Source organism: Oncorhynchus tshawytscha, linkage group LG09 (assembly GCF_018296145.1).
Source record: "Oncorhynchus tshawytscha isolate Ot180627B linkage group LG09, Otsh_v2.0, whole genome shotgun sequence".
Lineage (NCBI taxonomy): Eukaryota > Metazoa > Chordata > Actinopteri > Salmoniformes > Salmonidae > Oncorhynchus > Oncorhynchus tshawytscha.
Window position 1 is genome coordinate 44,729,411 of NC_056437.1, and position 126,821 is coordinate 44,856,231.

General features: G+C 42.1%; 3 protein-coding genes across 8 annotated transcripts; 1 reads left to right on the forward strand and 2 right to left on the reverse strand.

Moving 5' to 3' along the window:
• Window positions 1–20,999: 20,999 nt before the first annotated feature.
• Window positions 21,000–29,819, reverse strand: LOC112258014 (heterogeneous nuclear ribonucleoprotein L-like). 4 transcript variants are annotated; one of them, XM_024432062.2, is made up of 14 exons: window positions 29,652–29,819; window positions 28,300–28,418; window positions 27,930–28,167; window positions 27,732–27,817; window positions 27,317–27,413; window positions 27,132–27,204; window positions 23,476–23,511; window positions 23,094–23,162; window positions 22,713–22,996; window positions 22,439–22,560; window positions 22,119–22,320; window positions 21,938–21,995; window positions 21,670–21,813; window positions 21,000–21,365 (listed from the first exon to the last, which is right to left on the reverse strand). In XM_024432062.2, exons 1-14 carry the CDS (start codon window positions 29,730–29,732, stop codon window positions 21,307–21,309), a joined length of 1,668 nt encoding a protein of 555 aa, XP_024287830.1. In that variant the 5' UTR covers window positions 29,733–29,819; the 3' UTR covers window positions 21,000–21,306. The 4 variants fall into 4 exon arrangements, with proteins under 4 accessions (XP_024287830.1, XP_024287829.1, XP_024287832.1 ...); XM_024432061.2 differs by having other exon boundaries at window positions 21,670–21,825; window positions 29,652–29,816; XM_024432064.2 differs by having other exon boundaries at window positions 21,718–21,813; window positions 29,652–29,815.
• Window positions 29,820–49,803: 19,984 nt separating this feature from the next.
• Window positions 49,804–58,253, reverse strand: LOC112258015 (serine/arginine-rich splicing factor 7-like). Of its 3 annotated transcripts, XM_042326937.1 has the most exons (10): window positions 58,116–58,252; window positions 57,919–58,014; window positions 57,284–57,429; window positions 53,817–54,051; window positions 53,455–53,640; window positions 53,237–53,311; window positions 52,907–52,945; window positions 52,630–52,725; window positions 50,894–50,998; window positions 49,804–50,296 (listed from the first exon to the last, which is right to left on the reverse strand). In XM_042326937.1, the coding sequence occupies exons 4-10, from the start codon at window positions 54,035–54,037 to the stop codon at window positions 50,245–50,247; spliced, it is 774 nt and encodes a 257-aa protein (XP_042182871.1). In that variant the 5' UTR covers window positions 54,038–54,051; window positions 57,284–57,429; window positions 57,919–58,014; window positions 58,116–58,252; the 3' UTR covers window positions 49,804–50,244. The 3 variants fall into 3 exon arrangements, with proteins under 3 accessions (XP_042182871.1, XP_024287833.1, XP_024287834.1); XM_024432065.2 differs by lacking the exon at window positions 57,284–57,429; XM_024432066.2 differs by lacking the exons at window positions 57,284–57,429; window positions 57,919–58,014 and having other exon boundaries at window positions 58,116–58,253.
• A 56,416-nt stretch (window positions 58,254–114,669) lies between these two features.
• On the forward strand, window positions 114,670–119,366 carry LOC112258016 (creatine kinase M-type). The gene is made up of 8 exons (XM_024432067.2): window positions 114,670–114,814; window positions 116,515–116,721; window positions 117,124–117,278; window positions 117,447–117,579; window positions 117,819–117,990; window positions 118,120–118,243; window positions 118,370–118,559; window positions 118,841–119,366. The coding sequence occupies exons 2-8, from the start codon at window positions 116,529–116,531 to the stop codon at window positions 119,017–119,019; spliced, it is 1,146 nt and encodes a 381-aa protein (XP_024287835.1). The 5' UTR covers window positions 114,670–114,814; window positions 116,515–116,528; the 3' UTR covers window positions 119,020–119,366.
• The last annotated feature ends 7,455 nt before the right edge of the window (window positions 119,367–126,821 follow it).

The window sequence follows — 126,821 nt, forward strand, 5'->3', positions numbered from 1 at the left end:
AACCTGCGTATTCCTCCAAACCTCAGTTGTCCTGAGTCTGCACAACTCTGCCAGGACCTAGGATCAAGAGAGAACTTCAAGTGTTTTAGTACTATATCTCTTGACACAATTGATGAAAATAATCATGGCCTCTAAACCTTCAAGCTGCATACTGGACCCTATTCCAACTAAACTACTGAAAGAGCTATTTCCTATGCTTGGCGCTCCTATGTTGAACATAATAAACGGCTCTCTATCCACTCGATGTGTACCAAACTCACCAAAAGTGGCAGTAATAAAGCCTCTCTTGAAAAAGCCAAACCTTGACCCAGAAAATATTTTTTAAACTATCGGCCTATATCGAATCTTCCATTCCTCTCAAAAATTTTAGAGAAGGCTGTTGCTCAGCAACTCACTGCCTTCCTGAAGACAAACAATGTATACGAAATGCTTCAGTCTGGTTTTAGACCCCATCATAGCACTGAGACGGCACTTGTGAAGGTGGTAAATGACATTTTAATGGCATCGGACCGAGGCTCTGCATCTGTCCTCGTGCTCCTAGACCTTAGTGCCGCTTTTGATACCATCGATCACCACATTCTTTTGGAGAGATTGGAAACCCAAATTGGTCTACACAGACAAGTTCTGGCCTGGTTTAGATCTTATCTGTCGGAAAGATATCAGTTTGTCTCTGTGAATGGTTTGTCCTCTGACAAATCAACTGTAAATTTCGGTGTTCCTCAAGGTTCCGTTTTAGGACCACTATTGTTCTCACTATATATTTTACCTCTTGGGGAATGTTATTCGAAAACATAATGTAAACTTTCACTGCTATGCGGATGACACACAGCTGTACATTTCAATGAAACATGGTGAAGCCCCAAAATTGCCCTCGCTAGAAGCATGTGTTTCAGACATAAGGAAGTGGATGGCTGCAAACTTTCTACTATTAAACTCGGACAAAACAGAGATGCTTGTTCTAGGTCCCAAGAAACAAAGAGATATTCTGTTGAATCTGACAATTAATCTTAATGGTTGTACAGTCGTCTCAAATAAAACTGTGAAGGACCTCGGCGTTACTCTGGACCCTGATCTCTCTTTTGAAGAACATATCAAGACCATTTCAAGGACATTTTTTTCCATCTACGTAACATTGCAAAAATCAGAAACTTTCTGTCCAAAAATGATGCAGAAAAATTAATCCATGCTTTTGTCACTTCTAGGTTAGACTACTGCAATGCTCTATTTTCCGGCTACCCGGATAAAGCACTAAATAAACTTCAGTTAGTGCTAAATACGGCTGCTAGAATCCTGACTAGAACCAAAAATTTGATCATATTACTCCAGTGCTAGCCTCTCTACACTGGCTTCCTGTCAAAGCAAGGGCTGATTTCAAGGTTTTACTGCTAACCTACAAAGCATTACATGGGCTTGCTCCTACCTATCTCTCTGATTTGGTCCTGCCGTACATACCTACACGTACGCTACGGTCACAAGACGCAGGCCTCCTAATTGTCCCTAGAATTTCTAAGCAAACAGCTGGAGGCAGGGCTTTCTCCTATAGAGCTCCATTTTTATGGAACGGTCTGCCTACCCATGTCAGAGACGCAAACTCGGTCTCAACCTTTAAGTCTTTACTGAAGACTCATCTCTTCAGTGGGTCATATGATTGAGTGTAGTCTGGCCCAGGAGTGGGAAGGTGAACGGAAAGGCTCTGGAGCAACGAACCGCCCTTGCTGTCTCTGCCTGGCCGGTTCCCCTCTTTCCACTGGGATTCTCTGCCTCTAACCCTATTACAGGGGCTGGGTCACTGGCTTACTGGGGCTCTCTCATGCCGTCCCTGGAGGGGTGCGTCACCTGAGTGGGTTGATTCACTGTTGTGGTCATCCTGTCTGGGTTGGCGCCCCCCCCTTGGGTTGTGCCGTGGCGGAGATCTTTGTGGGCTATACTCAGCCTTGTCTCAGGATGGTAAGTTGGTGGTTGAAGATATCCCTCTAGTGGTGTGGGGGCTGTGCTTTGGCAAAGTGGGTGGGGTTATATCCTTCCTGTTTGGCCCTGTCCGGGGTGACCTCGGATGGGGCCACAGTGTCTCCTGACCCCTCCTGTCTCAGCCTCCAGTATTTATGCTGCAGTAGTTTATGTGTCGGGGGGCTGGGGTCAGTTTGTTATATCTGGAGTACTTCTCCTGTCCTATTCGGTGTCCTGTGTGAATCTAAGTGTGCGTTCTCTAATTCTCTCCTTCTCTCTTTCTTTCTCTCTCTCGGAGGACCTGAGCCCTAGGACCTGAGCTCCAGGACTACCTGACATGATGACTCCTTGCTGTCCCCAGTCCACCTGGCCATGCTGCTGTTCCAGTTTCAACTGACCTGAGCCCTAGGACCATGCCCCAGGACTACCTGACATGATGACTCCTTGCTGTCCCCAGTCCACCTGGCCATGCTGCTGCTCAGTTTCAACTTCCACCTGACTGTGCTGCTGCTCCAGTTTCAACTGTTCTGCCTTATTATTATTCGACCATGCTGGTCATTTATGAACATTTGAACATCTTGGCCATGTTCTGTTATAATCTCCACCCGGCACAGCCAGAAGAGGACTGGCCACCCCACATAGCCTGGTTCCTCTCTAGGTTTCTTCCTAGGTTTTGGCCTTTCTAGGGAGTTTTTCCTAGCCACCGTGCTTCTACACCTGCATTGCTTGCTGTTTGGGGTTTTAGGCTGGGTTTCTGTACAGCACTTTGAGATATCAGCTGATGTACGAAGGGCTATATAAATAAATTTGATTTGATTTGATTTGATCCCCTCTCGACTGAAGGGAATGAAATCTAGCTAGTAGCTACCACAGTCAGTTCAGCTCTAGCCTCTAGCTATCTGTCAGGTAGCAGTATCTAACAGCTGTATGTACATATTTTTTAGCCTTTGTTTTGACCCGTTTCAACAGAAGTAAATTAACTTGGCTAGTTTTCACTAGTTGATGTATCTTAGAGCTAGCCAAAAGTTGGCTAATGTTAGCAAGCTAGCTCACAAACTTTAGCTATTATTTTTGCCTCAATCACACTAGATCTGAATTTAATGATGAAACCAGCTAACAATATTCAGACATCTTTTGACAGAGGAATGTGTTTTTTTGTTAGAGTCAGTATAGCCAATGTAATGTTATTGATCCGTCAGTTTCCCTAACTAATTCCCTACTTTTTACACTTACACGGTGTACACATCTCCATAGGCTTCACTCTCATGGTGCAGTCAGTCCACAACACTATGCTCATCATGTCTTTTAGCAGTGCTTGAAAAAGTACCCAATTGTCATTTATTTAGTAAAAGTATAGATACCTTAATAGAAAGTTACTTAAGTAAAAGTGAAAGTCAGCCAGTAAAACCAAATAGAGGTGTTTGGTTTTAGATATACTTAAGTATCAAAAGTAAATGTAATTGCTAAAATATACTTAAGTATCAAAAGTAAAAGTATAAATTCCTTAAAATTCCTTATATTTAAAAAACAAGAAAATGGTGCCATCTGGTTTGGTTAAATTTACATATAGCCATGGCCACACTCCAACACTTTACAAATGATACATTTGTGCTTAGTGAGTCCACCAAGCTAGAGGCAGTAGGGATGACCACATGTTCTCTTGATAAGTGCGTGAATTTAACTGTTTTCCTATCCTGTTAAGCATTCAAAATGTAACAAGTATGTTTGGTTGTCAGGGAAAATGTATGGAGTAAAAAGTATAATCCTTTTTTAGGAATGTAGTGAAGTAAAAGTAAAAGTTGTCAAAAATATGAATAGAAAAATAAAGTAGAAATGCCCAAAATAACTACTTAAGTAGTACTTTAAAGTATTTTTACTTAAGTACTTTACACCACTGTCTCATAGCAGGATAAGATGGTGACAGGTGTCTCAGCAGGATCAGACAGCCAGGGAAGACCAGTCTACAAAGCTCAGGTGAATTTTGCAGTATATTATAACAACCAGTGAATGGATACAAAGTTCCATCTTGAGTTGATGGGTAGGCTACAGTCTGGGATCTGGGAATAATGGTCATTTCAATTATTGTATTCTTGGACAATATAATGTATGTACACCAAGGTAGTTCTTTGTCATGCCTCATCTCATCAACATGTCTCTGGACCCACTCACTGTCACAGTCATACGCTGGACCTAGTTTTGTCCCATGGAATAAATGTGGTGGATCTTAATGTTTTTCCTCATAATCCTGGACTATCGGACCACCATTTTATTACGTTTGCAATTGCAACAAATAATCTGCTCAGACCCCAACCAAGGAACATCAAAAGTCGTGCTATAAATTCACAGACAACACAAAGATTCCTTGATGCCCTTCCAGACTCCCTCTGCCTACCCAAGGACGCCAGAGGACAAAAATCAGTTAACCACCTAACTGAGGATCTCAATTTAACCTTGCGCAATACCCTAGATGCAGTTGCACCCCTAAAAACTAAAAAAAAAAATTCTCATAAGAAACTAGCTCCCTGGTACACAGAAAATACCCGAGCTCTGAAGCAAGCTTCCAGAAAATTGGAACGGAAATGGCGCCACACCAAACTGGAAGTCTTCCGACTAGCTTGGAAAGACAGTACCGTGCAGTACCGAAGAGCCCTTACTGCTGCTCGATCATCCTATTTTTCTAACTTAATTGAGGAAAATAAGAACAATCCGAAATTCCTTTTTGATACTGTCGCAAAGCTAACTAAAAAGCAGCATTCCCCAAGAGAGGATGACTTTCACTTTAGCAGTGATAAATTCATGAACTTCTTTGAGGAAAAGATTATGATTATTAGAAAGCAAATTACGGACTCTTCTTTAAACCTGCGTATTCCTCCAAACCTCAGTTGTCCTGAGTCTGCACAACTCTGCCAGGACCTAGGATCAAGAGAGACGCTCAAGTGTTTTAGTACTATATCTCTTGACACAATGATGAAAATAATCATGGCCTCTAAACCTTCAAGCTGCATACTGGACCCTATTCCAACTAAACTACTGAAAGAGCTGCTTCCTGTGCTTGGCCCTCCTATGTTGAACATAATAAACGGCTCTCTATCCACTGGATGTGTACCAAACTCACTAAAAGTGGCAGTAATAAAGCCTCTCTTGAAAAAGCCAAACCTTGACCCAGAAAATATAAAAAAACTATCGGCCTATATCGAATCTTCCATTCCTCTCAAAAATTTTAGAGAAGGCTGTTGCTCAGCAACTCACTGCCTTCCTGAAGACAAACAATGTATACGAAATGCTTCAGTCTGGTTTTAGACCCCATCATAGCACTGAGACGGCACTTGTGAAGGTGGTAAATGACATTTTAATGGCATCGGACCGAGGCTCTGCATCTGTCCTCGTGCTCCTAGACCTTAGTGCCGCTTTTGATACCATCGATCACCACATTCTTTTGGAGAGATTGGAAACCCAAATTGGTCTACACAGACAAGTTCTGGCCTGGTTTAGATCTTATCTGTCGGAAAGATATCAGTTTGTCTCTGTGAATGGTTTGTCCTCTGACAAATCAACTGTAAATTTCGGTGTTCCTCAAGGTTCCGTTTTAGGACCACTATTGTTCTCACTATATATTTTACCTCTTGGGAATGTTATTCGAAAACATAATGTAAACTTTCACTGCTATGCGGATGACACACAGCTGTACATTTCAATGAAACATGGTGAAGCCCCAAAATTGCCCTCGCTAGAAGCATGTGTTTCAGACATAAGGAAGTGGATGGCTGCAAACTTTCTACTATTAAACTCGGACAAAACAGAGATGCTTGTTCTAGGTCCCAAGAAACAAAGAGATATTCTGTTGAATCTGACAATTAATCTTAATGGTTGTACAGTCGTCTCAAATAAAACTGTGAAGGACCTCGGCGTTACTCTGGACCCTGATCTCTCTTTTGAAGAACATATCAAGACCATTTCAAGGACATTTTTTTCCATCTACGTAACATTGCAAAAATCAGAAACTTTCTGTCCAAAAATGATGCAGAAAAATTAATCCATGCTTTTGTCACTTCTAGGTTAGACTACTGCAATGCTCTATACCCGGATAAAGCACTAAATAAACTTCAGTTAGTGCTAAATACGGCTGCTAGAATCCTGACTAGAACCAAAAAATTTGATCATATTACTCCAGTGCTAGCCTCTCTACACTGGCTTCCTGTCAAAGCAAGGGCTGATTTCAAGGTTTTACTGCTAACCTACAAAGCATTACATGGGCTTGCTCCTACCTATCTCTCTGATTTGGTCCTGCCGTACATACCTACACGTACGCTACGGTCACAAGACGCAGGCCTCCTAATTGTCCCTAGAATTTCTAAGCAAACAGCTGGAGGCAGGGCTTTCTCCTATAGAGCTCCATTTTTATGGAACGGTCTGCCTACCCATGTCAGAGACGCAAACTCGGTCTCAACCTTTAAGTCTTTACTGAAGACTCATCTCTTCAGTGGGTCATATGATTGAGTGTAGTCTGGCCCAGGAGTGGGAAGGTGAACGGAAAGGCTCTGGAGCAACGAACCGCCCTTGCTGTCTCTGCCTGGCCGGTTCCCCTCTTTCCACTGGGATTCTCTGCCTCTAACCCTATTACAGGGGCTGGGTCACTGGCTTACTGGGGCTTTCTCGTGCTGTCCCTGGAGGGGGTGCGTCACCTGAGTGGGTTGATTCACTGTTGTGGTCATCCTGTCTGGGTTGGCGCCCCCCCCCTTGGGTTGTGCCGTGGCGGAGATCTTTGTGGGCTATACTCAGCCTTGTCTCAGGATGGTAAGTTGGTGGTTGAAGATATCCCTCTAGTGGTGTGGGGGCTGTGCTTTGGCAAAGTGGGTGGGGTTATATCCTTCCTGTTTGGCCCTGTCCGGGGGTGACCTCGGATGGGGCCACAGTGTCTCCTGACCCCTCCTGTCTCAGCCTCCAGTATTTATGCTGCAGTAGTTTATGTGTCGGGGGGCTGGGGTCAGTTTGTTATATCTGGAGTACTTCTCCTGTCCTATTCGGTGTCCTGTGTGAATCTAAGTGTGCGTTCTCTAATTCTCTCCTTCTCTCTTTCTTTCTCTCTCTCGGAGGACCTGAGCCCTAGGACCTGAGCTCCAGGACTACCTGACACGATGACTCCTTGCTGTCCCCAGTCCACCTGGCCATGCTGCTGTTCCAGTTTCAACTGACCTGAGCCCTAGGACCATGCCCCAGGACTACCTGACATGATGACTCCTTGCTGTCCCCAGTCCACCTGGCCATGCTGCTGCTCCAGTTTCAACTTCCACCTGACTGTGCTGCTGCTCCAGTTTCAACTGTTCTGCCTTATTATTATTCGACCATGCTGGTCATTTATGAACATTTGAACATCTTGGCCATGTTCTGTTATAATCTCCACCCGGCACAGCCAGAAGAGGACTGGCCACCCCACATAGCCTGGTTCCTCTCTAGGTTTCTTCCTAGGTTTTGGCCTTTCTAGGGAGTTTTTCCTAGCCACCGTGCTTCTACACCTGCATTGCTTGCTGTTTGGGGTTTTAGGCTGGGTTTCTGTACAGCACTTTGAGATATCAGCTGATGTACGAAGGGCTATATAAATAAATTTGATTTGATTTGATTTGATCCCCTCTCGACTGAAGGGAATGAAATCTAGCTAGTAGCTACCACAGTCAGTTCAGCTCTAGCCTCTAGCTATCTGTCAGGTAGCAGTATCTAACAGCTGTATGTACATATTTTTTAGCCTTTGTTTTGACCCGTTTCAACAGAAGTAAATTAACTTGGCTAGTTTTCACTAGTTGATGTATCTTAGAGCTAGCCAAAAGTTGGCTAATGTTAGCAAGCTAGCTCACAAACTTTAGCTATTATTTTTGCCTCAATCACACTAGATCTGAATTTAATGATGAAACCAGCTAACAATATTCAGACATCTTTTGACAGAGGAATGTGTTTTTTGTTAGAGTCAGTATAGCCAATGTAATGTTATTGATCCGTCAGTTTCCCTAACTAATTCCCTACTTTTTACACTTACACGGTGTACACATCTCCATAGGCTTCACTCTCATGGTGCAGTCAGTCCACAACACTATGCTCATCATGTCTTTTAGCAGTGCTTGAAAAAGTACCCAATTGTCATTTATTTAGTAAAAGTATAGATACCTTAATAGAAAGTTACTTAAGTAAAAGTGAAAGTCAGCCAGTAAAACCAAATAGAGGTGTTTGGTTTTAGATATACTTAAGTATCAAAAGTAAATGTAATTGCTAAAATATACTTAAGTATCAAAAGTAAAAGTATAAATTCCTTAAAATTCCTTATATTAAAAAACAAGAAAATGGTGCCATCTGGTTTGGTTAAATTTACATATAGCCATGGCCACACTCCAACACTTTACAAATGATACATTTGTGCTTAGTGAGTCCACCAAGCTAGAGGCAGTAGGGATGACCACATGTTCTCTTGATAAGTGCGTGAATTTAACTGTTTTCCTATCCTGTTAAGCATTCAAAATGTAACGAGTATGTTTGGTTGTCAGGGAAAATGTATGGAGTAAAAAGTATAATCCTTTTTTTAGGAATGTAGTGAAGTAAAAGTAAAAGTTGTCAAAAATATGAATAGAAAAATAAAGTAGAAATGCCCAAAATAACTACTTAAGTAGTACTTTAAAGTATTTTTACTTAAGTACTTTACACCACTGTCTCATAGCAGGATAAGATGGTGACAGGTGTCTCAGCAGGATCAGACAGCCAGGGAAGACCAGTCTACAAAGCTCAGGTGAATTTTGCAGTATATTATAACAACCAGTGAATGGATACAAAGTTCCATCTTGAGTTGATGGGTAGGCTACAGTCTGGGATCTGGGAATAATGGTCATTTCAATTATTGTATTCTTGGACAATATAATGTATGTACACCAAGGTAGTTCTTTGTCATGCCTCATCTGAGCAGGATCAGATGGTGACAGGGGTCTCAGCAGGGTCAACCAACCAGGGAAGACCAGCTTGTGATGGCACTAAGGTGAACCTTTGGAGATGCAACACTTTACTCTCTGTGCAGCAAACACTGGACAAGCCAGAAGCTTCAAAGATTGAAACTATTTTAAGGCAGTCTGACAAACCTTAAAGTTTATTTCCAAACTGTATCAATGATTATAGAGGCTGACAGATGACACAAAACATGTAAATCAAAAATGTGTGGAAGACCTGCGAGACTATTGATGATAATATGTTTGAATGCCCAGTCATGTTCATATAATCTGAGACATAAACTACTGTAGTTTAAGACCATCAATAGAACATACTATTTGCCAATGAAACTGAATATCATGCACTCAGAAATGTAATTCCTCTGCTGGAGGTGTAAAACACAAAAGAGGACATATTTGCATATGTTATGCTCTTGTGAAGGCTGGCTGAATTCTGGCAAAGAGTAGGTTATTTTATCTCAGCATGTCTACAGATTCTCCCTGTTTTTGTTTGCTTGGAAATGTTGATACTGGAGACTGTTATCAGAAGAAACTGTGTAACCTAGCATTTATAGTGGCTAAGAAATGCATTGCCTTCAATTGGAAGGTTGGTTATCCTCCCACAATGCCACAATGGATGTCAGAACTGTCAAGTTATGTATCACTAGATTTGATTTATTACAAGATTAAAGGTTTACTATGTAACTTTCATAAGGTCTGGATGCCTTATATGGAATACTGTACGGCAAAAGGAGTCTATATTGAGAACATGCTCACTTCAGGGGAGATACTGTACCTACTGTATTTAGGCAATCTTAGCTGCTGGCCTGCTCAGTCCTAGCCCTGGGTGTCGGCTTTGCTGTTGGTTGTCACTCTGGCCTTGGCCATTGGCCTAACACACCTGAAACCAATAATTAATGTTTCTCGAAGATCTTAAAGCTGAGTGGGGTGTGTTGAGTTGTAGACCCTATAGGGCAGGACAGGTCGATCCAGCTATATTGTGTGTGAGTTAAAAGAGTTCTACAGTACTATTATGCCTACGATATGAATTATAGTGTCCTCCGTAATTATTGGGACAGCAAATAATTTGTTCTTCTTTTGGCTCTATACTCCAAAAGTTTGTATTTTAAATCAAACAAGAACTATGAAGTTAAAGTGCAGACTGTCAGCTTTAATTTGAGGGTATTTTCATCCATATCTGGTGAACTGTTTCGAAATTAGAGTAAATAGTCCATCCATTTTAGGGGAGCAAAAGTATTGGGGCAAATTCACTTGTATGTGTAAAACACAGTAGTAAAAAGTTAAGTATTTGGTCCCACATTCATAGAACGCAATTACTACATTGTGACTCTACAAATTTCTTGGATGCATTTGCTGTTTGTTTTGGTTGTGTTTCAGATTATTATTATTATTATTATTGTTTTACTTATTTATTACTTTTTACCCCTTTTTCTCCCCAATTGGTAGTTATAGTCTTGTCTCATCGCTGCAACTCCCGTACGGACTCGGGAGAGGCGAAGGTCGAGAGCCATGCGTCCTCCGAAACACGACCCTGCCAAGCAGCACTGTTTCGTGACACACTTCTTGCTTAACCCGGAAGACAGCCGCACCAATGTGTAGGAGGAAACACCATGCAAATGGCAACCGTGTCAGCGTACATGCGTCTGGCCCGCCACAGGAGTCTCTAGTGCGTGATGGGACAAGGATATCCCGGCCGGCCAAACCCTCCCCTAACCTGGACAATGCTGGGCCAATTGTGCGCCGCTCATGGGTCTCCGGGATCAAACCCGGGTCTGTAGTGACGCCTCAAGCACTGCGATGCAGTGCCTTAGACCGCAGCGCCACTCGGGAGGCTGTTTCAGATTATTTTGTGCCCAATAGAAATTAATGGTATATAATGTATTGTGTCACTTTTGGAGTCACTTTTATTGTAAATAAAAAACATAATATGTTTCTACTGATAATCCTGAATGAATTGTGAATAATGATGAGTGAGAAAGTTGGACGCATAAATATCATACCCCCAAGACATGCTAACCTCTCACTATTATAATAACAGTGGAGGTTTGTATTTTTGGTGGGGTATGATATTTGTGCGTCTAACTTTCTCACTCATCATTATTCACAAGTCATTCAGGATTATCCATAATCATGGTAGCATGCACATTCAGGTAGAAGTGTTTAGAAACATATTATATTCTTATTTACAATAAGTGACTCAAAAAATACCACAAAAGGGTCATATTAGATTGTGTAGAAAGGCAGGAATTGAGCTTTAGATGCCCCAAAAAAGTCTGAGGGAGGACCCCAAGACCCCCGCCAGATTATGTCCCCTCCACTTCTAAAGCCGCTGGGTCCTGCAAAACTGAGGCCGTCGACTAAACAATGACAGTTCTGCCTGAGTTGTTTTGCTGAGTTATTCGAGGAAGGAAAGAGAAGAAGGCACCACACAACTCTTAATATCTTACCCAGTTATTTCAGATAATCTAATTTTGCTCTTTTATAGCTTTGGCAACTGTGTGTTTTCTATACCTGTTTGCTTCTCTCCCTGTAGGCTTTACAGACACTACCCACCCCTTGGCTGCAACCCTCACTCACAAGGCAGGCAATACGCTTGACCTCATCTTTAGTAGAGGCTGTTCGCCTACTAATCTCACTGCAACTCCATTCCAGGTCTCTGATCACTACTTTGTTTCCTTTTCTATCTCCATCTCCTCCAACCCTAGCCACTCGGCCCCTACCCAGATGGTCATGCGCAATCACAATCTTAGCGCTCTCTCTACTACTACTCTCTCCTCTTCTATCCTATCATCTCTCCCTTCTGCTAAATCCTTCTCCCTCCTGTCTCCTGATTCTGCCTCTTCGACTCTACTCTTCTCCTTTCCCACATCCTATGACTCGCACTGTCCCCTCTCCTCCTGCTCCGTGGCTGAATGACTCATTGCGAGCTTACAGAACAGGGCTGCGGGCAGCTGAGCAAACATGGAGAAAAACTAAACTTCCAGAGGACCTATCATCCTTTCACTCCCTCCTCTCTATCTTTTCTTCCTCTGTATCCGCTGCTAAAGCCACTTTCTATCACTCTACATTTCAAGCTTCTGCCTCTAACCATAGGAAACTCTTTTCCACCTACCTCCTCACTCTCTGCAGATTACTTTGTCAACCACTTTGAAAAGAAGGTTGACGACATCCACTCAGCCTATTGAGTCCACTGGTCCCACTCACACAGAACTACCCTACGCCTTGACCTCTTTCTCCCCTCTCTCTTCAGATGAAATCCTGCAACTAGTGAGGTCTGGGCGCCCGACAACCTTCCCGCTCAAACCCATCCCTTCCTATTTTCTCCAGACCACCTCTGGAGACCTTCTCCCATTTCTCACTCCCCTCATCAACTCATCTCTGACCAATGGCTGCATCCATTCTGACTTCAAATTGCAAGAGTAGCTCCATACTCAAGAAACCAACACTCAACCACTCAAAAACTACAGACTGGTATCCCTTTCTTTTATTTACAAAACACTTGACTGTGCTGTCTCTGACCAACTCTCTCGCTATCTTACTCAGAGCAATCTTCTTGGCCCTAACCAGTCAGTCTTCACAACTGGGCACTCAACCGATATTGCTCTTCTCTGTGTCACGGATGCTCTCCACACTGTCAAAGCTCACTCTCTCTGTTCTCTGTTCTCATCCTCCTAGATCTATCCACTGCCTTCGACACCGTGAACCATCAGATCCTCCTCTTCACCCTCTCAGGACTCTGCACACTATTGGATTGCATCCTACCTGGCAGGCTGCTCCTACCCGGTGATGTGGAGAAGATCTGTGTCTACACCACATATTCTCACTACTGGTGTCCCCCAGGGCTTGGTTGTAGGCCCTCTCCTCTTCTGTCTCGATTCACCAAGTCACTAGGCTCTGTCATATCCTCACATGGTCTCTCCTATCATTGCTATGCAGGTGACACTCAACTAATTTTCTCCATCCCCCTTCTGACACCCAGATGGTGACACTCATCTCTGCGTGCCTGGCAGATATCTCCGCTTGGATGTCGGCCCACCACCTCAAGCTTAACCTTGACAAGACGGACCTGCTCTTCCTCCCAGGAAAGGCCTGCCCACACCAAGACCTCTCCATCACGGTTGACAACTCCATGGTGTCCTCCTTACAGAGTGCAAAGAACCTTGGCATGACCCTGGACAACACTCTCGTTCTCTGAAAACATCAAAGCAGTGACTCGTTCATGCTCTACAACATCCGTAGAGGACAATCCTACGTCACACAGGAAGTGGCGCAGGTCCTAATCCAGATATTTGCCATCTTCCGTCTGGACTACTGCAACTCGCTGTTGGCTGGGCTCCCCGCTTGTGCCATCAAACCCCTGCAACTTATCTATCTATAACTTAGCCCACTTGGTGTTCAACCTTCTCAAGTTTTTCCATGTCACCCCTCTCCTCAACAACACTCTACTGGCTTCCAGTCGAAGCTCAAACAATATATCTCACACAATTGCTATATCAAATGAGTTGTATAACCTGAGTGCGTACTAGGCCTATTTGTTTTCATGAGAATACACAGTAGGTGTTCCTGTGAGAGGTTGAATGTAAACCCTCCCTCGCTCTCTCTGTGGTTAGGTGGTGCACACAGTCGACTGAGGAAAAGGGTTCTGTAAGTGAAGAGGAAGCTGACTGTTGGCAAAGATCCTTTCCTATAGCCACTTCTCGACCAACCAGAGTCCCACATGTTTTGAGCCCCACCTTTTTAGCAACACATTTGGGGGAGGGGTTGCCTGTTTGGCGTGTTATTTTGGCATTAATATGTGTCACATATCCATTTGCAATAAACTATCAAAATAAAGAACATCGCACACTCCATGTGTAATCTCCCAGCAATTTAATGGGTATTTAACAACGTTTCGGCATCACTGTGCCTTCTTCAGGGTAATGTCATGAATACTTGAAACAGGTTATGTAGAACCACAGTGCAATTAGCGTAACCAATGACATTAGTGAGGGGTGTGTCATAATGATTAAGTTAATTAAAATTCATTTGTGAAACTATTAAAAAATAGTATATGGCAGTATATGGCAAATTACAGACCTCTATATGTTTTGTAAGTAGGAAAACCTGCAAAATCGGCACTGTATCAAATACTTGTTCTCCCCACTGTATAACAATTTCTAAGATTTTACTGAGTTACAGTTCATATAAGGAAATCAGTCAATGGAAATGAATTCATTACACCCTAATCTATGGATTTCGCATGACTGGGAATACAGATATGCATCTGTTGGTCACAGATACCTCTATAAAAAAGGCATGGGCGTGGATCAGAAAACCAGTCAGTATCTGGTGTGACCACCATTTGCGTGACACATCTCCTTTACATAGAGTTGATCATGCTGTTGATTGTGGCCTCTTCAATGGCTGTGCAAAGTTACTGGATATTGATGGGAACTGGAACACTCTGTCATACACGTCGATTGAGAGCATCCCAAATATGCTCAATGGGTGACAAGTCTGGTTTGTATGCAGGCCACGGAAGAACTGGGACATTTTCAAGCTTCCAGGAATTGTGTACCAATCTTTGCGACATGGGGCCGAGCATTATCATGCTGAAACATGCGGATTAATGGCACAACAATGGGCTTCAGGTCCCGGTCACGGTATCTCTGCATTCAAATTGCCATCAATAAAATACAATTGTGTTCGTTGTCCATAGCGTATGCCTGCCCATAACATAACCCCGCCACCATGGGGCACTCTATTCACAACATTGATATCAGCAAACCTCTCGCCCACATGACACAATACACGTGCTCTGCAGTTGTGAGGCCGGTTGGACGTACTGCCAAACTCTCTAAAACTATGTTGAAAGCGGCTTATGGTAGAGAAATTAGCCTTGAATTATCTGGTAACAGCTCTGGTGGACATTCCTGCTGTCAGCAGGCCCATTGCACACTCCCTCAAAACTTGAGACATCCGTGGCACTGTATTGTGTGACAAAACTGCACATTTTAGAGTGGCCTTTTATTTTCCACAGCACAAGGTGCACCTGTGTAATGATGATGCCGTTTAATCAGCTACTTGATATGGCACACCTGTCAGGTGGATGGATTATCTTGACAAAGGAGAAATACACACTAACACTTACAAAAATTTTAGTTTTATATTTCAACATGACTCAATACATGTCAAACAGCATACTGTAAGCATGCATACAGTAAATATATTTTACATATGCAAAGGAAAGAAAATAGGCCTATTTGTACTACTGTACTGTATGTTAGATTGTACAGAATAGATAAAGAAACTATCAAAATACAGTAAAATCTAAATCATAAGTCAAGAAACAAATACTAAATTGTGAAAAGAAAATCTGTCATATCTGTTGTTTGGTCATGGAAGCAGTTGTGGACCTGAGCAGTCCAATGGAAACTCACGTTGTCCCAAATTAGAACATACATTTGCTGCTCAGGATCGCCTGGCTCTCTCTGCTCTGGCTGAAAAAGATTGTCATGTAAGGTGTTCAGGAAATTAAGGAGATGGGCAGTGTTGTATGGTCCAAGGGTGGCATGGCAGTGGAGGACCCCATCGTGGCTCATAACTGCGCATATGGTGACATTTCCCCCACGCTGGCCAGGTACATCATTGATGGTGCATTGACCAATGATGTTCCTTCCTCTCCTCCTTGTCTTTCCTAAGTTGAATCCAGCCTCATCTATGAATATGAGTTCCTGAGGGATAGGACTTGCATCCAACTCCATGATTCTCTGAAATAACTGTAAATACTGTAATTGCTATATAGTTAGGTTCACTGGCAACATCAATGAGTCTCTAATCTTTCAAAAATGTAATACTACTACATTGCTTACTTGCACATATTCTTACCATTTATCTTTCACTCTTTGGGAACTCCATTCAAATGGCACTCTGTAGATTTGCTTCATCCGGAGTTGGTGTTTCTTAAGGATGCTGGCTATGGTTGATAAGCTCGCTCTGATGTTATGGCAGAGTTTTCAATAATCTGTTGTTGGATTTCCCACAGTCTTATGGCATTATTTTCAACTACCATTTGCACAATGGCAGCCTCCTGTTCGTCTGTAAATAGACGCTTTCTACCACCACGTATATGGTGGACGTCTTTCAGTTCTACAAAAACTAAATAGCATGCAGTAGAGTAAACACTACAGTAATAAAGTATACAAAATAAACATGTTACAAAGTAGTATAGCTCCCAATTTCATACATACAGCAATACTTAAAACATTTACTTTTTTTCACGTTACTGTATGTATTGGAATCTACAGTTTTACTGTGCTTTATGTTGTACTACTGTAAAGTAGTAAAAGTAGTAGATAGGTCCAATGTCTGCAGTACATAATGTGGCAGACGGCAGGGAGAGGTGAGGGGAGTGGTTATTGAGGGGAGATAACTTGCAGTCCGCTTATATGGACTTCCTGACCCGACGAGGCAAGGCTGTGGTCGTTAAGCCAGGGAATGCTTGAAGTTAAAGGAGGAAGCAGCCTCCACAAAGGGGCAGAGTAAGGAGAAAGCAATGTGTGTTATGAAGAGTGGAAGAAAGAATAATATATGTGAGATTACCTGTTGTGACCTGGACTGTTGGATTACCCCCAACCAGATTGGCGGAGGACATGAGGATTACCCCTGATTACCCCTGTTTTAGGATTACCCCTGGAGGAAGGAACGGACAATAAGAACGGCTTGTGGACTGTGATGTAATTGGTGAATTCTCCCTTTTTCCCCATGTGTACAAAAATCCCTAATAAACTACCCATTTGCGTTCTAGTTGTGCTACTGCATGTTTTGTTATTGAACTTGGAGATGTGGAAACCCCACACCCTTGAGCCTGCTATAATACCTATTTTGATTTTGGAATGTCCAGATGATGGGTGCTACGGTGAAGCGGCTCAGATTGGGCAGCACTATCTGCCCAGCCTCTCAAGGTCAAACCATGGTTGACCACATGGTCCACCATTGTCGCCCAAATTTCATCAGAGATTACTCTCCTTGTTCTACCTCCACATGTCTCTGCCAAGTTTGCTTCCATTGTTCTCCAAACACAAGAGTATTCACATGTGGCCTTTTGATCCATACCAAAGGTCTGATTGCAAAGTGAACATTTCTGCCATTAGTGTTTGCACGTGTAGAGAGAAAGTGATCAATTGGTAATTGAGCTTAGCTTGTTGAACAGTGTTGCTTTTCATCTAAACACAATACATTTTAGTTGTGAAGGTTGTGCCAAAGATAATTATTTGTTTTGCCAAATGTTTGTTATAGAAATGCCATCTGAGTGAAAAGCAAAACGTGCCAGTAGTATTGCAGATCTGGGTCATTGTGCCTCATGAGCCAGTTTTAGTGTGTAAACAATTGGGAAAAACGGTAAAAGACTTGTCACGAAGCGACTCCTGCGTTGTCTTGGCTGTTGGAAGGTGAACATTTGCCCCAGTCGGAGGTCCTGAGCGCTCTGGAGCAGGTTTTCATCAAGGATCTCACTACTTTGCTCCGTTAATCTTTTCCTCGATCCTGACTAGTCTCCCAGTCCCTGCCACTGGAAAAACATCTCCACAGCATGATGCTGCCACCACCATGCTTCGCCGTAGGGATGGTGCCAGGTTTTCTCCAGATGTGACTTTGGAATTCAGGCAAAAAGAGTTCAATCTTGGTTTCATCAGAACAGAGAATCTTGTTTCTCATGGTCTGAGAGTCTTTAGGTGCCTTTTGGCAAACTCCAAGCGGGCTGTCATGTGCCTTTTACTGAGAAGTGGCTTCCTTCTGGCCACTCTACCATAAAGGCCTGATTGGTGGAGTGCTGCAGAGAAGGTTGTCCTTCTGGAAGGTTCTCCCATCTCCACATAGGAAATCTGAAGCTTTACAGAGTGACCATCTGGTCACCTCCCTGACCAAGACCCTTCTCCCCTGATTGCTGTTTGGCCAGGCGGTCAGCTCTAGGAAGAGTCTTGGAGGTTCCAAACTTCTTCCATTTAAAAATGAAGAAGGCCACTGTGTTCTTGGGGACCTTTAATGCTGCAGGCATTTTTTGGTACCCTTCCCCAGATCTGTGCATCGACACAATCTTGTCTCAGAGCTCTACAGACAATTTCTTCAAACTCATGGCTTGATTTTTTTCCTCTGACATGCACTGTCAACTGTAAAACCGTATATAGACATGTGTGTGCCTTTCCAAATCGTGTCCAATCAAATGAATTCACCACAGGTGGACTCCAATCAAGTTGGAGCAACATCTCAAGGATGATCAATGGAAACAGGATGCACCTGAGCTCAATTTCGAATCTCAAAGCAAAGGGTCTGAATACTTATGTAAATAAGGTATTTTGTCATTATGGGATATTGTCTTTAGATTGCTGAGTTGTTTTATATGATTTCATCAATTATACAATAAGGCTCTAACGTAACAAAATGTGGAAAAAGTCACAGGGTCTGAATACTTTCTGAAGGTACATTATGTGTGCCATTCTTTTGGAATGCACCTGCTCAACAAGGTGTCCATGGCCTTGATGTGAAACCAACTAAACAGGTGGTTTATTTTGAGACTGAATCACCCTTGTTGGCTGGTCTCCCAGACTCTCTGTGGGCTAAAGATAAGTTTGACGTTGGGCAAATGAGGAGGGTGGAACCGCTTACGTCACACATGAGAGCACACAGACACGGCCGAGCCCAGTATCCTCTGAGTTAGGAGACATTGCGGGGGAATTACCCCTGTTCATGCTTTATTGGTAGAAAGCGATATTGTGCCTTGTCCAGACAGTCCCTGTAACACCCCCCTCCTTCCAGTCACGAAATCCTCGGGTGATTGCCGTTTTAATTAAGATCTTAGACCAGTTATTAATGTGAGGCAGTCAATTGAAAAGTAGTCTGACATAATGTCTCCTATCTCACCACCACTAATGATATTTGTGTACTTGATGCATGTCGTGTCAGAGCTTCTCAATGTCATGGGGCGTGGATGACAGTGCGCAACTCATCTCTGCTGTCACATCCAACTTAGATCGATATTTGGTTTTATTACAAACGAGAGCACTGAATCCAGCTTCACACAGATATGAGATGACGAAGAGTAGCCTACCATGAGTTTTATGGTGCATTCACGACAACTGGGAACTGATAAATACAAAGTGAAATCATGATGTCAGTGATCTTTAGGTCAAAAAGTCAGAGCTAAGAGGCCTGAGTTCTCAAATTGGAATTCTGAGTTGGATGACCGTTCAAAACGATTTTTCCAAGTCAGAGCTCATTTCCTTCCGAGTTCCCAGTTGTTTTGAGCGTACTGAAGTCTTAGATTTCAGGGTATTCCCTTTGAGTCCCATTGGGATAATGGGATAATTGAAGCTTTTTTAAAGGACACAAATATATTCCCCTTGCTTTGCACCAGCACTCAAGGGCTGCACAGGGTACCCATCTACATCGGCTGCCTTCCTGGCAACTGCCTGGCATTTGACATCACCACCACCCTGGAGCAGTGTGCCCGCAACAAGGGCTATTTTAACTACCCCAACCCCATCATTCTTCTACTACAAAGACTGTGAAACTATGACCTTGAACAAAGCCTGTTTTGAAATGGTTACTTTTTGCAAAGATAAGGTTTGACCATTAACCTAAATCTGAACTGATCTACTACCACTGTGGCCCTCTACATGTCCTCTGTTTTGTATCTGTCTGCAGTGTTCTATCTTTTCTCGAGGACATCAATCTCATCTCCTCTTTTCCTGCTTCTGAAAAAAAAAATGTATACATGAATGAATTGCTGCCCATGGCTTGATATAATACAGTGTCTATTTGTTACACTACAGCTAGGTGGAGGAGCTTACTTGAAAGATCACATCTGCCTCTACACTCAAGAGGTGCTGCTGATGTACAACAGCCTCAACTACAGGTGACGGAGTTGCACTGGAAAACACAGGAGGACCCAAATGTATACTTTTAGTATATTAGAACAAGGTTGGTGTGATATATGCTACCAATAGAGATGCATATTTGTTGGACTCCCCCTGGTTTCTCTGTCTATCCCAGAGGACACTGGTTTGGATGTTTGAAGACATGGACACATGTCAATGTCACTGAGGAAGGATTTGTGGTCATGCATGGCACTACAAACAAGATTTGGTAACACTCCATACAATCAGTATACTCTTCCCAGTCTTTCACTCATCTGTGTAATGCTGTGAATTCCTGACTGTACTAAGGTGCATCTTTAGTCTTGGCATAGTTTCTACCCTGGTCCTGTTTGTGCTGTATAGCCTGAACTCATGTGGTCTTTGTCAATACCAAACCTTGAGTTGGCTATACAGCACGAACAGGCTACATACTGATCACTGGCTGGTGTGGTGCAGTTGGATGTGTCAGGGGAAACGCTCCCTGTGTCAACATGGCGGCACAGATCCTGGAAGCACCAGACTTACTTTGTCAAAGTCTCAAACAAGTAAGGGTGAAGTGTTACATGTGTATAGGTTCTACTTTGTCAGAAAGTGTGCACTCAAAATCTGATTGTATGTTAATTGGACATGGCCTTACATTCTTTAATTCATACCCCTAGAGTACATACTGTGACTATGCATTGTGGTTTATACTCCACATGCATGGATTCCCGTTGGACCACACTAGAGGCCTGTTCTACGTGCTGGTAAGTCTGGTCCCTGGGATGTTCCAAATAGTTATTTCTTTAACATCCATAGTGTTTGCTATCCTGATTTTTCTTATTTGCATATCTTTTACAAGCTGTGTGCTCAGTTTTCAAATGGTTAAATTGATCAATTAAACAGTACCCTATTCAGTGCACATCTCTAGTCAAAAGTAGTGCACTAAATAGGGTGCCATTTGGGATGCATCCTTGGACTCAAATAGAATATAACCACAAATCATGAGATATCTTCCCTTTCAGTACTGTTGTTTCCCTCCTCCAGATGACCCTGGCCACCGTAGTAGGAATCCTCTTCTGCTTCATTGTGTATACCTGCTGTGGTCCAGGCTCGAGGAACCTGTTTAAGACCTTATATCTACTAACTGAAAAGATCACAGCCCTATAGTTCACCATTCACTTTATTAAAACACAGGCCGTATTAACATGGAATTTTTATTTCAGAATAGGAGCGGTTCTTTTTTCCAAGGTCTAATGTACAGAACAAATCAAATTCAACAATAAGTCAAAAAAAAAAAATTCTACATCAAACAATACACTCACTGGTACAAAATCTTGTCCGCAATATTAGCACTTAAGTTAAAGGAAAACACTTGTCGTCTCATACATTTTGTTTCTGATTCATACAGGGGACTTGTAGTGAAGATGTGAATGCAAAATACACTATGCATGGACACAGAGCATTACAGATGTGTGTGGGGGGGGGGGCGGGGGTCAGAGTTCTTTCTAGTTGGCATGCTGCGCAGTTGAGAAACACAGCTTCAGTGTGTAAGGGTACGGACCACCTGGAAGAAAGGGGAGGGGGAGGTTAGCCAACTGGAAAGATTGTGTCAGTCTGGAATAATACATTAACTAGTCTGGGGTGGATTCCCAAAAACAAAGAATCTTTAGCATTAAGATCATAGTTCCTACATTTACACTTGAGCCAATATCTGTAGCGTTTACCATGAATTTGATCTCGGCGAACATAGTCGGTAGGGTAGTACCGTGGCTTTGAATGAATCCTGGCCTTAAGGTGATCTTAGTGCTGAAGATGATCATGTTTTTGGGAAAGTCACTCCTGAAGGACAGACTAGTGTATTTGCTCACCGTTGGTATCATTAGCGGTGGTGTTGTTATCGCAGTCGGAGTACTTACTGGGGTTCTTCATCTGGTAGTGGTTCATCATGGCCAGAGCCTCCATGGAATCGTTTATAGACTCCCACTCCAGCAGCCCGGATGAGCTCCTCTCACCTGTCGCGCCACCCGAGGCGAGACACACACATTCTAATTTATTGACACTGCAACACCTGACCCATGGGAATTCACTCTAATTTAAAGACCAGATATTCATGCAAATAAAGTTCATATCACTCACTCTTTCCAGTGAAGAGTTTGATGCTGGATGGGTTCTTCACACCAAGTTCCTCACAGACCTGAAAGGATCACCCCCCCCCACACACAATCTAGGTAAGTAAACTTGTAACATTCAAATCTCCAAGAAAACCAACAACCCAATCCAAAGCTCACAGCCCCCGAATCATGTCCAGTTGTCTTACCCCATTGAAGACCTCCACGGAGATGTCGGGCTGCCCGTTGAAGAAGTGCAGGACGTTGCTGGGATGCTGGATGCGGTTCTTTGCCGCCTGCTCCGGGGAGGTAAAGCGGTTGTTGCGGGAGCCATGGAAGTCCTTGAAGCTGCTGGAGCCGTCTTCCAGTTCGTAGGACTGACCAGGCATGATGGCCTGCTGCTTGGACACACTGTGGATGGACAACACTAGTATGAGTGTACATTAACACCACAAACTTGTGAGGCGTCTGTTACTAGTCAGTTTCTTTGGATGTCAATGTGTATGCAGAGTTTGAAAGCAGCACTGACCAGACGTTGAGCTTCTGTCCAAACAGGAAGTTGTTGTTGAGGTGGCTGATGGCACGGTCCACAGCGTAGCAGTCGCCCATCTCCACCATGGCTGCCCCCGGCTTACTCTTCATGAACTTCACCTGAGGACGGAGGGGGACAGGGTTCAGAAACACTATCCTACTACCCACCTCCAACATGGCCACAGAACAGATTTTTCACCAGTCTATACCCCCAACAAGAACAGTCTATAACCTCTGCCTCAATAATACACTGCTCCCCTGTCTGGACTCACCCGCTCCACATTGCCGTAGAGACAGAAGACGTTGAAGACCTTGTCGGCGTTGATCTTCGCGGGCTCCAGGCCGTACACCATGACAACAGGGGAGTCAGCGTGGGCGGTGTAGTCACCGGGGGGAGGTGGGCCATGTCCGTACCCAGGTCCCCCGTAGCTTCCACCACGTCCGCGGCCACGCCCTCCCATCAGAGGCCCCATGCGGCGCCCGCCCTCATAATGAGGAGGAGGGGGCCCATAGCCACTTTCATCATGGTAGCCGTGATAAGCACCAGTCGGCCCGCCTTGTGAGAGGAATGGATAGACAGAGTGGTGGTTACTGGGCAAACTGATTCAAATAGTCACTGGAGTCCTTCTAGACATCCCAACTCCTATACTTACCATACTCTGGAGGGTGGTCTCCTAGTAAAGCTGGCGGCCTCGCACGCTTGTTGGGGTTGGCATTGGGATCTGAGAGCAAGAAATAGCAATAAAGTTAGCCACTGAATGCTGATTTGACAGTGTATCAAAAGAGGCACAGCTACAAGCTATGGGGCAGTGTTGTGATTAACATGCACGAGAAGCTGGGTTAAGATATTTACTGTCTTAAAACCATACGTTACAAGCTTATGCAGGCCCTCATACTATTTGTTACCATAACTAAAACAAAATGTAACATACTGGAGATTTGTATGAGGATTTAACAGCAGCATAGCAAATGGAACAGAGTCACACTAATGTATTCCATTATTGCTCAATCATTATCATACGAACTCACACACACCTTGTGAATTGTTCCAATTGCCTTCAGCGTCAGCATCTGTGCAGGTACATACATACACATGTCAAAACCAAAACAAATCATGTACAAACTTGAATATTTGTTTGTAGTTTAACCAAAAGCAAGAATATCAAATTAACATTTAATCAGTTAACATGTTGCAAAACATAAAATGACATCTAGGAAAAACTAGAACCCCCTGACAAATAAACTAATTCAAACATTAACGGGCTACATGTATTAATGTTTTAATTTTTATAAAATCAGAACAATTCTATTAAAATGTACAGTCATTACATTGGCTAAAAGGAGCAGCCCTTTTCCCCAGTTAGTAGTAATGTGATATAGCACTAATAATACATTGAATATCACGTAGTAGCTAAGCTTAATGTTTATTTGATTCTAGCATGACTTGAGTTTCATAGCCTGACAAATGCATAGCACCCCACCCATGGACAACAGTCTGAAAAGCATTTGACAAAAACATGGCCTAGAATTGTATACGTGTGAGTGAACATATTACATTGGCTAGCTATAATATGGAGCAACAACCAGAGACATTTCCTCAAATGTCCAGTGAATTGTGATTTTAGAAACTACTTTAACTTATACATCTAACAGTGGTCTGCATCAAAATATGACTAGAAATTCAATTCCTTCTTCCCCTTTTCATAGAAGTTGCTGTGATACAACACATTTCTAAAGCAATATTACAGAGGATAGCCTAAAGAGCACTAGCAGCAATCTCAGTGAGGAGATTCCAGAACTAATTTGATAAATCAACGATTTACATATGGGGTTGACAAAGTCAATCACAACAAGCAGACATTTACATTTCAACCATTCTCTATCACCTGGTCAGTCACGTCTCTTTACATGTACTTACAGCACCAGACACGGAGAACACAGGATGCAGAAGGCTGGTAGGGGGCACTGGTCAGTGACGATCCCACCCACCAAACCTGTGACTCCAGCTTCAACTCACTGTTTCCACATTTCCCCACCAGAGAAAGAGTATACACCAATCTTCCACGCTTCGCTCCAAGTTGGTTGCTTTGTTTTTAAGTGTTGCCATTTGAGGCACATTTCCAGCTTACCGTGCTTTGACCGCAAAGCCAGAGGACATTTGCACCGTTTGAGGCGTGTCTTGTCGTCAGACACAGAGCCAAACCTGCATCACACGGGAGGCGTTAAGAGGCATCACTACAGGCCAGTTCAGAAAGGAAAAAACAACGTAGTAGAATCAACACAAGAACAGCACAGAGAGAAGAGGGGGAGGGTACAAGGGAAAAAAACAGAGCACCCAAGTCCATCAATGCAGAGAGAAGTTTGGGAAATGCTGAGGTTTCTATCAGTTTGCCTCTGTGCTTGTATGCTTGGCGGGTGTTTGATGCTTGTGTCTTCGTGGTCCCCGTTTGGGTTTGTGCAGTGCGTCTTCTCATGTAAGGGGTCGCACAGTGTGCTGCTTGTTTTTTTTGTACAATGGATGTGGTCCCCCCAATGGCGAAGTGAGGCTTCTAGTGCTTGGCAGTAAAATCATCTGGAATGGCATTGTCTGCGTGGTGGTGTGTTGTCATGGCGATTCAACTTGGTGTGTTGCCATGAGTATTCAGCTCGGTGGTGTTTTGTTCAGCACAAGAGGGGAGAGTGATATCAAAAGGAAGCCCACACACCCAAGTCAAGAGACGGGACGGCATAGGGGTAGTTTGAGAAAAAGTGTTCCCGCTGCCTCTGTATATTGTCTCAGTATGTAGTGTCATCTGTTCCCTTCTCGGGCTGTTAAGTGTGTTTTGAAAACTCCTCTGTTGCTCGCTTAGTGGTTGGTGTCTGACAGTCGGATCCCGAGGGCTGGGAGGAGTGGCCTTAAATCGGCCACACACCAGACTCCTGCCCCCATCAAACAAAATGTGTTGTGTCAATAGGTGAGATCTTCAGCGTTCTGGAGATGGGATATGCTGTAACTTGTAAGAGGAGGATGGATGGATATCAATCTATCAGATCAGTCTGTGGTGGTGGATAATGCTGGCTGTCTGCACAAAGACTCTTGGGAGTCTCAGGCCCTCACCATGATCAAAACAGGATGGCTATTTTCCCCAAACCAAAAGTGGGATAAAAAGAGGAACATGGTTTTCCTTGCAGAAGTGGAGAGAGTAGTGGTGGAAATTTGGATTAGGAAGAAAATCAGGTTGTGTGAATTCCAGTGTCTGCTGCCCCCATTGTGTCCGATGTTAACCGAGGAACTGGTTGGTTTGGAATGCCTGTGGGTGGGTGCTGTTGTAGCTGATGTGTCTTAAGCTACAGCATGTGTCTGCTTAGGGCTTTAGGTGAGTCTGTATGTGCACAGTGAGGACACGAGGAGCAGTGCCGGCCGCACTTAACACCTGCACATTAACAGGGGCTGTCTAAACACTGCCGGTATTTTTTCTCTCTTACACCTCCTGAGTGTCAAATGTCAAATGAAAATGTGGCCATGGTGTGGATGAAACTACTAAAACCAAAACGCATCGTGGCTAAAATATGAGAATCTGATAGTCAAATGGACTACCACCTCAAATAGAAATGTGTTCCCTTTTGCATAAAGGGATCAGGGCATACAGCTAGAAGCAAGGCAAATGGCATACTGCAATTTCACTGTGTCCCATTGGATGGCAAATATTATCTGCTGTAAGAGGTTGAACTAAGAGAGCAATGTTAGATTAATGTATCTACCAAGCTTCATACATTACTGGAACACCATGATTTTATTTTGGCACTCATGGCAGCACACCATATACAAATGGAGAGAAGGCCACAAGAAACCCTGCCCGGATTCAAAACTGCCATCCACAAATAGTCAGAATGAACAACTGATTGACAGGTCGTAAACTGGACTTCTTGAAAGTTCCAGGAATACCATGGATTCCTTTAACACTTGCCTCTGCAATGTTACCATAGAGATTCCTAATGAAATAAACATTTTAATTAAAGGCCACCCCAAAGGCAGGGAAAGCTGGTCCATGCGAGCTACAGAGTCAGAGGTTGCTAACACACTGGCTGGAACAAAAACCTAGATACTTTAGCCTCAAGGAACAGATTTTAATGCCAAACCTGACTTTAGCCATGATTGGTCAAACTAAAAAAAGAACCATAAGTGTTATTTTTCAACAACAACAAAAAATCTCCAATATGGTTTTGAGATGAATGGGTGCAGGGGCATTCCAAGCAAGACACCTAGGGTGTAACACGGTGCTTGGGTGCAGACAGGAGCTTGACGTGAGGGAGTGAGGTGTGACACACTGCGGGGAATGTGAACCTGTGTGACAAGAACCTAGGTGCTTCAATTGTGACATAACGAGGCATTCATCAGTTTAGCCAAGAATGCATGCAGCGGTCTGAGATGCAGACGATTCACAGTGCAGGAGCATGTGCTGCAAAATGGCTACCCCTCGAGGTCACTCCTTGTGCCCTTACTGTCTGTCGTGTTGTGAGAGAGCGTGATGCGTCACAGAAGTAGTGCCTCACCCGCATCACTGCTCGTCGTGGCCAAAGTCACCATGGAGCAGGGCGTTCAAAGGCACTACACCCGGAGGCCTGGGACCCTACCCATCCCACAATGCCATAAGAGCAGGAGGGGAAGAGAGAAGGGGATGGGGAGGGATGCAGGGCTGTGTTTATTTTACCGTGGCCACTCGGGTTGGGGTTTGTGTAGTCCCAGGTGTCCTGGTCATTTTTGAACACGTTGAGGCGGGTTGGCTACAAGGAGAGACATTTGAGCATTTGATTATTTTGCCCATTGCAGTGTTCCTTCAGTGAAATTACCTTAGTGTTTAGATGGACAATTGAAGATAAGCATGTAACCACTCACCTTGGCATACTCAATCTTCAGTGTGCAGCAGCCCGAGTAGATGTCTGCCCCATTTAGAGAGGCTTTCGCCCTCTGGGCACTTTGTACAGCATCAAATGTATGGGAAGTCATGGAAACTATGGGTAATAAATGCATACTATGCCTACTTTCCACATTATATGTTTCTCTTGTAATTCAAAGCTCTATTTACAAAACAATAAGCACTTGATACACAATTAGATCTATGTCAAGCACAAGTATTTACTAGCCACCACTTGCAAATGACAACAGTCAGTGGTGCTGACAGGAGCTTTAACTGTGGCGTGAAGTAAGGTTGTGTGGCATGCACAGTGGAGAATGTGAACCTGTGTGTGGAGACGAGATCCCCGGCACGATACGACATTTTCAACAATATAAGATTTTGAGCAAAGGATATTCCACCATGGCCTGAACGCCATTCTTCCTGAAGATGACAATCCTTTGGACGGGCCCACAGTTGTTACAGACTGTGTACAGTACATCCTGCAGAGCAAAGAGCCAAATGGTATGACTAACAACGCAATGCAGGGAGCCAAACAAGTGTGCCTTGTCACGGCAACGAAACAGCTGCCTTGTATAATAGTGGGTGTGTTACCGAGGTGATGGGGTAGATGGGGTTCATGATGGTGAGCAGCAGCACGTTATTGACGCTGCGCGAGTCGTCTGGGTCTCCGGGCCGGGAGATCTTCTGGCTGGTGGAGTAGTTGATGAAGGCGGGGTGCCCGGCAATGTAGACCTGGTTCTCGGCTGCATAGGTCACAGCATTGCAGGATCCATTCATGTCCTCGTACTCCACCAGGGCCTGGCGCTTCTTGGGCATCATGACCACATAACTGTGAAGAGAATGGAAGATGGAATAATTTGGTTTCTATGCACTGCATGATAAACCTACAGGAACAAAAGACGTCACCAATCAATTTGGAATGGTGCAAAATAAAAATCTGGTCAAAGAAAAGGATAATTACCTTATGGTCCCAAACTCCTGCAGGGCTTCCACTAGATCTGCCTCCATGATGCCATCAACAAGGCCCCTGATGTGGACCACTGGGGAAGGGAGTGTTTTATGGGGGTCATCATAGCCCTCCTTACAAACAAGACCAAAAAGTTGATTAGAGAAAACCAGTACAGATTACCAATGCAATAAAGACATCCCCAGGGTGTATGTTACCAATTAAAACCAACCTGTATTGATGACAGAGCGACACAGGAACCACCCAAGAGTACAACACAAATCCAAGCTAGCTAAAGTAAACAATGATGGGGTTGGCAAGCAAAGTGTGTACTAAATAGAACACCAAATCATAAACATAATTTAAAGGGTGGTGGGCTTTGTATAAAGTGCCTGATCTTCTTGAAAAGCCAATCCCGTGTATAAGTGAGTAGGATGGATGTCAGCCTGGGGATTGTTAGCTGGCTAACTAACTTAAAGTTAGGTAGAAAATACTCGGAAACAAGTGCACAAAACGGGGTGGGTATAATTTGTGTTACGTTCCAACAGGAATCTGTCCCAAAAACTTTGTAAATAAAGTTGCCAACAAGCAATGCATATAAAGTTGTATATCGGCAAAATAAGATACCAGGTAAGGAGTGGGCAATTTTGTTGAGGTTTTTCCACTCACAACGTTTATTCAACAAACAACGCATACAAAGTAACACGATCAATTCACCTTGCTAACTCACTACGTAGCTTATGCTTCATGTTTGTCCATAGGGTACCAGAGTGAGGACAGACATTTTTCGGAATAAACGTGGTGAGTGAAAAACTTTGAAATAGCACACTCCCTACCCGGTATCTTATTCGGCCGCTATACAACTTTGTATGCGTTGCTTGTTGGCAACCTTGTTATTTGCGAAGTTTTTGGAACAGATTACAGTTGGAACGTTGCACAAATTATACCCACCCCACAAAATGAATTAAATTTTCACCAAGTATTCCCGCTTGGATATGGTGACTAAACTAACCTCCATCATACAACGCTAACTAACGTTCGGAACCTAGTTAGCTAACGCCTACTATCCTCATTAGCCGTACATCTTCAACGATAAAATTACGCAAGATAGCAATGTTGGCTACGTTAAATACAGTTTACAAAACTGGAGAAATACATAGCTAACTAGTTTAGCTAGAAAAAAAATACCGGTTGTGCGGCTAGCTAGTTACCTTCAGCTAACGTTAGCTAGTTCCGTCTGGCTCAGGCTAGCTAGTGTTCAGCATTCATGTTGTTGCACACTCGAAGTTCCAAAATGCTGAGGGTAGGAAATGTTTTACTGATGCATGCACTTTTCATCCCCAACGAAGTCGCCAGTCAATACTTACCGTCGTCATCCCGTCTTCGGTTTTCTGTCTTTTCGTTGCTCTGCCACCCTCGTTGTAATAGCGACCTGCTGCAGCAGCCATGTTGTCTTCTTCTTCTAGAATATTATGGCAAACATTATAGGTGCATGCCGCCACCTACTGTACTGGAGTGTGTTGTCACCGGGAGTACACTACACGATCTTGCCCCGATTTAGCTGTCCCAGACAAGTTTTTAAGATCGGAGACAAAATCACCATGTTGTTGCCTACTCGGGACGGGCGGCCGTCACCGTCGCTCGTTAAATGTGAGCGGGTCAAAGACGCAATCAGAGGGCTTCCGATCTCGTATGTGAGCAGGCCCAGATGTCCCGTAGTTTCAAACATGTTTGATTTTATCGGACAAAAATCTGCAATGCTCTTGTGGAGTGAGATGTACAACGACAAGTTTTGAAAACGGTGATCAGAAAAAGCCAAAGAGAGCTTGCCAGAGAAGAGGCCAGTGCAGCGGTCTAAAGCACTCAGGGCATGAGGCAATCACTACAGTCCCTGGTTCGAATCCAGCCTGTATCATATCCGGCCGTGATTGGGAGTTCCATAGGGCGGCGCACAATTAACTCAGCATCGTCCCGGTTTGGTAGGGGTAGGCCGTCATTGTAAATAAGAATTGGTTCTTATCTGACTTGCATAGTTTAATAAAAAATAAAATAACCAAAGCATCAACTCGTTACAGCTCTGAAGTGCACAAGCAATGTTATTCAATTCAAAATGTTGACTAGACATTTCAACTCTGTGTGGCAAGCGTAAATGTCTGACTGAAAACGTTAATGAGGCTGCTTTGATCCACAGCTAGTTGTAGCTACGTTAAATCGTATCACATCATTGTTTTAGCGAGACAACGTGCAATCGACAATCCTCACGACCAAGCGAAGAACGTTGTAGTGTGTCATCCCCGTCTGTGCCACATCTTTTAGTGTTGGCAAGACAACAAAAACATACAGGAAATACGGTCGTTTAATGTGAGAGGCTCAGTGACGTTAGGATGTTGATGGTCATGTTGTGTACACCAGGTTTAAATGTTTTAAGAACCAAACACTAGAGAAACTAAACCCTAATATCTAATCGTCTACTACTTGTATTGCACCGACTCAGATGACTGATGATTGTCTAAAATAAATGGATAATAAGATAATAGTTTGAACTGTATTGTTAGATTTCAGTGCAGCCTTTGAAGTTATTGATCATAATTTGTTATTGAAAAAACTCACTTGTTATGAATTTACATAACCTGCCATCACATGGTTGGAGAGTTGAGGGTTGAAGAGAATTTGACTTGTTCTCTTCTTGTCTTTTTAATACACATTTGTTTGTTGAAAATGCATAACCACTTGTATAATCTATTTGCATACACTTCAAACAGACTTACATACCCCACCAAACACACCACTATGGGTTTCTTCACTGTACCCAAACCAAAAACAGATTTAATGCATCACTCAGTTATGTATAGAGCCATGCATTGTGGAATGATTTGCCACCAGAGGTTACTCAGGCAAAAAGCAAGCTTTAAAAAAATACATTATATCACATCATCTCTTTCTAAAGATCTAATTTAACTGTATGTAAGAATATGAATATGTATGAATAGTGTGTAAACTGTATTTTTGTTGTCTCTTGTCTTTCCAATATATAACTCTTATATTGTTGATTTTTAAAATGGTAAATGGTATATATATATAGGGGGTTCTACATTCAAATATGTGTGTTTATGGTTCATATATATATATATATATATATTTGAACCATAAACACACATATTTGAATGTAGAAACCCTACCCATAGGCTGTTCATACAAAACAACTGTTTATCAGCCATTTTCATCTTTGAGAAGAACATACAGCAAGACTTTGCCACTGATCATTTAAATCCCCAGTTAATCAACCATCTTTCAACAGCCAATATATGCTGTAGCTTGTTGAATTGATTTGATCATGAGAGACATTCCTTCCCCTCTTCCAAATTGCTCCATTGTCAGAATATAAGGAAGCCCTAATGCCCCTAACCACATTCGTAAAAACATTGTTAATAATAATGTTGAACAGAATATAACTGATAGCACTGCCTTGAGGAATACTATTAGCATTTGTATTTATGACTCCCCATTAGCTGCTGCCAAGGTAGCAGCTACTCTTTCTGGGGTCCAGAAAAATTAAGGCAGATATATACAATTTTATAAACATTACAATACATTTTTACAACATATTTCACAACACATTGTCAACTCCAAAATCATCATATACACTGTGTCCCATTTGAACTCGAAAGGAACAATTAAATAGAAGGCCAAAACCCAGTTAAATAACCTCACACCAATGCCCAATCTTTCCATCTTCATCAGTAGCCCTTCTCTCCACATAGTATTATAGGCCTTTTCAATGTCAAAAAAGACAGTAGCCATTACTTCTTTCGTGACCAGAGTTTTTTTTTTTTTTTACACTTATTTGCTCACCTTGACTAATACATCCAGGGTAGGTCTACCTTTACAGAAACCACTTTGACAATGACTCTATAAACCTCTGTGCTCCAGGAAATAGCACAATCTATTGACAATCATCTTTTCCATCAGTTTACATACAGTGGTGCAAAAAAGTATTTAGTCAGCCACCAATTGTGCAAGTTCTCCCACTTAAAAAGATGAGAGAGGCCTTTTCATCATAGGTACACTTCAACTATGACAGACAAAATGATAATTTTTTTCTCTCCAGAAAATCACATTGTAGGATTTTTAATGAATTTATTTGCAAATTATGGTGCAAAAAAAGTATTTGGTCAATAACAAACGTTTATCTCAATACTTCGTGATATACCCTTTGTTGGCAATGACAGAGGTCAAACATTTTCTGTAAGTCTTCACAAGGTTTACACACACTGTTGCTGGTATTTTGGCCCACTCCTCCATGCAGATCTCCTCTAGAGCAATGATGTTTTGGGGCTGTTGCTGGGCAACACAGACTTTCAACTCCCTCCAAAGATTTTCTATGGGGTTGAGATCTGGAGACTGGCCACTCCAGGACCTTGAAATGCTTCTTACGAAGCCACTCCTTCGTTGCCCGGGTGGTGTGTTTGGGATCATTGTCATGCTGAAAGACCCAGCCACGTTTAATCTTCAATGCCCTTGCTGATGGAAGGAGGTTTTCACTCAAAATCTCACGATACATGGCCCCATTCATTCTTTCCTTTACACGGATCAGTCGTCCTGGTCCCTTTGCAGAAAAACAGCCCCAAAGCATGATGTTTCCACCCCCATGCTTCACAGTAGGTATGGTGTTCTTTGGATGCAACTCAGCATTCTTTGTTCTCCAAACACGAGTCAACTACAAACAAGCAAGATTTCTTCAGATAACTTTACAGTTCAAAGTGGATGGCCATGATAATGTCCCAATTTCAATGTCTCACCTGAGCCGCCATCACCTTTACCACCCATTATGTCTTGTCCATTCGTCAACCAGTATACCAGCAACATAAGAGAAGTTTAGAACAGATCTCTCCCCATGCTCACTCCACATGGACTCCTCTCACACTCCTGAGAAAAGACATGAGATAAAAGCAGTTGATAGCTTAGATTGGATGCTGTACACCGGTTGCTGTCTCGGACTCATTTCTCTCGGTAGAAGTGGTGTGGACAGGGCCGTATTGAACGCCTTTGTCACTCTTCTTCAGCCAGTTAGAGGGGTGTTTGATGTACACACACTGTTCGGTCCAATTATCTCTTCCATGCATTAAGATACCATCTGATGTCACTTTTCATGATAAACTCAAGAGGACAGATCAGAACAACAGTTTAGTTCAGTTCATTAACTATATGATAAATTAATACTTTTACCAATTATTCTTAATACAAATGTCTAAACATATGTCAAAGAGAATAACAACACATTCTATTGAAACTATTCTTTCAAATTGGCTTATAGTCCCCATCACACTGTTAGCTTCATCGTAGAGCCAAAGGATCAGGAAGTTAGACCTATAACCCATTGGGAATAGAACAGAACAAACAACACAACAATACACTCCTTCACATATCACTCCATACACTCTTACACATCACTCAAGGTAAACTTCAATCCAAAACCTCAAAGGTTTGTTCCCTCCCCCATTTTGACACATAACTCTCCATGAGAGTAATGTGAAAAAAGAAAATAACACTACACTACTAATGGTCAAAAAAATGGTCAAAAAATGGTCAAAAAAACAAAACTTTTCAAATAACAAAATCCAATTAAAATCATATGTACCCATATAGTCATAGGAAAATAGACTAATTAGTAAGGGGGTGATAAGTTTTTTCAAATTTTTCAAATGTTCTACTTTTGACTTTTGACTTCCTATGAAATCATATTGCAAATGGACAAAACATATGCCTTTTGGACAAGTAAAATAAAAAAATAAAAAATATGATAATAAATTTGACAAAAGTATGTTCATACAGTTCTTATACATGTGTAATTGACAAAAAATCAAAAGAATTTCGAAAAATATCAAAATTTTACTCTTGACTTGTGTTACATTTGCAATATGAAAAATGACGGTGGAGCGCACTCGCCATCTATTGGATTTTTGCAGTGTTACACTTGGCATTTGCAATCAACTTTGAATGAAACTACGTCCAATTGAGTGGTATTGTCCATTGTGTATATGTTTCGTACGGTGCCAATATGATCCCATTAATTTTTGTCCATTTCAGGGGGGTGTTCTATTACATACATACCCCAACCAGAAGCCATGGATTACAGGCGACATCCGCACTGAGCTAACCTGCCACTTTCAAGGAGCTTATAATAAATCCTTCTATGCCCTCCGACGAACCATCAAACAGGCAAAGCATCAATACAGAACTAAGACTGAATCGTACTACACCGGCTCTGATGCTCGTCGGATATGGCAGGGTTTGTAAACTATTACAGACTACAAAGGGAAGCACAGCCGCGAGCTGCCCAGTGACACGAGCCTACCAGACCAGCTAAATTACGTCTATGCTCGCTTCGAGGCAAGTAACTCTGAAACATGCGAGCATCAGCTGTTCCGGACGACTGTGTAATCACACTCTCCGTAGCCGATGTGAGTAAAAATAAATGCATTATTATTCCCATACCATTATTACAGAGACTCAGATAAATGATGCCTATTTGCTACTTAGCTTAATCAAGCCTTTCTCAAAATACAACACTGCCCCTTTAAGACAAAAATAAGCTCTGTACCTGACTTGCTTTTCAAAGATGTCTAGAAACGTACAAGTTTTGTGCTCTTGTAGGAAGGAATCACTCCCCTATTGCTGACTACAAATTATCTATAACTGGGCTATTAACACACTGATGCACTAACTAGCAAACATTATGAACAGAATGTGGCTACATGCAGCTCTTATTTTGATCTTAAAACAAGTTTATCTACTCACTACCACAGCAGTAAACAGTCCAGTTCATAGTAAATGGCACAGATCTATATTATATAGTCTATATGGATAGTCTATTTGCATATAGGCCTACTACAGCTCTGATTGGTTACACTGCACTTGTCTGTGTCTGTGTAGAGTATGGGCTGCGTCGTGCACATAGAATCCTAGTCCAATGCGTTCTGCCTACAACAAAATCTCTTGCATAGTTCATTTTGTTTCTGTATGTTACATTGAAAGTGGTTAATATTGCATTGATTTGATCACAATTGCCACAGTAAAGGGAAATGTTGATAGTGTTAACGAACAGTGAAAACTCTAGAAAGTTGAGTGTAGTTCAATCTCGTGCTTCTCCATGGTCGGATATTTCTTCTGAGCTTTGTGTACCAGTGCTGCAGGCTGCAACGCTCACATGCTGAATTGAACGGGCACACGCCTGCATGTTGATTTTATCCATCCACACCAGATGCACGCAACTCTGAACCACCTATATTATTTTGTGAAAGGTCGAAATGCATGAAATTCATTAATGGCCATTTATCTAGCTACCTTGCTGTTGCTACCTAATTTGTCCTGGGATATAAACATTGGGTTGTTAGTTTACCTGAAATGCACAAGCTCATCTACTCTGACAATTCATTTGTATTTAATTTAAAAGGCATCCCGCTGGCGGGACAACTTCCAGTGAAACTGGGGGGCGCGCAATTCAAATAAACAATCATAAAAATGATGGATATTAAACATTTATGTACATACAAGTCTCTTATATCGGTTAAAAGCTTAAATGATTGTTAATCTAACTGCACTGTCCGATTTACAATAGGCTTTACAGTGAAAGCATGCCATGCGATTGTTTGAGGACGGCGCCCCACATCAAAATATTTTTCAACCAGCACAGGTTTCATAAATTCACAAATAGCGATTAAATATTCACTTACTTTTTGAAAATCTTCCTCTGATTTGTCATCCAAAGGGTCCCAGCAACAACATGTAGTGTCGTTTTGTTAGATAAAATCCTTCTTTATATCCCAAAAAGTCTGTTTAGTTGGCACCATTGAAAGGAAGGAATCCAAAAAGCTACCGCTAAACTTTGTTATAACAAGTCAAAATACATTTCTACTTAATTAACCCTTATGTACCCTAAAATGTAATTAAACTATAATATCTAATACGGAAAGAAGTAACATATGTTCAATAGGAAAACGATATTAGCAGGTGCGCGTCTTCTTCGTTGCGCGTGCACAGACTGATTACTAAAACTCATAATTATTCCTCGTTTGGGAAGAAACAAGCCTGAAACCTTGAACAAAGACTACTGACATCCAGTGGAAGCCATAGGAATTGCATATGGGGAGCTGGATTACATTTCTTCCCGAAACATTCTAGAGCATAGCCTCTCTTAAAAAAAATGATGGTTGGTTTTTCTTTGGATTTTCTCCTACCATATCTATTTTGTTATAGTCTCCTACACTATTTTAACATTTCTACAAATGTCAGAGTGTTTTCTTTCCAATGGTACCAATTATATGCATATCCTGGGCTTCAGGGCCTGAGCAAAAGGCAGTTTACTTTGGGCACGTCAGTCAGGTGGAAATGGAGAAAAATAGACCCTAGCCTCAAAAAGTAAATTTAACTGATCATGTGTGGTGTCAGCAGTGAGTGTGTACATGTAAATGTAATGTGTGAGCATGGGTGCATGTGTATGTGTGTATGCATGAATGTGAAGTGTCAGTGTAGGTGGGTGTGGCTGAATGTTAGAGACCTGAGGATGGGCAAAGTCCTTTCAGGTAGTCAGTGTGGATAGTCTGTGGGAGAGAGGGAGGGCGGGGGTAGTTAGCTATTCAACAGTTGTATGCTATTCAACAGTCTTATGGCCTGGGGAAAGAAGCTCTTTTGGAGCCTGTTGGTCTGTGACCCGATGCTCCGGTACCGCCTGCTGGATGGGAGCAGAGAGAACATGGCTCGGTTGGCTGGAATCCTCAGATTGCTGGAGTTTTTCAGGCCTTTCTCAGACCCCACCTGGCATGAATGTCTTCGGTGGCTGGGAGCTTTTAAGATGTATTAGCTGTTGTTTAAAGAAAGTTTTTAACAAACAGGGAAACCTTTGCCCATCCCCTTTAGCCCAGACAAAAAAATTGTACATTATAGCAATAAACTTTTAGCAATTGATTAGTATTTTAAATCTGTGATTATTATACTATTATTTTGGTGAGGAAAAACATTTTGGTACTGGTAGCTGGGGATTCTACAACAAGCACACAGATTGCATAGAAATTGGTAAATAGAACAGATGTATTCATTATATTATGTGATATAACATTAGCTAGCTACATTGAATCAAACAAATATTTAATTCAAAGAGACAGGCAACATTCCAATGCCCACCCCTTTTCTAACAATGTTTCTACCGTCCAATCACCACAAACACTAGTAGGGGAGGGAAAATCTATCACTCTTGCACGATTGGTCTGTTGTGATAGATTGACGGATCACTCCCACCACTGTACGTTTGCTCCAGCTCCTGTCATATTTTTTTTACATTATAATTTCTATTGCAACAATAATATCACAATACTACATATCAATACAGGGACAATACAGTGTGCACAATGAAAATGGGTGAAGAGAAATCTAACAAAATATAACAAGAATGTTTCAGGACACATTTAGATGTGACAAGGCAATGAGATAGCAACATACATTCAGAGACAACTTCATGACTTTAGACATTTTAAGTTTTACAAGTTTGAGGGATTTATAACATTTTTGCAGTTCAATATATAAAAAATGAATAAACATTATCCCACCTCAAGGGAGTAGCCTCCCTATCCTTTAGGAAAAGGGCAGTATCATCTGCAAATTGACTGATATTTCTATCTTTACCAAAAATATGAATCCCGTTTAAATGATCAGATTTGTTAAGAAATAAGGCTAAGAAATATGTGGCTAAAATAAGTTAAAGAGGGGAGCTTTGACAACCCTGTTTAATTCCTCTAGCAATAGAGAAATTAGTGGATGTTCTTTTGCTCATAGCCACCGAACTGCTAGTATCATTATACATCAACCTTATCACTTTACAGAAATTCTCCCCGAACCCAAAGTAGGTTCTAAATAAAAAGTTGTCCTCTAAAGTGTAAAAAGCCTTGAAAAAAGCGAGACTATTTAAAGCCATATTCTTTTATGAACTCTGTAATGAGTTCTGCTGTAATGTAGGTTATCTAATACATTCTATGAACTCTGTAATGAGTTCTACTGTAATGTAGGTTATCTAATACCAATTGTATATGGTTATGAATACTCCTTCCTTTAATGAAGGCTGATTGAGTTTCAGTCAGATCTGACAGAACAACTGGTCAGGGTGGTGGATGCGCTACATTCATAAATGCATATCGTAATTTAACTGTTCCACCTGCATATGAATGTGTGATGGTTGACATCCCCAGTAAAGGTAATAATATTAAGCTGGTCAATTTCAACAATCCTTGTTGAAAACTTTGTATAGCAATGTTTGATGAAATGTCAGGATACTTGGGATCTAGAGAGATATGGTGTGGTGTCTTTAATACACATACTACTTTATAGGGAAGCCCACATACTGATGCTAATGGTGTGATTGTCGAAAATATGATGGAAGAAAAGGCATTAGTATGTCTTAACGATGGATGGCGATACAAGAATAGATGTTGTCAGAGAGGTTACATCCTGCCTGGACCTCACAATGGTTTCTAACGCTATTGCAGCCATGTGTGAATGGAAGGTATTGGATGATTCTACTATTGGGCGTGATCATTTCCCGATTATGTACCATGAACTTTGATGTCACTATTCCAGATAGTTCAGAAGATGAGGCTTTCCTAAAGCGGACTGGGAAACGTTTGGAGAACATTGTTTAAACTCTGTTGGAGAGTTGTTTTTAGAGAGGTATGTTGATGTTTGTGCTGCCTCTGTCACTTCTCTGATTTTGAGTGCAGCGAACTTACGTATACCAGTGAGTGAAGTGGATGAGAAAAGAAAGGTAGTTCCTTGGTGGCCTGAAGATTGTACTTTGGCTATTCGAGAAAGATATAGGGTCTACAGAGTATGACTTTGACGCCTGAAAATCTAATTGATTTCCAAAGGAAGAGAGCTTTGGTGCATGGGGTCGTTAAATCTGCCAAGAGAAATGCATTGAGACAGTTCGTTCTACAATAGGCAGGGGTACTGAGTTGAGAGATGTTTGGTCCAAGTTGAAGAAAATAACTGGAAGAAGTAAAAACACTCAAATTCCAGTTTTGGTGACGGTGATAATCTGGCTGTATCAGATAAAGAAAACTATGACATGTTGGGGAGAGCATTTGCTAATGTACATAGTGGGGTTACTTTGAACGAAGTGTACAAGCAACGCAAGCGTCAGATTTCAAATGCTCATACTAATGTGTTTAAGAAGAGGAATATTGTTGACTCATCGTTGGATGCTGATTTCACATGGCATGAGATGTGATGTGATTAGCCGTAATAGGCTCTGGATGTACAGCCCAGGTTATGATAAATTATGTTATGCAATGTTTAAGCATCATCCTGATGAGGTCATACATATTCTCCTGAGATTATTTAATAGAATCTGGAGTGAAGAGGTTCTACCTTCTAGATAGAAATGTGTAGTTATATTGCCTTTTGTAACGCCTGGGAAGGATCCTTCATGTGAGGGAAGTATGGTGGCAAAATTGCAAGATTATTTTATAATACTTTTATTGCATCAAACGGTTGTTTTATTCAACAGAATAGAGTATTCTTAACTATTGTGTGTATGTTCTACTGAGGATGGGCCTTTGGGAGATAACACTGACAGGAGATTTACGATGTCTTTTGGGTGATAAAACCTAAAGAGCATTCCAGAGCATGAGTTAATGTTTCTGTTCTCTACCGTACCAGGGAGAGATGGTTCCAGTTTGGAATCGGAGGGACAGACACTGGTCTATACAATGAAAACTGTTGCCAGAGCAGATACTGTCTGCTATGTATTATAGGTATCTTTCATACAAATCTTAACCTTGTGACCCATTCTATATATCTGCTGTTTGTCATGTAGGTTGAAAGGGGTGTATCTTGGCTATAAAATACCTGATTCGTCGACCAGCCATCGCTATTGCAAAGCTTTCACTAATAAAGTTTCAGTTTAAGTATAAGTCTGAATTGTGTGATAAGTTTGTCTCTCCTCATTTGATAGTAAAGAAATGAACCACCACATCTGGTGAGGAGAATGGGATGTGAATCTTCACTTGGTGATCGCTCCTGATGACCTGGGTAAATTGTCCTTGAGGGATCCCTCAAACTTGGGATCTCAGGGAGACCACACTTCGGGAACAGAGCAGATGGACCCAGAGCAGTGGATACCACATCTCAAACTTAGTTTTTTTTTTTAAACAGGTGAGCGAACCACACAGTCGAGTTTAAAAAAAGCCTCTGTTACGTAGGCTCTGAGTGTGTATTCCTGTGTGAGTGGGGCACTTTTGAGGCGTAAGCAGGGCCGAGTCAGAGGAGAGTAATCTGAGCGTTTGTGGACTCAAAGATACTCTGCCACTGGTCGGTTGCTTGCGACCTAGAGCCTAGAGCCGTCCAAGAGCCGTCCTGACACTGAATTGATCACAGTGGGGATTGGTGCGGTTTGTAGGAGTGAAGGGCCAGGTTGACTGTGGGTTCTGTGTGAAGCACGGTACCTGGTGAAACCCTATTGGAAGAAGGACCTCATTCTGAAACGTGATCCTCAGAAGTGGTGAATTCCAATTATTTTAAATGTGCTAGCCAGGTATGCCCTGGGTTTGGTAATATCTAGAATCTGTGTGAACTAGTTTTGGCCATTTATAATATTGTATAAGATAGTAAGGTGCACCTGTACTTGTTTTAAACCTGTAATTGTTTTAAACCTGTACCCCATTTTAGAAGTATTGAAAGATGTAAATGTATGAGTTGCATTATCCCAGGAACTAATCATGAGATAGAAATGAGAAAATATTCCTGCAGGTTAAAATATTGTTGAAAAACAACTAATTGATAAGGTATGTTTGAGAATATCATTGCGTGACTGTGATATGAGAGTTGTGTGAACACGGAAATGAGTCTTAATCTGAGTTTGGATCGTAACATATAGAAATATGCTTAATCTGATAATTGACATTTGGATAATAAGCTTTGATATACCATTATCTTTGGGTTCTGTTCCTTCACTGCCCATCACAGAATATCACGGGGTGGTATTGAGAGCGGGATGATATTTTAGAAAGCAGCGGAAGGTCTATAGTTCCTGAGAAGCTTGATTTTGACATGGTCTCTGGGAGGTTAGAGAACCGTTGAGGATCCCAAAACGGGATGGTCATTGTCCGGGAAACATATGTTTTTTTTCTGTTGGGAGTATGTTTGGAGAGCTGCTTCGTAGCTATGGAGAGTCCTTGAAAGAGCAAATGGAATGGTTGTCGTGAGTACCTCAGAATTTCATACGTTTTATATGGATTCTGTGAAAATATGAAAATATGATAAATTGTATGTGTGTATAATCGATTACTAGAGATTTGATAATCTAATACTGGGAATATAAGTAGATACAATTTAAACCACCCATTAAACCCATTCTATTATTTGCGGGGTTTCTTCGTCATTTCAATAACATTGGGTATATGGTATTGACTAAAATCTGTGTTTCTGATTGTAATTCAACTATTGGTATGTTTTGCCTGGAAAGATACGGCCGCTAGTGTTTGTTTAAGATATAAACTGAACGTTTTAATAGCTTGCTTAGTTCAAATTGAAAGACAAATTCATTCAACATAAAAAGCGAGGCGATTTCGAGGTAATACGTTGTCTGTTGCCTAAATGGTCTGCTGGAATAACATATTGAGAATGGAGTCATATTTAAATAATTGAATCAAAGAAGAGACAGTTACCTAAATCTAATGAATTCTAATAATAGCGGATAGGTAATTGTGATAGAGTTGTGCCCACCGAAATGTGTTTTTCTATTCTTAAGGATTGACTAATTTGGCACATTACATGTTATTTTTAAAGTCTTGGACATTTCATAAATGTGAAGCCGAAAGAGAAGAGAAGGTTGTAAAGTTTGTTATTACGATAGAGGTAAGCCAGAACGTTGTTTGAGTATGGGTTATATTTTTTCCTACTGGTAAGAATAGGAGAGTTGTTTGTGCTCGCTGGACTGTATTGGGCTGTTAATTATTCAGGTCTGAATAGTTTAATCGGAAACGTTTTGTGATAGATTCTTATTATTGTTGCTTGGTTTTATTGTTTAGGTAACACCAGGGAATTTGAGCAGGAAGTTAATGTATTCTAACATTATAATCTGTTTCCATTACTTGGAACAATGTCAGGTCATTAAAGTGGACTGCAGTTTGAGTTTGATTTTATTTATATTTTTGCAGGGACAGTGCACATTAATCACAGTTGCGCATGTCTAATGGCAGGCTATTCCGGACATGGGAAGCTCTCACAGAGAAAGCAGATTGACTAAAGGTGCTTTTCTTTAAGGGAACTATACAGTCACCTCTCATGGCGGACCTTGTGGATCTGCTGCCATATGTTTGGGTTTTCTGTTTAACAAAAATACTGAGTGGAGGGGGAGCCTGGCCATTTAGAATATTGAATACAAGACAGGCGTCAGTGTATTGCACAAGATTTTTCCAACTCAGGAGCTCATGCTTTCTGAGAATGTAACAGTGATGATATCTATGTGGCTTCCTATCAAGCACTTTGAGTGCCTGTTTGCAGACATAATGGGTTTTAATGTTGTGCAGCAAGCTTGGGCCCAACTAGTCAAATAGTATGTTAAGTGGGGGAGTATCATAGGTTTGAAGTACAGTTTTGTTACCTCTGTAGTCAAACATTTCATATATGTATTGGAAATTAGCTAGGTTGAATTTGGTTATTTGAGTTACCTTTTTCATTAGCTTTTTAAAAGAGGTTGGAATTAAGTATGATGCCAAGGTACTTAAAATCAGATACCCCCTGGAGCTTTTCCTCTGACACATAGACATCTGACTCAGTGCCATCAGTTGTCCTCTTTGTGAGGAACATGCAGACTGTGTTTTTTTACATTGAGATGCAAATATGAGTCCCTGAGCAACTTTGTCATCTGGGCCATTACAGTAGTGAGTTCTTGTGTAGCTTGTTGTTTGTTATTTGCATGCATTTATCACTGTATCATCTGCATACATTTGAACTTCTGACCCAGTACAGACAGAAGGAAGGAAGATCATTAATGTACAAGCTGAACAGTATTGACTTTGGGACATGCCAACATTGCAGCTAAGAGTGGGAAAAAGTTAGTTTTGACTATTACTGAAAGATTAGTGGAATCTGTGTGGGTAGCTGGACAGGTAGGATGACTGACAGTGAAGGTGAACAGGTGGTCACGTGTCAGGTGACAGAGGAATGGATGAGACTGAGGCAGGAATTCCTTTAACCATAAAGTGGTATATTTACTGAGTAGTGTGGATTCATGGACGCACAGAACTTCTGGATCAGATGGAGTTAAGGAAGAGAAAGCAGCGAGATCAGGCGATGGCAATTTCCTCCTTTTATGGAGTTGAGATCTGAGCTGAGTAAATGGCAATGAATTAAGGGATTATTCCACCAACTCCATGGGCCTTTTCTACAATTACACTGATGAGACAGCACCAACTTTTTAAAGGTTTTAGATTTGTTAAACAGGTTTGTTTTTACTGACTTTATGCAACAGGTTGAAATGATTAGATTACTGGAAAGGGGTTAAGGGTTTGGTTATTGTTTATTGTTTATTTTCTGTGTGGATTTGACTTAATTAAACACTGTATTATCTGATGTGTTTTGAGTAGGTTTCTTTCTTCCGGGACTGATGGAACTCACCTAAAGAATGTATGTTAAAGGAGACATAGGAGAAGACATCTCAAACACATTTTTATTAAATGCCTGGGATTAAATATTACTGATTCCTTACTCTGAGAAATGTACTATATTTGCGACGTAATTTTTTTTTTTTACATTTAGAAGGGTAACAGGAACAATCTAAGGAGAAAAAGCTATCACATATTTGTTGGACATTGGTCTAGTAACGATACCAGGATAATTGTATCTAAGGGTAGCGCATGCTAAATTAAGCATACATAAACATTTAGGTAGATTAAAACTAATGATTAATGATTTGAGGGAGTACGGTGGATTTATCATTATTATCAGGTTTTGTTTGTAGTTAAAACTTTTGGCTTGCTGAATCGGTGTAGTATAATGAATGCTGAAGAAGTGTTTTGTGTTTTTTTCTGGGAAAAGGGGGGTTTCATTGTCTCTCTGTGAAATGTTTCCTGGGGCTATAATCTTGGGGAGAGTGAGTGAGATTAAGGCCGTAAACTACCAAATTAAATAAGGCCTGGCAATTTTTTGTTTGTTTTTACCTTAAGGTTTGCAAATACCCACACACAACACATTTGTTATGACTATTTGTTGGTGTTTAAAATATTACGTTTGATATGTGTGTTCTATTTCCTTTGGGTTTAGTGATTTTTCCATTTGTCTTAGTGCCAAGGTATCTTAAAGGGGCAGACACACACATGGAATTTTCAGAAGTTTTTATTTCTTGAGTTTTAATTAAACACGTGAATTATTTTGATAAAGGAATGTACTGGAAACCTGGGATACAACATGTATGAAATGTTTGACTGTTTTTAATTCATTAGTCTAATACAGTACAAAACACTTTTTTGAAGGGTTTGTATGACCTCTGACCTCTGTCATGACTTTCCATTGTGGTTTGATCACCCTCATTGGAAAGCCATTTGGATAATGTATTTAAGGTAATTTGTAATACTGATTTCAAGGTCATCTGTAATATTGATAATTATGATGAAGTCTATAGTTCGTAGCCATATTTGTGATTTGAACCAATGTGAAGGAGAGGGCGTTGCCTTTGACTAAGGGTAGGTTGCCTTAAGTCTATTTTCCTATGACCATATGGGTACAATAATTTTTCTTTACGGAGTTCTTAAGAGTAGTGATTTTAATTTGATTTTGTTATTTGAAATGTTGTTTTGTTTTTTGACCATTAGTGGTGTTATTTTCTTTTTTACACATTACTCTTATGGAGAGTATAGGGGGCAGTATTTTCACTTTGGATGAATTGCGTGCCCATAGTGAACTGCATCCTACTCTGTCCTAGATTGCTAATATATGCATATTATTATTACTATTTGATAGAAACCACTCTGAAGTTTCTAAAACTGTTTGAATTATGTCTGTGAGTATAACAGAACTCATAGGGCAGGCAATCTTCCAAACAAGAAGTGAAATTCTGAATGTGGGTCAAATTTGACATCATCGCCCCTTCCTTTCCAAACAAGATATGGATCTGGTAGCACTTCCTACGCATTCCACTAGATGTCCTCATTCAGTAGAACGTGGAATGGAGCTTCTGGTGTGATCTTTGACCGAATGGGAGGGGAAATAGTCACGGCCTTGGCAGAATGTAATTTCACTGTGGCGCATTTCTCTGTGGGTGCCACCGTCATTCCATTTGGCTGCAGATGAAAACGTATGATCCGGTTGGAACGTTATTGGATATATATGAAAATAACATCCTGAAGATTGATTCTCTACTTAGTTTGACCAGTTTATTCGACCTGGAATATATCTTTTTGAAGTTTTCATGCGAGTTGTCCTGGACCAGCGTCAGCTTTTGGGCACGTGAGCTGAAAGTGCTAGCAAATGCAGCTAATTGGACACTTGTATTGGACATTATGGAACAAAACAATGATTTATTGTGGAACTAGGACTCCTTGCACTGGATTCTGATGAAAGATCATCAGAGGTAAGGGAATATTTATGATGTAATTTCGTATTTCTGTTGACTCCAACATGGCGGAGAAATACTTTTACGTCTGAGCGCTGTCTCAGATTATTGCATGGTAGGCTTTTTTCATAACGTTTAAAAAAAATCTGACACAGCGGTTGCATTAAGAACCAGTGTATCTTTAATTATATGTAGAACATGTATCTTTAGTCAAAGTTTATAATGAGTATTTCTGTTATCTGGCGTAGCTTTCTATAATTCCTCTGGATATTTTGGAGGCATTTCTGAACATGGGGTCAATGTAAACCGAGATTTGTGGATATAAATATGCATATTATCGAACAAAACATAAATGTATTGTCTAACATGTCATATGAGTGTCATCTGATGAAGATTTTCAAAAGGTTAGTGATTCATTTTATCTCTAATCCTGCTTTTGTGACTCTATCTTTGGCTGGAAAAATTGGCTGTGTTTTTCCTTTGATTTGGTGGTGGTCTAACATAAATATATGTTGTGTTTTCGCTGTAAAACATTAAAAACATCGGACATGATGGGTTGATGAACAACATGTTAATCTTTCATTTGCTGTATTGGACTTGTTAATGTGTGAGAGTTAAATATTTCTAAAGAATATTTTTGAATTCCCCTGCGCCACCTTTTCAGCTGAATGGGGGAGTTCCACTCGGGGATCACCTTGCCATAACAGGCTAAATAACCTCTTAAAGCTAGGGGGCACTATTTTCATTTTTGGAAAAATAACGTTCCCAAAGTAAACGGCCTATTTCTCAGGACCAGATGCTAGAATATGCATATAATTGACAGCTTAGGATAGAAAACACTCTTAACGTTTCCAAAACTGTAAAAATATTGTCTGTGAGTATAACAGAACTGATATTGCAGGCGAAAGCCTAAGAAGAATCCAATCAGGAAGTGACTCATGTTTTGAAACCGTTGTGTTCCTATGCACCCCTATTGGCCATTGAAAGGGATATCAACCAGATTCCTTTTTCTACATATTCCCTAAGGTGTCTACAGGCTTTAGACGTAGTTTCACACCTTTATGTTAAAGAATGAGCGTAAACGACTACATTGCGTAAGTGGACAGGTGGGGGCTCTCAGAGAGATTCTTGCGTAAAAGACAGAGGTAGCTATTTTTCCTCTCAGTCCTACTGAAAAGCCAATTGTCCCCGTTGATATATTATCGAATAGATATTTGAAAAACACCTTGAGGATTGATTATAAAAAACGTTTGCCATGTTTCTGTCGATATTATGGATATAATTTAGATTTTTTTTCCGGCATTGTCGTGACCGCTATTTCCAGTGGATTTTTCAACATAACGTGACCAACAAACGGAGGTATTTTGGGTATAAAAATAATCTTCATGGAACAAAGGGAACATTTGCTGTCTAACTGGGAGTCTCGTGAGTGAAAACATCCGAAGATCATCAAAGGTAAACGACACCACACCCACTTTTTCCAACTCGTTTAGAAGCCAACTATCACATATATCAGAGCAGGCACAAAATTCACAGCGCCTTCTGTTCAAACCATAATAAAAACATAAAACACGTAGTTACGTTCTAGCTGCGGGTCCAGTTCTGACATTATATGTAGGCCTAGCTGAGGTGACCCCGAATCCCAGGTTTCAGCTCGATAGGTCATTTGGAGCCCGAGTAGCGATCTTAATTGGTGTTGAAAATCTACATTTTCCGGGCATTGCTACGGGGTCCTTGAATGAGCTATCGGACAGAAACGTTAGGGTCCGTCTCTATGGGCCGAGGTGGTTTCAATGCACCTAGTCTTGCGACTCTGGGATATTTCTAAATGTCGTCATTGCCGTGATGGTCAAAATGAATTGAAGTTATTGCAAATGTACGAGGCTGTTTCTCGGCACGAGAACCTTCTAGAGCCACATAACTCACCACGCACTATCAACCTGAGCAGGTTTCTAAAGTTTCAGAACTCTAGGTCTGGCGGTTCTTTAATTAATAGTTCGAACAAAGGTAACTATTGCAGGCTCTGTCTGTCTCTACGCACCACACTGTGTCCCTCCGTCCTAGGATTCAGGTGGAATTTAGGGATGCAGGCAATGTATTCCTATGGGGAGAGAAGTCATTGAAAACTGTTTGATGTAAACACCTTTTAACTGTTAAGGATAAATGCTGCATGGTCAAGATTAGGCTTGCACATATCGGGAGGACCTCAGGAATGTTCCTGATGTCGAATTGTGCTTCTAACCCTAACTGTTCTCCCGTTGTCACCCAAAAGCACCTGCAATTTAGGGCCAGGCTTCATTATGGACCTACTTTTTCATGGTCGGTGAGCTCAGACCGAGCAAGCTACGGTCTAGCGGGGCATCTCGTTGAATTCGGCACAGCCTAGAGATTATGGTAATGCCATTGCAGGCTCTGAGTGTCTTTAAGCACTGCACTTTGTCACTCCATCCTTGCTGTGTGTGTGTGTGTGTGTGTGTGTGTGAGAGAGAGAGAGAGCGAGAGAGAGCTTTTCTTTGACATCTGTTGGAAGAAATGACTGATTGACAGTTCATGAGGGTTGCCTAATCACACATATGAAGTTTTGAAATGATCAGACCCTTTTAACCCTTCGAAACAGCACCTATGACAACATTTGTAGGCACTTCCGGTTCACACAGGAAGCTGAAAGTGAACACATATCCTCCTTGGGGTAGGCACTTATAGAATTTTGAGTTTTAAGTCTATGTTAAGAACTGACTTATTTACAGAGGGTTGAATGAGTGTGTGTTATTTCAAAAAATCACAGAAATCTCGCAGAGCTCCGATACACTTAAAAAAGATTTGTCTGAACATGCTGCAACTCGATCTGTAACTTTTTTGAAGAAAAAAAACCCCCTTTTTATGAACATCTCCAATTGTACATTGTACGATTTCTCGTAAATTGCGATATTGCAGGATAAATCCATGTTAAAGTTTACATAGCTGGATGATACATTCTACTTTATGGGTTGGTTATGGGTCTCCCTTTTCCATAATAGGGTCATATACTTACAAATATGAACACATTAAAAATATCAATTTTACTGATTTAGTTTGTATAAAGAGTGTGCATGGTGAGCATATGCCAGCCCACTCAGAATTGAGTTTTTCCCCACAAAACAGCTTTATTAGATAGAAATACTCCAATTTCATCAGCTGTCCGGTCTCAGACGATCCCGCAGGTGAAGAAGCCAGATGTGGAGGACCTGGGCTGGCATGGTTACACATGGTCTGCAGTTGAGGCTGGTTGGATTTACTGCTAAATTCTCTAAAACGACATTGGAGGCAGTTTATGGTAGAGAAATTAACATTCACTTCTCTGGCAACAGCTCAAGTGGATATTCCTGCAGTCAGCATGCCAATTGCACATTCCCTCAAACCTTGAGACATGTGGCATTGTGTTGTGTCAAAGCTGCACATTTTGAAGGGACTTTTGTTCCCAGCACAAGGTGCACCTGTGTAATGTCTATGCTGTTTAATCAGCTTCTTGATATGCCACACCTGTCAAGTGGATGATTTTCTTGGCAAAGAAGAAATACTAACAGGGATATAAACAAAATGTGAACATTTGAGTTCAGCTTTTAGTCAATGAAACATTTCTGGGATATTTTATTTCAGCTCATGAAACATAGGACCAACACTTTACATGTTGCATTTATAGTCTAGTTTGTATCCCAAATGGTTCTGGACACTACAGCCCAGAAGTACTGACCTCAGACCTCATTTTTCCACCACAAATGTGGAAGGCTGATGCAATGGCTTGAGATGCAGCCCATACTAAAACCACCTCTAGCTTAAACAGACTGATTTTTAAATGGTGAATTTATTATTATGTTAATTAAAATGGACACAGGTGAGCAATCGACTTAGACTAAATCCACATCAGACAATCATGAATCAGATTACTAGTGTAAAGATTCATTTTATTAAAAAGATAGCGCCATTTACATTGAAAATGAAATAAAACCCTAAATCATTCTGCTTTTAGTACAGCTATGAGTACACTTCAATGCACTCGACTGGAGCTGATATATTGCCAAATATGTCAGAAAAGGGAAAGAAAAATGCCATTAACACTGGCCAAAGGCTAACAAATTCAAAATGCACAGAAAGCTAAAAACATCACCACTGTAAAAAGAGCCATTGAAATGTACAGTTCGGGAATTTGTTGTACATACAGATGAAATAATAATGCCAAAGCCAGAGGATGAACACCAAGGGATAAATAAACTAAATGACAGGAGAAAGAAAAAATACATGGACAAAGGGGTTAAATGGCTTCAAGCCCTGAGGCAAATGGGGATAGGGGAACAGCAGGGCATGGAGCGGTTTCACCCCCATGGTCAGTCAGCATCAGGTATGGGGCTTTTCCTCTGGCTGGGAGACCTGGATCGGCTGTAACAAGGCAGGAAGACAATTCGCATTTTCAGTGTAGCACGACCTTTAAAACAAAGCATGAACATTGGCGTAGCTATTTCATCAGCTGACTGCACCAGGCACTACTCCTAATTCAAATAATCATTGTGTTTAGATACTGGGGACAAAAAAACCAAAAGGTAGAACCGGATAGTTGTACAAGCATCTGGTAATCATCATAACTAAAATAGCTAGTAATCTGGGATGCGACCTGGAGAAAGACATCTGTGGTGCAAAAGTGGGAAAACTAATAGACAGGCAACCCATTTTTAGTTGAATTTAAGTGTCTCCAGTACCAAATGCATGAATAAAAGTCTTACTTCCGTGCCACATGAAAGAAAACATATGTAGGGCAGCATTTCCCAAATTCAGTCCTTGGGACCCCAAGGGGTGCACATTTTATTTTTTGCCCTAACACTACACAGCTGATTCAAATGATCGAAGCTATGATGATTTTTTAAAAATCACCCGTGTTGTGATTGAGCAAAAAACTAAAACATGCACACCTTGGGGTCCCGAAGACCGGGATTGGAAAACCCTGGTGTAGGGGTATGAGGAGATTCTCAAGTTTAATACCTCTTCTTCTTGGTGGTGGCCGAGCGGGACCTGGAGCGAGATCTGGAGACGCTCCGCGCCCTGGGGCGGGACACTGACCGGGAATGGGAGCGAGAACGGGAGCGACTGCAGAAGAAACAGCATTAGCGTCAGTGGGCAATGAGGGGCCCCTAAATTCAATACTGGTTGTAGGTCTGAACAATATGGCATGGACCAAATATTGTGATTTTACTTGCAATTATAGATCAAAACAGGTACTGTTGGAATCACAGAAATAGAATGATCATTCTCATTTTAAAGGTTGGAAAGTAGTTTAGTTTGGCATGATAACAAATGAAGGGAGGAAATGTTTGTGACAGTAGGAATCAAAGTGTTGGTCACTGTTTCCCATGGGACCTTAATTAGATAAATGTACATGCAGACAGATTTTAGAATATTATTCACCCTTTCCTCTGATTGAGAACAATGCTGATATACTCCACCACTGGTCCCAGCCTGTATCAGAGCAAAAGTTTCCTAGCAAGATTCGCCCTCAATAAAATTTTGCTAGCCATCTGGTCACTAGCAATTAGCATTAGGGGCCATTGTTTTTAGGCACATTTGGAGCTTGCTAAGACCACATCAATTGCTCTCTGCAAAACACTAGTTATACAAACAAATAGTATAATAGAACACTTGAATTTATATTAAGAAAAGTGGAAAGCTGCATCGATTTTGTTTGGGATAATCTGTTGACTGCATGCGTTTTGGTCAATGCATGCTGAGTGAATCTCGAGCATGAGGAACTGTCTGCTGGAGTGACAGGGGGCGGGGAGTGGTGTGTGGGATTGGGAAGCGGCCAAAAGAGGAGAGAACTCCCAACTCTAGCAAAAAAAATTGAAAGTAAAAAAAATACATTAAAATAATGTTAGACAGCCTAAACTCAAACATGAGCACGCGATTTTAGAATGCATGGTTTTGAATTATAATGATGCCTAGCAGGCAAATTTAGCTTTCCCCAACTTGTCCTCGCCCTGCACACTTCACTGCCTTACATTGAAAACTTAGTTTATCGCCCCCATCAGGTTGTGGCAAAGCCCTGTTTAGAGTGGGGCAGTTGCGACACGTTTGTTTAATTTCAAGAGCAACACTGGCTTTTCGAAACCGCAGTTTGTAGTCAGTAAAATGAAAAGCACGCATTTTCTTTACTTTGTACTTTTTTACCCCTTTTTCGTAGTTACAGTCTTGTCCCATCGCTGCAACTCCTGTACGGACTCCGGAGAGGCGAAGGTCGAGAGCCATGCGTCATCCGAAACACAACCCTGCCAAGCCACACTGCTTCTTGACACACAGCTTGCTTAATCTGGAAGCCAGCTGCACCAATGTGTCGGAGAAAACACGGTAGAACTGGCGACCTTGTCAACGTGCACACGCCTGGCCCACCACAGGAGTCGCTAGAGTGCGATGTGACAAGGACATCCTGGCCGGCCAAACCCTCCCTAACCCGGACGATTCTGGGCCAATTGTGCGCCACCTCATGGGTCTCCCGGTCACAGCCAGTTGCAATACAGCCCGAGATCGAACCCGGATCTGTAGTGACGCCTCAGGGCACAGCCTTAGACCGCTGCGCCATTCAGGAGGCCCTGCAATCATGCACTTTCGATCAATCATTACTTTCAGTAGCATCATCTGTCGCAGTAAGAACTAGACGACAGGCCTACCATGTATAAAGACAACTTCATGACTGACTATCATTTACCTTACTGATCTGCATTTACCTTACTGATCTGCGCACTGGAGTCCTGGACCGACGGACTGGGGTCCTGGATCTGCACACTGGACTTCTGGACTTGGAACGTGCTGGGGACCCAGATCTACCGTGCAAACACAATACCCTCTGTCATGTTATCTATTCAAAGCAGCTCTAGCCGCTATATGTAAACTAAGGGTAGGGTTGGGATGGTAGCTACAAATTACACAAGTCTAAAAATATATATACACAACAGTGAAAAAATATAGTATATTCACCGATTTCAGCAGTAGATTAAATCTTACCTGCTTCTGCGCTTTGAGTATGATGGGGATCTATTACGCCTGTTAGAGGGAGATAAGGGAACTCATGAAGCTGATAATAGCAATTAAGAGAACTCTTAGGCCGCATTTACACTGGCAGCCCAATTCTAATCTTTTGCCAAATTACCAGCAAAAGAGAAGACCAATTGGCAAAAATATCAGAATTGGGCTGCCTGTGTAAAAACAGCCTTATAATATCAGACACAGGTCCAAGGTCAGCTAGAATAACAACTAATCAAATAAAAACATTTCATAGGAGACTCTAAGTCTCTTCAACTTGCAGGGGTCCCTTTGTGAAACAGAATCACTCACCGGTCACGGTCGTTGCTTCGGCTGCGTGAGCGGTAACGCCTTCCCCTGGACCTTGAGCGAGATCGTGAGCGGGACCTGAGAGGAGGATCATTGATCAACATACAGTATATGTATGGTTGCTACACAAATGACATTATCTTGGAGCCACCATGTTGTTGAATGTCATTCCAATTAACAGTGAATGAAACATTCTGGAGTAGGCGGCCTCTACACTGTACCTGCTGCGGCGACGGCCTCCTCCCCTCTTGCTAAAGCGAGAGCAGTCATATGCATAATGGCCACTCTCGCCACATTGGTAGCAGCGGTCATTGGGGTCGAAGTGCCGACGGCTGGGACGGCCGTAGCGTGACTTGCGAGACATGCCAGTTGACAACTCCACTCTTATGCGAGAACCACAGAGCACTCTGAAAAAGGACAGTGGATTAAGAATAGATGGCATATATAGCCTGCCAGCAAGTGTCAGGTCTTGTGAAAGTGGTAAGGTCTGCAAAAAATGTAATATTGAAGACAGTGTTATAGATTAAGCCGAAAGGAATCCACAGAATAACAGGCTGCTGTATGCAATCTCACATGTACTCACTTGCCATCCATGCCCTTCGTCGCATCCTCAGCATCTCTGGGATCTTCGTACTCGACGAAGGCAAAGCCAGGAGGGTTCCTGGCCACCCAGACGCTGCGCAGAGGTCCATAGTAGCTGAACGCCCGCTCCAACTCCCCCTTAGCAGCCCCGTTGCCTAAGTCACCCACATAGACCTTGCAGTCAGTGTTGCGCGAGGAGCCACGTGATGACGAGTGGGACATCTTAAAATCTGAAACTAGATATGAAGGAGTGACATTGAGACCTTGTGTAACACCATACAGACCTTAAGGACTAGCATGGCCTGTTGCACTGGGTAGGAAATAATGACCAACTCATCATTTCATGAAAATATTTGCAATTTATCCAGCTGCTCATTATTTTACAGGAACAATTAAATAGTTTCAGCACATGCTACAAGTGAGGCTGGCTAAAGGTTAGCTAGCCCAATAATGGATTAAAGAGCCTAACGTTACTCCTAGTCCAAGGACCTTACATGTTGTGTTTAGAGGAAAATTGGCTATGGTAAACAACTCCATCTAAACGTATTGCGGCATTGTCCTATACTGAACGAAAATAAATGCAACTGAAACAAATAAATGTGGCACTAATCTATGGATGTCACATGACTGGGAATACAGATATGCATGTTGGTCACACACAGTGGGGCAAAAAAGTATTTAGTCAGCCACGAAATTGTGCAAGGTCTCCCACGTAAAGATGAGAGGCCTGTAATTTTCATCATAGGTACACTTCAACTATGACAGACAAAATGAGAAAAAAAATCCAGAAAATCACATTGTAGGATTTTTAATGAATTGATTTGCAAATTATGGTGGAAAATAAGTATTTGGTCACCTGCAAACAAGCAAGATTTCTGGCTCTCACAGACCTGTAACTTCTTCTTTAAGAGGCCCCTCTGTCCTCCACTCGTTACCTGTATTAATGGCACCTGTTTGAACTTGTTATCAGTATAAAAAGACACCTGTCCACAACCTCAAACAGTCACACTCCAAACTCCACTATGGCCAAGACCAAATAGCTGTCAAAGGACACCAGAAACAAAATTGTAGACCTGCACCAGGCTGGGAAGACTGAATCTGCAATAGGTAAGCAGCTTGGTTTGAAGAAATCAACTGTGGGAGCAATTATTAGGAAATGGAAGACATACAAGACCACTGATAATCTCCCTCGATCCGGGGCTCCACACAAGATCTCACCCCGTGGGGTCAAAATGATCACAAGAACGGCGAACAAAAATCCCAGAACCACACGGGGGGACCTAGTGAATGACCTGCTGGGACCAAAGTAACAAAGCCTACCATCAGTAACACACTGCCGCCAGGGACTCAAATCCCGCAGTGCCAGACGTGTCCCCCTGCTTAGGCCAGTACATGCCCCGGCCCGTTTGAAGTTTGCTGGAGAGCATTTGGATGATCCAGAAGAAGATTGGGAGAAAGTCATATGGTCAGATGAAACCAAAATAGAACCTTTTGGGAAAAACTCAACTCGTCGTGTTTGGAGGACAAAGAATGCTGAGTTGCATCCAAAGAACACCATACCTACTGTGATGCATGGGGGTGGAAACATCATGCTTTGGGGCTGTTTTTCTGCAAAGGGACCAGGACAACTGATCCGTGTAAAGGAAAGAATGAATGGGGCCATGTATCGTGAGATTTTGATTGAAAACCTCCTTCCATCAGCAAGGGCATTGAAGATGAAACGTGGCTGGGTCTTTCAGCATGACAATGATCCCAAACACACCGCCCGGGCAACGAAGGAGTGGCTTCGTAAGAAACATTTCAAGGTCCTGGAGTGGCCCAGACCCTGGAGTGGCCCAGCCAGTCTCCAGGAGTCTCTCAACCCCATAGAAAATCTCTGAAGGGAGTTGAAAGTCGGTGTTGCCCAGCAACAGCCCCAAAACATCACTGCTCTAGAGGAGATCTGCATGGAGGAATGCGCCAAAATACCAGCAACAGTGTGTAAAAACCCTGTGAAGACTTACAGAAAACGTTTGACCTCTCATTGCCAACAAAGGGTATATAACAAAGTATTGAGAAACTTTTATTGCCCAAATACTTATTTTCCACCATAATTTGCAAATAAATAAAAATATCCTACAATGTGAATTTCTGGATTTTTCCCCTCATTTTGTCAGTTATAGTTGAAGTGTACCCATGATGAAAATTACAGGCCTCGCTCATCTTTAAGTGGGAGAACTTGCACAATTGGTGGCTGACTAAATACTTTTCTGCCCCACTGTACCTTAAAAAAAATAAGTTGGGGTGTGGAGCAGAAAACTAGTCCTCTGGTGTGACCACCATTTGCCACATGCAGCACGTCATCTTTGTATAAAGTTGATCAGGCTTTTGATTGTGGCCTGTTGAATGTCGTCCAACTTCTCTTCAATGGTTCTGCAAAGTTGCTGGATATCATCAGGAACTAGAATGTGCATTCTTACACGTTGATCCAGAGCAACCAAAATATGCTCAATGGGTGAGTTTGCAGGCTATGGATAACTGGGATATTTTCAGCTTCCATGAATTGTGTACAGATCCTTGCATTATCATGCTGAAACAGGTGATGGCGGCGGATGAATCGCACGACACGACAATGGGTCCCAGGATCTCGTCACAGTATCTATGCATTCAAATTGCCATCAAGAAAACTCAATTGTGTTTGTTGTCCTTGCTTATGCTTGCGCATACCATTACCTCACCGCCACCACGAGGCACTCTGTTCACATCAGCAAACCGTTTGCCCACACGACACCATACACATGGTCTGCGGTTATGAGGCTGGTTGGATGGCCTTTGAATGACGACAACACTTTTGCCAGTTCTTCTGTTTTGTCAGAGTCCTGGTTACATTCACATTGCTATGTTTTGAAAGGAATCTAGATTTTTTTTTTTAAACATTCACTCAATACACTCTGGGTCTTTACAAAGTGCAGGCCAAGCCATTCCATCAGAAAGTGGTATCCGACAGCTAGACATACCTACGTACATTTGGTAAGCAAATAAATTGCATTTAGTTCAAAGATGAGACAAATCAGAAAACTATCATCTTTATGTACATTTTAATAGTAACAGAATACATACTAGAATAACTGCAGATTAAATAACACATTAAATTTACACCCAACGTAGGCTACTACACCTTTAAGAGCTAGAAATGATTTTGTACCCCCATGTTGGGATTCTCACACTATTCAAACCCCACAATCGAAAAAAGCGTTTCTGAAGCTCTCTTAACATATAGAAGACATATTGCATACCAAATAATCTGAACTAAAAACGCCACAGTGGAATTTCTGTGCATCCTTGACAATCCCAATCAATATCCAAAGACCGTTTCTTCTGCAAACCCCCACCTCTTCTCTCTTTTGTGGCATCAATGTGAGGATTTATGACAGGGGACACGGTATTGCATTAGCCTAGTGTGTGGTGCAGGAATAATGACAAGCAAACCTGAGATGCTTCGTGTTCACAATGCTCTAAAAAAAGCAACCGGGCAGAGGAATCCAAGCGAACCTAACCCAGACCACCTATCGAGATGGTTTTAGTTCGGTTCGGGGGCTCTTTTGAAAGGTCGGAGTTCCTTTGGAGTGTTCACTCTGCACAAAAAAATAACGGCACCGAGTTGAGAAAAACTGTCTGAGCAAGAACAAGTGTAAAAATGCCTTTAGTTAACGTTAGATAACAAACGCGTAAAGAATACCATGCCGGTCTCGAGACTATTATACTTTTACCCAAATAACGTAGTTAACATTACCGTTGTTTGCTAACGTTACAAGTGGCAGTAGTTAACTAGCTATAGTAGCCGTTACCTAAGATGAGACCAATGCACACAACTAGTTAGCTAGCAACAGTGCAGTGGGCAATACAGCACTTTGCGCGTAGAAACTAGGCCGCACACCATTGCATGGTTTCACGCGGTTTTGTTCACCAAATAAGGCTATAACGTTGCAAATGGGAGAAATATCACGATAAACACAAACTGGTTTGAAAACGTACCCATAGCATTTGATTCTTGCCAAAATGTGATTTCAGACAGTTAGCCGAAAACGCAGCTTGGATCGATATATAATGGCTGCCATACTCACTTGATGCGGCTAGCTATGCTAACGTTAGCTACCCGCCTCCCCGTTCAGCTAGTGAATGAACACCGTTTCCCAGTTGGCCTCAGTCAGCTGCAAATACTAGTAAAAAAAAAAGCGTGATTCATTTTACGAGTTCATAATTTGTGTTTAATGTTATGCTGTCTTCGTTTCCTTAGCATAGTAACAAGCCGGGCACTCACCTTTTCCACGCTCCCCCCCTTTCCCGTATTGACCTAGCTAGCTGCTCGCACAAGGCAACAGCACGTTTAACATATAACCCAGGGAAGGAAGTACCGCCAACCAGAGAGCGAGTCTCTTTCGGTTTCATGGAGGAGGGATTTCCTGAAGAGTAACATACCATTGGTTCCTACAAGCTACGATGCCGGGTGCGTGCACACGTAATCTTCTTCGTCGATGGGGTTTAAACGGCGGTTAGCATCCAATGTTAATGGTGCATTACCGCCACCAACTGAACGGGGAATTGAATAAGAAAAGTTTTGAAAAAAACATTACGGAAAGGGGGAAAACGACATCATACAAAATTAAACAGGTCAACTAACAAAACCCATCCCACTTATTCAATCACAGTCCACTCCAAAATACATCCTACACAGGCCCAGGAGCCTCCTGAGTGTCTCAGCGGTTTAAGGCACTAGATCTCAGTGCTTGAGGCGTCACTACAGACACCTTGGTTTGAATCCAGGCTGTATCACAACCGGCCGTGATTGGGAGTCCCATAGGGTGGGTCACAATATGCCCCAGGGTCATCCAGGTTTGACAGTAGGCTGTCATTGTGAATGAGAATTTGTTCTTAACTGACTTGCCTAGTTAAATAGTCTTAAAACATGCTTCTTCTGCTCTGCAGACACACACAAAAATCTAAATAAAACCAATTCTTGTGACTCTCACCTTCCAGCCTCCATACATTCCAGATTTTCCTCTAGATATTAAACAGATTTCCTAAGTAGCATTGATCCAAAAGATAGTAGCTACTAACAATTGGATACCACAAATTTGGGGAGAAAAAGGGGGTAAAATTAATCTGATTACATTACTTTTAGATTATTATTTTAGATTACTTATGTTACCAATTGAACCACATCTATTGCAGGATAAATCAATGTTGAAGTTTACATAGCTGACCATATATGGATGTTCAACTTTACTTTATGGGTTGGTAATGTAGGCTTCTTCTAACCCATCGCTTTCTACTACATATAATAATACAATTAAATGATATCTTTACATTGAAAACCAAAGTCTGTCACAATTCCAGTCATTCCAATACATGTTATACCCCTTGATCTTCAAGAATAGGACTTGGAAATATGGAAGTATAGATTAGCCAAATTGTTTTACCTGAGCATGAACCCAAAACTAAGGACTTATTAGCCAGCCTTACTCTGTTGTTTATGATTTTGTTGTCATGGAGAACTGATTGGGCTCATTGATTTGAGTTGAAAAATAAATGCTGCACTCATGGAATGGCATGCTTTGAGCACTACTGAAACATGCTATTTACATGTGAAAAATGAATGCCATGTGCTGCATTTGCTATAGGCCGATTGCTTACCTTTTTGTTGGTGACACTTTGATATCTTGATAATATGCAGCTGTTTAAAGGGCAAATCCACAAATGAAACAATAACTAAATGGCATGGATAATGGATATGGCATCCATGGCGCTGCTCATGCTCTCACAGATGCCATAATGCGACGGGAGAGGCTATACAGACACTGGTGCCCAAATTGATGACACATGTTATGCAGCTGAGAGTCAAGTGGAGAGAAATGGATTTGGTTCAGTCAATCAGTTATGCTGGCAACAACAGAATATGACGCTAGTTAAAACTTGTAAAAGAAAGTGAAGTCTATTTCGATGGGTGAGGGAGAAAAAACTTGTAGTATTGGTCACCATCTGGATGTCACCATGACATGCAATTAGTTGATGTAATGAATGTGCAACGGTGTTGTATCGAGGTGCTTGCAGCAGTTGCTTCCCAACGCAGCTGTATCACATGTCGCTGGTGGTAGTTAACGTGGCGGATTTCTTCCACCCCACTTCATTTTATTTCGAGTAGTATGGTAGCCTACACAAGAAATAACTTGTAACATTGGTAGTAACCATCTGGATGTCACTGTGATACAGTTTATTGCGCAATGGTGTGAGTTTGCGCTGCAAGCGAGCAACAGAACATGGGGCATGTGTCCTTCACTCCCGCTTGACAGCCAGGGTGACAGCTAAAGCACCTACATTGTAGCGATTTTCACCAATTTTTATTTTTACTCCAATAAAAACGGAATGCTTCTGAACACTCTCCCTACACTACAAGTTTCAACTTCGGCACACAAGTTTCAAATTCTTGCTGGAGTTTTTAGCCACAAGCATAATCTAGCTAGCTGGGAAGGGCTCATCGGGACAACTGACGGAAACGAAACCCTCCGTCGCAACTCGAGCTGTATGACATTCCGTATAGCCTCTCCCTAATGTGACAGGTACATGTTGTGTCCTCTAACTATCTCTATGGTTAAAATAAACATGTGGATGAATGAAACATCTTACAATAGGGTACCACAGTGTTGTTATAATACCCATCAAATCTATCAGTCCAAGTAACACGGAAATGGTTCCAATAGTTTTTCAAACATTCATTTTTCTCATAGGGGATTTTAAAACCACTTAAAAAAGGTTATGTGTTTCATGTAAGGCTTTCCATGGCATGACATTTTGAGAACTGAAAATCTCTCTCGGTCAAGGTGACATTTATCAATCAATTCAGCTTTATTTACTCCTGGATTAAAAAATGCTAATTATCATCAAATTACTGTAAATATCATGCAAGACTATAAATCCATGCAAGCTCTTGCACTTCATCTAGGCAACACCTTGGCTGTGATCCAAAACGATATATTGAACATTTTCATTACTGTTCCATATTACATTTTTTGTAACTAATATTTGTTGGCTTGTTTAGGAATTTGGTCTTGTGAATACTATCCTAGTAGCAGTCAGATATTTACAATGTGCTACTGTTTGAATAGGCTAGTTTTCTGCAAATAAGCTAGCTACCTAGTTCAGCGTTTCCCCAACTCCAGTTCTCGAGTACACCCAACAGCACACCTTTTTGTTGTATCACTGGAGAAGCACATCTGATTCAATTCATCAATGGATTGATGATTAGTTATCAAGTTGAATTAGTTGCGCTTTTCTAGGGCTAAAATTTTAATGTGTACTGTTGGGGGTACTCGAGGACTGGAGTTAGGAAAATCTGACATAGATGATATTGGCAACATACCCTTATTTTGCCAGATCCTCTTCTCCTTCAGCCAGTGGAGGACTATATTTAATGTCTGCCAACTATATGAACAAGGTGAATTCTATTTCAGTTCATGGTGTAATCAAGTATTTAACTGAAAACCTTTTGACATCTTCTGTTGCAGATTCCAAGCCAGATTAATTTATTGCAGAATGTATCCATAATCATAAAGATTATTTGACAAGAATGCACCTAGTCATCTATCAATCACATCAAACACATGAGCTCCAACAATTGCATTGTTTTAATTACATCTAAATAGTTTAAAAAAATAATACATACAGTGCCTTTGGATGGTATTCAGACCCCTTGATTTTTACACATTTTGTTACGTTACAGCCTTATTCTAACATTGATTAAATAGTTTCCCCCCCTCATCAATCTACACACAATACCCCAAAATGACAAAGCAAAAAATGTTGAGACATTTTTGTTAATTTATTTAAAAACCAAAACGGAAATATCACATTTACTTAACTATTCAGACCCGTTTTACTCAGTACTATGTTGAAGTACATTTGGCAGCGATTACAGCATTGAGTCTTCTTGGGTATGACACTACAAGCTTGGCACACCTGTATTTGGGGAGTTTCTACTGTTCTCTACAGAGCGTTGCTGCACAGATATTTTCAGGTCTCTCCAAAGATTGGGTTCAAGTTCGGGCTTTGGTTGGGCCAATCAAGAACATTCATAGACTTGTCCGGAATCCACTCCTGCGTTGTCTTGGCTGTGTGCTTAGGGTGGTTGTCCTGTTGGAAGGTGTACGTTCTCCCCAGTCCGAGATCCTGAGTGTTCTGGAGCAGGTTTTCATCAAGGATTTCTCTGTACTCTGCTCCGTTGATCTTTGCCTCGTTCTCGAATAGTCTCCCAGTCCCTGCTGCTGAAAAACATCCCCACAGCATGATGCTGACACCACCATGCTCACCGTAGGGATGGTGTCAGGATTCCTCCATATGTGACGCTTTGCATTCTGGCCAAAGAGTTCAATCTTGGTTTCATCAGACCAGAGAATCTTGTTAATCATGGTCTGAGAGTCTTTGGGTGCCTTTTGGCAAACTCCAAGCGGGCTGTCATGTAACTTTTACTGAGGAGTTGCTCCTGTCTGGCCACTCTACCATAAAGGCCTGATTGGTGGAGTGCTGCAGAGATGGTTGTCCTTCTGGAAGGTTCTCCCATCTCCACAAAGGAACTCTAGAGCTCTGTCAGAGTGAACATCGGGTTCTTGGTCACCTCCCTGACCAAGGCCCTTCTCCCCCAATTGCTCAGTTTGGCCGAGCTGCCAGTTCTAGAAAGAGTCTTGGTGGTTCCAAATTTCTTACATTTAAGAATTATGGAGGCCACTGTGCTCTTGGGAACATTCAACGCTGCAGACATTTTTTGGTGCTTTTCCACAGATCTGTGCCTCGACACAATCCTGTCTCGGCGCTCTAAGGACAATTCCTTCGACCTCATGGCTTTGTTTTTGTTCTGGCATGCACTGCCAACTGTGAGACCTTATATAGACAGGTGTGTGCCTTTCCAAATCATGTCTAATCAATTGAATTTTCCACAGGTGGACTCCAATCAAGTTGGAGCAACATCTCAAGGATGATCAATGGAAAACAAGATGCACCTGAGCTCAATTGCGAGTCTAATAGCAAAGGGTCTGAATACTTATGTAAATAAGGTATTTCTGTGTAAAAAAATACATACATTTGCAAGCACTTCCGTTTTAGAATAAGGCTGTAACGTAACAAAATGTGGAAAAAGTCAAGGTGTCTGAATACTTTCCGAAGGCACTGCATGCCTTTTATACATAACATAACATATAAACGTCTGACTATAAGTAAAGATTAAATTATTTGTTAATCATTGCCATAAACCTGGGACATCGAAGAGCACCATATGAACTATCCATGAGCACACAGATTCTTCTGATTTTCCATTACAGGAATTAGACCAGCACAAATAACACAAACGGTAAAACAGCATATCCACAATATTCCTAAATCCTGTGATTCTTTGCTCGCATTATGGGACCAACTTCCGGCAAAGTGTAAACAACCGGCGGCTAGAAACTTTAACATTACACGAACAGCAGTCGCAAAAGTTGGGAGCATACTAAAACAACTTTTAAACGAGGCGACATTACTCTCCCTCACCCCTATACCATCGAAGGATGGGAGGATAATGTGAAAAAGTGGCCCCGAATTACCTACGGTAGTATTTTTATGTTATTTCATTGAATCCATCGCTAGCGATGGGCACGCCATGAACCACCTGAAAAGGCTCCGAGGCTTATCAGTACCTGCACAGTAGCATGGTGGGATGTGTGTTAATGAAGTCTGAAGGGGATTACATCTATTTAAAAGCATATGTTGAGCCTAGACAGTGTTAGGAATCAGTACCATCATCCTTGGGTTGTTGTTACTGAGTTATAGGAAATACAAATTACAGGGTGTTGATCCATCGCAGGACTAGGAAGATCATATAGCCATGCAGCAGCAATACAAATGAAGGTCATCACACTCGACACTAGACAAGACAGTCGTAGGATTTTTAGATATGAGCCTGAAGTATTAGTTGTGTTATGGTTTCAATTAGTATTTGTTGGACTTGTTATGGAATTAGCACAATACCTGCACCATCTATAAAATAGCAGTAAACTGTATGTGTTGTTGTTGCCATTTGATCGTCTCAATATTTTTTTAACGCTATGAAATTTGAAATATACATCATCATTGCAGTCTATTTTGGGAGTTATTGTCCTCCCATGCTTTTGGGAGATAAGTTACATTATAATCTCTTTTCTGCAGGTTGAGAATGTAATAAAACGGGAAACGGGGACAGACATTTTACTTATTTTGCAATGATGTGCAAAGAACATGGGATGCAGGTCCATGCTGTTTGCTACCTGTCCATTCTGTGGTTCTCTGACAAACGGTGAATACTTTTAATTATCTGATTATTAGATAATTATTTCATTTTATGTCATATTTAGTATTTTATATCCAGTTTTCATTAGTTATTTTGGATCCAGCGATGCCGATAGCCACAGTGCAGGGACCGCTAGATTTGTCCCTGGATCCCTTTAGTAGCCTTTTAGAAGCCTATTTGGCTAGCACGCAAAATAGCTGAATTGAGTAAAGGGTGTTCTCCTGCTTCTACATAAAGCAGTGAAAACTCCTTTGACTCTATCGCTGACCCTAAGGCCATTAAATGCATTTTATGTGACATGTTCACAGTCATCCCAGTGAAGGACCTATCTGAAAACTTCACCTGTTTCCAATGTCACAAAATAAATGATGCCAAGAGGATGATCATTCCTTTACTTGAGGAAATTAAACATCTGGATGAGCATCTAATTTTGAATAAGGACGCCTCACATTTAACCGCATTTGTTGATGCCTCTTTTCAAAAAGACAACTGTAATGGAACTTTTATGGATCTTGAGCATTTCCCCACCTCACAGCCTTCTAAACCTAGCCAAAAGTCTGATGCTATCAGCTCTACCCCTGGCGGGCGTACATGGAGTGTGATTGGATCTAGGAGGAGGAAGAGACCCACACCCCAGCGTTCCGTCTTGTTTCTCGCAGCGTCATGACAAACTCTCAAATCGTTTTGAGCCACTGTTCCCGCTGTCTTCCTCAGGGCGTACGGACACCGGGTACGCAGATGCTGTAGCTTCTACAGTGACGACCGCCTCCACTACGGGCTACACTATGGGCTCTCTTGTTCAGGGTGCTGTGTGGCTGCCGCCTCAACATCCGATTTCTGCGGCCCCTGCTGCTGATAGGAGATACAGTAGCAGGGGGATCCGACCTGAGCTCATCATTGGAAGCTCAACAGAAATCCTGGTTTTAGATATGACCATGAGCCAAAACGTGCATGTATTTGTTGCTGGAGTGTACAGGCCTCCTGCTGCTTTAGTTGATGCGACTAGTTTCATAGTTTAGCATTTAAAAAATGTTCTATCTTCTGAACTGGTGGTCTTAGGTGACTTTAAACTTATCTTGATCTTAATCTAACCCAGCTAATGACAAAACCCACTAGGTTAAATGTGAGAAATCTAGATAGATCCAGATTATTAGATTTAGAGACAGCATAATTCTGATCCCCATATCATTAGGATACATTTTTTCTTACTTTTCTCTCCAAGCGTTTATGCATGAATTGTACTTTTGGAACTTTCCTCCAAGTGTATACCTGACCCTGAATTAGCTCTTGAGCATTTCTCATCTATTTTATATCACTGGCAGATAAACATGCTCCTTTTAAACGCTATAGACTAAAAAACAGATCAAATCCCTGGTTTTCTACAGAACTTTCCGATATTTTTAGAACAAGAAATCATGCCTTGGCCAAAGCTAGACTAACTGATGCTGTTGTGGACTCGTAGCTTTTCAGGCAACTGAGAAATAAATGCACGTCCTTAGAAAAAAAGGCTAAATCAAGCTACTTCCCAAATTCTATCTCTGACTCTGTTAAGGCACTAAAGTGTGGAAATTCCTCTCCTTCTCTACACAAGCAAGTTATACTGAATTCTGACATCATTATTGGAAAAAAATTGATAGGTCATGCTTTTAATCAACATTTTATGTCCCCCATAAAAAAAATCAAGTTTAATACACCCGGGTCAGTCAGTAAATTGCTCATCCCTCTCCCAGCCACTGGTCGTCTTGAAGGAGGACCAGATAACCCCTAATGAATCCTTCTACTCTCTGGAGCAACCGTCTGCTTCTGATGTTAAAAAAAATGTACTCGGGCTAATATGCTTGAGCCCTTCTTTATACAGCTTTCTGCTCCATTGATTGCAGAAGCATTAACACATATTTTTTACTTGACAATTATATTGAGTACTATCCCCAGAGCTTCCTTTACATAAAGGTGGTGATCAGAGTGATCTAAATAATTATCGTCCCATTTCCAAACTCTAATGCCTAGCAAAAATCTTGGAATCATTGATTAATTTTCAGTTTAGATCCCTTTTAACTGCTACATCTTTTCTGAATGTAAAACAGTCAGGGTTCAGACCAGGTCATAGCACCATCTCTGCTACCTCTATGGTTTTAAAGGATGTCATAAATTGTTTAGATACAAATGAACACTGTGCTGCCCTCTTAATTGACCTGTCCTATGTGTGGATCACACCTTACTTACTCAGAAACTCTCTACGATTGGCTTAGATCGGGCTGCATGAAGCTCGCTTGAAAATTATTTAAAAGACAGAACACAGTGCCGTCACATTAGGATTTCTACATATTACAAAAGGTGTCCCACAGGGTTAAATTCTTGGTCCAGATCTTTTCACTATTTACAGTTGAAGACGGAAGTTTACATACACCTTAGCCAAATACATTTAAACTCAGTTTTTCACAATTCCTGACATTTAATCCTAGTAAAAATTCCCTGTCTTAGGTCTGTTAGGATCACCACTTTATTTTAAGAATGTGAAATGTCAGAATGATTTATTTCAGCTTTAATTTCTTCCCATCACATTCCCGGAGGGGGGTTGCCGCAGGGAGTAGTTTTTTTTTGCACCAAACAAGAGCATACAGCACAGAGCAGGAGATATGAAGTGCAGATAACAAACCCTTAAGAGACACCATGAAACGAAAGGCGGAGAGAGACTGAGATAATGAGACAAAGGTAAGTCTCCCGAAAGCTAAGATGAGGAAATATGACGAAGCGTATGTAGCGCTTGGCTTCACTGTGACTACGGTGGTAGACGAGGAAAGACCGGTATGTTTACTGTGTGTAAAAATTTTGGCAGCAGACAGCATGAAGCCAAATAAATTGAGGCATCACTTAAAGACATTACACCCCAATCACGCTGATAAGCCGCTTGAAAACATGCCGAATATTGCCAACAATCGTCCAGCTTTGTGAATGCTACTTCAGTAAACCAGCGAGCACTGTTAGCATCAAATAAGGTGGCGTACCAAATTGCTCAGTGCAAAAAACCCCACTCCATAGCAGGGGAGCTGATACTGCCTGCAGCATTAGACATGGTCTCTGTCATGCTGGATGACGCAAGTGCTGCAAAAATAAAAACTATCCCTCTGTCCAATGACACTGTCGCCAGACGTATAAATGACATTGCTAACGATCTTAAAGAACAGCTGGTAAATAAACTCAAAGACAAACGTTTTGCCTTACAGTTCGATGAAGCAGCTGATAGCATCAAAGACTGTTTGTTTATCGCTTATGTACGTTTTGACATGACAAACTCCCTGTCTGAGGATCTACTTTTTTGTAAATATGTCAGAGACAGAGGCACAGCTGAAGAGCTATTCAAAATGCTGGACTGCTTCCTGACTGAGAATGGGCTAAAGTGGGAGAACTGCATTGGTGTTTGCAGTGATGGTGCACAGACCATGGCAGGGATGAGAAAAGGACTTTGGGCACTCATCAAGAAGGCCTCACCTAATGCTGAGTGGACACACTGTGTTATACACAGAGAAGCACTGGCATCAAGGCACATTTCCTCTGAATTAAGTGAGGTTATGACTGACATTGTAGGTGTAGTCAGTTTTATAAAGACCAGACCACTAAAAACAAGAGTCTTCTCTGCTATCTGTGAGGAGATGGGAGCTGAACATCAAGCTGTGCTATTTCACAGTGAAGCAAGGTGGCTGTCACGAGGAAAAGTCTTGTAGCTCAGAGAGCAGATAAGAATGTTTTTGGAGCAGGAGCACAAGAATGACCTCGCAGAAAAATGTACTGATGAGAACTTCCTGGCAAAACTGGCCTACCTGAGTGACATATTTTGAAAGCTAAATGAACTAAATCTACAGCTTCAAGGGAAAGATAAACACCTCCCTCAGGTCACAGACAAGATCAGCTCTTTCACTTGAAAGCTTTCATTGTGGGGCAGGCGACTTGATGAAGGAAATAATGATTCATTCGAGAACCTGCATGAATTTGTTGACACTACTGACTATGATGCCACCTCAGTGATTCCATATATTAAAGAGCATATTTAATCACTGATGGGATTCTTTAAAAAGTACTTCCCTGAAAACAGTTCCCAATATGACTGGGTGAGAGATCCTTTCAATGCACCAGCTCCAACTGGTTTCAGCTCTGCAGAGGAGGACCAGTTCATTGATATGACATCTGACTCCACATTGAGACTCACAGACATCACAGACATCACAGACACTGAGTGAATTCTGGTTGAGTGTAGAGAGGCAGTATCCACTCTTAGGGCAGAGGGCCATGGGCATTCGTCTTCCTTTTGCAACATCTTATCTTTGTGAGACTGGCTTCTCTGCTGTTGCTGCACTGAAGACCAAGTACAGGTCCCGGCTAAACATTGAGCAGGAGCTGAGAGTTGCAGTATCATGCTTCAAACCCCGCTTCGAAAAGCTGTGCTCTGCCAAATGTGCTCATTGTAGCCATTAATCCTGACTTCCTCATTTTGATAAAATAAATCAGCACAAATTGTTTTATTCATTTGTGTTTTATAGGTCAAAGTGTTTCATATATTGTGCTCCTGAGTTATTAATGTTGCTGATCAATTTGAATTTATTATTATTTATTGATTATATTTCATTTTATTTTTCAGTATCAAATGGTCAAAAAATGTTTACAGTTTAAATAAGGATTACATTTTTTTTAAATTTCAGGCAAATTTAAGTCTTTAAGTCTTTTCTGTTACAGACTAAAAAACACTGTTAATAAAATTATTATTTGTTGTAAGTTGATCTATATTTCTTTCTTTTTTCTTTTTTTGTTTTCTTTAATGTTAATAAGGATACAATGTTATGCAGAGGTGTACTTATAACAATTTTATAGACAAATGATACTATTTACAGTTGTGGTGGAGAGTTGGGGGGCGCAAAATGTTTACTTCTTCCTAGGGGGGTAACTTCAAGGTCTTATGGAAGGATTACAGATGCCATGTCCGTGCCTTCAATGGCCAGTTCGTACTATCCGGACTCAGGCTAAGACCCAACTGCATACACAGGAGGTAAGTCAGGCAGGTACAGGACAGCAGGCAATCGGTAGGTTAAGGCAGGCATAGAGTCGTAATCCAAATCAGAGTCTGGCAGGTACAGGACGGCGGGCAGGATCAGGACAGGCAGAAAGGTCAAAACTGGGAAGACTAAGAAGAACAAAAACTAGAGCACCTGAAACACGGGAACACGCTGGTAGGACTTGACGGAACAAGACTAAATGGCAACAGACAAACAGAAAACGCAGTTATAAATACACAGGGGATAAGGGGGAGATGGGAGACACCTAGTGGGGGGTGGAGACAAGCACAAAGACAGGTGAAACAGATCAGGATGAGACAGCAGTGTTGAGTGTCAAAACTGTCCGATTTTATAAAACGAAGTGCGCTATGATAAATTGTGTCCAAGGGCTTAAAAACACTGGTAGCTGAATTCACGTATATAATATTGGCATAATCTATAACAGGAATGAATGTAGACTGAATTATCAGTTTTCTACTATTTAATGAAATGCAAGCCCTATTCCTATAGAAGAAGCCCAACTCGTCAACATGCTTTTTAAAATATAGCTTTTTGTCAATCCAGATGCCCAGATATTTATAGGCGGGAACAAGATCAATGCGGGCACCATCTAACGCACTTATGCACAAATCACTTTACATTATTACATGATTTGGAAAATAACATGTTCTTGGTTTTACCAGCATTAGGTACCAACTTCAGATCAACCAAGGCTTACTACAAGGTATTAACAACGGATTGAAGATTCAGAGCCTGAGCTGCCGTAGGGGCAGATGAAAGTTACAGTTTTGTACAGATAGACCAATGCTGCCTCTTGTGGCTGGGAGCAGTATTGAGTAGCTTGGATGAATAAGGTGCCCAGAGTAAACTGCCTGCTACTCAGTCCCAGTTGTTAATATATACATCTCCATTCCCATGGATGTCAGAGCGTTGGATGGGTGCTCTATTGGCACAGTCACCGACACTGTGTTTCCCATTAACCTGAGTGTGTCAGATAACAGTGAGTCTATGCAGTTCCTGCCCATTGAATCCCCTCATGCACCTGTGGTTTTTGGGTTTTCATGGCTCCAGAGACACAATCCTCTGATTAACTGGGCTACTGGTTCGATCATGGTTTAGAGCCAGTTCTGCCATGCGCATTTATACGGAGACTTGATTACACACAGGTGGATTGTATTTATCATCATTAGTCATTTAGGTCAACATTGGATCATTCAGAGATCCTCACTGAACTTCTGGAGAGAGTTTGCTGCACTGAAAGTAAAGGGGCTGAATAATTTTGCATGCCCAATTTTTCAGTTTTTGATTTGTTAAAAAAGTTGTAAATATCCAATAAATGTCGTTCCACTTCATGATTGTGTCCCACTTGTTGTTGATTCTTCACAAAAAAATACAGTTTTATATCTTTATGTTTGAAGCCTGAAATGTGGCAAAAGGTCGCAAAGTTCAAGGGGGCCGAATACTTTCGCAAGGCACTGTATATATAATATATATTTTTTTCCTCAACTTTTTCACTCCGGACGCTTTATCTGGACACGATTCGTCAGGACCTCCAACAGCCGAAGCTAAGTAGTAACATTAACATGATGCCTTCTAATTGCAGTCGCTGTACTCGCCTTACGGCGAGGATAGCTGTGCTGCAAGCCCAGCTTCAGACGCAATCGTTAGGCAAGGGTAATTTCAGTGTAGGAAAGGATGAAACAGCGTCTGTGCCACCAGTAAGTACAGATAGTAGTATAAATCCCCTGGCACAGTCCCCGCAGCCGGACAACTTGCTCACGGTTTCTGGAAGGAAATGCTGTAGGAACGCTCAACCGGTGTCGCTCATTCAGCCGACAGAAACTTTCAACCGGTTTTCCCCATTAAGCAGCGAGTCGGAGTCAGAGGCCGAGTCTTCTCTGGTCTCTACTCCTCTCGTTATGGGGTCTGAGACGCCGAAGCTTCCCACCATTAGCTATGACAAATTGAAAACTCTAGTCATTGGCGACTCCGTTACCCGCAGTATTAGACTTAAAACAAATCATCCAGTGATCATACACTGTTTACCAGGGGGCAGGGCTACCGACGTTAAGGCTAATCTGAAGATGGTGCTGGCTAAAGCTAAAACTGGCGAGTGTAGAGAGTATAGAGATATTGTTATCCACGTCGGCACCAACGATGTTAGGATGAAACAGTCAGAGATCACCAAGCGCAACATAGCTTCTGCGTGTAAATCAGCTCGAAAGATGTGTCGGCATCGAGTAATTGTCTCTGGCCCCCTCCCAGTTAGGGGAGTGATGAGCTCTACAGCAGAGTCTCACAACTCAATCGCTGGTTGAAAACTGTTTTCTGCCCCTCCCAAAAGTTAGAATTTGTAGATAATTGGCCCTCTTTCTGGGACTCACCCACAAACAGGACCAAGCCTGACCTGCTGAGGAGTGACGGACTCCATCCTAGCTGGAGGGGTGCTCTCATCTTATCTACCAACATAGACAGGGCTCTAACTCCTCTAGCTCCACAATGAAATAGGGTGCAGGCCAGGCAGCAGGCTGTTAGCCAGCCTGCCAGCATAGTGGTGTCTGCCACTAGCACAGTCAGTGTAGTCAGCTCAGCTATCACCATTGAGACCGTGTCTGTGCCTCGACCTAGGTTGGGCAAAACTAAACATGGCGGTGTTCGCCTTAGCAATCTCACTAGGATAAAGACCACCTCCATTCCTGTCATTATTGAAAGAGATCATGATACCTCACATCTCAAAATAGGGCTACTTAATGTTAGATCCCTTACTTCAAAGGCAATTATAGTCAATGAACTAATCACTGACCATAATCTTGATGTGATTGGCCTGACTGAAACATGGCTTAAGCCTGATGAATTTACTGTGTTAAATGAGGCCTCACCTCCTGGCTACACTAGTGAACATATCCCCGCGCATCCCGCAAAGGCGGAGGTGTTGCTAACATTTACGATAGCAAATTTCAATTTACAAAAAAAAAAAAAAAAATGACGTTTTCGTCTTTTGAGCTTCTAGTCATGAAATCTATGCAGCCTACTCAATCACTTTTTATAGCTACTGTTTACAGGCCTCCTGGGCCATATACAGCGTTCCTCACTGAGTTCCCTGAATTCCTATCGGACCTTGTAGTCATAGCAGATAATATTCTAATCTTTGGTGACTTTAATATTCACATGAAAAAGTCCACAGACCCACTCCAAAAGGCTTTCGGAGCCATCATCGACTCAGTGGGTTTTGTCCAACATGTCTCTGGACCCACTCACTGTCACAGTCATACGCTGGACCTAGTTTTGTCCCATGGAATAAATGTTGTGGATCTTAATGTTTTTCCTCATAATCCTGGACTATCGGACCACTATTTTATTACGTTTGCAATTGCAACAAATAATCTGCTCAGACCCCAACCAAGGAACATCAAAAGTCGTGCTATAAATTCACAGACAACACAAAGATTCCTTGATGTCCTTCCAGATTCCCTCTGTCTACCCAAGGACGCCAGAGGACAAAAATCAGTTAACCACCTAACTGAGGAACTCAATTTAACCTTGCGCAATACCCTAGATGCAGTTGCACCCCTAAAAACTAAAAACATTTCTCATAAGAAACTAGCTCCCTGGTACACAGAAAATACCCGAGCTCTGAAGCAAGCTTCCAGAAAATTGGAACGGAAATGGCGCCACACCAAACTGGAAGTCTTCCGACTAGCTTGGAAAGACAGTACCGTGCAGTACCGTAGAGCCCTTACTGCTGCTCGATCATCCTATTTTTCTAACTTAATTGAGGAAAATAAGAACAATCCGAAATTCCTTTTTGATACTGTCGCAAAGCTAACTAAAAAGCAGCATTCCCAAAGAGAGGATGACTTTCACTTTAGCAGTGATAAATTCATGAACTTCTTTGAGGAAAAGATTATGATTATTAGAAAGCAAATTACGGACTCCTCTTTAAATCTGCGTATTCCTTCAAAGCTTAGTTGTCCTGAGTCTGCACACCTCTCCCAGGACCTAGGATCAAGAGAGACGCTCAAGTGTTTTAGTACTATATCTCTTGACACAATGATGAAAATAATCATGGCCTCTAAACCTTCAAGCTGCATACTGGACCCTATTCCAACTAAACTACTGAAAGAGCTGCTTCCTGTGCTTGGCCCTCCTATGTGGAACATAATAAACGGCTCTCTATCCACCGGATGTGTACCAAACTCACTAAAAGTGGCAGTAATAAAGCCTCTCTTGAAAAAGCCAAACCTTGACCCAGAAAATATAAAAAACTATCGGCCTATATCGAATCTTCCATTCCTCTCAAAAATGTTAGAAAAGGCTGTTACGCAGCAACTCACTGCCTTCCTGAAGACAAACAATGTATACGAAATGCTTCAGTCTGGTTTTAGACCCCATCATAGCACTGAGACGGCACTTGTGAAGGTGGTAAATGACATTTTAATGGCATCGGACCGAGGCTCTGCATCTGTCCTCGTGCTCCTAGACCTTAGTGCTGCTTTTGATACCATCGATCACCACATTCTTTTGGAGAGATTGGAAACCCAAATTGGTCTACACGGACAAGTTCTGGCCTGGTTTAGATCTTATCTGTCGGAAAGATATCAGTTTGTCTCTGTGAATGGTTTGTCCTCTGACAAATCAACTGTAAATTTCGGTGTTCCTCAAGGTTCCGTTTTGGGACCACTATTGTTTTCACTATATATTTTACCTCTTGGGGATGTTATTCGAAAACATAATGTTAACTTTCACTGCTATGCGGATGACACACAGCTGTACATTTCAATGAAACATGGTGAAGCCCCAAAATTACCCTTGCTAGAAGCATGTGTTTCAGACATAAGGAAGTGGATGGCTGCAAACTTTCTACTTTTAAACTCGGACAAAACAGAGATGCTTGTTCTAGGTCCCAAGAAACAAAGAGATCTTCTGTTGAATCTGACAATTAATCTTAATGGTTGTACAGTCGTCTCAAATAAAACTGTGAAGGACCTCGGCGTTACTCTGGACCCTGATCTCTCTTTTGAAGAACATGTCAAGACCATTTCAAGGACAGCTTTTTTCCATCTACGTAACATTGCAAAAATCAGAAACTTTCTGTCCAAAAATGATGCAGAAAATTAATCCATGCTTTTGTCACTTCTAGGTTAGACTAGTGCAATGCTCTACTTTCCAGCTACCCGGATAAAGCACTAAATAAACTTCAGTTGGTGCTAAATACGGCTACTAGAATCCTGACTAGAACCAAAGAATTTGATCATATTACTCCAGTGCTAGCCTCTCTACACTGGCTTCCTGTCAAAGCAAGGGCTGATTTCAAGGTTTTACTGCTAACCTACAAAGCATTACATGGGCTTGCTCCTACCTATCTCTCTGATTTGGTCCTGCCGTACATACCTACACGTACGCTACGGTCACAAGACACAGGCCTCCTAATTGTCCCTAGAATTTCTAAGCAAACAGCTGGAGGCAGGGCTTTCTCCTATAGAGCTCCATTTTTATGGAACGGTCTGCCTACCCATGTCAGAGACGCAAACTCGGTCTCAACCTTTAAGTCCTTACTGAAGACTTATCTCTTCAGTGGGTCATATGATTGAGTGTAGTCTGGCCCAGGAGTGGGAAGGTGAACGGAAAGGCTCTGGAGCAACGAACTGCCCTTGCTGTCTCTGCCTGGCCGGTTCCCCTCTTCCCACTGGGATTCTCTGCCTCTAACCCTATTACAGGGGCTAAGTCACTGGCTTACTGGGGCTCTCTCATGCCGTCCCTGGAAGGGATGCGTCACCTGAGTGGGTTGATTCACTGATGTGGTCATCCTGTCTGGGTTGACGCCCCCCCTTGGGTTGTGCCATGGCGGAGATCTTTGTGGGCTATACTCAGCCTTGTCTCAGGATGGTAAGTTGGTGGTTGAAGATATCCCTCTAGTGGTGTGGGGGCTGTGTTTTGGCAAAGTGGGTGGGGTTATATCCTTCCTGTTTGGCCCTGTCTGGGGGTGTCCTCGGATGGGGCCACAGTGTCTCCTGACCCCTCCTGTCTCAGCCTCCAGTATTTATGCTGCAGTAGTTAATGTGTCGGGGGCTAGGGTCAGTTTGTTATATCTAACCTCTCCTGTCCTATTCGGTGTCCTGGGAATCTAAGTGTGGTTCTCTAATTGTTTTCTTCGGAGGACCTAGCCCTAGGACCTGCCCCAGGACTACCTGACATGATGACTCCTTGCTGTCCCCAGTCCACCTGGCCGTGCTGCTGCTCCAGTTTCAACTGTTCTGCCTTATTATTATTCGACCATGCTGGTCATTTATGAACATTTGAACATCTTGGCCATGTTCTGTTATAATCTCCACCCGGCACAGCCAGAAGAGGACTGGCCACCCCACATATGCTCTCTCTAATTCTCTCTTTCTTCTCTCTCTCGGAGGACCTGAGCGCTAGGACCATGCCCCAGGACTACCTGACATGATGACTCCTTGCTGTCCCCAGTCCACCTGACCGTGCTGCTGCTCCAGTTTCAACTGTTCTGCCTTATTATTATACGACCATGCTGGTCATTTATGAACATTTGAACATCTTGGCCATGTTCTGTTATAATCTCCACCCGGCACAGCCAGAAGAGGACTGGCCACCCCACATAGCCTGGTTCCTCTCTAGGTTTCTTCCTAGGTTTTGGCCTTTCTAGGGAGTTTTTCCTAGCCACCGTGCTTCTACACCTGCATTGCTTGCTGTTTGGGGTTTTAGGCTGGGTTTCTGTACAGCACTTTGAGATATCAGCTGATGTACGAAGGGCTATATAAATACATTTGATTTGATTTGATTTGATGAGAGGAACTACGATGTGGGAAATTGAGAACTGCTTGCGGGCAAGATGACATTGGAGGAGTGGAGGAACTAGTTAGAGGGGGCAGAACATCCATTCAATGTGAGGACTGATCACTAGAACACATCTATCCTTACGGTGGTGGAGAGATTATCCAAAGCCGCCCATTTCATTCCCCTTCCCAATTCCCCTTAGCCAAGGAGACAGCCCAGCACATGGTGTAGCACATCTTCCGAATCCATGGACTTCTGTTGGACATGGTCTCTGATCGCGGTCCTCAGTTCCCGTTCTGGAAGGAGTTCTGCATCCTCATTGGGTCGCCGGCCAGCCTGTCCTCCGGTTTTCACCCACAGTCTAACGGCCAGTCAGGAGCAAGCCAATCAGGACCTGGAGACAGCGCTTCATTGCCTCGTCTCCACCAACCCCACTACCTGGAGCCAGCAACTTGTGTGGGTGGGATACGCCCGCAACACCCTTCCAGGCTCGGCCACGGGTCTCTCGCCTTTCGAGTGTTCCATGGGATATCAGCCCCGGTCTTCCCTGAGCAGCATACCCTTCCCTAAGGTCAGCATACCCTCAGTCCAGATGTTTGTCCGCCTTTGTCGCCATACCTGGAAGAGAGCCTGGTCTGCTCTTCTCAAGACCACTTCCAGGTATCGGCGACAGACGGACTGCCACCAGACCCCTGCTCCCCATCTATCGACTCAGGCAGAAGGTATGGCTGTCCACTCGGAACCTTCCCCTCCGGGTGGAGTCTTGTAAACCTTCCCGCCATTTCATTGACCCTTTCCTCATCTCTAAAATCCTTAGCCTCTCTGCTGTTTATCTTCTGTTGCCCACCACCCTCCGTAAACATCCCACTTTTCATGTATCTAGAATTAAACCCTTGTCTCACAGCTCTTTATCTCCTGTTTCCAGGCCCACCCCTCTCCCCGGTCTCATTGACGGCCATCTGGCATATACCGTGAGGCGCCTCTTGAATGTTCGACCTCGAGGCAGGGGATTCCAGTACCTGGTTGACTGAGAGGGTTATGGCCCAGAGGAGAGGTGCTGGGTCCCCGCTAGGAACTTCCTGGACCCAGCCCTCATCGCTGAGTTCCGCCGCCAGTACCCTGGTCAACCAGTTATGTGCCCAGGTAGGGCGCCAGGTGGCGTCCCTAGTGAGGGGGGGGGTACTGTCACACCTGATCCGTTTTTTACCGGCCTTGACTTACTTTTTGCCTGCCCCTGGTACTATAATAAACTCTGAGACTCATACTATCTGCCTCTTGTGTCTGCGTCTGGGTCTTAGCAGGAGTCCTGATAACTGCATTCTTTATCATAAAGTTGGTTCGATCTCGATAAAAACAAGTAGGTCACTTCATTATTCTGTCTTTGTTAATAAAGCCTTACTCAATAAACTACCAATTTACTGAACATCATTTTTTTATTTGTATTTTTTATCCCCCCCATTTTTCTCCCCAATTGGTAGTTACAGTCTTGTCCCATCGCTGCAAAGGTCGAGAGCCGTGCGTCCTCTGAAACACAACCCCACCAAGACGCACTGCTTCTTGACACAGCGCAAGCTTAACCCGGAAGCTAGCCGCACCAATGTGTCGTTGGAGACACCTGGCGACAGCATGCCCCCGGCCTGCCACAGGTGTCACTAGAGCGTGATGGGACAAGGACATCCCGGCCGGCCAAACCGTCCCCTAACCTGGACGACGCTGGGCCAATTGTGCATTGCCTCATGGGTCTCCTGGTCCTGGTCGGCTGCGATACAGACCGGGATCGAACCAGGATCTGTAGTAACACAGCTAGCACTGTGATGCAGTGCCATAGACCGCTGTGCCACTCAGGAGGCCTAACATCATTGTTGAAATATATAAACTCAGATTACAACACAAGATCTCAGGGTTGGCTAGGCGTCCCGCTAGTGGGACAACTCCTGGTGAAGCTGGAGGGCGCACAATTCAAATAAATAATCATAAAAATTATGGATATTAAACATTTATGTACATACAAGTGTCTTATATCGGTTAAAATATTAAATTCTTGTTAATCTAACTGCACTGTCTGATTTACAGTAGGCTTTACAGCAAAAGCATGCCATAAGATTGTTTGAGGACGGCGCCCCACATCAAAATATTTCTCAACCAGCATCCTCTGATTTTTCATCCAAACGGTCCCAGCTACAACATGTAGTGTCGTTTTGTTAGGTAAAATCCTTCTTTATATCCCAAAAGTCTGTTTAGTTGGCGCCATTGATTTGAGTAATCCACTCATTCAACGTGCAGAGAAAGGAATCCAAAAAGCTACAACTAAACGTTGTTAAAACAAGTCAAATTACCTTTATATTTAATCCTCAGATACCCTAAAACGTAATTAAACTATAATATTTCATACAGAAAGACGTATGTTCAATAGGGAAACGATATTAGCAGGTGAGTGTCCTATTCATTGCGTGCGCATACACTGATTTCTAAGTCTGTGTCCCTGTATCAAAACTCTTATTCTTCCTTGTTTGGGAAGAAACAAGGCTGAAACCTTGAACAAAGACCACTGACATCCAGTGGAAGCCATAGGAATAGCATACTGGGAGCTAGATTGAATTTTTTACCTATACTCAAAAAATATATATTTCCGGTTGGTTTTTCTTTGGATTTTCTCCTACCACATCTATTGTGTTATAGTCTACAAACTTCAGAGTGTTTTCTTTCCAATGTTACCAATTATATGCATATCCTGGTTTCAGGGCCTGAGCTACAGGCAGTTTACTTTGGGCACATCAGAAACATCTCAAGGATGATCAATTGAAAGAGGATGCACCTGAGACAATTGTGAGTGTCATAGCAAGGGGTCTGAATACTGTTTTGTGTGTAGATTAATGAGGAAAATGTTTTATTTAATCCATTTTAGAATAAGGCTGTAACGTAATAAAATGTGGAAAAAGTGAAGGTGTGTGAATCCTTTCCGAATGCACTGTACTCCCACACAGATACACACATAAAACACAAACACACACACACACACACACACACACACACACACACACACACACACACACACACACACACACACACACACACACACACACACACATGCATATGGATGCCACACACACATTCACATTAAAAGGTATTTCTGTTTTTTTGTGTGTAGATTGATGAGGAAAATGTTTAATTTAATCCATTTTAGAATAAGGCTGTAACATAACAAAATGTGGAAAAAGTGAAGGTGTGTGAATAGTTTCAGAATGCACTGTACTCCCACACGGATACACACATAAAACATACACACACACATGCATATGGACGCCACACACACACACATTCACATTCCTTCACACTCTTCACATACACTGCTGCTACTGTTTATTATCTATGCATAGTCACTTTACCCCTACCCACAGTAAACACATATTACCTCAATTACCTCGAATAACGCGTATCCCTGCACATTGACTCGGTACCGGTACCCCTTGTATGTAGCCTTGTTAATGTTATTATATTGTGTTACTATTTTTCCTTTAGTTTATTTAGACATTTTTTCATACTTACTTTTTGAAAACTCTGCATTGTTGGTTAATGGCCGTAAGTAAACTGTTCGGCGCATGTGAAAAAAAGGTTATTTGATTTGAGTGTTTCTGGGTAAGTCTCTAAGTTCCACACCTGTATTGTACAGCCTTTGCCCATTACATTTTTCAAAAGTCTTCAAGCTCTGTCAAATTGGTTGTTGATCTTTGCTACACAACCATTTTCAAGGTCTTGCCATCGATTTTCAAGTAGATTTAAGTCAAAACTTTAACTCAGCCACTCAGAAAGATTCTGTCTTTTTGGCAAGCAACTCCAGTGTATATATTCTTATTTTCAACGAGGGCTTAAGGGTTTAACCGCCTTGTTCAGGGGCAGAACGGTAGATTTTTTACCTTGTCAGCTCAGGGATTCGATCTTGCAACCTATGATGCATGTTTTGGAATATTTGTGTTCTGATTTCTTATTTTCACTCTGTCAATTAAGTTAGTATTTGTGGAGTAACTACAATGTTGTTGATCCATCCTCCGTTCTCCTATCACAGCCATTAAACTCGATAACTGGTTTAAAGTCACCATTGTCATAATGGTGAAATCCCTGAGCAGTTTCCTTCTGCTCTGGCAACTGAGTTAGGACGGACGCCTGTATCTTTGCAGTGACTGGGTTTATTGATACAAAGTGTAATTAATAGGGATATTCAATGTCTGTTTTTTTTACTCATCTGCCAATAAGTGCCCTTGTTTGAGGCATTGGAAAACCTCCCTGGTCTTTTTGGTTGAATCTGTGTTTGAAATTCCCTGCTCGACTGAGGGACCTTACAGATAATTGTATGTGTGGGGTACAGAGATGAGGTAGTCATTCAAAAATCATGTTAAACACCATTATTGCACACAGAGTGAGTCCATGCAACTTATTAAGCAACATTTTACTCCTGAACTTATTTAGGCTTGCCATAACAAAGGGGTTGAATACTTATTGACTCAAGAATTCAGCTTTTCATTTTTTTAAATTAATTAGTAAAAAAATATATATCGAAAAACATAATTCCACTTTGACATTATGTAACACACCTAAATGTGGAAAAAGTCAAGGAGTGTGAATACTTTCTGAAGGCACTGTATATCAACACCCATGTCAATTTAACAGGTCCATGTTGCTGCTGTCAGTTGTGAGAAGCACCGTAACCACTGCATTCAATCTGAATCTCAGAATAAATAGGACAGCATTTCACAGGTGAAAAAATGGTAGCAAATACAGTACACCACAACACTTAAGCGTGGAACTGAGTCTAGACATTTTTCAAATCAGGAGAAGAACAAGTGAAGGAAGCATCAAAATGGGTGAATGTAGGGTGGGTTTATAAAAGTAAGATGGAGAATTCCAAAGTGTCGGAAGTTGAGGGACCATGCGGCATAAAAGGCATAGTGTGGAATAAGGGGTAGCTAGAGAGATGGTTGGCCATAGAATAAACATAAAATGGAGTGCTGATGTGCTTCTACACCACTTTTTGGTTGATGTCACAAATATCTGACTCTCGCATGTTCAGTCATACTCGGAGTCTCAGTGTGTGTCACTTGACTTCATTCCGTCTCAGTTGCAGCATTCAAATCGTGGTCATCATGTGTCTGTGAATCACAACATTAAAGAGGATAACTGATCACAGCATTTCCACAAATTGAGCCATACAAAATTCTACTTAAAGAAGCAATCCAGCCATTTTTGAAATGTTCCTGTTGAAAAACAATATGTATAAATGTATAAATGTATCCCATGTATAAATACAGTCATGTACACTCACTTAAGGGTAAAAACAGAAGCTAAATAGTAATAAAAAATACAAATATAGAAAAACAAGAAAATAGACACAACTGCAAACTCAAGGAGTTGGTCTAATGGTGCCTTGTGATGTCATCGGCCTCCCCCTTGCTTGCAGAAACAATAAAGAAGAAATAGAGAACAAAAGAGGAAAGGCCCACCTCCCCACTTGTGCCATGTCTTGAGGATACCTGGTCCACCTATTGAGATGTGCCTTTTGTTAAAGGGGAATTTCACCATTTCTCTGCTCCAGCATATAGCCATTACTATGTTAAATGTTGTTATCATAAATATCACAATTATCCAAACCACAAGCTAAAACACTGGTAGAGCCAGGAAGTTTCATCTCCCTGTATATTTGTCTGCTCGTAGTGAACCACAAAATCCAGTATTCATAGCGAATGCTGATACCACCCGCAAGGTTGAGGAAACAGGAACTAGAGAAAGACAGGAGCACGGAAAATACGCTGGTAGGCTTGATGAAACTGGCAACAGACAAACAGAAAACACAGGTATAAATACACTGGGGATAATGGGGAAGATGGGCGACACCTGGAGGGGGGTGGAGACAAACAGTCTGGTTTGCGTAATATTAGGAATTTGAAATGATTTATACTTTTACTTTTTATACTTAAGTATATTTTAGCAATTACATTTACTTTTGATGCTTAAGTGTATTTAAAACCAGATACCATTAGACGTTTACTAAAGTAGAATTTTACTGGGTGACTTTCACTTTTACTTGAGTCATTTTCTATTAAAGTATCTTTACTTTTACTCAAGTATGACAATTGGGTCATTTTTTCACCACTGGCTACGGACAACGAACACAATTGCCTTTTATCAATGGCAATTTTAATGCACAGAGATACCGTCATGAGATCCTGAGGTCCATTGTCGTGCCATTAATCTGCCGCCATCACCTCATGTTTCAGTGTGATAATGCACGGCCCCATGCCGTAAGGATCTGTACACAATTCCAGGAAACTGAAAATGTCCCATTCTTCCATGGCCTGCATACTCACCAGACATGTCACCCATTGAGCATGTTTGGGATGCTATGGATCGACATGTACAACAGCATGTTCCAGTTCCAGCCAATATCCAGCAACTTCTCACATCCACTGAAGAGGAGTGGGACAACATTCCACAGGCCACAATCAACAGCCTGATCAAGCTGCAAACCGAGCTGCAAACCCTGTATCTGTATCTGTATCTGTGACCAACAGATGTATATCTGTATTCCCAGTCATGTGAAATCCGTAGATTAGGGCCTCATTTATTTATTTCAATTGATTGATTTCTTTATGTGAACTGTAAGTCAGTAAAATCTTTCAAATTGTTGCATGTTGCGTTTATATTTTTGTTCAGTACAGTTGATTTAAAAAACAGTTAATCCAAAAATGGAAGATACATGTTGCAAAATTGCCATTTGAATGTAATATTCTATAGTCCTGTTTTCACATTAGGCAATACACTTGCACTATCCATCAAAATTGACCCATAAAAAATGTAGAAATCAAATTTCCATAATTTCCCTCCCATGTGTGATCAGGTGTGTGATCATTGAAAACATCTTTCACATTCATTGATGCAAAAACATATTATTCAGATGTAATTTCAACATAGGTTGCTTGATGTCCTCCTCCATAGAGAGTCCTAAAAAAGATCTGCAATTCATTCACACCTGATGTTCTGTGTGTGTTAGGTAGGGGATGGACATTGGAAGACCTGGAGGGGAGGAATCATCACATGCCTGTTCACCATCATCAGTGACCTGGGCTTTCTCTACCTGCTCCCTCAAAGAAACCTCAGGAGTCAGGATACCCTAGAGACCCACTTATCCACTCCCACGTCATCACACCGCACTTGACATTTCTTAAGGCCAGGCACCACTAGCAAAAATGTCCGATTTTGCACATCTGTCAATTTTCAGATTTGGGGATTTTTTGCAACTATAACTTCTATACTTTCATAAAATGTACAAATATATCTGTAATAATGTATATAAATTATTGATTTGTATAATTTATCCCAACTCCCTCAACTACATCACCGCCTGGTATGGCAACTGCTGTGCATCTGACCGTAAGGCGCTACGGAGGATAGTGCATCACTGGGGCCAAGCTTCTTAACATCCAGGACCTATATACTAGACCGTGTCAGAGGAAGGCCCCAAAAATTGTCAAAGATTCCAGTCACCAAAGTCATGGACTGTTCTCTCTGCTACCACACTGCAAGCGGTAGCGGAGCGCCAAGTCTAGGACCAAAAGGCTCCTTAACAGCTTCTACCCCCAAGCCATAAGACTGCTGAACAATTAATAAAATGGCCACCCGGACTATTTAAATTGACTTGCTCCGCCTTCCTTTGTTTTTACATTGCTGCTACTCGCTGTTTATTATCTATGCATAGTCACTTTACCCCTACCTACATGTGCAAAATAACTTGACTAAACTGTACCCCGCACATTGACCTTGTTATTGACCTTGTTATTGCTATATTTATTGTGTTACTTTCTATTTTAATTGTACTATTTTTACTTTAGTTTATTAAGTAATTAAAAAATATATATCTTTCTTGAACTGCATTGTTGATTAAGGGCTTGTAAGTAAGCATTTCAAGGTGATTTGATTTACACCTAGCACACATTTGGTTATTGTTAGCATGTTTCATATAGAACTTCAACTGCTGTTTTTAAAAATCTCCATGTTGAATCATATATCATTCAAAAGCTTGTTTTCCGGAGCATATCGTTAGCTAGTCCATACATGGCTATATCTTTTGTAGACGTAGTGCTTCATGCTGAAAGATGAGTAATTTCCTGACATCTGATTGGTTACTGGCATTTAAAGACCCTTTCCAGCAACCTGATTGGTTAAAATACCTCACGTGCCGCGCAGCACTTCCTTGTTTGAAAATAACTCCCCATGAAGAATCAATGTAAAGAGAGACAAAATTAGAACATCTCAAAGAATATACTTAGTTTGTGAATAAGAATAGGCTACCTCAGTAAGTCAATGTGAGAAACGCAGTGAAAGAAAGAAAATAAACTCAGCAAAAAAAGAAACGTCCCTTTATCAGGACCCTGTCTTTCAAAGATAATTAGTAAAAATCCAAATAACTTCACAGATCTTCATTGTAAAGGGTTTAAATACTGTTTCCCATGCTTGCTCAATGAACCATAAACAATTAATGAACATGCAATAGTGGAATGGTTGTTAAGACACTACAGGCGGTAGGCAATTAAGGTCACAGTTATGAAAACTAAAGAGGCCTATCTACTGACACCACTGACTCTGACAAACACCAAAAGAAAGATGCCCAGGGTCCCTGCTCATCTGCGTGAATGTGCCTTAGGCATGCTGCAAGGAGGCATGAGGACTGCAGATGTGGCCAGGGCAATAAATTGCAATGTCCGTACTGTGAGACGCCTAAGACAGTGCTACAAGGAGACAGGATGGACAGCTGATCGTCCTCGCAGTGGCAGACCACATGTAACAACACCTGCACAGGATCGGTACATCCGAACATCACACCTGCGGGACAGGTACAGGATGGCAACAACAACTGCCTGAGTTACACCAGGAACACACAATCCCTCCATAAGTGCTCATACTGTCCGCAATAGGCTGAGAGAGGCTGGACTGAGGGCTTGTAGGCCTGTTGTAAGGCAGGTCCTCATCAGAAATCACCGGCAACAACGTCGCCTATGGGAACAAACCCACCGTCACTGGACCACTGGACTGGCAAAAAGTGCTCTTCACGGACAAATCGCGGTATTGTCTCACCAGGGGTGATGGTCGGATTCGTGTTTATCGTCGATGGAATGAGCGTTACACCAAGGCCTGTAATCTGGAGCAGGATCGATTTGGAGGTGGAGGGTCTGTCATGGTCTGGGGCGGTATGTCAGCATAATCGGACTGGGCTTGTTGTCATTGCATGCAATCTCAATGCTGTGCGTTACAGGGCAGACATCCTCCTCCCTCATGTGGTACCCTTCCTGCAGGCTCATCCTGACATGACCCTCCAGCATGAGAATGCCACCAGCCATACTGCTCGTTCTGTGCGTGATTTCCTGCAAGACAGGAATGTCAGTGTTCTGCCTTGGCCAGAGAAGAGCCCAGATCTCAATCCCATTGAGCACATTTGGGACCTGTTGGATTGGAGGGTGAGGGCTAGGGCCAGTCCCCCCAGAAATGTCTGGGAATTTACAGGTGCCTTGGTGGAAGAGTGGGGTAACGTCTCACAGCAAAAACTGGCAAGTCTGGTGCAGTCCATGAGGAGGAGATGCACTGCAGTACTTAATGCAGCTGGTGGCCACACCAGATACTGACACTTACTTTTGATTTTGACCCCCCTTTGTTCAGGGACACATTATTCCATTTCTGTTAGTCACATGTCTGTGGAACTTATTCAGGTTATGTCTCAGTTGTTGAGTCTTGTTAAGTTCATACAAATATTGACAAATATTTACACGTTAAGTTTGCTTAAAATAAAGCAGCCATCAGTGGCTTTTATTTATCATGTCACAAATTAACCAACTTGTACATGATTTGATTTGCCCTAAGTGTCTGAACACTGGACTGACAATCACCATAGACCCCACCAACCAGGGATTCTGTAATTCTGTTATGATAGAATGTGCACACTGTGAAGGTTATTGTGATGCCTTTAGGAGGAGTGTTTACTCTTCCTCCAGGCTTCAGGCTGACTATAATGTCGACAGACATAGTAAGTACTTTTCCCCTCCATTTTAGTTGCATAGATTCAGAGAGGGCTACATTCAATGGAGAGTGCTGCAAAGCTAATTAGAAGAGCATGAGCAGATATAGACCCAGACATAGCAGAATTGCTGAAGGAGGATGAGGATGCCATCGTGGAAATTCTTACACACTTACTCAAAGTCAATCTTAAATGAATAATTGTTTATTTGTCAGTGCACTGGAAAGGTTCCAACAAACTTAATGTGCCATAGTGAATGTCTGGCAGAAGCTCTGCCTGGGCAGTCCAGTGGTTGTGTCATGCCCTGACCTTAGTTTTGTTTTATTTATTATTTTGGTTAGGTCAGGGTGTGACAAGGGTGGTTTGTGTAGTTTTTGTATTGTCTAAGGTTTTTTGTATGTTTATGGGTTTTTTCTAGTCTAGGTGTTTTTATGTCTATGGTTGCCTAGACTGGTTCTCAATCAGAGGCAGCTGTTTATCATTGTCTTTGATTGGGGACCATATTTAGGTAGCCATATTCCTTGGATTGTTTGTGGGTTGTTATGTCTATGTGTAGTTGCATGACACCACCAGTGTTTATAGCATCATGGTCATTTTGTTAGTTTGTGTAAGTGGTCTTCGTTTTAATAAAATAATGTATTCATCTCACGCTGCACCTTGGTCTCAATGTTATGATGAATGTGACAGGTTGTATTATATACGGCTATACACAGACAAGTTATATTTGCATGATTTAGCATAATTATTGAATCATTACCGTTTTGTTTCATCCATGTGACAGTCCAATGCTGGTTCATAACATGTGACAGACCAATACCTCACGAGGCTTCTTTCGCTAAGCTGAGACCTTGAAACTGAGATCTTTCGTTCTTTCTCAAAACAAGGTCTGGGTGTACTGAAATTGCAGCTACTGATAGTGAGGATTTGTATGGTCAGCCACTTGCATGAACACAGAAATTGGTTATTTAGAACAGCACATAAACAGAAGACAGAAATTAGTTATAAGAATAGCACAATCATTAACATTTCCCTTACAATGCCATTATAGTGTCACACCCTGATCTGTTTCACCTGTCTTTGTGCTTGTCTCCACCCCCCACCAGGTGGCTCCCATCTCCCCTCATTGTCCCATATGTATTTATACCTGTGTTTTCTGTGTCTGTTGCCAGTTTGTTTTGTTCGTCAAGCCTACCAGCAGTTTTCCCCTTGCGCCGGTCTTTAAAAAAAAAAAAAAAAAGTTTCGGTTTTCTAGTTTTCCTGGTTTTGACTGTTCTGTCTGTCCTGAGCCTGCCTGCCGTCCTGTACCTTGCCCCTACCCTGAGACTGCTTTTTGTTCTATACCTTTTGGACTCTGATCTGGATTATGGACCTCTGCCTGCCCTTAACCTGTCGTTTTGCCTGCCCACTGTTCTAGTAATAAAATTGTACTTTTACACTGTCTGCAACTGGGTCTTCCCTAAAACGTGGTACAAAGACATTAATGTGTCTTTTGATGGCACTTGGCACGAGAGGATTCACTTCCCACTAAGGGATAGATGTGTGCATTGGTGCTGGTACCAGCGAGCTCTAGAAAATGGTGAAGATCCACCCAGTCACAAAAACCACGGAGGCCATACATTTTTAATAGTGGTTGCACAGAAAGTGGTGCATGTATATCATAGGATGTCAAATGATAACCTTCTCAAAATAATGTTGCACGGAGGAACCCAGAATGCAAATGAATGTCTGAACTCTGTAATATGGTCGCAATGCTCCAAAACTGTCTTCATGGGCAAAAGCCGCATTGAGGGAGCCACTGCTATATCAAATCTGATGGACAAATTGTGGTTTGACAGCACTTTGGTGACACTAGAAGCAATCCGAGAGAAGGATATGAGGTGTGTTGTGAGTGCTGATGCTGCTTCAACGGTGTGTGCCAAGGGTAGGCATAGGTCCCATGACATGGTCAAGAAAGTAAAGAGGCACCAGCAACCACTCAGAGGGCCTTACATATGGGGCAGGCATAGCTGATTAATGTTCTGCACATTTAAACAGCAAAACAAAAGCCTTGTATGTGACATTGAGCAAAGTGATATGAGAATTTGCCCAAAACTGCAGATATTCCCAACAGACCAGCATTCAAAGCATATTTTATGCTCTATTACTTGAAACAAATGTATTAAAGGTGCTCATGAATTTGTAAAAGTTTTATTGATGTTTATTTGTCAGTTTAGAAGTGATATGAATAAGATATTGTGAGAAATTGTCATATTTATGGCCAGTACATTTTAATTGCATTAGCTTATCTTTAATACAGTTCTCTCTATTCCTACAAAATGTCATGAGGCATTCATGATTTGATTTCCTTTATTTATTTGATTGTTTATTGATTTAGTTGACATTGCCAATATGTGAAACAGAGTAAAAGACATGCATTCACTCTTACAATACTTGACAATGTCGGCTGATGTCCCGCCCTGGCCTTGGTTATCTTTGTTTTCTTTAATATTTTGGTTAGGTCAGGGTGTGACATGGGTGATGTCTGTGACTTGTCTTGCGGTTTTTGTATGTTTATGGGGCTGTTTCCCTTCTAGGTTTATTGTATGTCTATTTGTTGCCTAGATTGGTTCTCAATTAGAGGCAGCTGTCTATCGTTGTCTCTGATTGGGAACCATATTTAGGCAGCCATATTCTGTTGGTACTTTGTGGGTGATTGTTTCCTGTCTTTGTGTTCTCTGCACCAGATAGGACAGTTTTGGATTTGCCACGAATTTGTGGAGTGTTCACGTTTTCGGCTTTCATTAAAACATGTTGAGCACGAACTACGCTGCGTATTGGTCCGATCCCTGCTACACCTCCTCTTCAGAAGAGGAGGAAGTCAGCCGTGACAGCTGGTTACTTTGAGGGGCTTGTTGACAGTGCTTACTGTGGAAATGGCTCCACCTAGTGGGTTTTAATGGTGTCTGAAGCTACTTATTTCAATGGGCCAAAATCTGGAGTGGAAAAATTTGTGCTGTAACTCCACTCAGGATTTTGGTCACTTTAAAATCCACAAGGTCAAACAATTGATTAACTCTTACTGTGATTTATTTGGGATATATGTGCTTTGATTAAATAGATTCTAGCTAAGTATTCTATCGGATGAATATCCCAGCCTGTACTAGCTAAACAGTCTTGTAGCCTCATGTTTGAATCCGAAAGTTCACTGGTTTGAATCCCTGAGCTGGCAAGGTGGAAAAATCTGCTGTTCTGCCCTTGAGCAAGGCAGTTAACCCCCAACAAAATCTGCTCCCTGGGTGCCGATGACATGGATGTTGGTCATGATCAAGAGTGTGTGTGTGTGTGTGCAACTGGGGCTGAAGTTTTATAAAATATAATTTATGGTTCAGCTGCTATTGGCATAGAGAGACACCCACACCCTATAAGGGCTGGCAAAATCTGGCAGAGAGAGGGGAACAGGACAGGGCCTGGAATCAGACTGAGTAATGACGCAGTGAAATGTACCCGGATTCTCTCAGTACGCCAAGACACTTTAAATACACTACGTGACTAAAAGTATGTGGGCACCTGCTCAGCGAACATTGCATTCCAATGTCATGGGCGTTAATATGGAGTTGGTCCCCCCTTTACTGCTATAACAGCCTCCACTCTTCTCGGAAGGCTTTCCATTAGATGTTGGAACATTGCTGCAGGGACTTCCTTCCATTCAGCCATGAGCATTAGTGAGGTTGGACACTGATAAACCATGAAAAACAGCCCCAGACCGCTATTCCTCCTCCTACAGTTGGTACTATGCAATCGGCAGTGGTGGAAAAAGTACTCAATTGTCATACTTGAGTAAAAGTAAAGATACCTTATTAGAAATTGACTCAGGTAAAAGTGAAAGTCCCCCAGTAAAATACTACTTGAGTAAAAGTCCAAAAGTATTTGGTTTTAAATATACTTAAGTATCAAAAGTAAAAGCATAAATAATTTCAATTTCCTTATATTAAGCAAGCCAGACGACACTATTTTCTTTTCTTTTTTTATTGACTGATAGCCAGGGGCACACTCCAACCCTCCGACATAATTTACAATTGAAGCATTTGCGTTTCGTGATTCTGCCAGATCAGAGACAGTAGAGATGACCAGGGATGTTCTCTTGATAAGTGTAAGAAGTACTTTTGGGTGTCAGGGAAAATGTATGGAGTAAAAACTACATTATTTTCTTTAGGAATGTAGTGAAGTAAAACTAAAAGTTGGCAAAAATATAAATAGTCAAATAAAGTACAGATACCCCAAAAAACGACTTAAGTAGTACTTTAAAGTATTTTTACTTAAGTACTTTACACCACTGGCATTCGGGCAGGTAGCGTTCACCTAGCATCCACCTAACCCGTATTCGTTGGTCAGACTGCCTGATAGTAAAGGGTGATTCATCACTAGAGAATTCGTTTCCACTGCTTCAGAGTCCAATAGCGGTGAGCTTTACACCACTCCAGCTGACTCTTACACATGGTGATCTTAGGCTTGTGAGCTGGTGCTTGGCCATGGAAAACCATTTCATGAAGCTCCCGACGAACAGTTATTGTGCCGACGTTGCTTCCTGAGGCAGTTTGGAACTCAGCAGTGAGTGTTGCAGCCGAGGGCAGGCAATTTTTATGCACTACGCGCATCAGCAATCTGCGGTCCTGTTCTGTGAGCTTGTGTGGCCTATCACTTTGTGGCTGAGCCGTTGTTGCTTCTAGACGTTTCCCGTTCACAATAACAGCACTTACATTTGACCGGAGCAGCTTTAGTAGGGCAGAAATTTCACGAATTGACTTGTTGGAAATGTTGTGGCTCGTTGAATGTCACTGAGCACTTCAGTAAGGCCATTCTACTGCCAATGTTTGTCAACGGAGATTGCATGGCTGTTTGCTCGATTTTTATACACCTGTCAGCAACAAGTAGGGCTAAAATAGCTGAATCCAGTAATTTGAAGGGGTGTCCACATACATATGTATATATATTGTACTTTACCAAGAACCAAGACTGTATTTCACAACCCTCTATGAAACTGACAAGCAGGGCACGTGACCCCTGAGTAGTCTGGCCCTGCACAGGGCTATTCAACTATATTCTTACGGGGCCAAATTGCATTTTGTTTGTCACTCTCACTCCCTTCTAACATATCCTGTGCGCATCATATAAGGAAACAGAGAGTCCTAGCTTTCAGGAATGGGGTCATAGAAGCTTATAGCCTAAACTGTTCAAATGCTAGAGCCAAATTCAAATAAATTCAACATGCCACATTGGCTTCAGAAAGCACCAGAAACTTGTTTAAGAGAGTGTTTGATTCAAACTGCTCTCTTCTACCATTCCTTGCTGGCAAAGTACCATGATGTTGTCTCTGGTTTTGAATCTGAATTTGAAAACTGAATCTGAATGCATCTGAGAAGTTGAATAAATGAAACTTTGGTAAACTTGAAATTATGGTTTGTAAATGTGATACACAGACAATTAATGCAATATCTACATAGCCTTGGGAAGTAGGAGTGCTGAGGGTGCTGCAGCACCCCTTGATAAATAAATTATAAGACAAAATTATAATATTATTATTTCTTTAAATCCACAGAAATAGTGAACTAGGCCTTTATTACTCCTCTGCAGAGCAGAGAAAAATACTCTCTAGCATATTGAAACTGAATATATAAAAATATTACATTTGAATAGTCAATTAAATTAAAGTGTAATGCAATATTGATTCAATTCAGTTTCAAATCATGAAATACAAGTTCAATTTATTAATTCAATGATTACATTTGTGCATTCCACATATTGGGATGAGCACTAACAATGCAATGACACAAACAATTGTGTGTATGTGTATTTTGTGTGTTCATGTGTGTGTACAGTATTTAGCAACATGTTTTGTTAGGCAGGCCTCAACAGAAAGGAGTGGTGCTGTGCACAGGGTGTTTTCCACTGCTCTGGGTGAAGGCCTATGGACTGGCTTAGCCTGTGCTTAGTGTTGGGAATGTGGTTGTACCGTATAGGCAGGGCGTGTGTTAGGGGTGACCCCCAGCTCCCATTAGAGCCATGAGGGGTCAGGAGTTATTTCACTCAAGTAGAGAGACATTTGGGTAAACAGTTTTATTCAGCGGACAGTGATGACTTAGACATTAGCTCTACAGCCTGCATGGAAGGGGGATCTCCTCTGAGTTTAATCACTTATTTAAGCTGAAGGTTAGTGTGATCAACTAGGGTTTCGACCAAGGTTTCAAACCCGGGCCTTCTGAGCACCACAAGGCTGTCTTAGCCCATTGAGCTAAAAACCTAGGCACGTGTCAGGTGACGTAATTCATTACACCTCTGCATCCCTGGTGCCAGGGTCTTTTGTCGGGTTACTTACAGATGCAGGCTTTCTGGTGCTCAGACAGGATAGGAAAATAATCTGCCACAGGAACTGGAAATGTGCCAACCCAGTGGTATAAGATACAAAAGTACAGTACGTGTCATCCATGGTCATATACTGTCCACACATCCCTGGTCACATACTGTCCCCGCATCCCTGGTCATATACTGTCCACACATCAATGGTCAACCAACTCTTGCTTAGGGCACCCAAAAGGCTACAGCCGACCCTCCAAGAGTACGTCCTGTACATCACAGGATGTTGGTGGCACCTTCATTGGGGAGGACAGGCTTGTGGTAATGGCTGGAGCGTAATTGTGGAATGGTATCAAATAAATCAAACACATGATTTCCATGTGTTCGATGCCATTCCATAAGCACTGTTCTAGCCATTATTATGAGCCTTTCTCCCCTCAGCAGCCTTCTGTGCTGTACATACATGTTCAACACATTCTGGGCTGGTGGCTTTGTAGCATGCATTTTTATGCCGAGTAGACCCTACATGATACAGTATACTGTGGTCAATTGAATAACATTTTTGCTGAACATAGGCTTTCTGGGACTGGTTAGCCTGGACTAGATATTAGGGGTAGAAAACAAACTAGACAGTTTAGGTAGGTGCGGGGGAAGTGTTTGGGTTTAATGGTGGACACCCAACCCCTGTGATAAATATAGCCTCCACCTGACCACACAGTACACGTGACTGGGCAGGCTCTGGTTTCAATGGGGGTTGACCAACCAGCGATACCCACCACCATGCAAACAAGCACTCCTCTCCCTCCTCACTGTCAACCATATAATAGCACTGATCTTTAAATAGAAAGTTCAATAAACATAAACTGCGTTCACTAGATGTCTTAGTAGTCAGTTTATTGGTCTGTTTTCAAAATACAGGTGGGCAAGTTTTGTGGGATTTTATACATAATTTCCCCAAAATGTCATACAGCAGTTAACATGGTGGTGAATAAAATTGTGATCATAAAGATTGTATTTATTGCGGTTTAAAAAAAAGCTGAAACAACTTGATATGATGTTCAGGATGAGGTGAAGACAGATCTTTTTTATTTCTCAAAGGCTCAGTCAAAAGTGTGATTTTCCTGTTATATATATATATATATATATATATATATATATATAAATATACACACACATACATAGAGTTGAAGTGGAAAGTTTACATACACCTTAGCCAAATACATTTAAACTCAGTTTTTCACAATTCCTGACATTTAATCATAGTACAAATTCCCTGTTTTAGGTCAGTTAGGATCACCACTTTATTTTAAGAATGTAGAGAGAATGATTTATTTCAGCTTTTATTTATTTCATCACATTCCCAGTGGGTCAGAAGTTTACATACACTCAATTAGTATTTGGTAGCATTGACTTTAAATTGTTTAACTTCGGTCAAACGTTTCGAGTTCCACAATAAGTTGTTGTGAATTTTGGCCCATTCCTCCTGACAGAGCTAGTGTAACTGAGTCAGGTTTGTAGGCCTCCTTGCTCGCACACGCGTTTTCAGTTCTGCCCACACGTTTTCTATGGGATTGAGGTCAGGGCTTTGTGATGGCCACTCCATTACCTTGACTTTGTTGTCCTTAAGCCATTTTGCCACAACTGGCCAAACAGCTATATTTTTGTTTCAGCAGACTAGAGGACATTTCTCCAAAAAGTATGATCTTTGTCCCCATGTGCAGTTGCACACCGTATTCTGGCTTTTCTATGGCGGTTTTGGAGCAGTGGCTTCTTCCTTGCTGAGCAGCCTTTCAGGTTATGTCAATATAAGACTCGCTTTACTGTGGATATAGATACTTTTGTACAGGTTTCCTCCAGCATCTTCACAAGGACCTTTGCTGTTGTTCTGGGATTGATTTTCACTTTTTCCACCAAAGTACGTTCATCTCTAGGAGACAAAACACATCTCCTTCCTGAGCGGTTTGACGGCTGAGTGGTCCCATGCTGTTTATACTTGCGTACTATTGTTTGTACAGATGAACGTGGTACCTTCAGGCATTTAGAAATTGCTCACAATGATGAAACATTTTTTTTTCTTAGGTCTTGGCTGATTTCTTTTGATTTTCCCATGATGTCAAGCAAAGAGGCACTGGGTTTGTATGTAGGCCTTGAAATACATCCACAGGTACACCTCCAATTGACTCAAATTATGTCAATTAGCCTCTCAGAAGCTTCTAAAGCCATGACATCATTTTCTGGAATTTCCCAAGCTGTTTAAAGGCACAGTCAACTTAGTGTATGTAAACTTCTGACCCACTGGAATTGTGATACACTGAATTATAATTGAAATAATCTGTCTGTAAACAATTTTGGGGAAAATTACTTGTGTCATGCACAAAGTAGATGTCCTATCTGACTTGCCAAAACTATAGTTTGTTAACAAGAAATTTGTGGAGCGGTTGAAAAACTAGTTTTAATGACTCCAACCTAAGTGTATGTAAACCTCCGACTTCAACTGTATATAGGTCCTGGATGGCAGGAAGCTTTGCCCCGGTGATGTACTGGGCCGTACGCACTGCCCTTTGTAGTGATTTATGGTCAGATGCCGAGCAGTTGCCATAACAGGCGGTGATGCCAGGTAGTACATTTGCTAAAAGATCAATAATAAGAGATTTCAAAAACTCTCTGCCAATAACAGCTATTTTTCAGTTTTCCCCTTCCCACAGACCGTTCCCCGAAAGTCCACGTTAAATTATTGCTTGAGAAATGCAAGTAATTCCACAAGGGGAAGGATCCGGGTAGGATTATGGTCTTGGAAATGTTATGGGGAATCCTAATGGAGCCCTCTTTGTTGGATGAGTAACCCCCTCCACAACCCTGCTCCTTTGTCTCCCACCTTAAGCACTGAGCCAGAAGTTGAAACACCTTATGTTATGTTCAGTCGTGGCCAAAGGTTTTGAGAATGACACAAATAATAATTTGTGTCAAAGGCTTTTATTGACAATTACATGAAGTTGATGCCAAGAGTCAATATTTGTAGTGTTGACCCTTCTTTTTCAAGACCTCTGCAATTCGCCCTGGCATGCTGTCAATTAACTTCTGTGTCACATCCTGACTGATGGTAGCCCATTCTTGCATAATCAATGCTTGGAGTTTGTAAGAATTTGTTGGTTTTTGTTTGTCCACCTGCCTCTTGAGGATTGACCACAAGTTCTCAATGGATTAAGGTCTGGGGAGTTTCCTGGCTATGGACCCAAAATATCAATGTTTTGTTCCCTGAGCCACTTAGTTTTCACTTTTGCCATATTGCAAGGTGCTCCATCATGTTGGAAAAGGAATTGTTTGTCACCAAACTGTTCCTGGATGGTTGGGAGAAAATGCTCTCGGAGGATGTGTTGGTACCATTCTTTATTCATGGCTGTGTTCGCATAAATTGTGAGTGAGCCCATTCCCTTGGCTGAGAAGCAACACCATACATGAATGGTCTCAGGATGCTTTACTGTTGGCATGACACAGGACTGATGGTAGGGCTCACCTTGTCTTCTCCGGGCAAGCTTTTTTCCGGATGCCCCAAACAATCGGAAAGGGGATTCATCAGAGAAAATGACTTTACCCCAGTCCTCAGCAGTCCAATCCCTATACCTTTTGCAGAATATCAGTCTGTCCCTGATGTTTTTCCTGGAGAGAAGTGGCTTATTTGCTGCCCTTCTTGACACCAGGCCATCCTCCAAAAGTCTTCGCCTCACTGTGCGTGCAGATGGACTCACACCTGCCTGCTGCCATTCCTGAGCAAGCTCTGTACTGGTGGTGCCCTGATCTCGCAGCTGAACTAACTTTAAGAGATGGTCCTGGCACTTGCTGGACTTTCTTGGGCTCCCTGAAGCCTTCTTCACAACAATTGAACTGCTCTCCTTGAAGTTCTTGATGATCCAATAAATAGTTGATTTAGGTGCAATCTTACTGGCAGCAATGTCCTTGCCTGTGCCTTGCCTTTTTGTGCAAAGCAATGATGACGGCACGTGTTTTCTTGCAGGTAACCATGGTTGACAGAGGAAGAATAATGATTCCAAGCACCACCATCCTTTTGAAGCTTCCAGTCTGTTATTCGAACTCAATCAGCATGACAGAGTGATCTCCAGCCTTGTCCTTGTCAACACTCACACCTGTGTTAACGAGAGAATCACTGCCATGATGTCAGCTGGTCCTTTTGTGGCAGGGCTGAAATGCAGTGGGAATGTTTTTTGGGGATTCAGTTCATTTGCATGGCAAAGAGGGACTTTGCAATTCATTTCAATTCATCTGATCACTCTTCATAACGTTCTGGAGTATATGCAAATTGCCATCATACAAACTGAGGCAGCAGACTTTGAAAATTAATATTTGTGTCATTCTCAAAACCTTTGGACACGACTGTATGCCTATGTAGTGTTCAGAATCAGGTTTCAAAAGGCTAGAAGTATTTTTGGCAGCTGCAGCTTGGCGCCATGCTGTTCTGACATGGGTTGTAAAGTTGACATGGCTACCTCCTCCAAAGGGTCATGTTGTACGGATTCCAAGCCTCTCGGCCTTCGTCAGAGCTTCTGTGATATGTTTTATTTTTCACCCTTTAGTAGACATCTGAGTCACAACGTTTGATCAAACATAACAATGTGGATTTAATCATATAGTACATTTAAGGCGGCAGGTATCCTAGTGGTTAGAGCGTTGGACTAGTAACCGAAAGGTTGCAAGATCGAATCCCTGAGCTGACAAGGTAAAAATCTGTTGTTCTGCTCCTGAACAAGGCAGTTAACCCACTGTTCCTAACATTGAAAATAAGAATTTGTTCTTAAATGACTTGCCTAGTTAAATAAAGGTACAATTTTAAAACATTGTTTAAAGTGTACTGTCACATCTCCTCCCGTTCCTCTCCTACAGCGTTCGACGTCGCTGGTTTACTAAAAAACGGTCCTGGCATTCATCGGAGTGGGAGCTGTCACCTCTCACTCTGCCTGCCCTGTAAGAAGCTGAGCCCCTGGTTTATAGGGCTGTTCAATTTTCTCCGGAGGGTCAACGAGGTGACGTAAAGGTCACATTAACTCCCGTTCCTCCCCTCCGGCAGTCGACATTGCCTGTTTACTAACCATCGGTCCTGGCATTCATCAATCATCATTAAGTACACCTGGACTCCATCACTTCACTGATTACCTCCCCTACATCGGTCACTCCCTTAGTTCTATGCCCCAGGCAGTATTGACTATGTGTTTCATGTCTATGCGCTACTCATGTTTGTTATATTGTTCTGCATTCCGTTTTATTTTTATTAAACTCACCACCTGCACTTGCTTTCCTACTCCCGGCATGTACTGTACGTAACATGTACATAGATGACAGTAACATGGTTCAGGTATTTCCTAACAGGGAATATTATTGTCTGTGACATTAATGGATCTCATGTCCATACTTGGGCCACTACTGTTCCTGATATACAGTGCATTCGGAAAGTATTCAGACCCCTTGACTTTTTTCACATATTGTTACAATACAGCCTTATTCTAATTTTTATTTTATTTTTTATCCTCAACAATCTACACACTATACCCGATAATGACAAAGCAAAAACAGGTTTTTGACGTGTTTGCAAATGTATAAATAATAAAATACTGAAATATCATATTTACATAAGTATTCAGACCCTTTACTCAGTACTTTGTTGAAGCACCTTCAGCAGCGATTATAGCCTCGAGTCTTCTTGGGTATATGCTACAAGCTTGGCACACCTGTATTTGCGGAGTTTCTCCCATTCTTCTCTGAAGATCCTCTCAAGCTCTGTCAGGTTGTTTGGGGAGCGTCGTTGCTCAGCTATTTTCAGGGATGCCCAGAGATGTTTGATCGGGTTCAAGCCTGTGGCTGGGTCACTCAAGGACATTCAGAGCCCTGTCCCGAAGCCACTCCTGTGTTGTCTTGGCTGTGTGCTTAGGGTTGATGTCTTGCTGGAAGCTGAACCTTTGCCCCAGTGTGAGGTCCTGATCGTTCTAGAACAGGTTTTCATCAAGGATCTCTCTGTACTTTGATCCATTCATCTTTCCCTTGATCCTGATTAGTCTCCCAGAAAAACATCCCAACGCATGGTGCTGCCACCACCGTGCTTCACTGTAGGGATGGCTCTGCATCTGTCCTCGTGCTCCTAGACCTGAGTGCTGCTTTTGATACCATTGATCACCACACTCTTTGAGAGATTGGAAACCAAAATTGGTCTACACGGACAAGTTCTGGCCTGGTTTAGATCTTATCTGTCGGAAAGATCAGTTTGTCTCTGTAGATGGTTTGTCCTCTGACAAATCAACTGTAAATGTCGGTGTTCCTCAAGGCTCCGTTTTAGGACCACTATTGTTTTCACTATATATTTTACCTCTTGGTGATGTCATCGGAAACATAATGTTAACTTTCACTGCTATGTGGACGACACACAGCTGTACATTTCGATGAAACATGGTGAAGCCCCAAAATTGTCTTCCTTGTAAGCCTGTGTTTCAGACATAAGGAAGTGGATGGTGGAAAATGTTCTACTTTTAAAGTCAGACAAAACAGAGAAGCTTGTTCTAGGTCCAAAGAAACAAAGATATCGTCTGTTGAATCTGACAATTAATCTTGATGGTTGTACTGTCACGGCTATTGAAGGATGAGGACCAAGGTGCAGCGTTGTGAGCATACATTTTCTTTATTAACTTGTTATGGATGCAATCCCGATATCGGGATAAGTGTCATCAACAACCGCCGAATAGCATAGCGCTAAATTCAATAAATATTACAACAAATATTTATATTCATGAAATCACAAGTGCAATATAAGAAACACAGCTTAGCCTTTTGTTAATCCACCTGTCGTGTCAGATTTTGAAATTATGCTTTTCAGCGAAAGCAATCCAAGCGTTTGTGTAAGTTTATCGATCGCACTACAAAACATTAAGTACACTTAGCATCAGGAAGCCCTGTCACGAAAATCAGAAAAGCAAATCAAATTAATCGTTTACTTTTGATCTTCGGATGTTTTCACTCACGAGACTCCCAGGTACACAACAAATGCTCCATTTGTTCCATAAAGATGATTTTTATATCCAAAATACCTCAATTTGTTGGCCGCGTTATGTTCAGAAATCCACAGGAAAGAGCAGTCATGACAACGCAGACGAAAATTCCAAATAGTTTCCATAATGTTCACAGAAACATGTGAAACGTTTTTTATAATCAATCCTCAGGTTGTTTTTAAAATATATAATCGATAATAATATATCAACCGCAAATGTCTTTCACAGTAGGAGAGGGGAAAACAATGGCTGTCCAAATTCTGTTGCGCGAGCAAAACTCATTTGAACACACGTCTCTGGAGGCTCCGGGCTGGGCGCAGGCACAGGACTCACCAGGCTGGGGAGACACACAGGAGACCTGGCTCTGGGAGCAGGCACAGGACTCACCGGGCTGGGGAGACATACAGGAGGCCTCTTCCTTGGCCGAGGCACCGGATACACTGGGCCATGGAGGTGCACTGGCGGTCTCGTGCGCAGAGCTGGCACCACCCGTTCCGGCTGGATGCCCGCTTCCACCCGGCAAATGCGGGACGCTGGCACTGAGCACACCGGCCCGTGAATGCTCATCCTCGGCACAGTGAGCATCACCCCATAGCACGTGGCCTGACCAGTCACATGTTCGCCACGGTAAGCACGGGAGTTGGCTCAGGTCTCCAACCTGACTCCGCCACACTCCCCTTGTGACCATGCTGGTCATCTATGAACATTTGAACATCTTGGCCATGTTCTGTTATAATCTACACCCGGCCCAGCTAGAAGAGGACTGGCCACCCCTCATAGCCTGGTTCCTCTCTAGGTTTCTTCCTAGGTTCCGGCCTTTCTAGGGAGTTTTTCCTAGCCACTGTGCTTCTACACCTGCATTGCTCGCTATTTGGGGTTTTAGGCTGGGTTTCTGTACAGCACGTTGTGACATCAGCTGATGTAAATAAATTTGATTGATTGATACTGTATCTACAACATTACATAAAATAACATTTCTAACTAAATTTGGCTATTCACATCCCTTGGTCAGTTTGCCTTGCACTAGCTTCTATAGGATAGGGGGCAGCATTTGGAATTTTGGATGAAAAGCATACCAATTTCAACTGCCTGCTATTCATCCCCAGAAGATAAGATATGCATATTATTAGAAGATTTGGGCCGGAAGTTGAACAGAATTTTGACAACATTCAAGTTTGTGCCCAAATGAGAGGGACCGTTAGCCAACGTTAGCCAGTTAGTTTGGGTGATTGACTGCCGTTGTGTGGTCAGAACACTCGGATCCTTGGTGAAAGTTTCCAATGTGCGCTCTGAACATTTCCCGACAGCGAAACGCTAAAAAATGTACAAACAGACAATCTGACAACGCTCTGTAAAATTATGAATGCCCAGAACGCACTCTGAGCGCACTCCAGATTGAATTTAGGAACACACCCTTTATGACCATATTATGACAGGTTATGACAGGTTATGACTAAAGTGTTGCCAAAGTATCTGCAGTCTATGTGTTGAGGTGGTCGGACTATGAGGAGAGAGGGTTTCCATATCCTGTGTAGTCATAGTGCTTTCGTAGCTTCTGGAGTGTAAAGGTCTGTCGGTTCACATGCATCGTACAGTATATAACGGCCCTCCATTGCATAGCTGTTCCAGCTCAGATCTGGGCAGCTGTAGTGTGTGAAATGTTTGCAGCTGCAATACCAGTAGACCAGGAGACATTCTCAGTAACTGCTACTTGCCTCGACCTACAGCTCGACTAATGATTATGGGGAAGAAACACACTCAAAAAACACAGGCCCATTACTGCACTGCTGAGGTTATCACTATCAAGTTGTAAGTTAAGTGTTGTCTGCCCATGCCAGCCCAGTAGACTCATTCCAATTTCATAATGCAACAACATCTTTAATTTAGAAAGTATATCCATTGCAAAAATCTGGATGGTCAGCTTTAATCAGAGCGACATTTAAAGATGCAGTAAGTCATGTCAGAAGGTAGCAGATTCTTTACTTAGCATCAACAGCTGCAAATTCCAATGAACCTACATCACGTTTTGAATTTCACTTTCCTTGCTTTGTCTGACAACACTACTATGAGCCTAGCAAATAGGTTTTGTGGGTCAGAGTGCAGTATTTATTTAGTTTCATAGACCAAACGTTTGCATGTTTTGCTCACTGGGTTTAGCCACAGAGGGAGCAAGGTTGCCCTGGCAAGTTCAGGGGGTTGTGTAGCAACCCGTGCCTCAGAGGGAGTCAACTTCTGCATTGCACGACAAAATCCCATGATTGGTGAATCTGTTCGGAATTAACAGCTAGAGTGACAGCTAAAATGGCTTGAAAAATACGATTTCAGCTAATAAGGAGAAGTATCTAACAAAATAACAACATTATGACATTCACTAATCATAAACTATTTACATATAATAGACATTTCGCTACATATAATTTACAATTTGTGGACAAAATTCTTACTTACTCAGTCTTTAAGAGTGCTGATGAGTGACGACTGTTTAGGAATGTGTGGGAATGGGCATGGGTAGGCCAGCAAGGGGTGGGTGGCGGGAACTGGGAAAGAGCCCAATTTGGTCATCCGCTGTTGATGGTGAACATGCAGGAGACGGCTGTGTAACAAGAGAAAGGGTTTTGATTCAGGGCAAGAACATCGTGACCAGCCCACATATCTGCTCACGGTGGTAGTGGAGGGAGGGGTAGAAAACATGCGAACGCAATCATTTAAGCACACTTCAACAAAACAACACCGAGCTGTGCATGAGGGCCTCCGCTGACCCGCTGACCCACTGCTAAATAGCTAACAAAATTGCTACCCAGACTATATGCATTGACGTTTCAATTTTATTTTTGGACTGACTCTACAAACACTCACACACTCCCACTCCATCACACACTCACACACTTAATTTGCTCACACCCACATAACACATTCATACTGAGTATACACAGATGCACACATACAATCATCACATACACTGCTGCTACTCTGATTATCATATACTCTGATGCCTTACCCCTATACATATAGTATCTAGGGGTCTATTTTAACAAATCTAACGCAATGGTAAATCTATGCGCTGGCGGTTTCGCTATAGGTTATGGGGTGTGTCAGAAATATTTGTAATATTTTCACTATCACAATTATCAGCCCACTTGCTGCCGTTGGCACGAAAGGGCTGTGAGTGTGCCCCTCACTCACTAAAACTGCACTTAAATTAGCTTGCCTGGCACAATTGAACCAATGGAATTCATGTGTTTTACGTTGCATCACAATATTGTTATGACGATTCTCTTGAGCACTGCTCCCCGACTGAGCATTTTACTTAAATAATTTTCAGTTGGTGCTGATAAAGATTCCGTCCAAAGTTCATCATAGTGGCTTGGAAAGCAAATAATTAGCAGGGAAACCTTTTGTCATCATTGTGATTGACTTTAGACGCACTATAAGTTTTTCTAGCTACAGTAGCTAAGATTGAGGGGACAGCACCATATTTTAGCTAGCTAATGTTAGCATTTCTAGCTATTTTTGACAAACTTTGCAAGCTAATGGCAACATGAACATCTCTCTAGAGTACATTTTACAATATCATAATGATAGCAGTTATGTAGCAATGTAAACGTTTTTCCACACCACTATAGTTTAATTTAGATTAAACAGTTATCAGCCACCATTTAGAATGACTGGGCAGCACTAATTCTCCGGCAAAACCATGGCTGAGGCATCTTTAGAACGTTCATAATAATGGCATGAATTGACCGAGTGACGGAGGTGCAACCCATGAATAGCCCCAAAAGCAAAAAACTTGCCCATCTGGCCCTCCAGATAGGCGCAATCAAACACTCTTTGCTGGAAAGAAAACAAATACTAATTGAACGCAGGTCTATTTCCAACATGATGAATTTAGCATTTAGGATCATCAGCGATGGGCCTGCCTCCGTCCCTCAACAGACACATGTCCCCGCCCCCATGATTTGCTTCCAACGCTGCCAAAATGTTCTTTATGCAAATACTCTGTCTGGATGAAAACCTAACGATGAGCAAACTAGATATGCTGTTCAAAGTGTCTGCATGTGAATAGGAAAGACTAGCCGCATGCACACGCACACAAGAGGCCTGCATTGATATAAGGTGGTAATAAAGAGAACCAAATTCATATCATTCACTTGACATGTAAATAACATGCATTACTAATTCACATGTAATAAGCTAAACACGTTAGAAGAGTTACTTACTATTCCCAGTCCACCCCATTCAAATAAACCCTCCCACCATCATGATGTCCCATGGAAAGACTATCGCAAAAGAGTTGATTCCCTCATCTCCTTGACTTTTGACTCGACTAGTCTACTCCCATTTTATTAAAAAAATAAAATAATTGGCGCTAAAATCAATTATTCCAGGATAGTGTTAGATACATATATCTGCGATACAATAGCATGATTCTGAATTAAAGAGCAGCTACCAGATGTCCTTTTATTGTGTTTTAATCTTTTCATGCGTGTGTTCCAAATATCTCTAATGGTCCCCCTACATGAATTTTTTATACACGTGATATCAGAGTGCGCTCACTGTTCCAAAATGGGATTTTTCCGCAACAGGACAGTTCATCCACACTGCCCTCCTTCCCCAAGCACTTCCCAATTGTTTCTGCAAATCAAGTCTGCAGAAATTTGCACATCTCCTGTCAAAACAGGACCTGCACACAGGACCTAATTGGGGAATTGAAACGAGGTGTGCAAGACAAAGACAAAACAAATGGAGAATGAAAAGAGGATCAGCGATGGCTAGAAGGCCGGTGAAGTCGACCACCGAACCCTGCCCGAACAAGGAGAGGGACCGACTTCGGCGGAAGTCGTGACACCAGCTTTTGTTTGGTAGCGTACACTCCTTAACTGTTGTACTGGATGAAAACACAGCAATAAAACACATAGGCAATGTCACAATAGTCATCTATTTATTGAAGCATTGGTGATGGTTGAACAACAACAACAAAAACTTGTTTTACTAGAAGGAAAAAATGGAATATGCAAAACCCATATTTCATATTCATGCAGTGATTGAACAACAACTGCATTTCCACCCCCCACCTCTAAAGGCATAGTATCATGGCAGATTACCTGTCAAGTCACCTGTCAGGTCAGTCAGTCAGTAATTGCTACAGATAAGTTCAATAGCGCTGGAGCATATGACACTCCCCAAAGCATGGTGAAACACATAGAGGTGTGTCATAAGCTAAACACATGTACTTTGTCAACCTCCTCTGCTTCCTTCTCCTGGTGCCATTTAGGCAGACTTTGCAGTGCCTCCGTGTGCGACTACCTTGAGCAGCAGTTTGAGGGACTTTTCAGGGAAAATGCCGTGCAGTGAGGCATAGGGGATTGTCTGCAGCAGGACAACCCCAGTGGATGGGCGCAGAGGGGTGAGGTGCTTCTCCTGCAGCTCTCTCATGAGGTTCTCTCTCTACTTTTGGTAGGTAATTACTTTACCTATGAGGGAGTGGGGAGGAAGAGGGAAGGGAGAGGATGATGAGGCAGTGGGTAGGTGGGTGAGATATTGTCACTATAATTGCATAATGGAACCTTATGTGACTTGTATGTGAGCTGTATGTCCAATTACAAAAAATACCTTTTTCAGTAATCATCTCACCTGTCACATGGCCGTAAACTATGCGGCCATTGAGGGCAGCAGTGTCAATCAGATGGAAAAATATCTTCTTATACCACTTGGTAGTTCTCTGAGTGCATTCCAAAATATGTTTTCTTTTGGTCCTTTGCTGTTGTTCTGGGATTGATTTGCACTTTTCGCACCAAAGTACGTTCATCTCTAGGAGACAGAATGCGTCTCCTTCCTGAGCGGTATGACGGCTGCGTGGTCCTATGGTGTTTATACTTGCGTACAATGGTTTGTACAGATGAATGTTGAACCTTCACGCATTTGGAAATTGCTCCCAAGGATGAACCAGACTTGTTTTTTCTGAGGTCTTGGCTGATTTCTTTTGATTTTCCCATGATGTCAGGCAAAGAGTCACTGATTTTGAAGGTAGGCCTTGAAATCCATCCACAGGTACACCTCCAATTGACAAAACGTATGTCAATTAGCCTATCAGAAGCTTTTAAAGTCATGACATAATTTTCTGACGTTTCCCAAGCTTTTTAAAGGCACAGGCAGCTAGCTTAGTGTATGTAAACTTCTGATCCACTGGAATTGTGAAACAGTGAATTATAAGTGAAATAATCTGTCAGTAAACAATTGTTGTAAAATTTACTTGTGTCACACAAAGTAGATGTCCTAACCGACTTGCCAAACTATAGTTTGTTAAAACTTCTCTGGGATAGGTGGCAGTATTTTCACATCCGGATGAAAAGCGTGTCCAAAATAAACTGCCTGCTACTCAGGCTCAGACGCTAAGATGTGCATATTATTAGTAGATTTGGACAGAAAACACTCTGAAGTTTCTAAAACTGTTCGAATCATATCTGTGAGTATAACATAACTTATTTGGCAGGCGAAACCCAGAGGACAAACTGTTCAGATGTTGTTGTTTTTAGGTCAATCTCTTTTCAATGTTTTCACTGGGAATCCAGATTTCTAAGAGACTTTCTTGCAGTTCCTATCGCTTCCACTGGATGTCAACAGTCTTTAGAAATTGGTTGAGGTTTTTCCTTTGAGAAATGAAGAAGTAGCACTGTTCAGAACGAGGGTAGAGAGATGTGTACTCTTTGTTAAAGGCACGTGACCTGAATAGCACGCTCCACTTTGTTTTCCTCCGGTATTGAAAACAGTTAATCCAGTCTTAAATTTTATCGATTATTTACGTGAATAAATACCTAAAGTTGTATTAGGAAAGTAGTTTGAAATGTTTGGACAAAGCTTACAGGTAACTTATACATTTTGTAGTCATGTTGCGCGAGTTGGAACCTGTGTTTTTCTGGATCAAACGCGCCAAATAAATGGACATTTTGGATATATATCGACGGAATTAATCGAACAAAAGGACCATTTGTGATGATTATGGGATATATTGGAGTGCCCACAGAAGAAGGTAAGGTAAGGCATGAATTATATCTTTATTTCTGCGTTTTGTGTCGCGCCTGGAGGGTTGAAATATGATTGTCTGTGTTTGTTTGCTGGGGTGCTGTCCTCAGATAATAGCATTGTTTGCTTTCGCCGTAAAGCCATTTTGAAATCTGACACGTTGGCTGGATTCACAACAAGTGTAGCTTTAATTTGTTGTATTGCATGTGTGATTTCACGAAAGTTTCATTTTTATAGTAATTTATTTGAATTTGGCGCTCTGCATTTTCACTGGATGTTAGCGTCCCACATATCCCAGAGAAGTTTAACAAAAAATTTGTGGAGTGGTTGAAAAACAAGTGTGACGACTCTCCCACTCTGTCTGCCGTATTCTCTCTTTGTTCTTGTTTCCTTATTAGGATGCCGGTGGGCGGAGTTGGGAGGGTCGTCAGCTACATGGGAAACACCTGGGCCCGGTGTGTCCCAGGATAAATACACCACTCCCCCATTCATGGAGGAGACTCTCTCCATGCAGACACCTTTCTAGATTTTGTTGTGTTTCTTGGTGGCCTTTTGGTTGTTTGCTTTGGCACCTTTCAACACCCTGCATTATCACATTCATGCATGGAAAACACTCACTTACACTACTGATTACTGATTACACACACCAGTGTATATTGTACTTAGTTACTTATTTAATAAATATGTATTTTGTTACTCCTTATCTCCACGTTGTCTCCCTTTTGTTACGGTTTGTTACAGGCTTTGAGCCAGTTTGTGACACAAGTTTTAATGACTCCAACATAAGTGTATGTAAACTTCCGACTTCAACTGTATATACTGTATTTTATACCATCTAATGCATCTTGCCTATTCCGCTCTGTCATTGCTCATCCATATATTTATATGTATATATTCTTATTCCATTCCTTTACTTAGATTTGTGTGTATTGGGTAGTTGTTGTGGAATGTTTAGATTATACGTTAGATATTGCTGCACTGTCAGAACTAGAAGCACAAGCATTTTCGCTACACTCACAATAACATCTGCTAACCATGTGTGTGACCAATAAAATTGGATTTGATTTGAACAACATTTTCAGTCTGAAGGATGAGTGGATAAACACGTTTATGTCAATCCCTGCATGTTTTTTTAAGTCTCATGGAATGTAAGCCTACATAGAACACCACACATTGGCTGCTACTGTAGGTGTAACCGATGTGAAATGGCTAGCTAGTTAGCGGTGGTGCGCGCTAATAGCGTTTCAATCGGTGACATCACTCGCTCTGAGACCTTGAAGTAGTGGTTCTCCTTGCAGATGGGTAACGATGCTTCGTGGGTGACTGTTGTTGATGTGTGCAGAGGGTCCCTGGTTCGAGCCCGGGTAGGGGCGAGGGGACGGACTAAAGTTATACTGTTACATTGATGCTGTTGACCCGGATCACTGGTTGCTGCGGAAAAGGAGGAGGTCAAAAGGGGGGTGAGTGTAACCAATGTGAAATGGCTAGTTAGTTAGCGGTGGTGCATGCTAATAGCGTTTCAATTGGTGATGTCACTCGCTCTGAGACCTTGAAGTAGTGGTTCCCCTCTGCATGGGCCGTGGCTTTTGTGAAGTGATGGGTAACGATGCTTCGTGGGTGACTGTTGTTGATGTGTGCAGAGGGTCCCTGGTTCGAGCCCGGGTAGGGGCGAGGGGACGGACTAAAGTTATGCTGTTACATAGGCTGAATGATATAGCAGCAATTTCCATGTTAAAATATTATGAGATGCATTTTTTCTATTGTTTTTGATGGTAGGCCACTCTGTTAGGCCTACATTATAATCAAATAGCAGTAGCCTACTTGACCACTGTTAAAACTATCTTAAAGCGGATGCAGCTTTAGTGTTCACTGTAAATGCGAGCTGGAAGTTGGATAGAAATTTCACAACTGTTCAAGTTTACACTCAGCAGACCTGAAATTTGCTCAGTGATGAAAACATTTGAGGGAATGTTAGCCAATGTTAGCCAGTTAGCTCGGTTGCTTGAATGCCGTTTTGTGGTCAGAACGCTCGGATCAACCCTACTCCTCGGCCAGGGTGTCCAGTGTATGCTCTGAACGCACTCTGGCACTCCAAATAAAAATTTGAAAACCCTTTATGACCATGTTATGACAGTTTCTAACAAGTTATGTCAGCTGTTATGACATATTATGACATGGTTATGGCCATGTCATAATATGTTATGACACAGGGTGTCAACTAAAGTGTTACCAAAGTATCTGCAGTCTATGTATTGAGGTGGTCGGACTATGATGTGAGAATATTTGCAGCCTGAGCTGAGGGGTTTCCATATCCTGTGTAGTCACAGTGCTTTCGTAGCTTCTGTAGCGTGAAGATCTGTCGGTTCACATGCATCGTACAGTATAACGGACCTCCATTGCATAGCTGTTCCAGCTCAGATCTGGGCGGCTGTAGTGTGTGAAATGTTTGCAGCTGCAATACCAGTAGACCAGGAGACATTCTCAGACACTGCTACTTGCCTCGACCTACAGCTCGACTAATGATTATGGGGAAGAAACACACTCAAAACACACATGCCTATTACTGCACTGCTGAGGTTATTACTATCAAGTTGTAAGTTAACAGGGTTGTCTGCCCATGCCAGCCCAGTAGACTCATTCCAATTTCATAATGCAACAACAACACAATCTTTAATTTAGAAATTGCAAAAATCTGGATGGTCAGCTTTAATCGGAGCGACATTTAAAGATGCAGTATGTCATGTCAGAAGGTAGCGGATACTTTACTTACCATCAACAGCTGTAAATTCCAATAAAACTACATCACATTTTGAATTTCACTTTCCTTTCTTTGTCTAACACTACCTTTAATCTAGCAAATACGTTTTGTGGATCAGAGTGCAGAATTGATTTAGCTTCATTGTACAGACGTTTGCATGTTTCTATCACGTTTCAGTTAATACCAAAATGCAGACTGTGTCGAATTAACAATATTTATTTGTCACGTCCTGACCTGAGAGAGCCATTTTATGTCTCTATTTTGGTTTGGTCAGGGTGTGATTTGGGTGAGCATTCTATGTTTTGTTTTCTAGGTTTTTGTGCTTCTATGTTTTGGTTGGTTATGGTTCTCAATCAGGGACAGCTGTCTATCATTGTCCCTGATTGAGAATCATACTTAGGCAGCCTTCTTGTGGGTAGGTGACTTTGTTAGAGGCATTATAGCCGGAGTTAAGCTTCACGGTTGTTTCCTTGTTTTGTTGGCTACATCTTCTATAAATAAAAGGAATATGTACGCTCTCCACGCTGCATTTTGGTCCACTTCGTACAATGCCCGTGACATTATTACAGCAAAAGGAGCAGGCAAACGACAGGTCAAGGCAGGCAGGGGTTGATAATCCGTCGTGGGGGACAGGTACACTACAGCAGGCAGGCTCATGGTCAGGGTGGGCAGAAAGGTCAAAACCGGGAAAACTAGAAGGAACAAACAAGAGACAGGAGCAGAGGGGAAAATGCTGGTAGGCTTGACGAAACAAAATGAGCTGGCAACAGACAAACAGAGAACACAGGTATAAATACACAGGGGATAATGGGGAAGATGGACGACACCTGGAGGGGGGTGGAGACAAGCACAAGGACAGGTGAAACAGATCAGAGAGTGACAGTTTCACTCACTGGGTTTAGCCACAGAGGGAGCAAGGTTGTCCTGGCAAGTGCAGGGGGGTTGCCTAGCAACACGTGCCTCAGAGGGAATCAACTTCTGCATTGCGTGACAAATTCCCATGATTTGTGAATCTGTTCTGAATTAACAGCTAGAGCGACAGCTAAAATGGCTTTGAAAAAATACGACTTAAGAAGAAGTATCTAACAAAATAACAACATTATGTCATTCACTAATCATAAACTACTTACATATAATAGACATTTCAGTACATTTGTGGACATAATTCCTACTTACTCAACCTTTAAGAGTGCTGATGAGTGATTATTGTCTTGGAATGTTGGGGAATGGGCATGGGGAGGCCGGCAAGGGGGTTGGTGGCAGGAGTTGGGAAAGAGACTCATTTGGTCAGCCCCCTGTTGAAGGTGAAAATGCAGGAGACAGCTGTGTAACAAGAGACATGGTTTTGATTCAAGGCAAGGGCACCGTGACCAGCCCACACTCCACCCCTCCATATCCGCTCACAGTGGGTCGGGGTTCAGTGTGTGAGGTTGGGACTGGGGTGAGGGTAGACATAGTGTGTGCAGGTTGGGCTGCAGGCTGTTGCCATTGCCAATTGGCCAGATCACACCACAGACTGGCAGGGTTGGGATGCCTGTCTCCCCAAGGCACTTCACCTACATTGGACTTTCTCTGCCTCAGTGTTGGTCTCCTCTTTCTTTGTCCAGGCCCTGTAACCCTGCTGCAAATAGAGCAAGCAGTATGTTCCGACAGGAAGATGACAATAATGCTGCCAGTGGTGCTGTCGGACATTTCAAGACGTTACGTTTAATCACTGACCTTTCACCTTTGAAACAAAGACAGTATTGTCAAGATTAGAAATGTTATTATTAGCCACGTTAGCTAGCTCATCTACCTAAATTGGTTGAAGAATTGTTCTGACTAGAAAACTCTAGAACGCAATCATTTATGCACACTTCAACAAAAACAACACTGAGCTGTGCATGAGGGCCCCCACCGACCTAGAGGACTGGGTGAGAGCATCTTGACTGTCAGCATCACTGCTTGGTATGTCAACTATACCGCCCTCAGGCACATGGCGCTATAGAGGGTGACGTGGACAGCCCAGTACATCACTAGGGCCGAGATCCATGCCATCCAGAACTCTATGTCAGGCAGTGTGAAAGGAAGGACCGGAAAATTGTTAATGACTCTAGCCAACTAAGCCATAGACTGTTCTCTCTGCTTCTGCACGGCATGTGGTACCAGAGCAACAGGTCTGACACCAACAGGCTCCTGTACAGCTTCTATTTCCAAGCCATAAGACTGATAAATAGCTAAGAAAATGGCTACAGGGACTATATGCATTGACCCTTTAATTTTATTTTTGGACTGACTCTATAAACACTCACAGAACTCTACACACTCCCACTGACACACCAACAGACGCACACTCACACATACACTTAATTTGCTCACACACACATAACATGCACACACATTCACACAATCATCATATCTGCTGCTGCTACTCTGATTATCATATACTCTGATGCCATACCCCTGTACATACTAGAGGTCAATTGATTAATCCGAATGGCCGATTAATTAGGGGCGATTTCAAGTTTTCATAACAATCGGAAATCTGTATTTTTGGTCGGCAATTTTTTTTTTATACCTTTATTTAACTAGGCAAGTCAGTTAAGAACACATTCTTATTTTCAATGACGGCCTAGGAACGGTGGGTTAACTGCCTCGTTCAGGGGCAGAACGACAGATTTTCACCTTGTCAGCTCGGGGGATTCAATCTTGCAAGTTTACAGTTAACTAGTCCAACACAATAACGACCTGCCTCTCTCTCATTGCACTCCGCAAGGAGACTGACTGCCTGTTACACGAATGCAGTAAGCCAAGGTAAGTTGCTAGCTAGCATTAAACTTATCTTATAAAAAACAATCAATCATAATCACTAGTTAACTACACATGGTTGATGATATTACTAGATATCATCTAGCATGTCCTGCGTTGCATATAATCTGACTGAGCATACAAGCATCTAAGTATCTGACTGAGCAGTGGTAGGCAGAAGCAGGCGTGTAAATTTTCATTCAAAAAGCACTTTCGTGCGTTTTGCCAGCAGCTCTTTGTTGTGCGTCAAGCATTGCACTGTTTATGACTTAAAGCCTATCAACTCCTGAGATGAGGCTGGTGTAACCTAAGTGAAATGGCTAGGTAGTTAGCGTGCGCTAATAGTGTTTCAAACTTCACTCGCTCTGAGCCTTGGGGTGGTTGTTTCCCTTGCTCTGCATGGGTAACGCTGCTTCGATGGTGGCTGTTGTTGTTGTGTTACTGATTCGAGCCCAGGGAGGAGCGAGGAGAGAGACGGAAGCTATACTGTTACACTGGCAATACTAAAGTGCCTATAAGAACATCCAATAGTCAAATGTTAATGAAATACAAATGGTATAGAGGGTCAGTTTGCCAAGCTCAGGGCTATAATCGCTGCCAACAAAGTACTGAGTAAAGTACTGAATTCTGAATTCTTATGTCATTGTGATATTTCAGTATATCAATTTTAGCATAACATTTAGAATAATGTAACAAAATGTAACAACAAAATTTGGAAATAGTCAAGGGGTATGAAAACTTTACGAATGCACTGCACTCCTCTCAAACTTGATATTTCAATAAAGCTTTGGTGATTAAGATTTATTTCCAAGTGGTCTCAGCAGCCTTTATCGACAGTCTTTTAAAATGTATTTATTTAGAATTTTTACCCCCTTTTCTCCCCAATTTCGTGGTATCCAATTGTTAGTAGTTACGATCTTGTCTCATCGCTACAATTCCCGTACGGGCTCGGTAGAGACGAAGGTCGAAAGCCATGCATCCTCGGAAACACAACCCAACCAAGCCGCACTGCTTCTTAACACAGCGCGCATCCAACCAGGAAGCAAGCCGCACCAATGTGTCGGAGGAAACACCGTGCACCTGGTGACCTGGTTAGCGTGCACTGCGCCCGGCCCGCCACAGGAGTCGCTGGTGCGTGATGAGACAAGGATATCCCTACCGGCCAAACCCTCCCTAACCCGGACGACGCTAGGCCAATTGTGCGTCGCCCCACGGACCGTCGCAGTTCTTCTTATTTCTATTTCTTGTGTTTTTGTACTACTTTACTTTTTTTGTATAGTACTACTGATATTGATTACTGTATTGTTGGTAAAGAGCTTACAAAAAAGGCATTTTACTGTACTTGTGCACGTGACAAAACTCAAAACTCATATTTATGACGTCAACAACTAGGAAATACAACATCCAGAGGAGCACTATGGCTGAGGCATCTTTAGAACATTCATAATAATGGCATGAATTGACCGAGTGACTGAGGTGCAACCCATGAATAGCCCCAAAAGTAAAAAACCTGCCCATCTGGCCCTCCAGATAGGCTCAATCAAACACTCTTTGCTGAAAAGAAAACAAATACTAATAGAACGCAGGTCTGCTTCCCACACGATGGATTTAGCATTTGATATTATACGGCAATCTATTTTCATGCCTCAAATGTGTATTCACTTGAATTCTTATCCCTTGATGCTTGTCTCGTCGTGAACTGCAATGCTGCCTAAAACACATCCTCCTTGGTTTTCGAATGGTATTTCCTCACATGAATACGGGAAATCCAACATCAGAGAAAGGGAGACCAGCATATTCATCTTAGTAAGTGAGGCAGATTACATTGGGTCTCTTCTAACATATCACCGGAAAGACTTCCCTGACAGACATGACCGTCAGGATATGGATCTTCCTATCTTTCTTTGACAGCACCTCTAGTCATACAGTGGCCATAAAGAAGCCCAGAACAAGACTGGGTCAGAGTAGACTTTGTTTGAAAGTTTTCATTTTCCCTTTACTTTCTTTTTACAGTGAAGCATGGTGGTGACAGTATCATGTTGTGGTGAGGTTTATCATTGGCAGGGACTTGGAAACAAGACCAGACGTGAACCCAATCGAACATCTCTGGAGAGACCTTAACATTGCTGTGCAGTAACGCTCCCCATCAAACCTGTGCTTGAGAGGATTTGCAGAGAAGAATAGGAGAAACTCCCCAAATGCAGTTTGCCAAGCTCAGGGCTATAATCGCTGCCAAAGGTGCTTCAACAAAGTTGAATTTCGCTAGAATCAATTATTGTAGGATAGTGTTAGATACACATATCTATAATACAATAGCATGTTTCTCAATTAAAGAGCAGCTACCAGCTGTCCTTTTATTGTGTTTTAAATTAATGTTTTTAAAAAAGCAGCTAAGCTGACGTATTGATTAGCCTTGATTATTTTAGTTTTGGAGTTGGAGTCAAGAGAGTCAATTCCAATTTCTCTGCTAGCAGGAGTCGGGAGTCGACTGCAAAAATCTTGGATGGAATCCAAAAAACACCAGATCCCCTCCACAGGCACTATGGCAGGGGGACAGGGGAGGGGTGGGAGGGGTTCAGAGGGTGAGTGTGCAGCTGCAGCCTCGTCTTGGATGACTAAGATGTAAATCCAGTCCTTCCGTAAAGTAAACTGTGCTTGGGCCAATGAGAGACCGGAATGCAGTAAAATGGGCAGCCAATGGCTGCGTGTCTGCCCGGTATATAAGCTGAGGGCAAGGACCTTCAGAGTTGGGTGACCTCTATATTTTGGCTCTGGTGAACAGGATCTGATCCCAAGGACTGTTACTTTTTTTCTTGTCTGGTGTGCAGGTAACTCAATGTTGCGCTTTGTATGAATAGCTAAAGCTTTGGGAGGCCAGGTTGGTGGTTTTGATTAGTTGGACTTGGAAAAGCTTCTGAGCAAAACATTTTTTGGGGGGGAGAATAGGTTTACAACATGTCATTTTAGAGTTAGCTAAATCATTTTTGGGGGGAGGTGCTTTACCTCTCCTGCACATGTAGCTACTTTTCTTTTGTCTTTCTTTTGTCTTTTAATTGTCATCATACTTAAAAAATGAATAGGCTTAATGATGCAAAATCAATAATGTAAATGTACATATGGGGCATTCTGGAAAGGTTTCAGATCAGTAGAATATTTGACAGCATATTTTAGTAGGAGTCAGATTCTCTTGGCTCGTTTGACAAAGACCAATTTGTTTTGAAAACATTAAGTTGTGAAGTTGTGAACTGTTTTATAAGGTTTGTTTCAGCAAATGGTTCTCTAGTGTGGATACTGAGGTAAATAAGTAAGTGTCTCACAATCCGATACAGTATGAGACGTCTAAACATCTCTGGAACAGGTGTAAAAAAAAAAAAAAAAAATAGCTTGAATGTCTAGCAGTTGCTTTCGGACAGTTACTGTAACAGTCACATCCTTTTCATTGACTTTGGACATGGGCATGTGATGCAACAACTGTGTCAATACTTACGGCCAGATGTCCAAGCATCGTCCGGGTTATAGGGGAGGGTTTGGCCGGCCGGGATGTCCTTGTCCCATCGCGCTCTAACGACTCTTTGTGACATCCCGGGCGCCTGCAAGCTGTTTTTGGTTGCCAGTTGTACGGTGTTTCCTCTGATACATTGGTGCTGCTGGCTTCTGGGTTAAGCAACCAGTGTGTCAAGAAGCAGTGCAGCATGGCAGGGTCGTGTTTCGGGGGACACATGGCTCTCGACCTTCACCTCTCCTGAGTCCGTATGGGAGTTGCAGCGATGTGACAAGACTGTAACTACCAATTGGATATCACGAAAATGGGGAGAAAAAGGGGCAAAAGTAAAAATAAATAATAAGAAAGAAATACAATTTGTAAATTGGTAAATGACCTATCAAGTATAGTCAATACAATTCAATTAATGAGTTCGTCTTTAAAATCAATTGACCCTTGTGTTAAGAACTATAAGAAAGGGTAATGGCATGACAGCCAGTTGGTCTCTCTGATGGATAGGACCCAACGTGTTGAGTGATCGCACAGTAGGGTATGGGGCTATATTGTGAGGGGGGGGGGGCTCTTTGCGTGAGTGGACGGTGTGGAAATATGTTCCATGCATAAGGGAGATAGGTAATATAGGTTAGGGCTGGAATGTTAGAGGTTGGGGTGAGGGTGTTTAAATATATCCCAACAAACGTGCTTCTCCCTCTTATCTATTCCAAACAGAATCATGAGACAGTGGACGGGGACATTGACTGACGTTTGTAACTAGGATATGGGGTATACACACCAATAAGAGTTTTTGCAGCCGTTTTACTGAGTGTTCCCCGGTAATCTTTTAAACGTTGGCCGTCTTTTACGCGAAACGTCTTTTAAAGTAAGTTTCGCTGGGCCTGAGACAGAGCGCTCCTTATAGACTCTACTCCACTGTCAGTGTCAGGGAACTTCATTTCAGATAGGTTAATATTAGGTTTTGTGGGTTGTTTTCTGTGCAAATAGGCATTAAAGATCTAAAGATTTCCTATTTTCTTTCTCCCCCTGCAGTGTTAAACACAATCATGCCTTTCGGTAACACCCACAACAACTTCAAACTCAACTTTAAAGTTGAGGAGGAGTACCCTGACCTCACAAAGCACAACAACCACATGGCCAAGGTGCTGACCAAGGACATGTACGCCAAGCTGAGGGACAAGCAGACCCCCTCCGGCTTCACCCTGGATGACGTCATCCAGACCGGTGTAGACAACCCTGGTGAGTGACATACATTTCCCACACACCCCCGGTGGATAGTCACTAACCGCCGCAAACACACAATTACACCACTGTCAAAGATAAAGCTGAGCAGGTATCAAAACCCTACAACAGTCTGCACAACCAAGTTAGCACTCTAAGAATCAATCGATCGTAATACCATTGCAATTAAAACATATAAAATAATACATGCCATTAAGCAGATGCTTATATCCCATTTACAGTCAAGACATACTAAAACCACAACCATACATGATACTAGATTTGCAGGTTACCTTATTCAATATGCAACATACATTTCACATATATTCAATATGCAGCATACACCACAGAGTGGTATATTAATGTTTGTACTCTGTAGACCTGCTGGCTTCTTACAGCCACTTCTCTCTCTGTCTTCAGGTCACCCCTTCATCATGACCGTTGGCTGCGTGGCTGGTGATGAGGAGTCCTACGAGGTCTTCAAGGATCTGTTGGACCCCATCATCTCAGACCGTCATAGTGGTTACAAGCCCACAGACAAGCACAAGACCGACCTGAACTTCGAGAACCTGAAGGTAGGGCTTTGTATACATTTGTTGGACATGTTTTCTTGGTTTCATTCTCGATTAGGTGTAGAATGGAAAGATGGCAAAGGTATCTCTGCAGCACATAGGAGGTTGGGAGTCACAGACTTGTTGAAATGTTCAGGTCTAAAACTCAGTTGTGACCTTGTTTCTGTGTAGGGAGGTGATGACCTGGACCCCAACTACGTCCTGTCCAGCCGCGTGCGTACCGGCCGCAGCATCAAGGGATACACCCTGCCCCCCCACAACAGCCGTGGCGAGCGCAGAGCAGTGGAGAGACTGTCTGTCGAGGGTGAGCCACCCAGCTATCAATAGCTACATATGCATCCATAGGATTGTTCATGAAGCTAGGCAGTAAAACTAACAAAAGGGTATTTATCGGAAATTGAGATCCGAATTCTTAATTAATTGGAAATGGAGATCAAAAGTGAATCCTTAGTTGCAATGACTTATGCATGGTGTCAAATAACTCCATGCAGGAGATACCATGTTAAGAGTGAGGGGAAACTGAGGGTTTTTCTGTCTCTCCAGCCCTGGACACCCTGGATGGTGAGTTCAAGGGAAAGTACTACCCCCTGAATAAGATGACCGATGCCGAGCAGGAGCAGCTGATCGCCGACCACTTCTTGTTTGATAAGCCCGTCTCCCCCCTGCTGCTGGGCGCTGGTATGGCCCGTGACTGGCCCGACGCAAGAGGAATCTGGTGAGTAACCCGAGCACAGGCCCACACCAAAACAATACTGTTTGTGGAACCAGATGGTGTATTGTGCAGAACATCCCACAATGTATCGTGGTGATGCGTCATGTGAAACCCCGTCCCTCCTTTCTGAAGGCACAACGATGCCAAAAGCTTCTTGGTCTGGGTGAATGAGGAGGATCACCTGCGTGTCATCTCCATGGAGAAGGGTGGCAACATGAAGGAGGTCTTCAGACGCTTCTGCGTTGGTCTGAAAAGGGTACGTTCTTGTACTCAAACCATTTTGATATGGCCCAAAAACACCCCTAAAACAATGGAAATACATGAAACCGTAGAGAGACAAAGACAACAATGTTGATATAGGGTTGTTTCTCTTACCTGACAGATTGAGGAGACTTTCAAAAAGCACAACCATGGCTTCATGTGGAACGAGCATCTCGGCTATGTGCTGACCTGCCCATCCAACCTGGGAACCGGCCTGCGTGGTGGAGTGCACGTCAAGCTGCCCAAGCTGAGCACACACGCCAAGTTCGAGGAGATCCTGGGCAGGCTGCGTCTGCAGAAGCGTGGCACAGGTACACACACGTACAAAGAACAGCTGCTGATATATTCAACTCTAATTCGTCACAGATCACAGCTGTCTTCCCTTTCACAACAAAACATGTAAAAGGAACAGAGATTAGCATGAGCGAAAGCTATTATGAAATAGCCATGTCCCACAGCTGTTAAGACACCTATTCATTGAGGCTGTATTTTGTTGACATCTGGATAATTTACAGTATCAGTAGTGATGCAGAGATTGTCTGAGACAAACACTTACACTCGCCTCTCTCCCCATTTTCCTTGCTCTCTCCAGGTGGCGTGGACACCGCCTCCGTGGGTGGAGTATTCGACATCTCCAACGCTGACCGTCTGGGCTCCTCTGAGGTGGATCAGGTCCAGATGGTGGTCGATGGTGTCAAGCTCATGGTGGAGATGGAGAAGAAGCTGGAGAAGGGAGAGGCCATCGACGGCATGATCCCCGCCCAGAAGTAAAGAGTTGTTGACGTCGCTATTCATCTTTTGTTTTTCTATCGTCAAGTCATGTGAAATCGAGCCAACCAACTACCGCGCAGAGGAAACGGATGGTCGCTCTAGAGACTCTTGACTGCTGCTCACATCTTTTTCTTCAGCCTTTTTCTTTTTCTCCTTTTTCTTCCTTTTCTTTCTTCAGACGTTTTTTTCCCACTTCTCTCCTGTTCAGTCAGTAACATCCGGGGATCAGTCTCCACTACAGTCAGCTTGCCTGACACATGTGGCATCACCTTCATTTGAACTTTGGCTCTAAAAAGTTACCATTTCAATTGTGATTCAATAAACCTGGCCCCATGAACCAAAACGGATGTCAACATAGCTTGGTCTTTCTTGGTCATACACTCGTGATAAGTCACTGTAAATGTTAAAAACAAGTCTAATATTGTTCACTTTAACAATAAAAAGTGTTTATATGGTCCCACAGTACACAGAGTTAATTACACTTTCAATTTCACAGATATTCTGTAAATAGTTGCAAATTAAGTTAACATTGGCCAACACTGTTGGTTATTGTTGGATTCCCTCTACTATGGTGTAACAAAAAAATTGTAATCCCTCAGAAATGTCATAACTAATAGTGACTACCTTTTAACACACAGGCACTGGCAGGGTTTTCAAAGTGTTACAAAGTAGCAATGCAGGTTGAGGCCCACAAATTGGAATCAACATTGAAACAAAATTGTGTGGTGGTTGGGTATTAGCTGGATAGTAGGCAAATACGCTATTAACAAGCCTAACTGTCCAACAATAAAGCATGAACATGAGTAATTATCAACAGTAAGAGCAACAGCAACAAACAAGTGATGTTAAATATTTATCACTTAACAACAACATAAACCGTAAACAATGGGTAGCCATTCATATTTGTACATTTCCCTGGAAAATTAATATTTCCATGAACATTAGGGAGGTAGTTTTAAAGTTCCAAGAGTGTTTGTTTTTTAAGTTTATGCAATGTGTTTTTGACAACTTTTCTGCAAATTCATGAAAGGTCACACATTATGTCAGGGCCTTCAGCAGAAGTATTGGAGGCGTGTTTATAAGAACATCAGTAGTTAAAGCGACTTTGGGTCCTTATCAGCGACTTTGAGACCTTGAAAGCGCTAAATATACTGAACAAAAATATAAACGCAACATGTAAAATGTTGGTCCCATGTTTCATGAGCTGAAATAAAATATCCCAGAAATGTTCCATAGGCACACATTTGTTTACATTCCTATTAGAGAGCATTTCTCCTTCGCCAAGATAATCTATCCACCTGACAGGTGTGGCAAATCAAGAAGCTGATGAAACAGCATGATCCTTACACAGGTGGAAAATAAAAGGCCACTCTAAAATGTGCAGTTTTGTTACACAACACAATGCCACAGATGTCTCAAGTTGAGGGAGCATGCAATTACCATGGAATGTCCACCAGAGCTGTTGCCAGAGAATTTAATGTTAATTTCTCTACCATAATATGCCTCCAATGTCATTTTAGAGAATTTGGCAGTACGTCTAAACGGCCTCACAACCGCCGCCCACGTGTAACCTCACCAGCCAAGGACCTCCACACACTGCTTCTTCACATGTGGGATCATCTGAGACCAGCCACCTGGACAGCTGAATTTGCACAACTGAAGAATTTCTGCACAAACTGTCAGAAAACGTCTCAGGGATGCTCATCTGCGTGCTTGTCATCCTCTGAAATAGTCTTGACCTGACTGCAGTTCGGCGTCGTAACCGACTTCAGTATGCAACTGCTCATCTTCGATGGCCACTGGCAAACTAGAGAAGTCAGCTCTTCACTGAAGAATCCCGGTTTCAACTGTACCGGGCAGATGGCAGACAGCATGTATGGTGTGGGGTGAGTGGTTTGCTGAAGTAAACGTTGTGAACAGAGGTGTCAGTGGGGTTATGGTATAGGCAGGCATCAGCTACGGACAACGAACACAATTGCATTTTATCGATGGCAATTTCAATACCATGACGAGATTCTGATGCACATTGTCGTGTCATTCATCCTCCACCATTACCTCATATTTCAGCATGATAATGCACGGCCCCATATCACAAGGATCTGTACACAATTCCTGGAAGCTGAAAATGTCCCAGTTCTTCCATGGCCTGAATAAACACCAGACATTTCACCCATTGAGCATGATTGGGATGCTCTGGATCGACGTGTAGGACAGCGTGTTCTAGTTCCTGCCAATATCCAGCAACTTTACACAGCCATTGAAGAGGAGTGGGACAACATTCCACACAGGTCACAATCAACAGCCGGATCAACTCTATACGAAGAAGATGTGTCACGCTGCTTGAGGCAAATGGTCACACCAGATACTGACTGGTTTTCTGATCCATGCCCCTACCGTTAAAAAAAAAGGTATCTGTAACCAATTGATGCATATACATATGTATTCCCAGTATATTGAAATCCTTAGATTAGGGCCTAATGAATTTATTTAAATTGACTGATTTCCTTATATGAACTGTAAATGAGTAAAATCTTAGAAATAGTTGCATGTTGCGTTTATCTTTTTGTTCTGTGTAAATACCATTCATTATTATTATTATTATTTGGTGAAGTTAACAGAATGTTCCTACATTAGGTGGTATTTATGAAAACTTTGGTTTGCATTACACTATTAAAATGACACACAGTGAAAAGGTATTTGCCCCTTTCTGATTTTCTCTATTTTTGCATATTTTTTGATAGTGAATTTTATCAGATCTTCAACCAAACCTAATATTAGATAAAGGGAACCTGAGTTTACAAAAAAAATGGATACTTATTTTATGTATTTAACTAACAAAGTTACGCAACACCCAATTCCCCTGTGTGAAAAAGTAATTGCCCATTTACACGCAATAACTGGTTGTGCCACTTTTAGCTGCAATGACTCCAACCAAACACTTCCTGTAGTTGTTGATCAGTCTCTCATGTCGCTGTTGAGGAGTTTTGGCCCTCTCTTCCATGCAGAACCGCTTCAACTCAATGACATTTGTTGGTTTCTCAATTGGGATTAGGTCTGGACTTTGCTTTTTAGCCGTTTTCATGTAGTCTTGACTGTGTGTTTTGGATCATTGTCTCGCAGCATGACCAAGCTGCGCTTTAGCTTCAGCTCACAAACGGATGGCCTGACATTCTCCTGTAGAATTATCTGATTCAGAGCAGAATTCATGGTTCCTTCTATTAAGGCAAGTCGTCCAGGTCCTGAGGCAGCAAAGCATCCCCAAAGCATCACACTACCACCACCATGCTTGACCGTTGGTATGAGGTTCTTTTTGTGGAATGCTGTTTCGTTTTCGCCAGGCACAATGGGACCCATGTCATCCAAAAAGGTATACTTGTGAATCATCTGTCCATAGAACATTCTCCCAAGAGTCTTGATAATCATCCAGTTGATTCCAGGTGCTTTTTGGCAAACTTGAGTCAACTTTTTGGACTACATGGTAATTCTGGGGACATACAGTACCAGTCAAAAGTTTGGACACACCTACTCATTCAAGGGTTTTTCTTTATTTTTTTACTATTTTCTACATTGTAGAATAATAGTGAAGACATCAAAACTATGAAATAACACATATGGAGTCATGTAGTAACCAAAAAAAGATTTAAACAAATCCAAATATATTTTATATTTGAGATTCTTCAAAGTAGCCACCCTTTGCCTTGACGACAGCTTTGCACACTCTTGGCATTCTCTCAGCCAGCTTCATGAGTTAGTAATCTGGAATGCATTCCAATTAACAGGTGTGCATTGTTAAAAGTTCATTTGTGTAATTTCCTTCTTAATGCATTTGAGCCAATCAGTTGTGTTGTGACAAGTGAGGGTTGGTATAAAGAAGATATCCCTATTTGGTAAAAGACCAAGTCCATCTTATGGCAAGAACAATTCAAATAAGCAAAGAGGAATGGCAGTCGATCATTACTTTAAGACATGCAGGTCAGTCAATTCTGAAAAGTTCAAGTACTCTGAAAGTTTCTTTAAGTGCAGTCGCAAAAACCATCAAGCGCTATGATGAAACTGGCGCTCATGAGGACCGCCACAGGAAAGGAAGACCCAGAGTTACCTCTGCTGCAGAGGATAAGTTCATTAGTTACCAGCCTCAGAAATTTCAGCCCACAGAGTTCAAGTAACAGACACATCTCAACATCAACTGTTCAGAGGAGACTGCGTGAATCAAGCCTTCATGGTTGAATTGCTGCAAAGAAATCACTACTAGAGGACACCAGTAAGAAGTAGAGACTTGCTTGGGCCAAGAAACACGAGCACTGGACATTAGACCTGTGGAAATCTGTCCTTTGGTCTGATGAGTCCAATTTTGAGATTTTTGGTTCCAACCGCCATGTCTTTGTGAGACGCAGAGTAGGTGAACGGATGATCTCTGCATGTGTGGTTCCCACAGTGAAGCCTACAGTTCCAAAAAAGGGCTCCCCTGCCTCTAAATTCCCAATGTATCCCCAGGTTGAAACTTGACTAGAGAAGGGGTAAATGTTGAGGAGGAGGGAAGACAAGATTCATTATATGTCTGTGTTCTGTGGGACTAGTATTGTTCTCCTATAAGGGATCCTGACATGGGGCAGAGCATACCAAACCGGACTGCTAATCGTGCAGAAACTAAAATGGCCAGAATATGGCTGTGTGTCTGCCTGGTATTTAAACTGAGGCAAAGACCTTCAGAGTTTGTTGTGGCTCTGATGAACAGGATCTGATCCCAAGGACAGTTACTTAATTCTTGTCTGGTCTTCAGGCAAAATCCCAACTCGTCATTTGTCCCGCAGCCGCCTCTAAACTGTTGACATTGAGACTGGTGTTTTGCGGGTACTATTTAATGATGCTGCCAGTTGGGAACTTGTGAGGAGTCTGTTTCTAAAACTAGACACTCTAATGTACTTGTCCTCTTGCTCAGTTGTGCACCGGGGACTCCCGCTCCGCTTTCTATTCTGGTTCGAGCCAGTTTGCGCTGTTCTGCGAAGGGAGTAGTACACAGCGTTGTACGAGATCTTCAGTTTCTTGGCAATTTCTCACATGGAATAGCCTTCATTTCTCAGAACAAGAATAGACTGATGAGTTTCAGAAGAAAGTGTACTGCAAATATCTACTGTTTGAGAAGAGCTCCTAACAACGAAACACTTTTTTCACCGCGATAGGTTTGATAAATTCCCCTCTGAAGATGAAATGTGTACTGACATTCTGGAATTTTGCTCTGATTTATCATTCAACGGGTCCGAGAGATAACATGATGTGTCGTTTTGTTAGATAAAATCATTTTTCATATCCTAAAAAGGTCCATATAGCATGCACGATCGATTTTGTATTTACACTCGTTCAATAAAAAAAAAGGAATCTGTGAAAATCTAATTCTAAAGATTGTTTCAACCAGTCAAATCACGTTCATATTTATTCCTCAGCGATCCTAGAACGTAACCACTATATCATTAGGGGTGTAGTATATCCTATAGGACACCAAATTTGATCAGAGAGCGATGCCTTCATGGCACGCCGATGACACAGGCGATCTTCACTTGATCAACTGTAATTTTGTCAAATAAGCACCAGTCAGGGTCAAACAAAGCTAGACAGATAGCCAATGAGCTGGGTTTTACGGGAGTATCAGGAAACCCCATATCTGTCGCAAAATGTAGCTGCTAAACTTGTCCGTCTGCACATGCCCTCTTGTCGACACCATTGGAATTACAACCAAAGTGATAGCTAGACGTGGGACCTTTCTGTTGCATTTCAAAGATGGTGGTAGAAAAAATACGGTAGTTTTTTTCTTTATATTTTATTCTACCAGATCTATTGTGTTATATTCTCCTACATTCAATTCACATTTCCTCAAACTTCAAAGTATTTCCTTTCAAATGGTACCAATAATATGCCTATCCTTGCTTTATGGCCTGAGTTACTGGCTGTTAGATTTGGGTATGTCATTTTAGGTGAAAATTGGAAAAAAAGGGGGCTATCCCCAATAAGTTTTTAAGTATCAAAAGTAAATGTAATTGCAAAAATAAACTTTTTACAAATGACTTCTATTAGGCAATCCAAATGGCACAATTTTCTTGTTTTTTATTTATTTATGGATAGTCAATGGCACATTCTAACACTCAGACATAATTTACTAATTAATCATTTGTATTTAGTGAGTCTGCCAGATCAGAGGCAGTAGCGGCGAACAGGTGAGTTCTCTTGATAAGTGTGTGAATTGGACCAATTTCATGTTCTGTTAAACATACAAAATGTAACGACTACTTTTGGGTGTCAGGGAAAATGCATGGAGTATAAAGTACATTATTTTGGGGGGGAATGTAGTGGAGTAAAAGTAGTCAAAAATATAAATAGTGAAGTACAGATACCCATAGTACTTTAAAGTATTTTTACTTCAGTACTTTAAACCACTGGCATTCTGGTGAATTGGTTTGAGTTTAAAATCAATTGATATTTGAAAATATCTTATAGGCTACATGTCAGATTCTCTTGACACATTTGACAATGAAAATGCTGATAGGGTGATCACACTGTAGGGTAGGGAGCTACAAGTAAATGTCAAAATAAAGGAAACATCAACATAGTGTCTTAATGGGCCACCACAAGCTGCTAGAACAGCTTCAACGCACCTTGGCATAGATTATACAAGGGTCTCGAACTCTATTGGAGGGATGTGACACCATTCTTCCACAAGAAGTTCCATAATTTGGCATTTTGTTAAGGGTGGTGGAAAATGCTATCTCAGGCCCCGCTCCAGAATCTCCCATAAGTGTTCAATTGGGTTGAGATCTGGTGACTCAGACGGCCATGGCTTACGTGAAACATCAGCAAGTTGAGCAGTCTTCGTCACTGAAACTCCTGCCAGACGTGCCAACAATCACACCTATTTCAAAGTCACTGAGACCTATTCTTCTAGCCATTGTAGCCCAAATAATGGGCAACTGGGCCTGCTCAGCATTTTATACAAGACCCTAAGCATGATGGGATGTTAATGCCACACCTGTGTGGAAGCACTTGCTTTCAATATACTTTGTATCCCTCATTTACTCAAGTTTTCCTTTATGTTGGCAGTTACCTGTATATTGTAAAGTGAAGGGGGGCTGTGTTTGTTCTCTTTGCATTGTGAGTGTAGTGTATGGGGTGAATATGTATACTAATCAAAAATATAAACACAACATGCAACAACTTCAAAGATTTTACCACGTTACAGTTTATATAAAAAAATCAGTCAATTGAAATAAATGTATAAGGCCCTAATCTATGGATTTCACATGACTGGGAATACAGATATGCATCTGTTGGTCACAGATACCTTAAAAAAAGGAAGGGGCGTGGGTCAGAAAACCAGTCAGTATCTAGTGTGACCTGCATCATGCAGCACGACACATCCTTCGCATTGAGTTGATCAGGCTGTTGATTGTGGACTGTGGAATGTTGTCCCACTCCTCTTCAGTGGCTGTGTGAAGTTGCTGGATATTGGCGGGAAATGGAACATGCTGCGTACACGTAGATACAGAGCATCCTAAACATGCTCAATGGGTTATATGTCTGGTAAGTATGCAGGCAATCGAAGAACTGGGACATTTTCAGCTTCACGGAATTGTGTAAAGATCCTTGCGACATTGGGTCATGCATTATCATGCTGAAACATGAATGGATGGTGGATGGTGGATGGATGGCACGACAATGGGCCTCAGGATCTCGTCATGGTATCAGTGTGCATTGAAATTTCCATCAATAAAATGCAATGGTGTTCGTTGTTCGTAGCTTATGCCTGCCCATAC

Coding starts and splice junctions, on each gene's coding strand:
- LOC112258014 (XM_024432061.2), bottom strand. CDS start 29,732: ATGGCTGCTGCAGCAGGTCGCTATTACAACGAGGGTGGCAGAGCAACG. Junction 28,168..28,299: donor CAGGAGTTTGGGACCATAAG/GTAATTATCCTT, acceptor TTCTCTTCACAG/TTATGTGGTCATGATGCCCA. Junction 22,997..23,093: donor AGACCACCCTCCAGAGTATG/GTAAGTATAGGA, acceptor TCCTCTCACAAG/GCGGGCCGACTGGTGCTTAT.
- LOC112258015 (XM_024432066.2), bottom strand. CDS start 54,037: ATGTCCCACTCGTCATCACGTGGCTCCTCGCGCAACACTGACTGCAAG. Junction 52,946..53,236: donor CGAAGCAACGACCGTGACCG/GTGAGTGATTCT, acceptor TCCCTCTAACAG/GCGTAATAGATCCCCATCAT. Junction 50,297..50,893: donor GCCACCACCAAGAAGAAGAG/GTATTAAACTTG, acceptor GCCTTGTTACAG/CCGATCCAGGTCTCCCAGCC.
- LOC112258016 (XM_024432067.2), top strand. CDS start 116,529: ATGCCTTTCGGTAACACCCACAACAACTTCAAACTCAACTTTAAAGTT. Junction 116,722..117,123: donor GACCGGTGTAGACAACCCTG/GTGAGTGACATA, acceptor CTCTGTCTTCAG/GTCACCCCTTCATCATGACC. Junction 118,244..118,369: donor TCTGCGTTGGTCTGAAAAGG/GTACGTTCTTGT, acceptor CTTACCTGACAG/ATTGAGGAGACTTTCAAAAA.